The sequence below is a fragment of the Lethenteron reissneri genome, chromosome 21, assembly GCF_015708825.2.
Source record: "Lethenteron reissneri isolate LAM-NWPU_2019-01 chromosome 21, ASM1570882v1, whole genome shotgun sequence".
NCBI lineage: Eukaryota > Metazoa > Chordata > Hyperoartia > Petromyzontiformes > Petromyzontidae > Lethenteron > Lethenteron reissneri.
In genome coordinates this window covers 10,792,024-10,929,495 of record NC_083799.1, presented here as the reverse complement: position 1 = coordinate 10,929,495, position 137,472 = coordinate 10,792,024, and the positions used below count along the sequence as shown (strand labels likewise).

General features: G+C 43.6%; 3 protein-coding genes across 8 annotated transcripts; 2 read left to right on the top strand and 1 right to left on the bottom strand.

Moving 5' to 3' along the window:
* The first annotated feature begins 3,233 nt into the window (after positions 1-3,233).
* LOC133345228 (KAT8 regulatory NSL complex subunit 1-like protein) lies at positions 3,234-29,780 on the top strand. Its single transcript, XM_061555805.1, is given in 16 exon segments — positions 3,234-3,446; positions 3,448-4,244; positions 14,000-14,141; positions 16,860-17,021; positions 17,860-17,975; positions 18,756-18,954; positions 19,975-20,143; positions 20,558-20,691; positions 20,693-20,744; positions 21,380-21,532; positions 22,866-23,044; positions 23,321-23,442; positions 24,222-24,279; positions 24,537-24,643; positions 25,544-25,748; positions 28,168-29,780. Coding segments are annotated over 16 exon segments (3,189 nt in total). The 5' UTR covers positions 3,234-3,407; the 3' UTR covers positions 28,723-29,780.
* Positions 29,781-33,058: 3,278 nt separating this feature from the next.
* Positions 33,059-61,668, top strand: DHX30 (DExH-box helicase 30). Its single transcript, XM_061555804.1, is given in 21 exon segments — positions 33,059-33,861; positions 35,498-35,628; positions 36,694-36,804; positions 37,988-38,184; positions 39,187-39,304; positions 40,254-40,313; positions 40,315-40,404; positions 41,082-41,234; positions 41,964-42,419; positions 44,147-44,503; positions 45,056-45,131; positions 46,306-46,410; positions 48,956-49,131; positions 49,469-49,675; positions 50,717-50,798; positions 51,948-52,141; positions 53,554-53,707; positions 54,453-54,610; positions 56,543-56,646; positions 58,701-58,840; positions 59,673-61,668. Coding segments are annotated over 21 exon segments (3,846 nt in total). The 5' UTR covers positions 33,059-33,329; the 3' UTR covers positions 59,918-61,668.
* A 13,682-nt stretch (positions 61,669-75,350) lies between these two features.
* LOC133345225 (transcriptional regulatory protein AlgP-like) lies at positions 75,351-137,079 on the bottom strand. 6 transcript variants are annotated; one of them, XM_061555799.1, is made up of 13 exons: positions 110,559-110,623; positions 108,886-108,981; positions 101,411-104,668; positions 98,977-99,528; positions 97,993-98,109; positions 95,235-95,317; positions 94,708-94,890; positions 86,505-86,895; positions 85,399-85,461; positions 84,761-85,108; positions 79,750-79,842; positions 76,970-77,051; positions 75,351-75,443 (listed from the first exon to the last, which is right to left on the bottom strand). In XM_061555799.1, the coding sequence occupies exons 3-11, from the start codon at positions 101,430-101,432 to the stop codon at positions 79,778-79,780; spliced, it is 1,824 nt and encodes a 607-aa protein (XP_061411783.1). In that variant the 5' UTR covers positions 101,433-104,668; positions 108,886-108,981; positions 110,559-110,623; the 3' UTR covers positions 75,351-75,443; positions 76,970-77,051; positions 79,750-79,777. The 6 variants fall into 6 exon arrangements, with proteins under 6 accessions (XP_061411783.1, XP_061411787.1, XP_061411785.1 ...); XM_061555803.1 differs by lacking the exons at positions 97,993-98,109; positions 98,977-99,528; positions 101,411-104,668 and adding exons at positions 111,737-111,808; positions 136,943-137,079 and having other exon boundaries at positions 110,559-110,669; XM_061555801.1 differs by lacking the exon at positions 94,708-94,890.
* Positions 137,080-137,472: the final 393 nt, after the last annotated feature.

The window sequence follows — 137,472 nt, the reverse complement described above, 5'->3', positions numbered from 1 at the left end:
GGGCTGACTTGGCTTCAGCCAATGGGAGCGCTTGTTGCGGGTACAGCGTGGGAAATGTGACAGCGAGGCTTTGGGTGGGGGGGGTTGTGTTGGCTCGTGTGAGGGGGCGGGGTGCGAGGGTGGAGGAGGGGGAGGGGGTTGGCGAGGGGCGGAGCGGGGGGGGGGGCGTTGGGTTATTAGGGGCGGGGGGGATTGGGGGATGAGGGGCGGGGGGGGATGAGGGGCGGGGGGGTTGGGAGATAAGGGGCTTGGCGGGGGGGGGGCTTTGGGGGATGAGGGGCGGGGGGGTTGGGGGATGAGGGGCTTGGCGGGGGGGGGCGTTGGGGGATGAGGGGCGGGGGTGGTTGGAGGATGAGGGGCGGGGGGGGTTGGAGGATGAGGGGCGGGGGGGATGAGGGGCGGGGGGGGTTTGGGGGATGAGGGGCGGGGGGGATGAGGGGCGGGGGGGGTTTGGGGGATGAGGGGCGGGGGGGGTTGGAGGATGAGGGGCGGGGGGGATGAGGGGCGGGGGGGGTTTGGGGGATGAGGGGCGGGGGGGATGAGGGGCGGGGGGGTTTGGGGGATGAGGGGCGGGGGGGGATGGCGGTAAAGGCGCCGCCATTTTGCGGGGAGAGCGCGCGCGCTCCGCGTCGCCGCGCGGGAAAGTTGCGCAGGAGCCGCCATCTTCGGCGGCGGTTGTGGCGCTGGTGGAGGTCTCCGTTGTCAGCGGCTCGCGCGTGTCAATTGTGTTATTTGACGATAAACGTGTAACGTCTGTGGTAGTAATAGCGATTCCGAGGTGCGGGAGCAAAAACGGCATCGGCGATCGTAGCGCAAAGGCGCCGTTTGTCACGATTGTTGTTGTTAAGGACGAGGAGGGATTTATTCCGGGTTTCTTTGCGTCAGGGAATAAACAATGCAGTTGCGTGTAGAGGAACAATAAACCATCACGTACTATTCACGGGGACATATGTGAAAGTTTAACCACCGCGGTAGCCTGGCGCCCGGGGCGGTGCCCCCCGGACAAAGCACTTTCGATATATTCGTTATTTTATTATTTTTCGTCTCTTTTTTTTTTCTCGTGTGTGTGGACAAAACGAAAAGGAGGCAAACGTCAATTGACGACGGGGTGGGGTAGACTGTAGACAACCACCCGACATACGCACTAACGTCGTTAATAGTTTCACAAGGAGGGGGGAGCTGCGATCGTGGTGGCAGAGGCAGAGGAGGAGGAGGAAGACGGCGTGTGGCAGTGCACGTCTCGCGGTAAGGCGACTTCGTGTCGCGGTGTGGCCGTTGGGCGCGCGCGTGAGGGGGGACGAGGGGGGGGGGGTCTCGTGAGCGCGCGCGTGTTGACGGGCGGAGGTGGGGGGGGGCAGCGGGGGGTGGGGGCAGCGGGGGGTGGGGGCGAGTCAGGAGGTGGGGGGGGCAGCGGGGGGTAGGGGGGTGAGTCAGGACGGGGGGTGGGTGGGGGGGGAGTCAGGAGGTGGGGGGGGCAGCGGGGGGCAAGTCAGGAGGGGGTGGGGGCAGCGGGTCAGGAGGGGTGGGGGCAGCGGGTCAGGAGGAGGGGGGGGTCGAGTCAGGAGGAGGGGGGGGGGCAGTCAGGAGGTGGGAGGGCAGCGGGGGTTGGGGTGGGCAGCGGGGGGTGGGGGAGGGGTGTTCCGTGCAGCAGTAGATTCTGGGAGGCGGCGGTGGTGGTGGTGGCCGCTGTTGCTGCAGCAGTAGAAAGATCGCGCGCCAATCCGTAGTCACGTGCGTCTGTGTGTGATCGCAATCGATAAGAAGGAAGAGGTTGGGAGAACGCGGGGCTCGCTGTCGCTGCCGCTGCTGCTACGGGGTACACGTGCGTGGGGTGGTGAGCACGGCCAGGCCCTTGGTACGTGGTGACAGCAGCAGCAGCAGTGTACATTGTGCGTGTCAAAGGAGCGGCGGTGTCGCAGTGGGGTTCACGCACTGCGCTATGAACCCGGCAACCTCCTTAAGGTGTTTGTTTGTTTTCTCGGCACGTGTTAGTCAAACCTGCAGTTTGGATATATCCCCGAGGTCTCCTGGACCGTATACGACGAGTCGTGTGTGTGTGTATGGTTGTGGCGTGTAACAAAAAGGCACTGCGGAGGTGAAGGCGGCCGGGCGTGGTGTTATCCGTACCCCAACCCCTTGTTCGCCGTTGTGCTCGTACGATGACTTGCCCCCGAAATGTGTATACTGCTGTTACTGCTGTGACATGTCGCAAACGCCGTAGTATATAGTACAGCATTGTAGTGTTTCTCCTGGTGCTGGGGGCGGGGGGCAGGCTACTAATGCGCTTAAAGTTGACGAGCGAGAGAAACCCTCTGCGTGATGGTGAATGGTGGGTGGGTAGGTCTGGGCCGTGGCGAGCCTTCCCAGGGCGGCGATTGTTCTCTTATCATTGTAATTGTGCGACGATTATACGTGCAGTTTTGACGTGTCCAAAGGGACGTGTGTATCGTCGATGTAATTTTCTACGTCGTGCTAGAAAGGTGCGACCCGCACTGCTGTTGCGAGGGCGGGTGTGTCTTGCTTGTGTGACCAGACGGAAAAAAATGGGTCGATTGTTTGCCCTCGCCCATGCCTTCTTTGTTGGGGTTCCCGCGGGTTCTCAGCGACGTTGATGCTCAATTATTGCCAATCTCGGCGATTCAAATATGCCCGTGTTAATACGTCGACGTTCGAATTAATGTTTAACGTCCCCCCCCCTCCCGTATTCGGTGAAATCGCGAAAACGGGGGGCTCTCGTAGACGTCCGTAGCGCAGCTGTGAGAAACCCGCCTGGCTGTCCGTGTCGCCGTGGCCCCTTTGTGTGTGTGTGGCAGGCGGATGCGCGATCGCCCCCGCCCCTGAGGCCTCCATGCTGCCCGGCGCATGGATGCCATGGCTCCCGCACTCACAGAAGCCGCCACGACCGAGGTTCGCCGCCTCAAGCTCGCCCCGTCAGTGCCCGACCCGGCCCTCGAGGCCCCTGCCACTGCCTCCGCCGCTGCCGCCTCGGACCGCCGCCTTAACAGCTACAGCTGCAGCAGCAACATACCCGCCGTGCGCAAGAGGCTGGGCTGCCTCTGCAAGAAGCCCGTGCGACTAGACGGAGGCAGCATAACGCACATTGTTCAGGCGCCCGGCAGTGGAGAGTTCACAGACACGGAGCCAGGGGAGCTGTTGCCCTTGTACCAGGTGTCGGCGAATTCCAAACATTTAATTGTGAAGGGCAGGGTGTTTGGCAAACTCGGACAGGCGTCTTTACATCTGGGCCAAAAGATAATGAAAACTTTCGAACAGAATTCGGTGGGCAAGCAGAAGAATGGCGTTGCAAAACAACCGCAGACCATAAGGAAGGCCAACAGTGATCTTAGTACCAGACCCCTGAATGGGAAGAAAACAGGAAATGGGGATCAGTCAGCATTGAAAAATGTATGCAACTCGGGCTGTTTGGACCCCATATCCAGCACAGCTCTGGACGTTCATGAACTGCAGAAACTATCTTCAACTCATAACAATAGCATTACCAGTAAACTTCCCATCTTGCGTGACTCAGATGTGCCCGTGCTAAATGGGAAATCTAGGTTTGAACAGAAAAAATATAACAATGGCGCAATTTCCAATGTGGCAGATTCAAGAGCGGCCTTGCTTGCAGAAAATTCCAGTACCTCCAATGAACACTTTGCCTGCCGTCCAGACCCATTGGCGTTTGTGAACGTGTCTGGAGCCGATACCAAAATAGACCTACCTAACCCGAACCCAGGCGAGTGCCCGATGGCTTCCAGAGTGCTGAGCTCCGTGCACAAACTGGCCGTGCTTGAGCAGCGGGCACGCAGGCTGTCGAAACATCTGCGCCTGATTCAGGCTGAGCAGACCGAGAGTCATGTCAGGCAGCAACTTGGAGGTTTGGTGGAAAGCCTCGCAATGAGGCGTTCACAAGATAGCTTCAATCGTGGGCAAAGTCAGGCGTGTTTGCAGAATGGAGTTTCAGTGTCATCGGCTGCTTGCAAAAGATTGGATGTCACAAGCAGCCCCCTTTGTCTAAGAAGTCAAAGATTGCACTCGAGTCCCTTGGAGAGGGGAAGGAATTTGGTGTTTGAGCAGCTTCCCAGGGAAGAACTGGAGCGGGTTTCTCAAAGCTTAGATGCCAATCTGCGCCACGTTGAGAGGGCCTTGGACTCGGATGCCACAGAGAGCAGCTCTGGTGGAGAGACGGACGTCGAGGAGGAGAGGATGCCTCGCCTTCATGTCAGACGCCGCCGCACGTCAATGTGAGTCCACTCTTGGTCAAGTCTTGTTGGATTTTTTGGGAACGATCATGTAACCTTTCACCGACGATTACTTGGTGGTGCCAATCCGATTGATCAACCTTGTGTGCTACAGATGCTTATAGCTATTTTCTTACTTTCAGGTAGTGGTGGGCTTTGTATCTTTGAACCACTATGACTTGAAAAATCACAAGTGTATGGGACATGAATACACATGTAATTCCAGTTGTGTTTCTCTTGCACTCTCGTTGGGGTTTTTACTTGTGCAGGCCCATCCTTTGTTACTCAGCATGGGTACGGTGTTAGTAGATGTGTGGGTCTGGGGGGGGTTTGCTGTCTTTATGAACAGTCTCGCCTCCTTGACGCTGATGTCAGCATTACGTTGACTTTGCAGCTGTGGGTGCACCACTGCATTTGCCATTACTGTCTAACTGAATGTGTTGCTTTTGTAAGCATATTCATCAGTTCCATTTGTGCCCTTTTGTCACATCGTCCGCGACTCTGTACGTGCGAGTTCAGAAATCAAGTCTTTGAGAAAAATGTACAGCTCCTTTCATTTACATAATGCTTATATTTTACATTTGCATGTTACATAAACGTTCGTGTTACATATGCCTAGTTAAGTGACAGTGCAGATATTTGAGTCTAAGTCACCTTGCAGCTGAGAAGGCCTTATTACAACATGAGTACCTCTTAACTCCAGTCTTTGGAATGCATTTGCCTGGACCGTTGCACACGTTAAACATTTATCTGGTTAACAGCCACAAACATATCAATTTCACTGTTGCTTAGTCTTTGCAGATTTTCGCAGCGGCCTTTTCAGCTGTATTCAAATGCTGTTGTTCAATTTACATGACATTGTGGCATCATCAATAGGTCGTGAATGAGTTAATGAAGATTACAAAACATGGTAAAACAAGAGGGTGTTTCATCATTTCGTAACATTGAATTTGGTTTGGTTTGCCAAATTCAATGTTACATATTGTATAAAGTAATTTGTTTTTTTATTTTATATAACCCATAAAGCAGATTGTGGAAAAATTGCAGTCTTTATAAAAATGGAACTATAAATTAGATGAAATGAAATTGAATCCAGCTCAACGAATCCATAGTTTTGAGAATATTTACCGTTTTTTAATGCTGATTACCTTGATTCGTTCAATTAACCTACTTTTGCTTTTGAGGCCATTTTTATTGAAATTCAGCCACAATTCTGTTTTTGTCCTGAAGTGGCATGCTTCTACAACAAGTCAACAAGAGATGGTATTTGTTGTCGACAGATTTTTTAAAAGTTTGTTTTCAACAAATTAAGGATATTGAAATATAAAGTTGTAAATTTGTATGTGTATATTATAATGGGTACACATAATAATTATTTAAGTATACATGTAACTGTTTTGTACTTAAGATCACAATAGGTTGGGTAAAATCATTCGCTTCATTTAGATTTTTTCCTGTGGTTAGAAAAGTTGTGTTTTTCAGTTTATTAACAAAATGTACATTTTTAACAACGGATTAGGATTTTATTACAATGAGAAAAAATCATTAACCAAGCAAATCTACATTAACCTGACACCCTTCCCATGTATCCAGTTCCATACATTTTTGCCAATGTGATATTATTTTGGCAGATTACTTGCTGTTTGCCTAAGTCACAAAATGTAACACGTCTTGAAAGTATATCGTGTAAAAATGATACATATATTACTCATTGAACAAAAATGTAAAACTCCTTAACATTCCGACTAATACAATATGTATCTGAATCTTTTGGACAAGGGGAATTCCATTGTGCAAGGTCAAATTTGTAGTTAATTTGCATTAATAACCAGCTGAAAATTTGAACAATTGCAGCCACTGTTTACAATAGGCATTGTAGCCAAGTGCTTAGTTTATATGAGCAACATGCCTTTCCCTAATTAGCAACACAAAGATTCGTTTCTAATCATTAATCGAATGTTTTCTCAAGAATAACGTTTAGGCAGCATGTACATTTTCCATGCTCTTTGTTTTGAATTCCATTTTTGCTATCGTAATTTTTTATTTATTTAAATTGTCGATGTATCTTAACCTTTTACAACAATAATGTATTCGAGTAAATTGCGTTTGGCCACATTGCTTTAATAGCAAAGCCTTATTGCCTTTATGGACAAACTGCGTTTTCACATCAGCATAGAATAAGTAGGATGTTTTTAACCTGGGTGGACCTCGCTTAAGTCACATGACTTGTTGTAGAGACCAATAATACTTGGCAATTACTATGACATGTATCGGGCGAGAAGAAAAATACATGGGAATGAATAAAGGCAGGTTGTTTTCCCAACAAAAAAGTTGCACAATATTCACTGTCAATGTATAATAGGTTCTATAAATCTTGAACATTTATATTCTTTGGATCTTTCGGTAAAGCCACGTAGATATAAAAATAATAACATAACATTAAACATTTAGTTATAACTTAACATTGTTATTAATTTTTACAGTGGATAATTTTTATATATAAAATTAATGTAGAGAGATTTATCAAGCCCCTGCAGGAAAGACGTGCTTCCAATGTTATCTAAGTTGTGGCAGTTTTGACAATGCTTTATGCTGGTCAGTACGGGTTGGTAATGGACTAGTCTCATACCGCTGATCACTTATGTTCACCATGTTTGTGAATACAACTCGGATTGCCCGATTTATAGTTAATATTTTTACTAGCAATTATAATTTCGCTTGTTTGCCCAGGAAAGCCTCCATGAATCTCATAACTTGGTTAAATCCATTGTGTGGATAATTGAGGTTATTCACAACCAAACCTATGCCACAAGTCCATACGATGGCACCATCCTGTGGGGCGCCTTAATGGACACTGAAGCATTCAGCGACCAACACTGGTGCATTGTGGTTGGTCAGTTGGTTATTTCCGGGAGTGGTTTTTATAGTGGAAAACTGGTTTCAAGATACGTTTCACTGCATTTTTATGCAAACAGTTTTGACACAACTTTTAGAAACGTATGAACAGAAAGTGGGCTTATTTGTAAATATGTTCTGATTAACACTGTCAACCATATAGAAAAGGAATACTTAGCCATTGTCACAACGGAATTTTTTTCCTTAATGTTCAGTTATAATGCAACAGCCACCTCCAATTAGCACGTTTGTACTGTGCGAAAGAAGTTCAACATACATTACATTTTTAAGCATGTTTAAAAAAAAGAAAGGTACGTGCACTCTGCACTCTTATTTACATGGCCATGAAGTTAAATTGGCTGGTAAATAATTCACCTTTTAGGCTTGGCATTAATTTTTGGGATTGAGCTGAACAGTGATGTTAATTTTGAAAGCTATAACAGCATAATGAGGGTATAACATGAAGAGAATTGAGAAATATATTTTAAAAGGCCTTTGTCCAAAGTGCGTCGATTGGTGTAGGATCCAGAGTTGCATAGGTAAAAACGGCAAAGTATGTTGCACTCCTAGCAAGATCGCAAAGCCGGTGCGCAGCAGTAACTCGGGATTACCTCCTCATTCCCACTGCACTAGCCAATATGTTGCCAGGAAGACAACCCCCATGCAACATCCGTGCCTGTCTGTGGCTGTGAGGTAAGTATATATTAATCGTTTTAAAGAAATGCGAGTCCTTTGGTGCGCATTCATTTTGTGAGTGTGTAATTCTAGTTTCCTTGTGTGGGAATGTGTGGTTGTTTGAGAGTGGCTGTTTTTGCGTGTCTTTGTGTGCGAGTTTGTGTGGGAGAGTACAGTGTATGCGGACCCGGGGGCGCCACTGTGGCGAGATGTTTAACTACCTTGCCTGCTATGCAGTAGGTCGTGGGTTTGACCCCGACCCTGACGCCTGTATATTTGGAGCTTTGCATGTTCTTCCCGTGGTTGCGTGGATTTTTATACGAGTCTTCCGGGTTTCCCCTCCACATTTAGAAATATGCGTTCAGAATATTTTGCTTATATAAATTTCTACCTGATACTATGCTACATCGTTGAGCTATCATTTGTGGCCAGGTCGCTTCTGAAAAGAGCTATATAGTTCAGGGGGCTGTATAATAATATTTTAATAGTAAAAATATTTTTCTAATTGATTGTGCACACCCGAGTTTGGTGTGTTTGTGAGAGCTGCTGTGTGCATGTGTTTTGTATGATATCGTGTGCTTGTTTGTGTGTATAGACATGAGTAATGGTGGACTTAAGGGCGGTCTCGACCGGGAATATCCTTAGGTTCTCTTTGAATTCATGTGGTTTATTTTGCGTAAATCCTGTGTGGAATCAGAGTTAGGACGAGTATTGGCTTACGCGATTTCCCTGATATGTTTAGGTCTTATCTAAACATTTTAACATGTTTTTAAAACCCTGTGATCAAATACATTTGTACTACTACTGTTGCACTATTCTCAAATGGTACTGGTCTTTATAATGTGATTCACACGAGACCCAGTTGCCTTTGCTTGCCTCGGTCCTTTTGGAACCAACATATCTATCATGCCTGGCCCACTTTTTATTTATTACATTGTTGGTGTGTTTTTTTTTCTATAGAGCAAGGAAAGTAGCTATTTGGCAAAGAACTCTGTGAGATTAAATGATTTTACAATATATGGAAAATGAAGGGTAAATATGTATTAAAAAATAGACGTGTATACATTGCTTTATTTTTTTAGTAAGCATGTCGGTCACTTATTTCTACTGTCAGGTTACATTCTAGATTTGAAGCTTTCGTGACTGCAAGGATTCATACTCTTAGGTTTTTTCGGTAAAATCACGTCGGTAAAAAAAGAAATAACAAAAGAAATAAAGTAATAAATATTTCTATTATAATAATAGAAATAACAATAGAAATAAAATAATAAATATTTCTATTATTATTTCTCTTATTTTTATTACTTTTTTTCCTACGTGACTTTACCGAAAAAACCTAAGAGTATATCAGGTTACATTAAAAATGTTAATTTCAAAATCTTCAAAAAATATGTATAAAGGAATTAACTAATATTTGACATGTGAAAAATAACAAAGCAAAAGGAAGTAGCATGGCCAAATTATGACTTAATTTGCCTTTTCGTTGATAGAGGGCACTTGGCTGTCCATAAATTTCCACCTGTTTATTTTTTTGTCGATTATCTTAGGCCACAGATAATTAATATACACCTAACCTACCCTACAACATTCAAATTCCATAATTCTCTCGTTTAAATATGAGGTTTGTGGAGATGCATTTGTGAAATTAAATAAAGCAAACATTTCTAATTAATCTTGGTTCTTTCGGTAAAGTCACGTAGAAGGGAAGTAATAAAATAATAAAAATAAAACATAATAAAATAAAATTATTTTATTACTTCCCTTCTACGTGACTTTACCGAAAGAACCAAGAAGATGAATCGCTGCAGTCACGAAAGCTTTAAATCGAAATTTCTAATTAAATTTCTGTGTACATTTAGGTGTCTCTAAGTGGCTAATTGGTTACATAATAAACATGCAGATATTTATAACTGGAGATTTCGTATTCATTTAGTGGTAAAAATATTTTCTTATGATTCGGCAGCTATTGATTTGGACATTAGATTGTACTGATTTGCTATGATAATATATTGTTTTAATACCCAGTTTAAAATTCCTCTCATCTTAAGGTTTTTGGTTTGTCTTTTGAAATTCATGCATTTTTATTTGCTTAATTACTTTGGTTTAAGGTGAATGATATTGCAAGTAGAAATATTTTCTTTTCAGCTTGGACCAAAATATCCCTTATTCTGACTGGTACTCTGGCAATTTTATATAATCTTAAATTTTCACATGTTTTCTGCCATATTTTCATGGAATTGTTAATCGTTTCTATCGTGCATAAAGAAGCCAGCAAGGCAGTCCTTTAAGGGAGACTTTTGTTAATATGATTCCAAAGCTGAAGATCTTTAGACAAACGGATACTTGGTTTACAGAGAATTTAAAGATTCTCAAGATTGTTATTACAATTTGATTGTATATATACACAAATAGAGAATATAATTGGTAAAAACACTTATGGATACTGTGTCTGTCATGGGGGTTGTTTAACTGTACTTGCGTACTTTATATTTTGATCAGTTCAGGTATTTGAAGTGGAGGGACCTCTCGGCACTGTTGTTAGCTATATGGCCAGGAATCGAACTTATGTTGCTAGTGTACCGCACTAACATTGCTCCACCTCATTTACTGTAATACATGCAGATCTATAACACATACAGTACAATCACCCATGCATATAGAGTACATCGTGGTGGTCAAGCACTTTGGGAGTGAGGGTTGGTGGCTCAAATAAAGATTTGTGAAACCCACAGGTGATTGCATATTTCCACATGCAAGTGGGTACATGAACCCCTTTGAACCTTTGAGTGTTCACTTTGTTTTCTGGATACTCCTACCCACAACACTTGTTATTTTGAAAACCATCGGACAAACATCTCAATGCACCAACTGCGCTTCTAAAAGTCTCAAGGTTGAGTGGGGTTTTCTTTGATAAATTACTTTATTGTGTATTGTTGAAGGTACAGTGTACCAGAATGCAGTGGCGTAGGTGTATCATTATTTACATACTCGCCATCAAATAAAAACTAGTAATTTGTCTAACAATCTTGCCAGACACAAACCATGCAGCTCTTGGCATTTGTATTGTTAAGCTATGTAAGCTATATTTGGGGTGGCAAGGTGGCACAAGTGTTACCACTGCAATTGAGAGCCTGGGTTCATTTTCTGATTTGGGCTTTTTTGTGTGACGAGTTCTCCCCCTGTTTTGCATATTTTCCTCGAGGTTCTTTGTTCATCTCATAGGTGGGTAAACTGTTATTGATCAAACATCCCGAAACAGGAAAACTAACTAAAATTGAGTTGTGATTAAATATAGCAACATCACCCCTTCTGTTGAAAACTTGGCAGGCCCTTTTGGGTAAGTAAGCATAATAATTACAATTTGTTTATGATTTTGCAGTTATGGTGAAAACGGGTGATGTGCCAACGGACAGGCGGACAAAACATTTGCTCGTGTAAGGGTGGCTTGGATGGCTCGAGTACGAGCACTGCACAAGCACCGCTGTGTTCCTGGATAAAAATATGGGCAGCTACCTCTGGTTCAACCCGGTTCTCAAGTGTAAAAAAATGATGGTCTTAGCCTGGTCAATGACTGCACAAAACTCATGTAAATTTAGTTTTTTTCACTTAAATTGGCTTATTCCATTCCTAATATCGAAACGTTTAGTTTTGTCTTGCGACAAATATTCTGCAGGCAATTAAAGTTTACCCATAATGTGTTCATTTCATTTATTAGGTATAGCCCTGTGAGCCATGCGGCTTTTGAATCGGGTGCAACCGCAACAAACAAAAACATGAACAAGAAACATCTTAAAGTGACTACGCGCAACAGAAAAATTCGGAAAAAAACAACAAAGTCTTCCAGAAAAAGCACCGTATATTAATGCTGTGTGCAAAAATCCCAGTGGGGATGCAAGTCAAACAATAACAACCATAAGACTATTTAGATTAAAGTTGTCAGTCTAATATTGATTTGAAGCTTTCGTGACTGCAGGAATCCATCCTCTTTGTTTCTTTTGATGAAGTTCATTAGTTCCACTGCTGGTTTCTATTTTTTTCCGCCTGAGGTCGACCGCTTGTGTTGCGATCGAAATGTCGTGATTTATTTTATACCTACGCGACTTTACTGAAAGAACCAAAGAGTATTATCAGTCTAACTCTGGACTACAACAAACAAATATGGCTAAACCAAAACGTTTTCGAAATCACCAAAATAAAGCTATAAAAAATGTAACTGATCATAGGAACTGTGATTAAAATTTAACAATAAACGATATACATAACATGTATGACCAAACTTTGCTGCCATAGCTGGCAGCATGAGTCACTCCATAACAGCAGGAGTATCCGTAGGAGTATCAAAAATTTTCAATGTACCTTTAAAGATCAGCACACTATAATCAAAACTCAATATCATACTGTGCAGCGGTCATCCGGAGCGATACATTTGATTTCAGGCCATTGAATAGCAGTGGCAGCTAGAGGTGTACTACTCGTCTAGAGCAGTTTTGAGTGAAGATCTCATAGGTAGTGATCCAAGTTGCAGTTTATTGGCGATAGCATTCCAGACTCTGGGGACATCAATAGCAAAGGCCCTTCCTCCAGTATTTATACGGCAATAAGGAATGTGAAGCTGGTCACATTTGTTCTTTGAAACAGTGAGGAGATCCAGCAGATAGTCTGTTGATTTTTTTGTAAGTACATCATGAATAAATAAGACCTGATGCACAAGCCGTCGATCATTAAGAGATGTTAAGTTTGACCCAATGTAGAGATCGCAGTGGTGGGTCCTATACGGGCAGTTAAATGCAAATCTTAGTGGATAAAGAGGTCCAATTCAGAAGTAGTTCTGATATCTTATTCTGGGGGCTAGTCTGCAAAAGTGTTTGACTGCTCGCTGCAGAGTGAAAATTGCAAATTTGTCTTGTGACATGATGGTGATACTCACAATGACAAAATTGGGAAGTAAATAAATCCCATTTTATTTCAAGCAGCCTTAATGGCTTGCTCAAATTCGATGTGGTATGCAACAGAGCACATACGTAATACATGTGCAGGCGAGGTTACAAACTCGCCGTATATTGTTCATCCAGTTCGAAATAGTAATTCACAATCCCGTAATGCAAGGTTTATTTAAAAGGATAATCTGCATACGCATCTAATAAGCTACCTAATATAAAGTTACACGAAAACACTGAAAATATGTTCTTGTAATTAAAAGGTTTTATTATACTGTACCACCAAATATCAGCAAAAAGATCATGTCCAAGAAAATTATACTCCAGAAGAAATAAGTAGGCCTTTGTGGTTTTTTTGGGTAAGGTGAATAAACACTTGACTAATCAACACTCGGGAAATGACAAACTCATGGTTAAAACGTCCCAAAAAAACCTCCATTGCTTTGTTTGTAAACTCAGCTATTCAAGGCCCAGCGATAACCGTATATGCATTATATATCTTGACTTGTGGTTTGCAAAATTGGGAATCAAAAAATTTTCGCAAGGAAATATATGCGAGCGTTAAGTCATTCACTTTCCATTGTTGTTGAGTGAAGCTTTGTTAGATGTCCTGACGAATCAGCAGTGCTCTCATCTGCCATTATATTCCACTTGTGGTTTCACATGTCAGTTTCATGCAAGATGTTGCAACATTTTGATACGAGTGTGGCTAAGGAGGTCTGGGTTGGATTATAAATGTGTCGCTTTTAGTTGGTTTTCATGGAAACCATTGGTATATTGATGTGATGTAAAGAGTGGTTGAGTATAATATGGAAGGTACAACTTTTATATTAGATTATGCAATATTTATAGAAATGTACAAAGGAAGAGGCCAAAACTTTTTTAAGAAAGATATACAGCAGAAGCTAAAAATAAAATTATTGATTTTTAACCACTGAGTTTCCATTTGACTTAATATATTTGAACAAATTGTTGTTTGACTTTCATCTACTGTATGTGAAGAGTAAAGTGGGTTGGGGTGAGGTGGTAAAACGTCTGTTTAGAAAGTTCACACAAACCTGTCTTTAACTGATTACGCAATTGCAAGAGCAAAACAATTATTCCCTAACATTCATATCTGTTGAAGAAACACAACTTGAAAAACCCATCATAGTATGTTTGCTTAGGCCCTCTCCCCGGACCCTTAATATTACGCATATGTAGCAGGCTTTATTAAAGTGGATGATGTGCCCTGCTCATGTGGGTCCACAGACAAACGAGTGCTGGGTGGCGCTGGGCAGAGGAGCGGGCTATGGTGGCGAGCCGCTGGACGTGGCTCACTGCGCAGGTGTCCGACCTGGAGTATCGCATCCGCCAGCACAATGAGCTGTACCGCCAGATCCGCACCAACAAGGCACGTATACGCGTGCCCTGTCTCTCACAGGCCATGGTAGTTTGTGTGTGTGCATGTTCCATAGCCATGTGGGCATGAACACTTACAGTGTGCAAGGGACTGGTGATGTTGATGGTTGTTTTAAAAATATTGGTTGACATTGCCTGCAGTCCTTCGGTGATTTGCTGCTGCTATAATTACATTGGGATATATCTGTCAGGCCAAGGTTAGCATGGAGGGAGCAGCTTGATAAATATTGTCCTTTTTTGTATGCTTGTTCTAAATGTGTATTTGTTCACGTATTTTACTGATATTTCATGATTTAAATCTGATAAATTTGCTCAATTTAATTTTGAAGTAATTTGACTGCAACGTGCTCTATCCCAAGGGGGGATTCATTTGTTGGCATATGTAATTGTACATGTTTATTTGTTTTGGCAGTTTCAATAACTGTAAAGGATTCCTGAAATTTCATTGTAATTTGTATCTGTACTAATGGTAAAAACTGTACTTGAGATGAATGCCCAAAAAGCTTAAAAAATCTACGTAACATTGAGGTTGCTTTACCTAAATCAAGAATATATATTTTTTGACACTATTACAAGAAATTGAGTAAGTGGTGGAGAGGTTGTGAATGCAAAAACAGCCTGCTAATTGAAATGAAATGTTCTCGTTAAATTGTTTAAAATGTATGTTTTGGAATAACATGGGCATTTTAGTTTTAATGGGTGAAATAGTTAACCAAGCAGCTCGCTTGGATTTCTTGTAATCATACAGTTTCAAATATGGCAAGTCCTCTATTTACGTAGGGGATGTGTCCCTGGAAAACGTGACATTCGGCAAAACAATGTAAGGCAAAACCTATTTTACCATTAATATAATGCAATTAATTAAGGATGCATTCCTGGGAGTAATTTTAAGGTCAAAAGTAGCAGAACATATTTGTATTAGTACCCTAAAATCATGAAATGTACCCAAAAATACGTTGTATAACAATTTTAAACACGTTATTTAAGTTAACACGGAGTATTCACCAGAGATGGTGGCGGAGATTGCATTTAGTTGGAGGCCTGGTGTAGGGTAAAGGGGGAGTTGAGTTACGGTATGGTGATGTCGTGAACACTGCTGAGGCTTGAGCTCTGGCTTGGGGTGGGGGGGGGCGCCCATGGCGTAGTGCGTTGTTACGTACGCAGCTCAAACTTCTACCACGTTATTTTCTTTGAATTTTTCAATATAACGTTACAATTAATCGTGCATTTGAAATCGAAATTGCGTTGGCAACGTTGTGAAACAACGTAAATAGGAGCAACCTAAATGGAGTACTTACTGTATATCTAGTTTACCATTAGAGTTTTCAACTTTAATTGAAAAGATGTGCATTAAAATCCTGGTTCAGAGTCAACTCGGCCCTTCAGTTCTCCAGTCAGTAAAATTAGGTAGCACTTTGGGAGATTGTCAACAATAGTATTCTACGGAGAGAATGGGCCCCAACAATGGGAATGTTGATTGCCATCACTGGGTGAAAGCTGTGTATGAATATTCCATTGCTCATATGAGCATGAAGGCACGTGTTTTTTAAAATATTTAAATGAATATTGGCAAAGGGCTGCAAGTTAATCTAATGCCTTGAATTATATTACTTGATATTGCATACACACGTGCTGTATAGCTCCAGTAAAGTTTCTGCAAACGGTCTGTTAGTCATGGCCTCTTACTTAAAAGTGGTATTTCCATTTTAATAGTGAAAAATAATGTATTTCTAATGCTTTTAAGGTCAATAATATTTATTTTATAGCAAAAACTGTTTGTAACGGTGCCCTTAATGTAATCATTCTAACAGCATGCACCTTCTGTTTGTCTGCCCCTTGGGCATTATTGCATTCACTGTCAAGTACATTCACAGTACGCATGCATAGCATCACTTTGTAACAGAAGCCAGACATACAAATGTTGTCAAACAGAAACGCAGCCATAGATAAAATAGACCAACTTGTATCCTTGGGTAGAGATTTAGATTTCTTAATGAAATGCCTGAATAGTAATTTTGAATACTGTGCATTGCCGTACTGATTACAGCCTCGTCCACTGAGACTGTAATCGGTACAGCAATATAATATTTTACTTCTTACAGACTACAGTAAAACCCCAGCTAGCAACACTCATTGGGAGGGAGCTCTGGTCCTGTGAATTGATAAGTCCAGCTAAGCAGAAAAATTAATTAAAATGAATGTAACGTATCGCTAATTATCCTGAGAACCCTAATGAGCATTACAAACACATAACATGAATGAAAATGAGTTTTAATACATTTACTGTACTCTAAACATTGAAATATAATACATAAATAAAAAACAACTTATATTTAGTGTGTGCATTGTACTCTACTTAGTAGTTATGTACTCACCATCGAATTATGTTGATGCCATGGAGGAACAGGAAGGAAGAAACAAACATGGAGGAAAATAGCTACAAATAGTGCTACAGTGTAGGGAAACTGCAGTACATGCAGCAACAAATCCTGTGCCACCGACTGCGCATGGCTCTGCACTGCCACTCGAGGTGTTGCAGGAGGCTGTGCAGAATTATTTTATTATTCGCCTGGCACTGGTCCGGCTAAATGTGAAATCCTGCTTGCCGGGATTTGATTCCGAACCATTTCAAAGGATCATAAGCTTAGCGTTCCCATAGTTGTTCACACATATATGTAACTGAGAAAGGGCACCATTGTTTTATATACAGGGTGCTGTGATCTTGGGGGAGCCTCAGGCACCAGTGGACCTGATGCAGCGGTTGGGTGCAGCAGGCTCCCTGCTCAAAGGTCCACTCGGCGTTCGAAAATCCACTAGGGCCGAGATGTCTCCCTGCAGCCCTGCGGTGCTGCTCAGCAACATTCACAAACAGGTTAGTAAGTGCATCTTCCATGGGCGAATTGCGCATGCATATTCACTGAATTATTTAGATGAACACAGATGAGGTGTATGGCAAGTTATTTGTTTTTACTTCCGTGGACTTTATTTTACATCAAACGTTTACTTCAGCACAAGTACAATATTTAATAACTTCATGTGTTGATACCTTATGGTACGAGCTTGGTTATTTTTTAAAGTGCGCACACCATTATGCAATCTGAATATATTTGTTTCATTCATGGTGTATACATCTTTGATTTTAAATGATGGAAGTTTAATTTGCTTTAACAATATGTTGCTTGTTATGTAAACATATTTCCCTTTTCGGTGGTCAGCTAATTGTCAGCTGTGGCTCGTGGGCCACATGCAGCTCATTGGTGGTTAAAGTGCGTCTTGATAGAGATGTCATTTTTTTACTTTGGAAGCGGGAGCTACCTGGCACTTGCCTCTGGTAGCGGAGCCAGAGATGGGTATTTCCAGAGTGCTCCCGCAGATTCAAAAATTCAATACCCAACAGTTAACCAGCGCGAGCGATTCGACCGCGTGAACACCCACGTGGTCATTTGTGTCTTGTGGCTCTTGGCCAGATGGAGGTTTTAGTATGTGGCTCATAGTGTCACTTTTGTCACCCCTAATATATTCTTAAGGCAGACATGTTTTTTCCCAAATACAAAATGATCATGTTTCTCCAAAAATGAAATTGCAAGTCATTGCAATGAAGTGTGGAATCCAAACGTCAATGTTTATTGGCTTCTTGATCAATCATTGAGTATTGTGGTTCTCTCAAGTTTTCCACAGCTTCGTAATGATGGAAAACAATGTGTCCACAGAGCTCGCAGCTGACGCAGACGCTGGGTGGCCTGATCTCGCCTCTCAGCTCCATCTCCCCTGGCTCTCCCGCCCACTCCAATCCTTCCATGCCCCAGCTCAATGGCACCGTGCCTGGGTAGGCCAACCACACGTTTTTCCAAGGACATAATTTGAATGCATTCATGCAGGGAATTGACATACCGTTGTTATCCGAATTTGTCATCCAATAATGAATTACTGGCTTGTATAACTTTACAAATCCACACTCTTCAAGCTATAATTAAAATCGTAACAAGTAAAACAACATTTTGATTTCTCTGCCACATTTATCAATAGGCATGTGAGGTGTGGTTGGAAAGCTGTTGCTTACATTTAGGCTGTTTGATGGTCCCCTGTGAGTGTTCAAACTTATGAAATTAAATATAATGTACTCTTTCATCAGAACTTTATTACTGTTACAGATCCAAGTTAGGTCTCACGGATCTGCCGACCATGGTCAACCAAGTTAAACTAGTGCTTTGGTGGAAATAAAAGTCCTCGTCTCTCATTCATTTGGCAATTATATAAGGGCATTCAGTTGCATTGTAAAACCCTATTTTCACTGTTACTGGCATGGATTACAAAGTGGCAATGTTTGGAAATGTTTCTTTTAGCCTTGCTTAATTTTGGCATGGCTGGTATGGGATTCCTACTCTTTGGTTCTTTCGGTAAAGTCACGTAGGTAGAAAAAATAATTGATCTTTCCCACCGGAAGACGATTGCTTGTGTGGCGATCAACGTCGTGATGTATTATTTTTTCTACCTACGTGACTTTACCGAAATAACCAAAGAGTATGGATTCCTGCAGTCACGAAAGCTTCAAATCAAGATTGGTATGGGATTGTTTATAGAACATTACATGCCCTTGCTTGCCCAGGCCGGAGAATGGAGGGTGTGCCGATAGTTCCACAGAAGGCTCAGATGTGGACGAGTCTGATGGATGTGCGGCCATCGTGCAGTCTCCACCCCTGTCACCACCTGACAACACCTGTGTGGCTGCGCGCACGCGACCCCTTCGGGACTTCCGCAAGCGACGCACGCTCCGAGTCGGCAATGCCTATTTCCTCAGCCGCAAGGTAGTGCGTTGCCATTAACATGCACATATAGTGGGAAGATTTCCCCATTATATAAAGTATTATGCTGTATTTTATACATGTCCTTGATATCTGCACTTAGCATTTGTACAACAGATGTGACAAAATATTAGAAAGAGAAAAAACGTACCCCGTATCCACTGTTATCCAATCTAATATTTTCGCAAGCATAACTCCTAAGTATATAGTTATTGTTTGAAAATTTCACGACCAAAAATACGTTAGGGGCCGTCCATAAATGACATACCGCACCTATGGGGGGGGGGGGTCAGACATTTGTGCCGATGGGGGGGGGGATTGAGAAATGTGACGTCACATAAAAATGCGCAACTTTAATTAAATATAGACAAGACGTTCTACTTAATTAAATAGATTTTTTAATAAATGTTTTCTCCTACAACATCAGAGTGCAGCGCCACTTTAAATACGCACTACAATGACAATTGTTTAAAGCGATTTGAAGCATGTTTTATTTTCAAAATGTAAATATGGTTTTGGACGGCCTCTTAATCCATTTTTGCGTACTGCACTTATCCAACAATGATGGTTTTGCGATGACAGCGGCGTGTAGAATAATATCTGAAATTAATTTGTGTGAGCTGTGAAACGAGTACAATAATTTTTCACATCTTGTGTACAGGATTTATGGAATGTAAAAAAATACATTACGTCAACTTATATAGATTTATATTGTCGTAATCGAAGGCATTTTACAAAGATTATAAAATTGTACAGCAGGTGATAGTGGTTAAAATAAAGAGTGGTTATTAAAAGTGGTGATGTAGTTAAGTTGACCAGAGGACAAGTGGAAGTGTTGAGGGGTTGGGGGGGGGATAGGCGTGATATTAGCTGGGGGGGTGGGGGCAGGGAGTTGGAGTCGGATGTGCAAGGGAGAAAAGATGGGGTTTTAATTTATAACTTATGAAAACCTAAAGTTATTGTGGTGAGCACTGTGAGTTGGAAGTAAATTTAAATACTGCTCTGGCCATATTCCCACCTCAGGCCCAGCGCCCTTTGACCACACCGTGTGGCTGTGAGCCACCACTGGCGTGCATCGTTTGCGCCTCTAAGGTGGTCACGCACCAGCCCTTGGACCAGGACACCATGACGGTGCCGGAGAGGGTGGCACTGCTGCGCGCCTCCTTCCACCCCGTGCTGTCTTTCCCACACGGTGTGCCACATTTCACTTTGTTGACTGTGCTGCCTGGGCAACAGCTGGAAAATTTTCAAGTTCTCTCAAAAGAATAGTATACTGGGGGGACATCTCATTGATGTTTTAGGCTACGTGTTTCTAAATATTTTTTTGGGGGACAAGTGAAGTTAACTTAGTCCTTTCACCAGTGGGGGGGGGGGGGGATATGTCATTAACTTTTATTGCTGTTATCTCCAATATTTTTTTTATTATAATATCGTTTGAAAATATATTACACGTAGTGCGATGTATTTACTTGGTATTTTTACTTTCATTAATGCCCCCTGTTTTTGTACGATTTTCTCGCTCCAGTTTTAATTTAATCAGTTTTGAAAACATTGCCAATAAAATAATTATCCTTTTTTGAAATGCCTGCTGTGGTGTTATGCACAGAAATTCCCTTGCAAGAGCGGTTTGGTGGCTTGCTTAAGCAACCGGAGTGGCAAGCAAGGCTGGTACCAAAGGCTAAGGCGAATACCCTGAGGAAATTCTGCACGCCTAACAAGTGGGGAGCTTCTGGGGGACTTCTTGGAGCGTAAATTGCGTCAGAAGCTTGACACAGGACAGCTGCCATCTGAGCGTGAGTGCCACTGGTGATAAAAGTGTTGGAAGGTTTCTGAAAAATTAGGTGGAAGTATTACATGTCAAATTCTAGTAATGAAATGAATTACACATCTCAATTTATACCATGATATTTTTGTTTTCTTTCCAGAGTTAACTCATGTAATAATTGTTATCTAACTTTTTTGTTTTATATTGTTTTTTGTGTTTAGTTGTCCTTCCCCCCGCACCTCCGATTAGCACGGTTGGCTTTGTACAGTGCGAAAGACGTTCAACATGCATATGTTGTGTTAAGGCACTCGGATGCAAATCAGGGTTTTTAATTTGTTTCACTTACACGATGGGCACTAAAACATAGTGTATGTGCCCCCCACGTGTGCTTCGAGTAGTTTACTTGGTTTGATTTGGACAATAACATAATGAATACCCCTATTGTTGAAGGTGGTGTTCTAACTTTACTTTGGTATGGACTTGGCTGTGGTTAAGTTTGCTTTCTGCACAACAAAGTACCTAAAGTAAAACACAACAGCCGAGCAGAAAGCCTGCAGACAACAGCACAGTGAGAAGTGAATGAGAATAGTTGATGAGTTGTGCACTTGTTTGTCTAAGATATCTTAAGAGAGCTGACTGCTGTGTTTTTTTCATTCTCAACAGGGTTCGAGTGGAGCAGTTTGTTCTTGGAAAAGTCTATGCGACAGTACCTGGTGCGGGCAGACCTGGACCCTTCCCTGCTGGAACCCTCGGACACTGAGGGAGGAGATAGCTGCAGCCCCAACAGGAAGCGCCGGCGTTCTGGCACCGTTCTCGGTATCATGCAAGCGTTTATATTTTGACATTGCAAACCACAGTTGTACAAACGCTTATATTCATCACCAGCCTCAAATTAATTCTTTCAAATTTTTCCCAGATGTCAAGAAACAAATACATTCTTATTTGGGATGACGCTACTTTGTATCAAACAAATGGTCCTGGAATTTGTTGTATAACTACTTATAAAGTCACCTCCATTGGCACACCCTTTGTTTTTGGTCTGCAAAAACTGCTAACATAAAGAAAAGTTATTCCATTTTCTTAGCCTGGAATGGCCTCACTGCATCTCAGGATCTTTTCAGTCGTGTCGTTTATCGAGATGTTTGGCCATTACCATCAATAATAACTGTTTGGCATGCGGATCTAAATGTGATTACCCAGAGGAAATTCACACATGAGGGGGTATCACTCAACACTGCCATTGTCTGGCCACTTTCCAGATTGATACATTCTGAGCGCTGGAATATGTCAAATGAAGTGAAAATCCCTGCTTTAATTACAGTGTTTTGTGGAGCATTTTTGTGACTGAGCAACTCTCACTTTACTTGAGAAGCCTGGTTTTATCACAGCTGGCTGCCTGAATGTGATCCCAAAGTGGTGCTGCTCAGTCCTCTGCTGTGTAATCTAATGACTTCAAAAAAAGAATACATTCACCCTGATGTGAATGCCTTCACTTGTCATACATGTAGTCCTGAGAATGATTTCCCACCTTTGAATTCTATATGAACACCATTGGTTCCACCTGCAGTTTGTTGTACTATAAATCTTTTGCAAAAAAATATCATGCTAACTATATCAGTACCCATGTCCACTTCCTTTAAAATGTGATCAATTATGTTTCTTCTGTGCCAAATTCCCATTAAGGTATTGGATTGGCTGCCTGCATTTTATCTTTTCTCTCATTGCATCCACTTTAAATTCAGACGAAGTGCCACAGCTATTCATTTGTCACTATATCGAAGCGCTTAAGCATTTTCCTAACCCCTTAGATAATTAGTCTCAAAGTTTCGTTATTTACTTGGGTAATGTAAACCATAATTTTTAAGAATTTTAAAATTATTGAAAAATGATTTAAAAACATTAAAATAATTAGCATACTTGACAGGCTATAAAACGTTACTTTTAAAGTAGGTTGCAACCATTTTTGTTCATTAATTGGACTTGGTTAATGTTAAAAATAAGGTTGATTTTTTTTTTTGCCCACTGCACTCTGCTAAGTATTTCCATTTAATTTGAAAAACAATTCAAATTACTATTACTCGGTTATTAATGTTATGCAGAGTCACGTGACTTATCTTTGGGTTAAAACGCCTCTTTGTGTCTGCTGCAGTGCCGAGCAAAAAGTCGCGAAGTTTGCGGAGCTGCAGCTTCACTGTGGGAGACTGCCCTGATGGGGTGCTGGGAACCCCCATTAGGCACACACAGACGCCTACTTCGTGCGAAACACCCACCACAGCTCTCGGCACATCAAGCCAAACGTCAACACCAACTCCATCAACTTCCGCACAGGTGATGACGCAGACGGTAGCACACAAAATAATTGTATCTCGAGTTTACGTGTACATAATTGACACGCTGGCTGAAAGAATAAGCCTTGACACATTTTCAGACTCGTAGTAAATGTTATTGTCAACTACTGTTTACACAGTTTGCTAGAAACGCTGTATGGAAATGTTTGAGATTAAATATGACCATCGATTACTAAAGGTAGAAAATAATTATTCAGCTTTATCTGCAGTGTAAAACGTGATGCTGAGAGTTGTGGTCCCTTTTGTCTGAACCCAGAATGCAGTACGGCGTCGCAGGGGTGAGAGCTCGTATGACATAAATAACATCGTGATCCCACTGTCTATGGCCGCCCCAGCCCGGGTCGAGAAAATCCAATACAAGGAAATCCTCACTCCAGGGTTTGTATAATCCTTTTTTTAAGCTTGCAACATATGTAGCCGTGACTTTACAGGCATTTTGAAATGTTACATTCAATCATGTACGACATTATGCGACCTCCTTTGCCAGTACCAAAATATGAGAATAGTTTTTCCGTGTGAGACTAGGCTCGAAAGAAAGCTGCCTGGTGTGGACCAATCCGTTTCAAAGACAATGCATATATTATCAGTGTTTTTTTTTGCATTCTGACCACAAGTATTGTGGTTAATGCAGACATTATTCCTTGTAAAAGGTTTCAGATTGGTGTTTTAACATCTTAACACCTGATTTAAAGCTTTCGTGACTGCAGGGATTCATATTCTTGGTTCTTTCGCTAAAGTCACGTAGAAGGGAAATAATAAAATAATAATATTAAACAATAAAATTCTCACGACGTTTTGACTGGAACACAAGCAATCATCATCAGGTGTGAAATCCACAGCAAGATTTTATTTTTTCCAAAACCTGATGATGGTTGCTTGTGTTGTAGTCGAAACGTCGTGGGAATTTTTATTGTTTTATATTTTTATGATTTTATTATTTTCCTTCTGCGTGACTTTACCGAAAGAACTAAGAATATCTTAACACCTGTTTTGTTGCCAGGAAAAGGGGAAAACCTATTCTCAATCATGTACTAAATATGTATGTTCCTTGTTATAAAAATTTGTGGAAAGGCATATGCTATGATGAAAAATTGAGTGGCTAACAAAAATATTTTTTCCCGAAATTGCTGGTTGCTTAATTGTTGTTGGTTCTTTAGGTGGCAAGAGCTGGAGCCTGTGACTAACCTGCAGGAAGTTAATGTGGAGGAAGGAGAGGTAAATAATTCCCATTCCTATCAAAATTGTAAACTTAACTTTTTTGCTGTTGAGTTACGGAGTAGATGTGCAACAATGCAGTGTGCATTGTAAAAAAAAAAGTGTTTTCTGTGAAGTTCAAATTATTTTTTATTTATTGGGACTTGGAAAATATGGATGAATAAAATACAAATAAAAAAAAACAAGTGGAGTTGACAACTGGAAAATAAAGCATATCTGTGTTGGTAATGGGTGTGTTCTCTGGCTGTGTGGCATAGGTGGAAGACCTTTCAGATGAGGCGTTTGCCATTCGCCATGCAAAGTGTGAGCAGTTGGAAAAGGCTCGCTGGTGCGTCTGGTCGCCTGCAATTCAGCGTCGTACCAGGTCCGTATCATGAGGGCACATGGCCAGGGACTATTCCAACATCCTTAATTGCAAGGCACGCAGGCCACTGACGGCCCCTGGTAGCCTTTAGTGTGGCCCTTGACGCGCGGCCCCCGACAAACGTGAAAACATTCCTTGCAGGCGGTGTGGCGGTCTTCATACTAATGTCTTATCGGTGAAATGGCCTCCCTCTGAAAATGTGTTAACACTGGACTGTATAAATATTTGTATGTGATTTTAAATTAAAGACTTGATAAAGCTGAGTCTCGCTACATTTAACTGCAAATGCTGTCAGGGAGTCTGGTTCAGTTGAAATCTTCAAGTTCCACCTATAAACATTTCTCATTCAGAAGGAATTTTTACTTGGCCACTGCTTAACCCCCCCCCCTTCCCCCATGTAAAAGCACCTTAAGAATTTATGAAAGGCACTCTATATATAAGCTGTAATTATTATATTTTATACTCAAGAGTGCTGCATATATGACTTGTGACTACATCACATGAGAAGGAATATGCATAGGATAAGAAGGAATGCAGTAACCACTTTCTGCCTAGGAAGTGAGAAAAATAAGGGAATAAATCATCCCTTCAGGCTTTGTGGACACATTTTGGTACCTCGCTCAAGTAATATGTAAAGCCCAGAGGTGGCCTGTAGATGTCAACTACTAGTTGAAAAGACACATTTTTTTAAATACAAAAAGCTGATTTCCTAATTATCACTGTCTCGAACAATAGTAATTCATAAACTTTGTATTATTGACAATCATATTACAATCTTGATTTGAAGCTTTCATATTGCAAGGTACACTGTTCATAATGTGATGTCTACAGTCAAAAGCGAAATATATGTATTGCAAATGGCATTGCCACAGCACATTGAATCCTGTGGATTTGTTGCAGGTCATTTCACAAGAGTGTCTCGGATGGGCGTGCTACGCCCCCGCCTCCGTCTCCTGATACGTCCATGTCAGGAGGGGGTGGTGAACAGCTCTCATACACCGAGCCGCCGATCCAGCAAAGAACGACAGACAGGAGTCTGAGGGACTCTCTGTGCGAGTCAACTCGTTCGTCCACACCCGACATGAATGCCGAAGAGATATTTGTGGTATGTAATTAAAGGTTTTTCTTTATATGGGTCTAGATTCAATAGTGAATGGGTGAAAGAGAAGAATAGTTCCTTAACCGAGTTATTTTTGGCAACGCTTTCATTGGGGCAAACTGGTGGAATGAATTTAATTTTATCAAAGGCGATGTATAGTATTGGCTTTGAGGAAATTATATGTGTCTAACCAGCATTGATACTAGTGTTCATTGCTGCTCATGAAACCTTGAACTGGTAGGAACCACCTGGTTACACCAGCCCACAGGGGATTATTGTCCGTCCGTCGTGCATCCAAAAATGGGTGGGGTGGGGGAGGGGCTGGGTGGGGAGGGGCTGGGTGGGGGAGGGGCTGGGTGGGGAGGGGCTGGGTGGGGAGGGGCTGGTCACCCCGTGGTGCCCTTATAAAACTCAACGTTTAACTTGCTCATGCCGGCTTGTGCCCGCCCTCAGTCGGCCATATTTGCGGAATACACCACGCCGTGGTTGACCCTGGCCATTGACCGAGCAACCCAACGTTCCTACCAGCTCCCTCCGCAGTAATGTGTTTAGAATATTCACCCATGAATTGGTCTAACCAAGCATAGGCTTTATCAAGATAAGTTATGCATCTTATCTATAAAAATATGTTTTTGTCTGTGTGTGGTGTGTGGACATAACTTGTGACGTTTTTAACTGACACACTGTGGAGTTTACGTATCAAAAAGTACCCAGATACTACGCGATAAGCTCCGATCTGTGGGGGCGGGGGATATTTTTTGTTCGCTTTCAATATAAAAAAAAAGACGGAGGTAAAATTTCACACTGATGTCCTCCCCCCCCCCTACCCCAATGTGTGCAGTTACTACTATAGAGTCGTTAGATACTACTATAGTCAGTAGTTACTCCTACTGTAGAGCAGGCGGAGGGATGGTGGGGGGGAGTAGCAGCCCAACCCCAGCCAGCCGAGGTGGCACCTCGGCCGGCTGGGCAATCTAGGCAAGGCCTGGGGGCTCTCCACGGGACTAGGCCTCACCGCGGCTCTTTGTATAGGTAGTAGATACTGCTATAGAGTCGATATATAATATTATAGAGTCGGTAGATACTACTGTAGAGTAGGTAGATACTACTGTACAGTTAGTATATACTGCTATAGAGTCGGTAGATACTATTATAGAGTTAGTAGATGCTATTACAGTCAGACACTACTATAGCCAGTATATACTGCTATCAAGTCGGTAGATACTACTATAGATGTAATTACCAGCGAAACATCATACTCAAATTATACTTCTTAACCCGAAGATGCTGGATATAATTACCAGCGAAACGTCGTACTCAAATTCTAAATGTTGTGGATTCACTCTTCAAACACAGGTGGGCTGAAGAAGTAACTAATTGGCGTTTTGTTAACGTGACACATTTTTTACTGATTGGCCGTGTCGGGTGGTGGTGGGTTGCGACACATTTATGCTTACGAGATCTAGCCCAAAAGCCTTTATTATGAATAATACTGGTCGTGAAAGCCTACGTGTTAAACTAATGACTGTACAGTCAAGTAGATACAACTACAGAGTTGGCAGATAATACTAGTCAGTAGATACTACCGTAGAGCCAGATACTACTATAGAGTCACTAGATACCACTCTATGTATGTCGGGTGTGTAGGTATATATGCCTACGGGGGGTTTAAAATATTTTTTAGGGGGGGAAGGTCGACAATTTTCAGAAACATTTTAGATCAAATATTTACCCGCCACTTTCTATTACTTTTTGATTCAGGACTTCTGCAAGCCTCTTATAATTTTGTTGACCGACAAATGGACAGACAAACGGAACACCGGGCTTTCACAATAGCTTCGTATTTGAACCTTATGGTGGGACCCCGGGGTCCCGAATAAACGGAAGTAAAAATCTTAATTAATTAATTGCCTTTTGCCAACTCCATTCCACCGCGCACATAAACGCTGCGACCAACCTGGCACTAATAATTATGTTGTCATGTCGTCCAAGCGCAGTGAGGACGAATGCGCAGAAGATACAAAACTTTGAAAATTTGATTAGCACATTGTGTAGAGCTCGTCCAGAGGAATAGATTGCCGTATCGTTCGCCTTCAACAGACCTAAAATGACGTCGCAACGCAGGTTATGCAAGAGCCGAGGGCTTATGGGACCCCGGGGTTCTGCCGTAAGGTTAATTTATGTATATGTTTTGTTTTTAAGAGAAGTTTTTAAATACATTTTTCCCCCGGGCAATGCCGGGTACTTCTCGCTAGTAATATATAAAAATGATGCAGGTTCCAATAATGATGCATGACATGTACATTATTGGATAAAGTTGTTTTAGTAAAATGAGTCTTGGATGCAGCAGCAGTGGAGCCTTGGATTAGTTATTGAGTGTTTGAGTCTTGACAGTAGGCGGTGTTCATTTCTGCGTGCATTTCAGGTGGTGCAACCATGGGAGCGTCGGACGTTCCCTCTGCGGGAGGAAGAGGAGTCGGCCTTGGCGGGTGGTGATGAGTGGAGCTCAGCAGATGGGCAAGACCCATCATCTCCCCTTGATGTAGTGACACCCCTGAATCCAGACTCTCCAATACCATCCCGTAACAACACAGACAGCAGCATTTGGCAACAACTGACAACTGGATCTTTGGCCCAAGGCATAGAAAAACGCGTACATTCGGCAAGCGACGTGGAGTGTACACAAGGCAAGCGCAATCTGCGCTCTACTGTGAGCAGGTTGGCGAACACGAGCAGCAGTGTACAGAACTCTGAGATGCATGCGCACCACACCACATCATCGGTGCCACCTGACCCACCTGTGGACGCCTCTAATGATGTGCAGCGTTGGTCATCGTGTGATTACGCGCATGCCGAAACCCCCCCTGGTGAGAAGTGCAACTCACATGGCTCGTCACAGGGGCTTGGTCGTACCAGAGCAGGAACAATGACAAGGTACTCTGCAATGCTTCGAACGGCTCGTAGAACAAACTCTCTCTGATGAAGGTTGGGCATCTTAAAACCCCAAGGAGAACCACCTCTACAAAAAATGCTTTTGATAGTCTACAGTGCTGAGCTCTGGGTTGTGCATTTTGCTATGACATTAACATTCTACATCAATGCATGTACATGGAATTATATTGCTGTTGATATACTCTCCATTTTCATGTTTCTAGATGGACAGCTTTTGAAAGTTGGTGGGATGTTGGTGAATGGTTGCCAATGTAAAGCAAACACTATATAACAAAAAAGGTGAAAATGTTTAGTTTGGCTTAATTTGATAATGTGATTTAGTGGAGATGAACATGAAATGGGATAACGTCTGTTTTGTTTGATGGGTAACTTTTTTCTTCATTTTCTTATAAAGAGGTTATGTAACTGAGCAGTTGTTTTGACCAAATGTCACGTGTAGTTAGGTTTTTGTTGCTCCATTGCTTGCTTGTTGGAATGGTAGCCGAGAGGTCTCACGTGCACTAAAAATGGTTGGTGTGCACTAAAGTGTTTGGTATTTATTACCGCTATGTGACATGACTGGTTTGTAGAGCGAAGACATAATCCCAGTTATTACTGGCCGTCAGTGTACAATATGTATAATTCTACTTCGCACGTAAGTAGCATTTACTATTTGCTTGTGTGATTGCGAGCATTGTTGATCTTTTTTGATCAGAAGAACATAGTTTAATGTTAAAGGTATTTTGTTGTAGAAAGTTACGAATTGTTCTCCTGTATATATTAAAAAAATGTCTTTATACACAAATTATACATTTAGAAGCTGTACATGTACCCGGTATGTATATAACCCGCTGCTTTCGGGGAGATGGGCGTTATAACTTTAAACAAATATACCACTGAGAACATTGCTTAATACAATTAAAACAAACAAAAAAAACCTCGATTAAATCTGCTGGTCATGCGTTCATACAGGTGATGTTATAAAATCTAAAATTTAAGGCATTCATAATGGGGGAAATAGTTTCCCATTGGTTATATATGTGCGCTATTGCCACGCGATTCAAGTGGTCGGTGTTTACAATTTAAGGCCAATTGTGCACGCAGTTATGACGGCTGTTCAGAATCTTAATTTACTAGCCTTTTGCCCGTCCAAGGACGGGTGTATTGCAGTAAATCTGAAACTTGCAAGCAAAAAGCAGACCGCGACGTGATATTCATTGTATCAATGAGAGGGCGCGCGGTGACAGACCTATTTCATTCTAAGGTTATAATCCCTTCTTCGTTATGGTTTCCTTTTTACTTTGATGTCTCAAAAGCGTTACGCAGATCGCGTGAAGTGAGGGTTCTGCCGTTGTAGTGAGGGTTGTAAGTTGACGCTGAGGAGGGGGGAGGAGGCGCCTCGCCCCCCATGTGGAGTGACGTCACCCGCTAATTAGGAATGGGGGGGTGTCCATTTGGAGGACGTCACTTTATAATGATTATGGGGATGGTTTTGTGGAGTGACGTCACCGGCTCATGATTATTAATGAGGGGGGGGGGTCAATGAGTGACGTCACTTGAGCATTATAATTAGTGAGTGGATTTACTCCATATTGAGTGGAGTCACCCGCTCATGATTATTAATGAGGGATGGGGGGGGGTGTCCATTTGGAGGACGTCATTTGCTCATGAATATTAATGAGGGGGGCTGGTCGATGTGGAGTGACGTCACGAGCGTGAAGGACACATTCCTGGGTGATTATATTATCATAGGTATCCTGGAGGAATCTGAGCTAGAGAACTCTTTCACAGATGTCCAGTGGGACAAGTCAGAAAGTTACAGCAAACTACAAAAAGTGCAAAGTATTGGAAAGGTAAGTACCCCACGAAATAAACGTGATTTTACCAGGTAAATCCCACTGAGCTATAACTTAATTTTCAGAAGCGACATGGCCACAAATTAAAGTTCAACTTTGTGGCGTATGTGGAAATTTATAGGTGTCAATCTAGTATAAGCGCGCTCTAGTGTTGAGCAATGGGATCGCATTGCAAAGCTGTCAACTGATGGTCTGTCTTGTGTAAACAATGTTTTCGCATTTAACTTTTCAGTAGACATTACCGGGCGGTGGGCTCTACAAACAAACCAAGACGTTTAGACATGTCTTCTCTACATCCACGACCAACGAAATGGGGAAGCCTTAATCCAGAAGGGATTGACATGCTTGTTCATTTTTAGTCTCAAAGCACGTAGAAGCTTTACATGAAGTGTTAAGGGAAGTTTATAACATGCGATTTTCCCCTGTACAGTGAAACAAGGAAACCTATAAGTAGTTGTTTTTAATCTGTCAAATTTAGAAATGCACAACCCCCCCGATTCCATAATCGCCTATGGTTAAGTATTGCAATATGAACGAGTCGAGGGTAAAGTACTGTGTTGAAGCACCCGATGAAAGAAGCAACGGATGCAATTGCAGGCAAAGGGAAAACAAACGCATGAGAGCAGATATATTTGTTAATGTGCGCAGATGATTACAGACACTGCACGGATACTGCGTGTGTACGAGCAAGTTGAAAGTTCTCGGTTAAGGAAAACACATTCCTGCGAAGGGAGCTGGTAGGAACGTTGGATTGCTCGGTCAATGGCCAGGGTCAACGGCGGCGTGGTGTATTCCGCAAATATGCCCGACTGAGGGCGGGCACAAGCCGGCGTGAATAGGTTTAACGTTCAGTTTTATAAGGGCACCACGGGGTGACCAGCCCCTCCCTCCCCACCCAGCCCCACCCCCACCCAGCCCCTCCCTGCACGACGGACGGACGGACACAATCATCCCCTGTGGGCTGGTGTAACCAGAGGTTCCTACCAGTAAAAACTCCATCTGGAGGTATCGGAGGAATATTCAACCATTTGGGAATGAAACGAGGATCGTGGGAACTGGGTTTTTCTGCAATTTTACTGTGCCCTTTGGTCAAATTATATCACTGCAGTTGAACGAAAGTATGTTTAACAACGCACCATTGTAGGTATACGTGCATTATACAAAAAATGCATTCTTTAACTTGGCCTATTGCAAAATAGACTTTTCTCAATGGGTTCTCGCATACAGTCGAGTACTGTTATGTTATTGGGATTGAATTAAGTGGTGGCGCCAGAATTCATGCACTGCTGTGAACCCGGTGGCCCGAGTTCGATTTTTGGGCACGGCTATCCTGAGTGGCGAGTGCCATCTGAACCCATTAATGTCTCACCTTCAATTCGCACTAACAATTTTGGTTTAGGACTATGACCGAACAACTCCCATGACCGACGCGGCGTGGGAAGTTGTTCATCCAGCAGTGGACTTGCAACAGGGCTGCACGTTTATTTATTTGTATTGAGCCACGTAATTATCCTGCAGTGGCCGTTAATCACTATCGATCCTTCTATTCATAATCTCTCCATGGCGAGCACTCATTCCCCATCCAACTATTAATTTGCTCAAATTTTGCTTTAATCCACGCATCCGGTTCGTTCATTACTTCATCTATTTCATTCACCTCCATTACATTCATATATGTACCATTGCTAATTCTCTATAGGGCCTTGGTCAAAACGCTATATAAATTACGTTAAGATGAGATGCATCTTGACAACGCATTGATTTACCCCGACCACATGCAAACGGGAATGTATGCATGTAGAACTTATTTCGCACCAGACATAAGCAACCGTGCTCATCGGAGATGCGGATGAACGATAACTAAACCGTGCATAGCTCGCAGTGGCTTGCACGCCACTACCCCCTGTACACCTACGCCATCCCACGTATTGCGGGGGACAGTATTAAGCATTTGAATGGGGGCAACAACGTAAAGCACATTCTTGGTTCTTTCGGTAAAGTCACGTAGAAGGGAAATAATAAAATAATATAAATATAAACCAAATTATTTTATTATTTCCCTTCTACGTGACTTTACCGAAAGAACCAAGAATATGAATCACTGCAGTCACGAAAGCTTTAAATGAAAACGTAAAACACGTGCGCGCACGCGCCAACTCGCCCTTTGTTCGCTCCCGGCAGGGCCTCGACCAATCGCGGGGTTGGGGGGGGGGGTGAGAGGGTGGGGGGGTTGGGGGGGTGAGGGGGTGGGGGGGTTGGGGGGGTGAGGGGGTGGGGGGGTTGAGGTTGAGGGGGTTGCCCCATTGCCAACGTCGACGAAGCCCGAGCTCCAACCACCACCGCGTGCGCTGCCCACCCCCCCCGTTGAAGGTGAATGGGGCGGGGGGGTGAATGGGGGTGGGGTCGCAGGCGCGAGACGCGCGCTCCCCATTGGTCCGCGGAGGCGATGGGGGGACGAGCGGCATCGGCGCGCGACCGGGTCAGAGCGGCGGCCATCTTGGTAAGGGGGAGCGAAATCGCGCGCCACTTGTTGTCGCGCCGTGATGATGCCGGAGCTCCACACTCCTAAGCGCCACTGCAGCGTTACAGTCAGGAGTAAGTCGGCCCCGCGTTCGTCAACTGAAATGCAAATATATATTGCACTGTACTAGGCGACGTTTCGAGCAACGGGTCCATCGCAGCACGTAGGTCGGATTAGCGGAAGGAGGGGTGTCGGGTGAGACGGAGAGACGGGACTTAACCACGAAAGCGGTAACACCATGACGCCTGAATAACAACAACATCCACATCAACAACAACAATGCTTCCCGACGAATGCCTCGAGTGGCGTATGAATCGCTACCTCTTGCCTCACAGGCGAAGCAACCCGTCAACTCGTCGAAACCCCATCACCCACTCATCTCTCCCTGAACAACATGGCCGCTGCGGCCTCGCGGCGGCTGCGCGGAAGCCGCCACCACCGGTGCCACCACCACCACCACCACCGCCGCTGCTGCCACTGCCACTACCGCCACCACCACGACCGCTGGGGCCCACACCGGCTCCGACCACCGAGATGGCCACGGGACGCGTGCTGCTTTTGTCGCGCTGCCTTGGCCGCCTCGGCACGGCGCGTTCGGCCTGGCTGGGAGGGGGCAGCAGCAGCGAGGCAGCTCGGGGCCCCCCTCCTCCTCCTCCGCAAGCAGCAGCAGCAGGAGCGCGACGCTGCTCGGGCTCGCTCCGTGCCGGCGGCGTGGAGAGCGCGGCGGGGAGGCGCGGAGTGGCGGCCGCCGTCACCTCCAGCCAGGCTGCTGCCGGTGGTGGTGGGGGGGGGCTCGAGGCCGGGTACTCAGGCGAGTGGAATTCTTCGTCGTGTGCGTTAGATCTGTCGGTCACTTGGGTTGAACCTCCACATGGGTACGCTTGGTTCTGTCCCGTAACATGTCACAGCCTGCTGGCACTTTCACGTGGCCTCAAGGTTGCACCTCGCCTGGCACAAGCGCCGCAGTGGCTCGTGTCGGGTGGTTGTTTTGTACGATTTTTGTAGTCCGCGTAACGGCGGCGTTGTATTATTCTGCGTTAATTCGAAGTCTTTTGTGGTGAAGCGTAGACACGCGGTAAGGGTAGCACGTGTTTTGTGGCGATGCATGCGCTGCTCAATGTCACCCTCTGAGGCGGGGCCCGTCTTGCGTCCTCCGGCTTAAGAGGGTGATGCGGATAGTAAGAAGCTCCTCAAATTTGTACGCTGCGTCGGTAGAGTTCTACACGTATGGCCACACGCATACCTACACATCCCAATGTTTGCTTGAGAATACGTACAGGGGTAATCGAGTCTTATAATCATCCGGAGATTACGGCAAGCCACTGCTGTCGTAGAGAAACCCAATAGCAGATGGGTTGGTGACTGCAACTGTGGCGAGATGTTAACTCCGTCACCTGGTGTACAGGAGGTCGTGGGCTCGATCCCAATCCCGACCCTGACGCTTTATATTTTGAGTTTGCATGTTCTCCCCGTGGTCGTGTGAATTTTCTCCGGGTCCTCCGGGTTTCCTCTCCACATTTTATAATCAACATCACGCGTTTACAGTATTTGGCTGCCATGTATTTTCACGTAATAAACCACTTTGTTGAGCTGTCATTTGTGGCCAGCTCGCTTTTGAAAAAGAGTTACATAGCTCAGTAGGCCTTACCTGGTAAAATTCAAAGTGATTGCATGATGTTGGACTTCTTTTGCACCGTACGTAGCCAATCGTGCTGATCGGAGGTGCAGTGGAATGACAACAATCTAAACACAAAAAGCAGTTCTAAAGATACAGCAATATACAGTACGGTATTGTGAATGGGGACACCACAGTCGGTCAACAGGACACGTGTGATGGGGTAAAGTGTTAGTACGTTCACCTCTCCAAAGACATCTGGCCAGTGTGGAAGAGCAGACTGGACATCTGTGAAAAATAGCGTTATCGCTCAGTATAAATCAATGTTCTGATTTTGATGGACGTACTCATGCCTCTTTACAGGGGCTCTCTTATGCTCTCTCTAGTAGAGGCATCTCTGCCAGCAGTGTTGTGAGCAAGTCATTTCAGGGCTGCACCTTTCCCTTTTGCACACGATGTAAGTTAGCGTTTGGATGCGAGTGGTATAGTCTTAAGAAAATCCTTTACCTTGGTTACCACATACCATTTTCATATACAAAGATTACATTTGAATTTCAAGCATTTTTGCGATACACAAAAATATATTCGTTCGCATAGACAGTGGTTGAATCCGTATGTGCTTGGTTAACTTCCATAGGTTGAATATTATATTTCCGATCTCAAAGTTTACAATGATATCATTGGTGATATCATGCTGTTCCATGGATATGGAATTCAGTAATGGATTCACTCTGTGGCTTAGCAATGTGAACTGCCGCTCATCATTCACACATCGTAACGGGAGAAGCTGTTTAAATTCCATGTGATTAAAATTTGCACTGAACATCCACAGATGAGCAAGAAGCCTTGCTTCAAGAGTTCCCACTGCCTAAGGACCTGCTGAGGACAGTGCTGGAACACGTTGCGAGTGCCACCACATGCCCCACCAAACTCTCCTACACCAACTACGATGGGAGGCTCAAGGTGCAGTGCAGATTGGGATGGAAGTTGTCGAGGCCTGGCACATATTCGGGTTGAAGTTGGCTATCTTTTGCAAGTTTTTACTTTGACCGAGACGGAGATACTTTCCAGATTGATAAACACATACAACTGATTCAGATTCCTAATCTTTGTAATATTTTAATTTAATAATGTACTGTATTGGAAGTAGACAATTGTATTCTAATTGAACACTGCTTAGGAAGCTAGCTATTAATTTGGTACATAATTGTTGTTGTTGGATTAAATAAGGACAGCATCCATCACTTCAACCGTTTTTCTGCTTAATTGACTGCATTTTTAAAAATAAGTTTAAATTTATGTAGGTGCTCTTGTACTAACTATTATGCTGTGCATGTATTATGTTGCTAGATATATGCACATTGTCAGTGATACCAATATAAATTGTATTTCATTGTGAGTCCAAGGATAGACTCATGCTCGATCGTGCAAATTACATTTCTAACATTGTATTGTCGAAGGTACCATGGTGGCGAGATGTTAACTACCTCGCCTGGTATATAGGAAGTAGTGGCTTCGATCCCGACCCTGATGCCTGTATATTTGGAGTCTGCACGTTCTTCCCGTGGCTGTGTGGATTTTTCTCCGGGTCCTCCGGGTTTCCCTCCACAATCAGAAACATGCGTTTAAGAGTATTTGGCTGCTGTCAATTTCCACATGATAAGCCACTTGGTTGAGCTATAATTTGTGGCCAAGTCACTTCTGAAAAAGAGATATGCAGTAAAACCTTTGATTGCGAGCATAATTTGTTCCGGAACGTGTTTGTGATCCAAAGCACTGGTATATCAGTTGTGATCACGTGACGCTCGGCAGACAAAGCGTATACACGTACTACTCGTATTGCAAGACCTCGCTCGTTTATCAAATTTATATTTATTTTAAAAATGTGCTCGTCTTGAAAAATACTCGCAGACCAAGTTACTCGCAATCCAAGGTTTTACTGTATAGCTCAGTGGGCCTTACCTGGTAAAATGAAAACGGTTTAGTTTTATAGTCTCAAAGATTGTGGACTGTGTGCTTTACCCCCAGCGGAGCGTACTGTCGGTGATGTGGCCAGTGAATCTGCGCACTGAGGGGTTCGGATGGCGCAAGTTGCAGGCAGAGAGGCATGCTGCTGCTGTCGCCTGTGCCAGGCTCAAGGTGGTTATTCATGACTCGTAACACTTCATGTAACTCGTTCTGTACATTACAGGAAATTTAATTACTTACAATATCTATGCATATCTGTTTAGATTTTTTTTTATTTCTTCTGTAATGCGGTTGTTTTGATCTGATTTGGTTTTCTTTGTCATGTTTGTGACCCAGGTCACATCTTGAAAGTGAGACTGTTCTGATCTCTTGAGTTCTGACTTGGTTACATAAAATTAACTAAACTCAAGAACCCCCTACCATTTAGATGAATTATCATTGTCCGGTTCATGATGTATTGTTTCTGGTTTTTTTTGGTCTTTTCTGTAAGATTTTGTTCATTATTTTAAATGTAATAGTATATCATTTGCACAAATCTCAAAGCATGCATTTTCACGTGCACGATTCAATACATGTATCGTGAGCATACACATACATTTAAATGAGATGCGTCCGTACATTAATTTTCTTAACATAACCGAGTAAATCTTTACTTAAAGCTCTCGTGACTGCAGGAATTAATATTCTTTGGGTCTTTCGGTAAAATCACGTAGATAGGTTCAAAGAAAATAAAAAACTACGACGTTTCGATCGCAACACAAGTGGTCATCATCGCTTGTGTAGCGATCGAAACGTCGTAGTTTTTTGTTATTTTCTTTGAACCTATCTACGTGACTTTCCTGAAAGACCCAAAGAATAACATATTCCTGCGGTGGGAGCTGGTAGGAACGTTGGGTTGCTCAGTCAATGGCCAGGGTCAACGGCGGCGTGGTGTATTCCGCAAATATGGCCGACTGTGAGGGCGGGCACAAGCCGGCGTGAGTAGGTTAAACGTTGAGTTTTATAAGGGCACCACGGGGTGACCAGCCCCTCCTCACCCAGCCACTCCCCACCCAGCCCCTCCCCACTCATCCCCTCCCCACCCAGCCCTACCCAGCCCATCCCCACTCTCCCCTCCCCACCCAGCCCCTCCCTGCACGACGGACACAATAATCCCCTGTGGGCTGGTGTAACCAGGAGGTTCCTACCAGTATAACCGAGTAACTATGCCCTTTCTCTCAGAACACCCTGATCTCAGGTCGTGATATGTTTTGTTCATCATCTTGAAAAAATGTGTTGCACAAATTTAAAATAGAAAACTTTGCATTCTGGCCTATGCAGACATTGGTTTTAATGCATTGGCACTGTGTTGCAGGAGCAAGGGTGGATCTCGGCAAACAATAAGCCTCTGAGCTGTAACGAATACCAGGCCATTGCATCCCAGCTGGGTGTCCCAGAGAAGCAGGCCAACAGCCTGGCCTTGATCTCTCAAGCAGGAGATAATGCAGACATGGGAAGGTACCAGAGAAATAACCCTGCTGGGAGAGGACATAGAGGTGCTCCATTCCAGAGGTAGGTCCGAGTCTACAACATTACTGCCTTCTTGAGGTTGTGTTTGCTGCATCATAACTGTGAGCAGTTTTGAATGCTTTCCATCTGAGGTTGAAAACAGCAATGTGTTCCATCTGTACGAATGGCGGGGTGGGGGGACATGATAACTCGCATAAAGATGACCCAATATGAAAAATAAACTTTAGTATAAGGTTGTGATGTTATTAGGGACTTCCCTGATACAAAACTGGTCATTGATCAAAGGGTTTCAGTGTGCCTTCCCTGGCAGAGCCACTATCCGAACCCCATCTCATTGTGGCCTATGCACTGCTTCTACTCAAAAGACATATATAAAAAAAAAAGTATCTCTTGCATGGGCATCCACTTTCCTATGGCAAAATTACCCTATCAACTAAATCACCATAAATGTCCCCAATTTCATCACCTCTCAGAAGCTGAACAGATTGAAGTCTGGTTTCTGACTGGGATTAGTGACCACCATGGTCCCCCAGGTGTTATATTCTTGGGTCTATTGAGATTGCCATGAGATTGATGTGCTGAGCATCACCTCCTTGTGTATGCATGGGTTTTTTTCCAGTTATTTAGTTTACTATATGTTAACACATATATGTATGTCTGTTGAACTTCTTTCGCACGTACTTAGCCAACCGCCCTTATATTGGCCAATCATTCCAATGTAGCAGGACCCTCCTGCGAAAAAAGGTCTTGAGGCTCATGGAGGCTTTGCTGAGTAAATAAATTAGAATTATTACAAGCATCTTGCTTTCCACTCAAAACATGATTTACTCAGAGCTATGAGGTGCAGATGGTGAAGTCTTTTGCAAAACTTTGATCAGTGAATGTTGCACTCATATGTTAGTTATTCTTGTGTTTGGTGAAAATAGCAGCCGTTTGCATTTTTTGTATTTCTCTGAAACATGACAAACGATATAATAAAAATAATAATAAATATGACTTAGGCAACCTGGCCAGATTGTAATTGACAACTCTTGGCCCTCGTAGGACAAGAGAGCAGATCAGCCACGCTTCGGAGATGGCCGAGTTGATGCAGAAGTTTCCCAATTCCAAGACGCTGCTCTTGTCAGTAGTGCAGATCGCCACCGCCTCCCCCTCTGCAGAAGTGAGTATCATGCTACTTATTTTTTTACACTTTAGAGATTTTCTAACACACTTTTAATATCGATAACGTGATGAGCACCGTAGATTATTTTCCGCACCGTGTGTTCCACTTTTACTCTAGGTATTCACCAGATAATCAGATTTTACATTAGCTTTTTGTAAGATAGGCACGTTTTTCATATAAGGGGGATGGAGTGGTACATGCTAACCACTGTTAGCACGCTTCACCCTTGAGCCCGTCCACTAGAATTTGATTCCCAGACATGGCTAACATCATTGGCGAGTGATACCAGAACCGGTCCTGCGCTTCCTCTTTTTACCAACATAAACTGATGGCAGTGGTGAAGTATGGTCAAAACCTGACTGACGTGACATGGCGAGACCTTCATCCATTGGTGGATTGAGTGGCTGGAAATTATTATTTGTTTTTTATTTCAGTCTCATGCATGGAATCACTTAGGGTCTTATTCTTTCACTACATAATGTCATTTTCCTGGCCAGACCTGGCGTGAATTCTTTGCTGGAACACCTCTGAGTATGTTGACGACGGCAGCATGAAACCCACTGTGAACTCTTTAATCACAGTATACAGGAGGTCGTGGGTTCGATCCCAACTCTTGACGCATGTATTTTGGAGTTTGCATGTCTCTCTCCCCATGGACACATGGATTTTTCTCAAGGTCCTCCAGTTTTTCCCTCCACATTTAGAATCAACATGCGTTTAGCGCAATTGGCTGCGATAAACTTTCACGTGATAAGCCACTTCATTGGGCTATCATTTGTGGCCAGATTTCTTCTGAAAGAGAGCTATTTACCTCAGTGGTCCTTAACTGGTAAAATACAAATATTTTTGTGTTTAGTTTTAGAATTGAGCAGCAGTAATTCCTGTAAAATCAAATGTCTGCTGATCTAACTGCACTCTCTACCCACTCCGCTGTCCCTCTGTGCAGAAGCATGTGCGTTTCACGGTGACGGAACAGCGGCCATTCGAGTGCCACCTGCGTCTTTCAGTGGCCACAGGACATGGTGTTTGTGGCGCACGCTCCCAAGAAGAACGAGGCCATAAAACGGGCCTGCGCAATGGCGTGTGCCTCTTTTAAGGTTTGAGCAGCCGCCACCTGATTGCGTTCAATGACCTTTCACCCTCGGGAATAGCCGCGTTGGACCATTCTAACAAGGACCCCGCGTGGCTCGTTTCTTGTCCCAGCACTCCACAAGAGCGATCATTTATCATGCTGTATTATCAAAAACAGTTTTCTGGCTGGCTGCCTGGCTGGCTGGAGGGAGGGAGGGACAGACGAACAGACGGTCATGTCCAAACGATGTGCGCATTGATAGTATATTGTGAAGACAAGTAGTTTATTCTGGAGTTAGGTTATGCTATCCCGAGGCATAATCTAATATTTTTTAATATTCAGCAGTTGTGTTTTTAGAGAAACACAGCTCTGAATTTGACCATAGTGAGAGATGCCACTAACTCTGGGTGTCTCTTTCACCTTGACCCCATGATGTCACAACTGGTTTTGAGGGTGGCCTGGATGAAAATGGAGTCACGTGAACCACTGAAAGAGAGGCACGTGGCCCCAAGGGTACCAGTTTGATCTCGGAAGGCTGCCATGGGAACTCGTGTCTTGCCCAATTGTCCCAGTGTGTGAACTTGCGTCGACTTTGGAGCATGCCTGCGAGTGCATATTAAATAGTTTCGCTTTGTGCTTATAATCGATGCATTTCTATATACGTGATGTGTTTCATTCATTTCCTCATCTCTGCCCCCACAGGAAATGGGGTTGTTGGACAGCGGCAACCGCCCGCTGAGAAACGTTGATTATAATAAGACGGCGCTGCAGGACATGCACGCTCAGCACCGGCGACCCACTCCCATTAGGCTGCTCCCAGCCCTCGCCACACGCCTCCACGACTTCCTGCTGCAGGTTCAGCTTGCAATTAATTTATAACGGGTGACTGAAAAGCAGTGTTAAGCAGCATGGGAGGGAATTTTGTTGACTGCAGTACGCACTGTTGGAAGTTGACGGAAATGTCCAATAAACCTTTGTGGTAATGCTTCACTTGACAGTAGTTCACACAGGTAGATCTTGTCATGCTCACTGAGTTTGTTTTTATAGGCTGTGATATTTTATTGCTCCAGCTTCCAATGCTGCACGAAACCTTTATGAACGCACCATCTGGCGCAGAGTGGACAATAAATATCTGAATTTATTTCAGAAAATGTAATTTAATAGCACTTTACCTTCCTGATGCACGTTGTAGATCTCCAAGCAATGATTTAATCATAGCCTGCTTCTCAATATGGAACAGGATATCGAGGATAAATTACCGCCGGGATATCCAATTATTTAGTTAATTCATCAATTATTTAGTTAATTAATCAATTAATCTACCGCTGGAAAGGAAATGATGGGCAGAGCATGGTGCTATCAGCATCATTGGCCTCGTCACACTGAGCAGTGCTTCGGGTTCCCTGCCTTCGAAGGGAAGGATGTGGGAACATTTTAAATTTATATAGGCACCTGAGTAATTGATCACGAAAAAAGTAGTTCATTACAATTTTTGGTCAACCAACTAATCCTCTCGCCTTCAGGGTTCATTAGATTAGTGGCTTGACAGGGCTGTAAACTGTTATTATTGTTTATGTTCCACAGCGCGAAAATTACACACAGTCCTCGGAGGCCGCGCAGGTGCTGGATCCAGCGGAGGAGGAGGCATGTGTGCGCTGCGTGTTCACGGGCCGCCCCTACAAGCCGTTCACCCCGGAGCAAGCGCAAGAGCTGAGCGAAGAGCTGCTGTCGCGGTGGCGCGCCGCCAACCCCCCCGTGACCCCTGGCGAGGACCCTCTGCCCATCCTGGACCATCGTGACGAGATCTTGGCCGCGCTGGAGGCGGAGGACAGGCGGGTGCTGATTGTGGCGGGCGAGACTGGCTGCGGCAAGACCACCAAGATCCCGCAGCTGATTCTGGAGAGCATGGTGTCGCGCGCGGGCACCGGCGCCCACTGCAACGTGGTGGTGACGCAGCCGCGGCGCATTAGCGCCGTGTCGGTGTGCCAGCGCGTGCGGCAAGAGCTCGGACCTCACCTGCGCAGGAACATCGGGTACCAGGTGCGTGGTGCTCACGACACTCGCGTTTTTTTCAGGCTAAAGGGCATCCTTGCAGCAACGGCGTTTTGGCTAACCCATTACTGCATCGCGTGCATTCAGATGCGCTTTCTGCGGCCGTCTGGAACTCTCTTCCGATATTAGGAAGCATCTGGAGCTATGTATTTTTAATCTAAATTAACAACTCATTTCTTTAAAGCTGCTTTTCGTATTTAGTTTGTCGTCCTTCCCCCACACCTCTGATTCGCACAGTTGTATACATATGGTGCAAAAGAAATTATATATACATACAGGCGGCATGAGCAGTGTGTTAACTGCTTTTGTAGTATAATCATAATTTTAATGTACGTGTATAGCCCTTTTGTCATGATACATGCATTCATTCATGCACGTAATTAACTATTTATCCAATGTTTATTTACATGATGATAGTCTTACATTTAGGCAAATGGAGTTAACAAAATAGAAACATTCATACAAAATAAACATTTTATGATAAAAACGAGACTAGGATCGATTTTTTTTAGCGAGTAACAACCACCATAATGTGACAGTTCATTAAAGCGACATGTTTGGCTAGAGGGGGTTAATTTGTTGCATGCCCAGCTAATGCTGTTGCTAAAGTGACCAAACTTGCTGGTTTTGCCTGAATGGTCCCGTTTTATTAATGGCTGTCCTTGGCATGCAGAAGCATTTGAAAGAAAAATGGGATTTGGTCCCAATTGAAATTTTCTGGCCTCTTGCTCGACTCATGATTTGGACAAAGATTGGGGCTATATGGGTAGTAAGTGGGGCTGGCAGTGGAGTAGTTCAAGTTCAAGTTCATTTATTAGATATAGCCCTGTGAGCCATTCGGCTCTTGAATCGGGTTCAACTGCAACAAACAAAAAACATGAACAAAAAATATCTTAAAGTGAATATGTGACTAAGTGCAAACAGAAAATCCAAGAAAAGACAGCAAAATATTGCAGAAAAAAAACCATACACCAACGCTGTGTGCAAAAATCCCAGTGGGATGCAAGTCAAACAACAACAACAACCATAAGACAACTTAGATTAAGGCCATCAGTCTAACTCTGTACTACAACAAACAAACATGGCTAAACCAATACACTTTTCGAAATCACCAAAATAAAGCCATGAAAGCAATGAAAAAGCAATCATAGGAACTGTTGACGGAATTTTCACAATAAATGGCATAACCATGGCCTATGAGCAGTAGACGCGACCAACGTAAGAAAAGAGCGAGGCAAGTGGCTGATTGGATCTGGCAGCCCTTTCGCCCCTAGACTTTAGAAAGTAACTTCTGCCTGCTCACCTTTGATGGCCGAGCCTGGCACAACTCAAAAGAGGTACCAGATAGTTTTTCCACTGTAGCATCAGAGCCGTGCCATTAATGTCACATTTAATGAACTGGTTGAGTCACGTGTAGATGATGGAGTGATGACGCTGTGTCTTCACAGTGTACTGACGCCACGTGAAATTAACGCTTAATTTTTTTCTACTTGGTCCTAGGCCAGAATCGGATGTCTTGTGAGGCCATGGTATTGAAGTTTGGTTTTGGCTTGGCTCGTTAAATAGCCGGTGGAAAACTACCCCTACCGTGAGGGCCACACGCTGGCCTGGCTTGGATGTCCTAACAGAAAAGGGGTACATGTGTCCTAGTTGAGCCTCCCAGAAATGTGGTGATTTTCAGCTTCCGCTACCGCCTATGTCGCCGCGTCGGGTAGGTGCGCATGGAGAGTTCTCCTCCCACGCCGGGGGGTGCGGTGCTCTTCTGCACTGTGGGCATCCTGCTGCGCAAGCTGCAGAGCAACCCGGACCTGCTGGGCGTGAGCCACGTGCTCCTGGACGAGGTGCACGAGCGCGACGTGGGCACGGACTTCCTGCTGGTGCTCCTGCGCGACGTGCTGCGTCGCAATCCGCGCCTGCGCCTGCTGCTGGCGTCCGCCACGCCCGACACGCAGCGCCTCGCCCAGTATTTCGGCGGTGCGACGGTGCTGCGAGTGCCCGGCAAGCTGTACCCCGTGACGCCGTACCACCTGCGGAACGTGTGCCAACTCATGCAGCGCCACCCGCCGAGCAAGGTGCGTGCGGGGGCGGCGCCACTCGTCGGTCTGTGCCAATCACTCGGTGTCCGTCGAGGAGTAGAAGTGACTCGATTAAATCCAAAGTTGTCCTCTTTTCGTTCAAGTAAGTTTTAATTTAACATTTCACTGTTTTGCAGAAAGCAATTATTGTTGTAATGCTAACACCAGCAGACCATGTGACAGACCGATGCATGTGGATGGCCTACAGAATGCCGCATTCTAACCCACGATTATTTAGCATGCGGACAGTAGTCTAGTTTTTTTGGATTTTTGTAATTTTTCTTATTTTCACGATAGTCTTTGCAGAATAACCCAAATTTCATCTTCCTCGAGTCCAGCCTCAAGAGATGTTACTGTATACGTATGTGTTGGTGTGCGTGCTTGTATGTCCGTGTGGCATGTGTACTTGGACAAATATTTGAACGAGGCTCCCAAGTGGATCTATATAATTGTATATTTGCATGACACACACGGTTCCAGTGTGAGTTTGTGTGTGTGTAACACATGTGCGCGTGTGGGTTTGTGCTGTCCCATAACCCCGGTGTGCAGGATTCTGATGACCCCGCGCCCGACCTGGATTTTGTCGCTGAAGTCGTGGAGTTTATCTGCTCACGGGGCACGCCAGGTCCGCACTGCAGCTCTCTCATGACAAACAAATGGAAAATATTGATACCGACCTCACCACTAAATAACGAATAATACGTGTACACTAGGGGTCGGTGGACCTTCTTTGGTTGTAAGCAGAAAAAGAATTGTGACTCGAGACATTTTAGAATGCAGTCCCTTGAAGCTCTCAATATTAGTCAAAAAGCAGTTGCTACATATGTGATTATTGTCATTGTGTAACTAACATCAGTGAAATGTAGCTGTTATGTGCAGCCCTTAATTGATGTAAGAACTTCTATTCGCTTATTTTCATGGATAAGTGGGGTCCAGTGGCAAATTCATCCTATGATCCACGAATAAGACGTGCACAATGAAATTGCACTATTCATTCATTATAAGTCAGGGGAGTGATGTTGATAATTAATCCTATCATCCCCTTTTTCCTTGACCTGGAGTGGTCGATGCTTGCACTAACTTTAACAGCCACACTACAAAACCACACCCGCAAGGAGGTGATGGTTTCGATCCCGACCCTGATGCTTGTATGTTTAGAGTTTGCACGTTCTCTCAATGGTCGAGTGGATTTTTCTCTTGAGTTCTCCCGTTTTTCCCTCCACATTTAGAATCAAGATAATGCGTTTAACACAGCGGTGGCCAACTGATATCTCTCGAACTGCATGTTCTTTTATAATCCACCACAATTGGCTCTGTCGAAGGGGCATAATGTAGAACATACTATCAAAGTATAAAAAAATAATGAATGTCTGCCGTACTGTGCCAAAAACTGTCAATATATAGATGCACATTTATATACTTGGCTCTTTGCAGAATTCATTAGTACTTTTTAGCTCTTGGTCTGTTACAGGTTGGCCATCCCTGATTTAGAGTATTGGCTGCTATAGCATTTCCACATAAGCCACTTCATTGAGCTATCGTTTGTGGCCAGGTCGCTTCTGAAAAAGAGCTAAATAGCTTGGTGGACCTTAATTGGTAAAATTAGAATAGTTTAGTTTTTTAGTTTACACAGCCGCACCTCCAATTAGCACTGTTGTCTACTTTCGGTACTAAAGAAGTTCAACATACATATGTTGCCTTGAATAGGTGGTGACGTCTTTGGTAATGTATTTTCTGCCTGCACTTGTGCTCGGATGTGCCAGCTGTATGCTCTAATGCTGTCATGCTGTTGTTTCCAGGGGGAGTGCTCTGTTTCTTGCCAGGCTGGCAGGAGATTCGAGGGGTGATGGACAAACTCTCCCAGCGTTTAAACAACCGCTTAGACAAGCACCTTATTTTGCCAGGTGAATCCCTTTTTTGTCTCAAATGTGACAGTGTCAATTCATAACTCTTTAATCACCCCATGTTAGATAACTGTTTGCAGAAAATGATATCACAGAATTACCTTTGAGATTCCTTCAAGTGACCTTTTTCATCTACGATAGGGGAGAGCACTTTTCTGGCGTGCCCTGCTACATGGAAACGTTTTCGGCATGGCTGTCAGACCAGTAGAGTTAGATTCTTGGAGGTAAATGTTTGCCAGTTGTTAAAAACCTGATTTAATGCATTTTTTGTGTGCAGTCATGGATGGCCGTGGTCATCAATTCACCACACTTGAGAACCAAGTTTAATCATGAGCGAATTAAGCTTGAATTAAAAACCCAGGATCTTGGCAATGTCAGCCCAGTGCATTGACCGCTGAATCATGTGGCTGCCTACTAAATCCCTTCGTCATCGAGAGGCTAGGTCTACTCCATATGTGTGCAAAGCTTTAAGTCCTTAAAGATGACAATATGAGAATAGGTTTTTTCCCCTTTTTTCTGGCAACAAAAAAACACGTTTTATAAAGAATCATGTCTGCATTAACCACAATACTTGTGGTCAGAATGCAAAAAAACATACTCTGATAATATATACATTAAAATTAGATTCGAAGCTTTCGTGACTGCAGGAATTACTCTTTGGTTCTTTCGGTAAAGTCACTTAGAAAGAAATTAAATAATAATAGAATACGACGTTTCGATTGCAACACAAGCAATCGTCATCGGGTACGACTGAATGAGAAAACAATCCTCGTAAACTTAGAAATATAATGCAATACAACACAGAGAGTCGTCTAACATAACAGTCAACACCCTACCTGGAGGATTACGTTCTTCCAAAGATTGCTAAATTTGAGAGAGAGACAAAACACAGACACGGAGACACATAGACATACTCAAGTAGAGAGAGACTCACACAGAGACAAACAGAGAGACGCACACATAGGCACACAGAAACAGCGCCTATGTGTCGAGACCTTAAATATAGAGAGGGCGGGCAGAGAGCGTGGGGTGAGGTAGAGAACAATGGGAGAGTTGTGTGGAACAGCTTCGAATCTAGTTTTAGCCACCTCTACGGGAGGATTTGCCATGCTTGTTTGTTTCACACTTCTAATTTAGCAATCTTTGGAAGAACGTAATCAACCAGGCTATGCGTTAACTGTGTGTTAACCGACTCTGTGTTGCATTGCATTACACTTCCTAATTTTACTACATTTGCTTTCTCCGTGCCTGTTTGTTTAGAAGTCCAGTGCCTAGCTCCTCTGTCCGCTTTTGGCAGGCCGTGCTTGTTTGTTCCACACAACTCTCTCATTGTTCTCTACCCCCCCCCTCTGCCCCACCCCCCCTCTCTATTTAAGGCCTCGACACATAGGCGTTGTTTCTGTGTGCCTTTGTGTGAGTCTCCCTCTGCTTGTGTGTCTGTCTATGTGTCTCCGTGTCTGTGTTATGTCTCTCTCTCAAATTTAGCAATCTTTGGAAGAACGTAATCAACCAGGTAGGGTGTTGACTGTTATGTTAGCCGATTCTCTGTGTTGTATTGCATTATATTTTTAAGTTTCCCAGGTTTGTTTTCTCATTCATTCGTACCTGATGACGATTGATTGTGTTGCAATCGAAACGTCGTATTCTATTATTATTTAATTTGATTTCTTTCTATGTGACTTTACTGAAAGAACCAAAGTGTAATATATGCATTGTCTTTGAAACTGATTGGTCCACACCTTTTGTACGCCTTTTGGCGTCCTCTGGTCTAACACCGTTTGAGACGAGACTCAAAAGAAAGCTGTTTCTGGTGTGGACCAATCAGTTTCAAAGACAATGCATATGTTATTAGAGTGTTTTTTTGTTTGCATTCTGACCACAAGTATTGTGGTTAATGCAGACATGATTCCTCGTGAAAAGTGTTTTTTTGTTGCTAGAAAAAAGTGGAAAAAAACCTATTCTCATATTTTGGTACTGGCAAAGGAGGTCCCATGATGACAAATATGCTTAGCATGTCATTTTAATTTGATCGGATTGTATTGCAGGCTGAGGCCAAAGGTTTATATCACTCCCGTGCGTGGTACAGTAATCGACATCAATGCAGAGGGTCAGGATTATGATCAAGAGGTTGTTACGGCCAGTGCTGTTGGTGCCACCATGCCTCTCCATCACTTCCTTCTCCTCGATCCAATAGTTTTTGGACGTTAAAATCTGACTTCAGTTAGAACAGGCTGGAAAAAAAATATCCAACAGGAAATGGGAATTGTGAATTCCTTCGGGACTGAATATTCTGTTCCTGAAGAAGCTGCCAACAAGTAGAGCGAAACGTCAGACATTGTCCCGACCAACACGCGGTACAACCCAAAAAAAAACACATCAAAGAGCTGTAAAGCACCAGTGCGAAAACGTTATAGAGCAGCGAGATGAATATTGCTGGCCGTCTCCACGTGAGTATACCCACATGAACATAGTGATGCTGCACGGGTGGCGCTACGAGAGTGCTAATGCCAGCGCTGTTCCCACCCCCTACCCCCACGGCCCGCAGTGCACTCAAGCCTGTCGGTAGTCGACCAACAGGCCATCTTCCAGCGGCCGCCGGAGGGCGTGCGCAAGGTGGTGCTCGCCACCAACATTGCCGAGACAGCCATCACCATCGACGACATCGTGCACGTGGTGGACACGGGCTGCCACAAGCTGCAGCAGTATGACATGCGCACGCAGGTATGGCCAGAGCTCCCTCTCTCACTCCCCTGAGTGGTGGCTCCACCTTTTGGATGAATCCCGCTAGTGCACTGCGTGCAGTGATGCCTCCTACTCGGTGCTAATGGGCAGGCCGTACGACTGACTGGCGAGTGAGAGTAGAGAGTTTTCAGGTATCGGAGTGCTGACTGTGCACGTGATGAGTGTGAGTGGTGAGTGTATGTGCGGGGTGTCAGGTGACTGATTGGCATTCCAAAGTATCGGTGCAGCACAGGCGAGAGGCGGTGGAAGCGCCGATGCAGCGTGCGTCATTTGTGTTTGCCGCGCGTGTGACGTAAACTCGTGTGTGGCCACGCAGGTGTCGTGCCTTGACACGGTGTGGGTGTCTAAGACGAATGTGGTGCAGAGGCGAGGCAGGGCAGGCCGCTGCCAGCCCGGCTTCTCCTACCACCTCTTCTCCGAGGAGCAATTTGCCGCCATGCCCGAGTTCGAGACGCCAGAGATCCTGCGCACGCCGCTTGAGAGCCTTGTGCTGCAAGTGAAGCTGCACACACCGCACATCCCGGTGAGCGGCGGTCCACAGTTCTTCTCTGAACGAGATTACAGTGATCCCTCGTTTATCGCGGTTAATGGGGACCGGAACCCCTCGCGATAGGTGAAAATCCGCGAAGTAGGATTGGCCCCCTAGGAATTTCCGTATATGTGTGTGTGGGTACCAGAATGTTTAAAATATGTATATTTATACTTTATATATATATTTTACTTAAATCTATTAAATTATAAAACCTTAATATTATACATTCACTCACTCACATATATTTTACTTAAATCTATTTAATTATAAAACCTTAATATTATACATTCACTCTCTCTCTCTCATACGATACGTATTATGGTGTTCTACACTCACCAATGACAGTAGTATCTTGAGACTTAACTCCAGTAATGACGACGACGACGATGACAATGACGACGATGACAGACCTGTGCAGTTCGATGAATGTGATGATGAATGATGATGATGATGGTGTTACTGCACAGGTATAATGAGGCCTTTAAATCAGTTGGAAAAATCCGTGATGCACTGAGGCCGCGAAACTTGAACTGCGAAGTGGCGAGGGATTACTGTATTGCCGAAATTATTTTTTTCAACAAAATGTTCTATTTTACTTAGGCGACAATGACCATGAATGGACGAAAATCATCAAGCGTGACAATGACTCTGTTACTCCCCAACGAGCAAAGCATGACCTACAATTAGATGAAATTAGCTCGTATGAATGAAGACGCAGACTATGATAATTTAGAGACTGCAGTGTACTGGTGGAGCCCAAAATGGTGATTGGATGTTTTTAAATAAAACTATGTCATGTGTTCACTTATTGGGGGAGAATAAGAGAATGACTTAACGTAATCCAGATTAAGACTTCAATACAAATCCACTGCTTGACGAGACAAAGTCTGTGACTAAAATTGAAAACACCAAACACGTGGTTGCGCAGACGGGCGCGGATGTAGACAGCCTCCCCAGCGCTCGGGTTGCCACGTGGGAGAGGCGTACTCATGGTGTGATGATACGATGGCGTCGTCGTTGTGCAATGTGCAGGCGGCACAGTTTCTGGACCAGGCGCTGGACCGGCCGAACAAATACGCTGTGGAGGAGGCTGTGAGCATCCTGCAGGAGATCGGTAACACTGTGTGTGCATGTGTGCACCAGGGTGGGGAGCGGTGGCGCAGTGGTTAGCATGCTGTTCTATGAACCCGGCGACCCGAGTTCGATTCCTGCTCACAGTCAACCGCAGTGACGATTATCTGAACTGATCATGAGCCCTCCCCTAGGCCCATGAGTATCTGGTGTGGTGTGTAAACAACACCAGTGGGAGGACAAAGGCAGCTGGGCGTGGTGTTGGCCACCCAACCCCTCGTGTGCTGTGCCGGCCTTCATAGGTGCTTGCTAACAGCACTTGCCCCAACAGTCTATTCAGGCTGTACGGGGGATCTTCGTCTTTCTTTACACGGGCCAGGATGAGGCACCAGTAGCGTCCCGCTCTCGGTTTAGCACGCCGCATTTCATCCTGGTCTTGCTTTCTCATTAATACCACATGTGCACTGATGCCCAGGTATGGTGGCGCACCCCTGCGATCAGCCGCTCGGTGCCCATGGGCCGGGATGCCTGGGCACTGAGCAACTAAGTGTCGGGAAATTATCATTTGATTGAACCACGTCCACACCAACCACGCTACGCCACTCCCCGTGATACGAATCTTTTTTGGCAAGGGTTGGTGGATCACGCAGGTCACGCAGAATTGTAAATCTTCCAAAGTTTGTGAAATGACCAGGGGATGGCAGCACAGTGAATGGATTCCTGAATCTATCTGTGCCGTCCTTTGAATGGTGTCCCCTCTTGTGAAGGTTTTCTTTATAATTTTCTCCCACAAGCCAAGCATTCTGTTTGAGTTGGTTAAATTGCACAATGAGAGTTTCTTCCTGAAAATTGGTTAAGACTCGACTTTCCTGGTTAAATCGCATTATTATTAAAATTGTTGTTTAAGTCCCAAACATAACAATGTGCTTTAAACATATAACGTTAAAACTGCTTCCTTAATATTTTAAGAAACATTTCTTATCTTGTATTTACCGTTGTGCTTTTTGTCCTCTTTTCCCCTCTGCTCCTCCTGTGTTCTTCCCATCTCACTGCCTCATCCAATTCTTAATTTCCCCATTTCTTATCTCGTGTGCGTCTCGCCTCTTCCCCTCCCCTTTCACTCGTCTTCCTGCCGCTGCCTTCCCCCTCTTCCACCTCATCCCCCCCTCCTTCCTCCTCTCCTCCACCCAAGGCGTCCTGATGATGGATGAGTCCCTGACCCCACTGGGCGCTCGGCTCGCCCACATGGCGGTGGAGCCCCGACTGGCCAAAGCCCTTGTCCTGGCCACCCTGTTCCGCTGCCTCTACCCCGTGCTTGTCATCATCTCCAGCCTCTCGCGCGACCCCTTCCAGAGCGGCCTGCAGCAACGTGCGGCCGTCAACAAGGTGTGCGTGGGAGTGCGGCGCGTTCCCTGCCACCCCCCCCCCCACCCCGAGCTGTGGTCGGCGAGTGGTGTCGCGTCAGCCCCTCCCCCTGCTGCGTCGCCATGGCGATGTGCGCTCGAGTGACTCCGGTCAGGGCGTCAGGACCCTGAGGGACTGATGAGTCTCGAGTGTAACGCATTCAAGGTTAGCGTCGCCGCTAGCTTTTTCATTTATTTGAAATGCCTCTTGCTGTGGGAGTGCTCCTACCTGCCGTGCTTCATTACATTTTCACATCAGCTTCCACCCTGATGAAGGAACTATATTTCTGTAGTGCCAATCATGCAGAAACCTTTTGTATATGTGTAGCGACATCGCTGCATGTCGCTGTGTGTGGCCAGCCTGGAAAGACACGCCATGCAATGTATTGCCACCACGGACACCGCTGATTGGGGATGCAGTACCGGGCCTCTACGAGATAGGGGGCGAGAGTGCCGGCCTCGGAACGGGGTTGTAGGGGGCCACGGCACTCTGGTTGACCCCGGAGGACATGTGACCGGAGGTGTCTACCCGGGGACCCCCAAAGGGGGGGCTGGGGGGACCACGTGTCGAGAGGAGAGCCTCCTCGAGACTTCGAGAAGGGGGTCGTGGCTAGAGGCGGAGCGAACCCCGCCACACAGGATAAAAATCCGGGTCCCCAGCTCTTGTCTTCATGAAGACATCTACGTTCTACGCCAGGAGAGGATTCTCCAACACGTGGACCCGGACCCGAGTTGGGGTCGGGTCCGTTGTTGCTAACTCAGAGTGTTAGAGTAGCTAGTCTGGTGGTCCACCACCACAGGTTATCTGGTAAAGGGGCAGTTACCCCTTCGTGTTAATAGTGTTGGTGTTAAGGTTAATAAATGTGTTGCCTCAATTAGTAAGCCTGAGTCTCCGTCCGTACCCACTACATATGTGTCATAGCAAGATTCAGCAAATTGGCATATTAAATTAAAGTCTGAAGAATTTACTAAATCCTAATGTATAGTGAGCGTTCCACCTGTTCTATACATAATTACCCACTGAAACAACGTTAATGCGCTATGTTGTAACAAACGGTGTTTTAAAGCTACCTTGAACACCTATGTTGTTTTCCGTAGCACTCACAGTTCAATGCACGATCTCAGTTACATCGGCTTGAATCATGAAGGAGGGTAGCCTGCGTTCCTGCTGTCACTATTAAAGCCTTTGGTGTACTCGCGGTACAAGCATGTGTAGGCCTGTCACAGACGTCTCTCGCACTCGGACATCTCTACTCCTGTACCCCTTCCAACAATGACGTGCAGTAACCCTGTCGCGTAGTTTACCCATTGCCACCGTGGGCGATTGGTCGCCCTCGCGTCACCGGAGTGCGTTCGTCCCACTGTCGTCCCAACCTCGTCGCAATGTGTTCGCAGGCACGGCGGCTGCTGGCGGGAGAGACTCGTAGCGACCACCTGGCTTTTGTGAACGCACTCGAGGAGTGGAGGCACGCGTACGGCGATCGCGCCGACGAGCAGCACTGCGCCGCGGAGAACATGCTGCACCCGCCCGCCGTCCGATATGTGCAGGGCGAGTGACGGCCCCCACGAGCACGCGGCGCCGCGTCAAACACACACACTGCTGCATACCTGTCAACCCATATGGTTTACCCCGTATCCTTGTACATTGAAATTTAGTTTTCAGATTCATACGGCTATTCAGCCGTTTCAATACGGGCAAGCATTTTTTTGTCTATTTGTTCGTGTTTCTCCCTTGTGATGGGACTTTGTAGGATGAACGTTGAGATTTTAAGAGCACGAGTTAGCCAATAATAAGGTAGGCACTCATAAGGGGTTGACAGGTATGCTGCTGAGTCGCTCGTTGCATGAGTACACCACTGCAAAGCAAATACGATGTCGTTAATGGTGAATAGTCGTATGAGCATTTGCACACACTACTAATGCGATGTTATTATAAGTCAAGTCAGAGGCACATATTCGTGCAGTGCAAAAAAAGTTCAGCATACATACATACATACAATGTGTTTGACACATTTTCAAGACTTTCGCCCCCACACAAATTATACCCAATATTTTTTCCTCCTCAAACAAACAATGCGTTGGGCACTCATTCCTGTTGGCAACTCTGACCCAGCAGGGGAAATTTCACACTCCTGTGACCAGTATCAATCTCGTGTCTAGGATTACCACTGCATTGTACCGCGCTCCGTAACTTCAGGCCAGGGTGCTGAGACAACCTGCAAATCGGAAAACCAAAAATTGCTTTTGAACGGAATATTTACGTCGGGTTTTTGTTGTGTATCTTGCTGTTTCAGGACTGATGAGGCAGTTCTCACAGGGCATTCACGATGCGAATTTAGTAGAAAACACGACGGAATGCCTGCACGACGAGGCACTGTGCAACGAGTATTGCCGCCAAGCCGAGCTCGTGCTGGGGGTGCTGGCTGCTGCCCTCTACCCCAACATTATACAAGTACGCGCCTGGACACGCACTTACCGTACAACGTTCACCTCACACCAGGAACTGGACACACGCCTACCGTACAGTGTTCACCTCGCACCAGGAACTAGACACACGTTCCATACAGTGTTCACCTCACACCAGGAACTGGACACACGCCTACCGTACAATGTTCACCTCGCACCAGGAACTGGACACACGTTCCATACAGTGTTCACCTCACACCAGGAACTGGACACACGTTCCATACAGTGTTCACCTCACACCAGGAACTGGACACACGCCTACCGTACAGTGTTCACCTCGCACCAGGAACTGGACACACGTTCCATACAGTGTTCACCTCACACCAGGAACTGGACACACGTTCCATACAGTGTTCACCTCACACCAGGAACTGGACACACGTTCCATACAGTGTTCACCTCACACCAGGAACTGGACACACGTTCCATACAGTGTTCACCTCACACCAGGAACTGGACACACGCCTACCGTACAGTGTTCACCTCGCACCAGGAACTGGACACACGTTCCATACAGTGTTCACCTCACACCAGGAACTGGACACACGCCTACCGTACAGTGTTCACCTCACACCAGGAACTGGACACACGCCTACCGTACAGTGTTCACCTCGCACCAGGAACTGGACACACGTTCCATACAGTGTTCACCTCACACCAGGAACTGGACACACGCCTACCGTACAGTGTTCACCTCACACCAGGAACTGGACACACGCCTACCGTACAGTGTTCACCTCGCACCAGGAACTAGACACACGTTCCATACAGTGTTCACCTCACACCAGGAACTGGACACACGCCTACCGTACAGTGTTCACCTCACACCAGGAACTGGACACACGTTCCATACAGTGTTCACCTCACACCAGGAACTGGACACACGTTCCATACAGGGTTCACCTCACACCAGGAACTGGACACACGTTCCATACAGTGTTCACCTCACACCAGGAACTGGACACGCACTTACCGTACAACGTTCACCTCGCACCAGGAACTGGACACACGCCTACCGTACAGTGTTCACCTCAGACTAGGAACTGGACACGCACTTACCGTACAACGTTCACCTCGCACCAGGAACTGGACACACGCCTACCGTACAGTGTTCACCTCAGACTAGGAACTGGACACGCACTTACCGTACAACGTTCACCTCGCACCAGGAACTGGACACACGCCTACCGTACAGTGTTCACCTCAGACTAGGAACTGGACACGCACTTACCGTACAACGTTCACCTCGCATCAGGAACTGGACACACGCCTACCGTACAACGTTCACCTCGCATCAGGAACTGGACACGCACTTACCGTACAATGTCCACCTCGCACCAGGAACTGTGGACACCTTACGTACAGTGTTCACCTCGCACCAGGAACTGGACACCTTCCATACAGCATTCACCTCACACCAGGGCCACAGCCACTGTGAACATTGTCGGTGTCCAGATACCCCAAAAATGTGTACTTTTTCACGAATAGACACCTTTCAAAAACTTCGAACAAAGATCATGGATATTTTTTTACGTGCGTTTTTCTCCCTTCAACAAGATGAGAGAAATGCTGAATATGTTGATGATGGAAAACTTGAAATACATGGTAGTCCGTAGCGGGTAATTGCGTAGATGTAATACAATTATAGTGGCAGTCGAACTCCTCTTGTCCATTGCAAAGTGGAGGGTGAACGTCACAGCTTTTATCTGTAATCAAACTGATAACCACCGGGAACCATTCGTGAGTAGAACACCTATTTTAAAATGTGTAGATGCGTCCCCTGCCTTGCGCGCAGGGGTGGCAGTGGCTCCCGGGTTGCGAAGCAGCTCGTTGTTTGATGCACCTGCGTGCGTATTTTTTGCCCGTTTGCTGTCAATTGTCAATCACGGTTGTGTCCCCGCGTGCTTCCGTACCCCAGCTGCGCTTAGGGGAAGTTACGCGGGAAGGCAAGCTGCGGGCCGACAGCCTGGTGTGCCGCACGCGCACCGGCAGGGTCCTGCTGCACAGCAGCACCCTCAACAAGTGAGTACGACCGGCGGGAGCAGAACCAGCAATTACCAAGGCCACCGCTACTCAGCAGCCCGAGCATTGTTTACACCAGGGTTCTTCCACTGGCTACGTTTGGCCAGAGGTCGCAATCGGGTACCCGATACCCGTACCCTACCTGATACCCGGCTACCCGTACCCGGCCGAGTACGGGTACGGGTACCCGTTTGCGACCCTGGTGCGGCCGGGTACGGGTACGGGTAGGCCGTGAGTCACTGGTAAGTAACCGTTTGTCACTCATTTCGGGTATGGGTACGGGTAGGGAACGAGTACCCGTACCCGGCCAGGTACGGGTACCCATTTGCGACTCTGGTGCGGCCAGGTACGGGTATGGGTAAGGAATCAAAACCCGTTTACGACCTCTGCGTTTGGCTCATGAAAACTCTTGGAGTGGCCCACTGAGAGATGTGGTTTGTTGAGACGTTAAAAGATACAAAATGTATATGCTAGTGCAGTGGTTCTCAACCTTTATTGGCTACTGGTTACCCCCCCCCCCCCCCCTTGTTGAATTTTGTTTCACACCTTGCCCTGACCCAGCATGGTTCTCAGAAATAAATGCATGAATAATGAACGTCAATATTTTAACCAATTGACCATTTGGCAAGGTATCCTAACTAGCTAGGAACTGCAGGCGAATAAAAAAAATCAACCGATGCTCTCCTGATTGCTCTCGAAAACCGCTTTGTTTACGATCAAGGAGTTTAGAAAAGTATTTAATATAATTCTAGGTTACCATGTGGATTTCAATTTAATTGTAGTTATTTGATATTGGCAGATTCATAAATGCTTATTCGCCAATGACTCATGTATGATATAATTTCACACTTACCCCCTGGGACGTTGCCACATACCTCCAGGGGTCCTCATAACCGCGTTTGAGAACCACTGAGCTCAACAATATGCCTCCTTCTCATATCTATCTTCGCTGTATTTTAATACAACCCATCGGCCCTTGCGAGTGCACAACCTCAGCAGCATTGATTCAAGTCTGAACCGATTTCGAAATACAGCGTCTCATCAGTGGGAGTCATTCTTGCTTGAATTAAGTATAATGAGATACAGATGAGTGAGATGTGAGTGAGCGAGAAAGATATCAACAAGAGATAAAGATTAGAGAGTTATAGGTTAGTGGTCACGTTCACAGACTTTCATACATTTCTCAGAGCAATGGGACCCCATGTGTCCAACCAACCATGACTGATGACGGTTGTTTGTGTTGCAATCCAAACATCGTACTCTATTATTTAATTTATTTTCTTTCTACGTGACTTTACCGAAAGAGCCAATGAGTAATTCCTGCAATCAGGAAAGCTTCAAATCAAGTTTTCATGACTGCAATAAACACTTTTTTCAGAATAAGCCTTTAAGCGGCCTTCATTCACAATAGTTGTATATATCATTGGTGTTTATTGCATGACAGTAATACCAATATTTTCATTCTCCTGGCTGGAATTTAGCCAAACTAAGTGAAAAACGAATTTAACACGATGCTTTGTTGAGACAACTTGCTACAGTGAAATCACGGGCCAGTGAACCCAGTGGTGCTGGTCAGCGCTCTGACTTCACGGCCACCTCCAGAGTTGTGTTCAACAAACTCTCAACCACACTGATGCACATTTAAACACATTCCTGCGGAGGGAGCTGGTAGCAACGTTGGGTTGCTCAGTCAATGGCCAGGGTCAACGGCGGCGTGGTTTATTCCGCAAATATGCCCGACTGTGAGGGCGGGCACAAGCCGGCGTGAGTAGGTTAAACGTTGAGTTTTATAAGGGCACCACGGGGTGACCAGCCCCTCCCCACCCAGCCCCACACCTCCCACCCCCCACCCAGCCCCACCCTCCCCACCCAGCCCCTCCCCACCTTCCCCACCCAGCCCCTCCCCACACAGTCCCTCCCCACCCAGGCCCTCCCTGCACGACGGACGGACGGACACAATAATCCCCTGTGGGCTGGTGTAACCAGGAGGTTCCTACCAGTAAAAGCATCTGTCTGCTCGTGGTGACTCTGTATGTTCTCATGTTGTGGCGTAGGACCGAGGAGGAGTTCCGTAGCCGCTACCTGGTTTATTACAGCGCCATGAAGTCCAACGGCAGGGTGTTCGTGCGCGATAGCTCCATGGTTCACCCCTTGGCTCTGCTGCTCATGACGGACGCGCCCATTCACTGGAGAGGTAATGTGCTGCCTTGAATTATCATACAGTACGTTATGCAAGCAGTTTAAATATATACACCACGACTCGGTCACTGCATCGCGTGCTGTCAGGTGTGCTTCTGCGGCCGCCTGGAAAGCTTTTCCTTCCGATATTAGGAAGCCACTTTTAAATCATCTAGATTGAAAACTCATTTCTTTAGAACTGTTTTTTGTGTTTAGTTTATCATCCTTCCCCCGCACCTCCGACCACAAGCATTGTGGTTAATGCAGACATGATTCCTTGCAAAAGTTTCAGTTTGGTGTTATAACAACTTTACACCTGTTTTGTTGCCAGATTAAAGGGGAAAAACTTATTCTCATACATTTTCACATTCAGGTGGTCAAGCCAGATAACCGCGTCGGGAGCAGCGGAGTGTATCGCTGTAATGCGACTGACGTATTTAGCCCTTTCCCGTTCTGAGACGTCTGCAAGTTTCAGGATGGGTCCCGTTCACCCCTGAATCTCGGAAAGCGCAAACGGCTCAGCGTTAATTTAATTTAGAGAGGCGTAGCGGCATTATTTTTAAAGACATTGTACTCACCGCAGAGAACCGTAGCGACACGACCGCGCTCTATGATAGCCGGTGCTAAACCGGGCAACACATCCTCCAGCATGGCCTTGTGGGAGCCTCGGTTACTGATAGTCATTCTATTAGTTGTAGTAATTTTTTTTTCTTCCGGTTTCATTTTGAACGGAATCGGAAGGAAACCTGATGACGTACACGCACGTCAATCGGAACGGGAAAGAGTCTAAGCGAAGCGCCACTCTTTAACGGGCACGCGTCCCCCCTCGTCTTCGTGTCGCGGCGCAGAGGGGGATGGTGACGTCCTGCTGACGGTGGGAGACGGTGACCTGGTGCGCATGGCGTGCCGTCACGAGGATGCACGCCTGCTCCTGGGCCTGCGTGAGGCCCTGCGCTCCATGCAGTGTGAGCTGCTGGCGTCGAGCGAGCCCGGAGCCCTCCCCGCAGACGCCCAGGAAAGGCACAGGCAGTTGCTCGACATCTTGGTGGAGACACTCAATGCGCCGCAGGAGCCGTTCACAGCGCGGAACTGATGGGCGTGGCGTTGCTCCTCCTTGGGCTTTCGTCGCTAATTTGGCCCGGCGTTACGCAACTGCTTTTGTTCTGTACACATGTGACCGCTTTTCTTTGGGACTGCGGAGACGTTTTTTACGCTGAGCTCTGGCTTTAAGTGGTTGATTGCAGGGCGTGTTTTGTTCATTGAGCGCGGTTGTACGTTTGTATATATATCTGCAGGATTTAATCTTGAGCTATGAACATTTTAATGAACTGACGACTGTGTGTTGGTTAGTGGAAGGCTGTCATGCAAATGTTATAAAGCAACCATGTGGGTGTTTGTTTTAATAAGTAAAAGATTATTAATGATAATTTAAGCTGTTGCTCGTCAGTTTATTTTTTATACTCAAGCAATATTTTGGTATAATTACCGTGAAATGGCAGACGATAAAACATGTCAGTGCTCTTGCACAACTACACATTAGAAGAGCTGTATGCTGTTACATTTTTGTCCTCTTAAGTGAAATGTATCAAAAGAATGAGGCTGCCTATTGTGGCAACAATTATAAATGGGTGGAATGGCTGCAATCAGGATATGAACATGTTTGTGATGTCGAGTGCAGTTGATGCCTTGGCTTCATCCAACGTCACCCGAAAGGTTGATATTGGACGACAGATGAGTAAGATGAATTGCATAGCAGCATAAATAGGGTCACATTTCAGAACAATTCCTCAATACCTTCCTCTTGTATATGTGTACCCTCTTCTAACGTGCAGTTATGCACTGATACCACCATTATTGATCACGTGATATATCTGCCATCTAGTGGAAAAGTCAATAAAAAATATATTACAGTATTGAAAATGAATACCAGTGTCATGCTCCTTTCACATTGCATTTTCTTTCCAAAATTGCAAAGACAGGTTACTGAATTATGAAATGTCTTATTTAATGAAAGTCATTCAAAGTCTTATTTACCCATGGAAATACTACGGCAAAGCGATGAAAGAGCACCACTGGGGCATTGTAACACTGAAGAGCAGTTTTTCGGAACTGGATTACTTCTACCAACTTGGAGAAAATGGGTCTCCACTCTTAGCCCAATTGCAACTTGTCAGGCTATGAAATCTACCGAGAGTGTGATAATTTGCAAAGTCTTGCGCTTATCCGTTTTTTCGTACGTGCAACTTCATTGCGTTACGGCCACAGGTATTCTCGACGTGCTCAGCCAGACGAAGGCAGTGGCATGAATTATGAGATTCTGGATGCTCCCAGAATCTTTGTTTATCAGCACTGTGTGTTTATATTGTTGGCCGCGTCGACATATTTCGAAAACTGATATTTTTGGACTTTGCTTCTAAATGTTAAGCGGGGTTTTTTTTATATTTTCCTTGAGCAATCGTTGCTGCACTGTAATTATCATGTTACCGTCATGGCTAATATTGTTTGGCTCAGAACCCTTCACGCTAAGGACATGCACTCTCTGTGCAAGGTCAAAGTTCAGCTGTCATTGCAATGGTATCAAGAATCCATTGAATGTCACTCTTGTATTTAATAAAACAGTTTCAACAAATACAGCTGAATGCAACTGCTTAATATACAGATAATATGTTAATCTTATTTATTTGTTCATATCTATATGTTCATATGTTGCTGTGAATTTTATGTAGGTTGAGGTTCATTATTTTAATGTACTGTCATATGTTATAGAGACATATCCTTAGCTAAAGTTGAAATACAAAGTTGTACATGTAAAATATGAAAAAAATTAAAACCACTCGCAAAACCCCTCATGTGTCAATTAGTGAACTCCAGTCCTTAATTTGATTTGAAATTAAGTCAGAGTATGAATTGACTGACGATTGCATAAATTATGCATCATAGTAAAAGATGTGTAATTTATTAGCATTTCAGAAGTTATTCACAAATATTGATCTGTACTATTGTAGTAAAAACTTATATTCCGTAAGATTACTTGTAATTTATTTCACGATATAAGTCAAATGAGATGCTTATTTCACACCGAGAATGAAAAAAAATGTGGGTAGCCGGTGTGATTCTGTTTTGGAACGGTACTTTTGTGCCGCTTTCAATTTAAATCTACAGAACCACGACTGGACATCACAACGTAATACATTCATTGAATCGTCAATTAAATTTCTCCCGCATCAAAGATGTCCGCTTTACTTTGTGCACAATTTTGGAGATTTTTTTTTATAGACGGTGGTCATGATAATTTCTTAAAAGAGATTACGAGTTCACTTACATGATTCCTACTTTGCATTCATGGAATAATAACACTAACAAAAACTAAATTTTGTTAGTGTTATTTTTTTGTTCCCAGGTAGTAATTTTATAATTGCTTATGCCTCAAACGTACACAAAATTGCTATTATTCTCCACAAACATTGCTTTTGTGACCAGGACACAAAAGCAAAGTTAACCATTCACTCCATTAATAACACTGTAGCAAAAAAATTGTTCCTGGGTAGTTTTATTTCCTAATTGCTTATGCCTCAAAAGTACGGAATTTGGCTGTTATTCCCCATAAACTTTGCTTTTGTGACCAGGACAGTGATATTTTGAAATGTACCTATTTTCAATGAGAAAACGTGGTGTGTGCATTTGTGTCGTTCCTTCACAAGTCCTGGTCACGAGCCAAGTTCGTGGGGGAATAATAGGCAATTCTAGATTTGAAGCTTTCGTGACTGCAAGGATTCATACTCTTAGTTCTTTCGGTAAAGTCATGTAGGTAAAAAATGAAATTAAAATTAATAAAAAATAATAAAAATCACGCCCCCCCCCCCCCTTCCAATACGTCATCATGTGCAACAACAGGGACTTGCGTACAAACACGTCCACGTCGACGCCCACGAGCACCTCGTGCCCTCTTTTAGCCCCGCCCCCCCTCCCGATACGTTTCATTCATTGGCTACCACATTCTGATAAGCTCTCCTCCCCCTCTCCTCCCCCTTAACTTGTATTTAAGAGCTTGCATCTTGAATCCCTGCTTCATTTGATGCAGCAAATCTGGCTGTGACGGTCCCACCTGATGACGGAGACTTGTGTTGCCTCCGAAACGTCGTGATTTTTATTTTATTTTTTTATAAATTCTAATTTCATTTTTTACCTACGTGACTTTACCGAAAGAACTAAGAGTATGAATAATAGCCATTTTCTATACTATTGAGGCATAAGCAATAAGAAAATAACACTACCCAGGAACAATAATCGTGTTACATAGTGTAATGAAAGTAAAAGGAAAGTTAACTGTTTTATCAAGTGATCACTAGGGCGGTGTTCACCTCCACTGACCTTGAGCAAAAGGTCCAATTATGTTTACAAATCCACTTTGTAACGCTGCGATTAGCACGGTTTTCTACGTACTGTGGGAAAGAAGTTTAAAATACAAAACGCAGTCGGCACCAGAGGTTGTTGGAGGTTGACACAGTTGAATGCTACACCATAGAGCTCAATGTGTGTCCGACCATGAACACCTAACCAATGAACTCAAACACGTACGCCAAGCTATCAAGGCGAATTGATATTCTGACTACACAATCCGCAAAGCCATCACCCCAACCGTGAGGAAGGAGTCATCTGAGGATCCGATCAAAACCAGCACCTTGCCATACATAGCAGGGGTAACCATACAGATTTCCAAAATCATTAACACAAGATCCAGGTCCAATTTAACACAGTACATAAAATTCGTGATCTGATCCCATCTGTGAAGGACAAGATTCCTGACATGCAATATCTCGGCGTCTACAAACTAAGCTGTATCTGCGACAGTAGTTATATTGGGGAAACTAAGCGACATGTCTCGGACTTCCCTTCTACGTGACTTTACCGAAAGAACCAAGAAGATGAATCCCTGCAGTCACGAAAGCTTTAAATCGAAATGTCTCGGACCGTGTTTGTGAGCACAAGGCAGATTTGAAACACGGTAGGACCAATACTTATGCCATGGCTGATCATTATTTTAATACGGCTGGCTCGCAAGAAATTGATATTTCTAATTCGATGGTAATTTGCAAGCCTACTGACTATCAACAAAGATTCGTTCATGAAGCCGTCCATATATAGAGACAATTTCAACCGCGAGGATGGTTATAAACTCCGCAAGCATTGGAAAGATGTCATCACCATCTTTGGGTCATGACTTGATTTGTGTTTTTTCTTGTCAACCTCCACCGTCAGCAGTGTGGGTGTGTGGAGCGAGGAGGTGCAATGATTGCCTGGCGGCCCTTTGATTGGTGTAGTTGTTTGTCTTTTCTCCTACACTAACATTAGCTGCCCTGCCCATGCTGCTGACACACTTGGGCTACGTCCATCTCTAAACCTTTATAAATAGTTTGCCTTTAAAGGCTTACACCCCTTTTACTGATGACGACCGCTTGTTTTGCCTTCGAAACGTCGTGGTTTTTATTTTATTTTTTATTACTGAAAACCAATAATAAGTCTACATTATCGACTGCCAGTACGCTCACTCAGTTTAATAACTATTGCTACAGTCTACATTATAGACTGCCAATACGCACACCAGCTTAAAACCAGGCTACAGTCGACATTATAGACTGCCAGTACACTCACCCAGCTTAATAACCATTGCTAAAGTCAACATTATAGACTACCAGTACACTCACCAAACTTAATAACCAGGCTACAGTCCACATTATAGACTGCCAGTACTCACCAAACTTAATAACCAGACGACAGTCCACATTATAGATTGCCAGTACACTCACTCCGATTACGAGCCAGGCTACAGTCTACATTAGTAAAAAAAAAAATTATTCACTTTGTTTGAAAAATTATTTTTCTATCTATGTGACTTTAGCGAAAGAACCAAAGAATATGAATTCCTGCAGTCACGAAAGTTTTAAGTCAGAATTTTACAGTGTGAAAACCACCCCAATATCACACGGTGGAGCGACGCGATTTTTAAATCCTTTATATTAAGTTCACTTGCTTGCTTGCTTGCACGCTTACGACCATGCAAATATTTTGGTCGTTTTTAACCCACTTCCCGTGATCCAATCGAGCTGACATTTTGCACACAGACTCGTTGTGCGTGACAATTTATTTTCGTGAAAATTTTTCCCAAAATTTTACACTTTTTAGGAAAAAAATTATATTTAATTACCAATTGCTTAATGGTGGCAGGCAATCATCTGACCCATAGGTGGCAGCCATCTCAAGCCAGAGGACGAGAGGACTCGAGCCGCCACGCATATAAAGGATTTATAGTGAAAAACTTTGTTTTTACGGGTACATTTTTTTTCTTCACGACATTCCCCCGAGGGCCTGAAAGTAGTGCTGTGCGCTTTTGGTCATTAAAAGCATGACACGCATTCTCAGAGCTTCATCACAGGCTGGCGATCGCCTTTGACATGGTGTGCGAGTTGTGGTTTTCATGTCATGGGCCTCTTCATGGCACGAGCCCTTAAACACGTTCCTTCGGAGCGGGCAGGTAGGAACTTGGTTGGACAGCACGTTCGTGCACGACAGACAAATATGCACGACAGACAGACAAATAATCCCTGGTGGGCAGTGTGGAACCTGTTGTTCCTACCTGTAATATGCATTGTCATATAATACTCGGTAAAGTATTTTTTTTATAGGGGGAGGGGGGTTAATTTATATGCTCATGTTAACCTAGAAATGCATTAATTTGTTTGATCTTTTACAAGGAATACATTTGCTTTTTTGGACAAACTGAATCACCTTAAGGCTACTCATTGGCCCGAGTCGCAGCGGTGCCCCCCCCCACCACGAACCCCCCTCCCTCTACCAACCCCAACCCACCGCTCCCATTGGTCGGCGAAACCCCGCCAACTCGATTAATTAAATAATTATATTCGGCGCCCCCGAGCCAATGGGAGGGCTCTGGTGGGGGGGAGCCATGGTATGCACGATAGACAAATAATCCCTGGTGGGCAGTGTGGAACCTTTCGATTTAAATCTTTAGTGACTGCAGGGATTCATCTTCTTGGTTCTTTCGGTAAAGTCACGTAGAAGGGAAGTAATAAAATAATAAAAATAAAACATAATAAAATACAATTCTCACGACGTTTCGGCCACAACGCAAGCAGCCGTCCGCAGGTGAAGACCAGGTCTGTCGGGGAGACAGCGTCTGAATGACGCGTCTGAATGACACTGTCTCCCCGACAGACCTGGTCTTCACCTGAGGGCGGCTGCTTGCGTTGTGGTTCGAAACGTGAGAATTATTTTATGTTTTATTATTTTATTACTTCCCTTCTACGTGACTTTACCGAAAGAACCTAGAAGAAGTGTGGAACCTGTTGTTCCTTCCTACCTGTATTACATTCAAACGTGGACACAATTGGCTGGTTGTTTTGGTGTACACATTGAGGAAGTATTGTGTTTTTTCTAAAAATAAATTAATCAAAGACATTCAATCGTATTGAATATTTACGTGTATGAATTCGTATTTTGTTATTGCAAAAATACTGTGAATGCTTGTTAAAAAAATTACAATGTTTCATTGGTTTTGTAATACATTGGTATACGGTACTGCATGACAGCCATTGTAATATTGTACTAATGTACCATATACTACTGTGCGGTATTACAATTGACACAATTTATATTTCAGTAAAAAATTACAAAAATAATTGGGAATATGATGTAGGTTGCCTTTTTTTCGACCAAAAATTCACCAAATATTTCCTCTTTTCTATTCGACGATGGAATAGACGTGGCCCTAACACGTGAACGCAACACCTTGGCGACGTTCGCGATACAAATTATATTATCCACTCGAGATTTCTCGACGTGCAGATGTCTCGGAGGCAAACCACTGAGACTTGCTTTGTGCTCTCTTGGGACGCACGGATGGGGTGGCGGGGGGAGGGACATGCCCAGTGAACGTCCCTGTCGGGAAGGAATGCGCAGTGATGAATGTGAAGGCTGTTCGGGTATCTCATGAGATGGGACAGAGACGTTATACATGGTCAGCCTTGACACAGAATGAGGAGTCGTCGGGGCAGTGTTGTTCATCGTGCTGCCGTCAAACCCCCGATGGTTTAAACTTAGAACTTCAAATATGCGCAAGCATCGTCAAGGTCAGGATTGAACCTATGTCTTCCTGCGTACCAGGCGAGGGAGATGACAGCTTGCCACTGTGGCGCCCTCTATGACCGATGTATTTCATATGAGCAGAGAAGTGGCACCTTTGAAGTTAGTAAAGGTGGGCGCTCAGGGGTGCATCACAGCACTGTATAACATTGCTGTCATATGTGTTATCGGATCGTATTGCGTGTTGTTCAGCGTATGACGTTTCACTCAACGTGCTGGAACTGAAAATCAGTTCACCAAAGAAACTCGAGTGCCATTGGACGAAATTGAGTTTCATTTCCTGAAGAAAGCTCAGAGTACACGGAGCGAAACATCATACAGCATGCTCAACAACACGTGGTACAGTCGAAACACACAGCAGGGCTGTATAACACAACCACGAAAACCTACACTGTAGACCCACATAGCATGTTCTATACACGTTTCACGGGTGAGCTTAAGTTCTCTTCGGTTGCTGTGAGAATGCCACCCATTAAGTGTCACAAGATATTACTGCTTGGATGCATTGATACAGGCAAAATAGCACATCAGATCAATGTTGGCCCTATTGCTGCAGTAGCATTGTTTTAAGCTCATTCCGTGGCTCTGGTTTATCTTCATGGGTGTCAATTGTTTCACGTAACATCTGGTTTCCCAATGTAGACATCGATAATTTCCGTACTGGCCCATCTTCCTAGTCTGTAAATTGAATGGGCTTTGAATAACTGATTGCTGATAGTCTATTTTTGGTTAGCCTAACCCATTGTGTTAATGTAATTATTGGCATCGATTGATTGGTCAAAACTGACCTACGTGGTTGTATATGTGGCCTTTTTTCTCCGGCATTGATTTCATTGTTGTAAAACAGGAATTGTGAAGGTTACCTGGGAGTGGTCAAATCACAAGATGCGGTTGACATCATGGAGCATGGCAGTGGCTGTTTGTAAAAGCAGACTTTTCTTGCATCTCAGAAACCTCGGCTTTTCAACTATTTGTGATGTAATGATCATCATCAGCACTCTGGACTTGTTGTACAGAAGTTTCCAGTTCGACCTCCTGTTGGGGCAGTTGAAGCAATGGGCGTGTTTCTTGAATTGATCCGCCTCTGTCCATCCGGCAGTATACATGGGTCCAGGTTATGAGTGGTGTGGCAGAGTGTGCTTACTCTAACCCAGGGGTCGACAACCTACGGCTCCGGAGCCGCATGCGGCTCTTTACGGGCTGCTTCTTGACGATATGTACGTATGTACAGTATGTACTCAGAAGCATTGCGGCTCTTGAAATACTGAATTTTGTACCGAATTGGAAAGAAATGGCTCTTCTTGTTATTTTGGTTGCCGACCCCTGCTCTAACCTGTTTGAAGTGTGGCCAACGTGGACCAGTCGGCCAAAGTACACTCTAGAGGGGCTCTCTAGAGCTCCCTCGAGTTGAGGTCCTTCTGCCAGCAGTGGCGTGAGCGACCAATTAAACTGAACAATTTCTTTTTATTTTACCAAGGGCCACTGAGCTATATAGCTCTTTTTCAGAAGCGACCTGGACACATATGATAGCTCAACGAAGTGGCTTATCGCCATGTGGAAATTAATATCAGCCAAATACAGTACTTTAAAGGTATATTTCTAAATGTGGAGGGGAAAATCAGAGGACCCGAAGAAAAATCCACATAACTACTTGGAGAGAGGCATGCGAACTCCAAATCTAGAGCAGGTGTCAGGGTCGGGATCGAACCCACGACATATTGTATACCAGGCGAGGGTGTTAACATATTCAATTGTCGGGCTGCACCTTTACTTTCCGCCAATTCAAATGCATTAACCTTTGTTTTGGTACTTTGAACTCCAATTCCAATTGTTTTACGAATATCTGTGGATAGTGACTCAATATTCCATTCTGTAACAACTCCATCAGAATCCCACAAAAGGCTGGGAAATTACAATGACCCTCTCATGCATCGAGTCCACTGGAGTGGACTGCTTTGATTTATGCTGTAAATAATTGTATTATTATATGGAACATTCGTGGGGGGAAAAAAATACCAAGACATTTGAGGGGGTTCCTTTGACTTCCAAAATCACATTAACCAAAAACGCATTTGATTTTAATAATTAATGGATAGGAGGATCCCTCAAGGGCCTATCCACTATTTATAACGTGCACTGTTCAACTCGTCTGCTAATAAATGTCCCTCTGAGCTGGACCCGACGGAGTAAAATGTACTACTATAATGAGCCAATAATGTCTGTGTGTCCCGCGCGTGACGTCACTCCACATCGGCCAGCCCCCCTCATTAATACTCATGAACAGGTGACGTCCTCCACATGGACCCCCTCCCACTAATTAATAATCATGGGCGGGTGACGTCACTCCACATGTAGCACCCCCCCCCCCTCCCTCATTAATAATCATGAAGAAGTGACGTCTTCCAAATGGACCCCCCCCCCCCCCACCATTAATAATAATTAGCGGGTGACGTCACTCCACATGGGGTGGCGAGGCGCCTCCTCCCCCCTCCTCAGCGTCAACTTACAACCCTCACGACAAAGGCAGAACCCTCACGTCACGCGATCTCCGTGACGCTATTGAGACATCGAAGTAAAAAGGACGTCATGATGAACAAGGGATTATCACCTTTACATCAAATAAGTCTGTGTCACCGCGGCCTCACAAATTGCACACGAAATGATGCAATGAATATCACGTCGCGGTCTGCTTTTCGCTTGCAAGTTTCAGATTTACTGAAATGCTCCTGTCCTTGGACGGGCAAAAGGCTAGTATAAAAGAGTTTGATGTGATTATTGACCAAATGCATTACTCACCTTGTAGAGTTTTGCTGTTGACATAAAATAAAATGTAGAGCGTTTGCTGTTGACGTCGAATCATTGAAACGGTGGAAAAATATATATTTTTAAGTTTATATTTTTCCCAAGGAATAGCATCTAAACACAACTCAAAATAGCACTGACAGCTGCAATACAACACATTGGGCACAAAGTACATGGCTTAACATAACAAAAAAAATTACCCAGAGGTGCATGTCATTGTTGTTCAATGCTCTTTGCTGGAAAAAAAACAATATTTTGGTGTCTTATTACTTGTAAGATTTTGGCAGATGTTTTATTTCTATTCCTAACGGTTTACAAAGGGTGAGAAACAGACTGATCTGTAAGCGTATAACAACTCAACAAGTCACCGAGCTCACGATAGGTCAATATATGAAGCTGGCCAATCTGACTACTAAAAACATTCGGAAAATGTTTGAACATGAAAATGTTTTGACACCATCGGTTTTTACGTAGATGAGCAATTAATTCCATTCACAACAGTCTGCAAAGCAAAAGATGCAATTAAACATAATTGTCATCTCAATTTGTTGAGCTTAATGACTAATAAAAACCGCCAATAAAATGTATAAGACAGAAACTCTTTAATAATCTCAAGCGTTCCATGCTAGGCTAATTCATTCCGCCTCCAACGCGACTATTATTGTTGCGCACATTCGCCGATCTGACACCCGGCGGCAAAAGATGGTGATCTCCGAGTTGGAGCTAAAGAATTAATCCATCTCCACATTTTCCAACGGCCACAAAACCCAGCGTTTGACTCCAGACTTGTGCAACGTCAACTTCGCGATGGGGGAAGAGGCAGACTCAAACCTATAGCCACCTTCCACCATCCAAGCTATGGCTGGAGTTTGGGCCGAGCTATCGTCCAGAGGGGGAGCCCACTGCAGGGTTATGGGAAAAAAGTCCACGAGAAAGTTATTTTTGGAGATCAATGGGCATCTGCAGAAGCATTTTACTTTGGAAAAAATGTGATCCGAGCTTTTGTTGTCACGACCGCAATCGGCACGTGTTTAACGTTGCAAAAGAATGAAAACTTTGAGAGAAAATCATTGAGACTTACCATTGATGGGAAATGTCAGCGTTTATAACTCTACGTTGACAGTACGTAATTAGTGGCATTCGTTATATTTTAAACAGTTGCTATTGTGTACATATTCTTCGTATATAGATGTTGGTAGTAAAAAAAAAAGTTACATACTCGTGTTTTACTTAAAATGTGTAGACACGGTTGAAAATAAATTACCAGGGCGAGTTAATACCATTCAAGTCTCAGTCAAGACAGATAACCCCTGTAATCGGGTGAATGTGTGTGTATGTGTGCGTACGTACGCGTGCACGCACATACGCACAATGGGCTACTGACAAGCCAGAAATATGACTGTCAGAACAAGATGGAGTCAGCATTTATTTCCAAAAACAGTCCGGTTACAGTAATTTTATCAGAAGTTAATGCTTCTACGGACGTCTTTCGGCCGGCCTTCAACACAACACTGCTTTGCAGAGTTCAGCACAGGGAACTCCGACGATACCAGACGTATCGACGAAACCATACGTATCGATGATGCCAGACGCATCGATGATACCAGGCGTACCGAGGAGTTGTTCGAGGTCCGCATGAAATCTGTGAAATACACAGAGCTAGGTAGTCCCACTTGACTCTCGAATTCCTTCTGACTCATGCGGTCTCCTCGGCTGCCGAGGTGTCATATCTGGAGCCCTGCTGCTTTCACAACATACATACATATCCCTTCAAGTGAACACCAAACCACCGATACTAACAAAGATTGGCACTATTTAGGCCCAATGCTATTGTCTTACATTTATAACTAACAATCATTCCCAATATCATCTAATACCAAAGCCATCGTTTATGCCTCTGTCGTTCACAAACAGCATTGCCACTTCCATCAAAATCCTAAACGTAACGCCGCCATCACCTTCACTATCACACACCCATCATTACCAACAGCAACACTGCCATCGTAATCCTAACGTCAACATTACTCTGACCCGCAATCGTGTTTCCTCTGCATTGTGCTGAATGGCAAAAGTGTGCTCTTGTCAGGGATAATGGATTCCCGTTTGACACGTGTGTAATGTGGTCGACATTACAGCTAACATACTGCAATGTAATTCCCGAAAACTTGCAACGCTCGTATACGCTACAAGCCATTGGTCATGCAAAATGTTCTTGGATAAATATTTTTTGTCAACACCATCATTACAATACTATGTTAAATTTGCCGTCTGGACATATCCCTCGTGGCGCTGTCTACCAGTAAGCCGGCAATGCCACGGCAATAAATAACCACCGTCTCATTCCTCATTCCTGACTCGTTGACAGTTAAAAGTAGTTTTACACCTAAAACGAACTACTGAAAATGTAACACCTTAAACTTTCCAAGATGTTAAAATGCATGGCAATATGAACATTACCCTAGAACTACTCCAGCTACGATAGAGAACATTTAGGATGTAATAAATATTCAAAAGTATTAAACACAAGCAATAGCCAGATTGACGTGTGGGAGATTAACTGCCAAGGTTGCAGGACATTGCAGCATTCGTTTCAACTACGAGTGAGTTCAACGGCACGGCAGGTCCGTCGGAAGACGTGCCGTGAGACGAAAACCGTGCTCGGTGTGCAGACATCGCTCGGCCTCACCCAGCCAGACCATCGACCCCACCACAGTCTCATCGCGGCCACTCGCCAGCCAGCCAGCCAGTGCGTGGGAGCCAGACGTGCCCGCAGCGTGACCTGTATCTCGGCCCCATGGATGGCACTTGCAAGCGAGATTTCGTGTGTTGTGTTTCACCACCGAGATGTATTAGGTTATATATATGTACTATATATTAGATGGGTTTTGCAGCCAATCGTGTGCGATTATTTTTCTGGTAGCATGTACTTGTACGTGTTTCGGAAAACACTGAAATTACTGTTACAGAAATACCACACGTAATAACGTATTCATACTCTGCCAGCTCTTTTGGGTCATTTACAACGGCCATTTCATTTAGAAATATCGAGGTATTCCTAAAGGCTATCAAAGCAACATTATCTTTTACAGAATGTCAAAACTGCGTGCAGCGTAATAACACAGATGTGGCAATGGATCGGGAGTGAGGGGGGGGGTGCAGTTATTAGAAGCTCCTCAGCCGTGCACGTTGCGTGTTGTGTTGTGTGTTCACAACCAATGGTGCCAGCCAGAGTGGTTGCAGATGCAGCACACCCTGCCTCTCCTGCTTGATTGAAGGATGCGGGGGCATATCGGGTCTGGCCGGGCACATTCCGGTGAAACTGGATGCTGTGCTGCATGGGCTCGTGCGGGCAGGTATGAGAGCACGTAACGGTGGACACGTACAGGGTCTGCGTGCTCGTGTGGGTACGAACGTGGTGTGCGCGTGTCCGCACACACACACAGACGCGCGTGCACAGGTGTCTGTCTCAGGAGAGCTCCCGTTAACGTGCGTCACGTTAACGGGAGCTAGCATGCATGTGTGCGTGCTGGGGCGGAGGAGGGGGTGGGGGGGGGAGTTTGGAGGTGCTGTGACCCTTTAGCCCCTGCTGCCACTTCCGACCCGCGAAGTGCTTGCGTGTGTCCACCCTACAACCCCTGCCCGGTCAGTGCCTCGGTGATGTCAGTGGACAGCTGCTGCTGCTGGCTCTGTTGGTGGTTCTGCTGCTCCTGTGCGTCGCATGGCTCAGGGGAAGCGTCCTGGCTCAGGCTGCCCGTGGACGACACCTTGCTCATGCGTCCCGAGGGGCCTCCTGATGTCGTGGGCGAGTGGGAAGAATTTCCGTAGTTCGTGCGAGACTTGGCTGTTTCGCGGAAACTCAGCTTCTGCGACTCGATCTGGTGGGGAGAAAGGGATGTGAAGGAGATGGAGATGTCATCTACCTGGTAGACACCTGGAAGACAAGTGTGTCAGGTTGGCCATGTAGACTGGCAGAAAGTGTTTTGGTATATCCCAGGGAACCGATTGTGGACGTTTTAGAGACCAAATAAAGCATGTAAGCAAACTGGATTTCGGAAAGGATTTCCCATCAGTGACCGTGTACACAACATAAATCAAGTGTTTGAAAAGACAAATTAATTTCAAATACAATCGTGCCTGGTTTTCATTGTTTATATAAAAAAAAGCATTCGATTCAGTGGAAACCGAAGCAATCGTCAAAGATTTTACAAAGAAGGCATTGCTATTGATATTCTTAGGTTTTTTCTGTAATTTTGATGTTTTTACCTACGTGACTTTACCGAAAAAACCTAAGAATATGAATCCTTGCAGTCACGAAAGCTTCAAATCTAGCATTGCTATTGAGTTTTAGGCTTCAAATTAATTTTATTTAACCAGTCGAGAACTCAGGAGACAGGAATAGTCTCATTTGCCAGTAGGGGGCGATAATTGCTATTTATAATTTGCGGGTAATTTTCAAATTTGGCAAGTTTGATTTGCGCGGTAGAGAATTGCAAAATACAAATCAAAACAGGGGTCAAGCAAGGAGATACGCTCTCACCAAGATTTTTTTAGAGCAATTTTTGAATATGTCTTTCTAAGCAATACATTGGAGAGTTAGGCTGAAACGTAAATGGAAAAAGTTTTAGCCAACTCAGCGAAATTCACTTACGAGAGGTATTGAAGAAATTCACGAAGAACGCTGCAAGGTTGGACTTAAATATTGGCAAATCTAACTTAGTGTAAAACAAGTTTTCTAAACAATACAAATTAACTGTGGTCCGAATACAACTTGAGAACACAGCAGCATGTGCATACATTGGGCATCACATCAGTGAAATAGGGAACAATAGCAGGAAAAAGTGTCTTTAGAAAGTTGATGCTGGTCCTGAGCCGCCCATACCAGACATCTGTGGAAAAGAGCTTCATAGCTCATCGGATTCCTCCTCCAGTCTAAATATAGATTATGAATATGAGCAGAACAAGGCATCTGAAGAAGAAAATGTTCCATCAGTGCAAATTTTCAGATCTGATCATGGATCACAAACACGGCCACTGACAGAGGCTATAGATTAAAAGCTGAAAAGTACACGAAGCAGAGTGGAGAGATGAGTGCTTGGATTTACACCTCCAATTAGCAGGCTTAGCTACGTACGGTGTGAAACACGTTCAACATACGTTGACACAAGAAACAGAAAAGTGATCACGTGGATCAGACAACAAACACAGACCAGAGACATCATATTGACACTCAAGAAAAGTAAGTGGTCTTGGGCAGGACACATCACTAAATGGGTTCATGGCCATGAGTGGGATTGGTGATGGAATGGCATCCAAAGGAGATAACGTGTACCGCCTCCCCCACCACCCCTGAAGAGGGAACGAATAAATATATTCATTTTCAGGCGTAAGATAGATGAAAGCAGCATTGGATCATGACAAATGGTGACGGCATAGGAAGGGCTTCGTCCTGCAGTGGATAGACAATAGCTGGTGACGATGATGTGAATGTGTAAAACACCTGCCAAGGCACTAGGCAGCACACTCACACATCCATGGGACATTCACCTTAACATTACCGCCTCCTGGAACATGATCTGCATTGTCCAGGGAGCCTACTTTGGATTGAGCCTTCTCGCTGAAATCCAGCTTCTTGCTGACAATTTGAATATTCCCTCCACCTGTCACACAGACATACACACAAAATCCCGTTGGTGTTGAAGGGATTATTTATTTAATTGTGTAGCTCACATATCTCAGAGTGAACCACAGATGGCTGAGGACGTAATACGGCTTGACAACAGCACATCCCTGGCTGGCCCTCTGCAGTCACAGCAGTGTGGATAAAAAAACGAGTCAACCCTCCGGAGCGTGCATCGCCAGTGTGCTGCCGTGACAATGTTCCTCTGCAAAAAAGAAAAATGTTTAAGTGAGTATGGCACCGTAGACAAAGTGACTGCCTGTGATTGGCAATATACCCCCTTTCCTCTTTAAAGGGCACTCTTAAAATAAGTGCCCCACCACACCACGGCGTGCGTCTTTATGCGGAGGAGTGTTGAGATTAGATAAACACAAAAGCATGCGTGAGGTTGCCTCGAGTCCTGGTGGGGGGAGGGGGTAATGCAATGTACGAGAGTATCTAGAAACTCCCCTCAAACGTTTCTGAATTGAAATTCAATGAGTTTTGACATTTTCGGCTGTAGGGGCTTTAAGTGCATCGAGGTGAGATGATATTTACCAATGCAGCAATCACTATAGGAGAATGTCATCCTGGCATTAGTATTCGTACTCAGGTTGATCTTACCCAAGCTATATATACCAGTATTGACAGGATATCAATATATAAGAGAAGAAAAGCAGGGATTTGCTGACTGTTCTATTCTAGATTTCGATGTAAAGCTTTCGTGACTGCAGGGATTCATCTTCTTGGTTCTTTCGGTAAAGTCACGTAGAATGGAAATAATAAAATAATAAAACAATAAAATAATTCTCACGACGTTTCGGCCACAACACAAGCAGCCGTCCTCAGGTGGAGAGCAGGTCTGTCGAGTAGACAGTCTGAATGAGACTGAGGACGGCTGCTTGCGTTGTGGCCGAAACGTCGTCAGAATTATTTTATTATGTAAATGTTTTATTATTTTATTATTTTATTATTTCCATTCTACGTGACTTTACCGAAAGAACCAAAAAGATGTTCTATTCTAGCTGAGTGAATAGCTGCTCGCGACAAGACATTATTCTCGCAACTGCAATGTAATTCCTCTTCACGCGATGCCTGCTTTGTTGCGACTGGAAATCCAAAGAGTAGCATCATTGGGAAAATTAACCAACTGCACCCCTTGGCAAACAAAAAACCCAACCCAACCCAAATGATGATAATGATTTGTTTTTGAGAAAAGCACCCTCTACGCCAGGAATTCTCACAACACCTTACATTATATTTCAAACATATGAAAGGGTACACGTAGTGACAGCTGTTCCGGTGGGCACAAGGGAGACTCGGCACCTGACCTACAAGGAGGCATTAGTCTGCCAGTAGGAGGCGATGATTGCTGCTGCTGTGTGCAATCCCAATTGAGTCATATAAACAACAATGCAACGTTTGCGCCGACCATTTTGAGAAAAAAAAACGTAGGTGTGGAAAGTTGCGAATCAGCTTGTAGGTGGCAGCAGAGTGACACGAGGAAGCCGGTGCGGATGGACCCACCTGGTTTGTGAGTAATGTTGTCCTTAGATCCACACTTGGAAGCCACGTGACGGACATCTACCTTCTTGGAAACAATTTGCACCTGGAATTAGGCAATATGGTAAGCCTTCTCCTGATAGCAGAAAGCATTACCATGAGCAGTAGATTCACAATGCACACATCTGGACACATAGTTGGTTAAACATGTATATTGTATGTATGGTGTGAATATAATACAATGTAATACAGTATATAAATGTTGTGAAATTTCCATTTTATAAAAGGATAAATTGGAGTGTTCGGTGTGAGCCACACCAGACAATAAAAGGTTCCAATTTGGTCAACGGTGTCAACTTCCTGTGAAATCGTGCAGCCCAGAGAAATCATACTTGTCGGAGAGGGTGTCAAATAGCTATTTAACGATAAAACAACCATCACATTATCATCCTCTCCTCCAATATAGCATCATTAGCAGTGTTAAAACAGTTTCATTTAAGAAACACATCTGCCCAGTATTATGAGAGCTATGAGAAATAATTGCGTGTAATGTATTCTATTTAAAGGAGAACATGCAAGGTCACGCAAAATCAATTGACCATGTGCAAATGATGAAATTATATCAGGTTCAGTGACGTCATAACGATGCATTAATCAATTAAGATTGATTCTCGCAAGTGTGATGCATATCTGGACTCGTGCGCGTAAGAAAATATTCGGTGTGAAATGGGTTCACGTGACTCTTGCAGTCATTAGAGGCATTACTTTCACCACATTGTAAACATTATATGATTCTCGAATTGTATCTTGATCCTGATTAATGACAGCTCATCATATATCTGGGGGGGGGGGGAGGGGGTGAACTGTTACACCTCTAATGTGAAGGCTAGCACGGTCATGTTAGTGTGCACGCTGGGAAAGAATGCAAAGTCTAAAGTCAATAAAAAAATTAATAGATGTGATTTATATTAAAAACTGGGTGAAAAAAAATCACATCATCTCTATTGGCATCAAACCCTGCGTGGATACGTTCCTCGACTTAAATGCTTAAGCGGTATAATGCCTGCACTTGTACAGCTCTTTCGTCAATCGATTGCTGGCTGAGACCTCCCCATGCTGTCAGGGGTCATGGGGAAGGAGGTTATTTGACCAAATTTCACCACGTTGGGAGGTGCGGGTTGGTGGAGTATTGACGTAGGAGCACAGTACAGTGCAACAGTGGGTTTTGCCGCGCGACACCGTGGCTGTGCAGCAGCCTATAACACCTGACCCGTGCACTGCGGTCGCCCATCCAACCACAAACCGGGCTCATCAACCCTGCTTATATTCTGAAATCTGATGAGAACTGGTGCATTCCAGGTGATTCAGTCATAGGCGAGCAGCCTGATGCAATGCCCTTGACATTGCAGGCGTGACGTTATGACGGCAAATCCCATTAAAACGCCCTGCAATAATGGACTGGAGGAGGGCAGCAGAGTTGGGATGTTCGCAGGGGTCAACAGCGTGGGATGATAAGCCATCGCTAGATCAGGTGGCAGGAAGCCAGTCTTCTGAAAGCACAGCGCTCGTGTGCAGAGGCGATGAGGCACCAGCGTATTGGCCTTGCTAGTGGCGATGTTCCGCTGCTGCGACCTACACCTGCCGGGAGGCAGTGGTGCAGCCACCTGTGGGCCCTGTGGATGGCCCGACACCCCCCCCCCCCCCCCCCATGCGTTTAGATGCGGCAAAAGAGACACCCGCACAATTTTGGACAAAATCGCGGTACTTTTGAGTCCGCGTTTTGCTTCCTGATGTATGTTGAACTTCTATTGCACCATACGTAGCCCAACTATACTAATCGAGGGTGTGGAGCGTGCTTAATCAAGATGGCACGCAGTCTGATGCTGGTGACAGAACGAGTCGGCTCAGTTCTGAGTCACTCGCCAGTCGTCAACTATATTTAGCATAACTGTGGTACAGTGGGCCAACTTGACGACTCCGATCTGCAACTTGTTGACCTCGTGCCCATACTGGACATCTGTGAAAAAGAGCTTCATAGCTCATCGGATTCTTCCTCCAGTCTAAATAAAGATTCTGAATCTCACCAATAACCACCGGGGTGCATTCACTATTGGGATGACCCCCCCCAAATGTCACGACGTGGATGTGACCCTGACGACAGGATGAGGGTTACGTTGTGAAAATCTGGGAACCTCGGCTGACTGAAACCTGCACATGTTCCTGCGGTGCTACGAGGGTCCACTCGGCAATCCCCATGACAGCAGCACAGGGCAGCATGGAGGCAATGCCAAGGGCTCGACACCTCACACCGATGGTCTGTGCACATCCATTGCAAGCAATTTCATTTCCAGCCCACTTGCTGAGCGCCATAGTGGCAGGATGTTACCTACCTCGCCTGGTATACAGGAGGTCGTGGGTTCTATCCTCGACCCTGACATGTGAATATTCGGAGTTTGCACATTCTCCCCGTGGTTGCGTTGGATTTTTCTCTGGGTCCTCTGGTTTTTCCCTCCACATTTAGTAACACGCAGAGTATTTGGGTGATATACATCTCCACGTGATAAGCCACTTCATTGGGCTATCATTTGTGGCCAGGTCGCTTCTGAAAAAGAGCTATATAGCTCAGTGAGCCTTACCTGGTTTAATAAAAAAATAGTTTAGTTTTGCTTAGCAAGCCTGCCGGGCCGAGTCTGGTTGATCAGATTATAAATCAACCCAGCCTATTACCCAGAGGCAGTAGAAATGCAGTGCGTGTGTGTGAAAGTGTCACGTGGCATCCACTCCACGGTGGCAGCACAACTCACATTGCCTCCACCAGGGATGTGCTTGACATTAGCCATGGAGCCGCACTTTGACGTCACGTGGCTGAAGTCCAGTTTTTTGGTCACGATTTGGATCTGTGGGGAGCCACAGCACAATTCAGTATACAGTCTTTGTTCAGGCCCTCATCCATTAGCAGTGACTTATCACAAGTGTCACGTCTAATAACAAAACAGCATCGGTACACGTGCAGCCCTCTAGTAAATCCACTGTTGGATGAAGGCCTCCTTATGCCCTATGGGTCATGGAGGTTATTTGACCACACCTCCCCACGCCTGCCGGATGGTGCCGTGCATCAATGATTGACCACAGACTTGACTCTCGCACCAGGGGTTGACTCCCACGTGGCCCTGTGGGCAAATTTTCTTGCAATTATCCCCACCCAGCAATATAAATGGGGTTCCACCGCTGTCAGCTGATCGGCAGGTTGCGCGCCATGAGGTAAAGTGTGCAATGAAACACGATGACCGAACGCCAAATTAGCCAAAATGCTGAACGAGTTGTTATTAACATTTTTGTTAATATATGTATTTTTAAAAATCATGAGCGGAGTCTCGACTGACTTTCATTATTTATTAACTAAGGGAAGGAGTATTTTTTTTTACAAAATTCCAGCGATAATTTTTGTAAACGCAAAAATTTACTTCACAAAAAAAACAAGTTACAGTATTAGTTATGTTCTAATAGCCAGCACGATGAAGCCTCTAATCACATCCTGATGTTTAAAATATTTGAGGGTTAAAAGTGACACATTGATGCAAAGTAATGATTCATGAATTCCTCTACTGTCTACATATCTGCATAATTAACTGTGTTGTAATGTTTTCAATGTTGTTAAATATTAACAATATGAATATGAAAAACATGCTGTATCCATATCCTGAATGGTATTGCCACAATCACACAGATCTCTTCTCGTAACACACACACACATACAAGACGTTTCATAATTGGTATCCAGCTGAAATAATGTTGCAGCATAACATTCGTTGGCATTCCGCATTAACCTCGTCATTTTATTCAACATTAAATCGCGCGTGGTGTTGTGCAATGGATCACGTCGGCGCACACAACAGCCCCACTTTAAAACAAAACAACCTACTTCTGCAATTCCCCCTTTTCTGAGGAAAACGACAGCAGATATTTACGTTGTGACTATCGTTATAACACTGATCAACAAACTTTTTCTGGCATAAGGTATTCCAACGGTGTTAAGGTAATTTGGGGTGCTGATTCCAAATCTGGCATCAGTTTTTGTCTATCACATCATATCAAATATTGCATTTTCAATAAAAACTGCAGAAGAAAAATATTAAATAAGTGTGGATATCTACATAAAATGATATTATAAACACACTATCCTAAAAATACAGCACCATATTTTAACACTAAAGCAGTCACTGACTCGCAACAATTTGCAATCATAAGTGACAGTTAATTTCGGGTAAAACCAATGAAAATGGAGTATGCCGATAGCATAAAAATGAGATGTCATAGAGCAAATCTGAGATCAGATTTGGAATCAGCACCCTGAAATTAGTCTAAAACAGCTGCAAAAAGTCCAGGCCAGAAAAAAACATTTTTGTTGTTGTTGACCAGTGTAATTAAGACGCAGGGGAGAAGGCGCCCATGCGTTGTCGTGCGTTGGGCAGGCGGTCATCGTGAGTGCAAGCCGCGCGGCGGTAACAAGCTGCAACACACAACCGCAGTCGGCGGCTCAGCAGGGTGACCCACATGGGTTTGACAGCACAGCTGACGCCCCTGCAGCCTCGCTATCTGGGTCAACGCCACTTTACGCGCACAGAACCATGCCGCGACCTCCTCTGCAATGACGATGTGCACGGCGGCGGGGGGGGGGGGGCTTCCCCTGTCCCCTGAAGCTTCCAATTCGTGCATCGGCATTAGATTTGAAACAGAGAATCAGAATCTGAATAGGAATCCGATGAGCTATGAAGCTTTTTGTTACGCAGATGTCCAGTAGGCAACAACTGTGCGAGCCTCTGTGAGCCAAACGAATCTGTGATGTAAAGTATTAGATCAAGAACGGATTAGTCAAGCCTACGCAAAAGATTCACAAGGTCTGATGTAAAATTTTCCACGACCATATGAGGAGATGGTATTCTGTTGATGCAGAAACATCAAATTGTTCACGCCCACGCAACGAAAGATTAACGATGACGGGAAAGGTCACGTTGAGAGGAATGACAAAACAAGTTTGGGGGGAATGTTTTAAATGTCTAAGAAGGGTGGGCAATGACAGCTTGAAGGTGTTCAGCAAACATTGATATCTTTAAAAAAAGTCGCATGGCTCTGTTCCACACCCGAGACAATTAAACGGATGACTCAATTGCAGAATGAATGCAGATATATTTAAATGGCAGAACATCTGTGATGCCCCGCTTTCTTACACACCTTTCGGCGCACACATTATATTTACTCGGCTACAATGATTAAGCTGTCAGTGTGTTGCACAAGAAGACACACACCCGTACAACTGCACCTTCGTTAATTTTATGCGCGTGTCTGCATGACGATGATTCAACCGTGTTCGCATTAGGCGAGTAACGATGTGTCAAATCACCAAATGAAACTCACTCTTACCCACACAAAATATTCAGTCGCATTGCGAGCGTGACAATCAATCAACTGCGACACGTATGCCAATTGACAGCTGAAGTTACATTTAGACTACTCACGGGGTGAACACAACTGTTGAGACGAGACGGAAAGTCACAACGAGATTCACGGCCTGGGATCGTGGCGTTTTATCGAATCGCTGGTGGGGGAAATGGAGGGTGGTGGGTGAATCATTGCATACTCTTAGTTTTTTCGGTAAAGTCACGTAGGTGTTGCCTTAGAAACGTCGTGATTTTTTTTATTAATTTTACTTTTTTTTATTTACCTACGTGACTTTACCGAAAAAACTAAGAGTATGAATCCTTGCAGTCACAAAAGCTTCAAATCTAGAATGAATCATTGCATATCTGGTCGACGCCAAGCGAGGAAGCCAGGAGGAGCTACTGGAGGATAGCTGCCACGAGCGACATCCACTGACGTGCAAGACATCTGCTGCACCCCCTTTACCCTTCTTTCTTTCCCCGCATCCCCTCGCCATGAACACAGCAGGCGAAGTGAGCTGAAGGGGAGACGAGCAGAGCAAGTGCGACAGAGTCACTCGTGCTAGCGGTGGGCGCTGATCCACTCTGATGTGTGAACTAAGGCGTGCGCGCGTGTGTGGAAATGTGTCTGCTCAAATGAATGTCCCTCTTGTGCGCGTGTGTACAAAACAATCGCACGGCTTTGTATGGAAATCTCTGTCACACAGCCACAAGGCATATGAACTTGAGATAGAGGCAGTGCAATCGCGAGCACAAAGCATCTCTGCGGCGGGCGATGATTTTCCAAGTCTTGCTCTGCTACTGTCGAGCAAAAATTCTCGACAACGTGAAGCCAAGTCTTCTGTGGACGGGTTCCAAAGGGGGGACTGCCTTTGACAAGAGTGCATGAGGCCAAACTCGCCCATCAAATTAAATTGACTATATATCTCAAATTGGACCATTACTGTAATATCCCATAACCGCACAACGTAAACGTCGTCATTGCACTGCACACACACACACACGTGTGTGAGCCTTATCCTGCACCGGTGTTTATACGCATTCCATTCGTGCCGAAGTACGCCTTGCGAAATAACATCTCGTTCTAAATAGCATCTCGTTTTGAGATGGAACTATATATATTAGAATGTGTATTTATACTGGAGGAATCCGATGAGCAATACAGCTCTTTTTCACAGATGCCCAGTAAAGAGAGAGTACGAGAGCATATAGGTTTTTTTGAGAATCGGCAGGTAGTCACAAGCGGAGGGGAGAAAGAAGGACTGGAGCCTGGTATTGAACAGGGGTAGGGAGTTGGTCTACACAGATGACAGAAGGGGGGGGGGGGGGGACGGCGAGATCCAGAATATGGGGGCAGCAAAAGAGAACGAGCCACTTCCCACTGAGCCAGGATTGAGTAAAATACAATTCACAATACAATTCACAAGTACAATTCACAATACGACTTGAATCTACACGTGGTGTAAATGCAGCTGCAGCTTAAGATGTGGTCTTACCAGAAATCCCTTAGAACATCATTCTAGAAATGCATTAAGCAGGGGGTGTTTGCTACTTCAATTTTCTTCCCAGGGTCGCAATTCTATCAATTGTTTGGGGAAAGCCTGATGTATTTTCTCAGCACGTACAGACTTTACATACGTAATGTATAACTTTATATATTTTAATGTTGAAACACAGCTCGTATTCAGAACCCGCATAACCGAAAACTGTAGTGTCGAATGTCGGCTGAAATACATTGAACACCTACCCCTTGCTGACAAAATAGTTTCCACCTGAAATAAGTTCCGCGACGCAATTGTTAATTTAATTGAGTTTGCAAAGTCCCATTACATGTATTACTGCTGTTGCTGTGATCTTATTTGCTATCAACATTTTTATCTGAGTGTATTCTTATACATGATAATGAATATCATTATTCTATCCGCATTGAATAGAGTATCTGATCACTTTCAGCTATCATTATTAACATCTGACCTGCCCTCCTACTGGACATCTGTGAAAAATTGCTTTATAGCTCATCGGATTCCTCCAGCACTGTCCTTGAAGTTGATTGGTCCACACCCGAGACAGCTTTCCTTAGAGCCTAGTCTCACATGGGTTGGACCAGATGACGCCATAAGGCGCACAACTCAAAGACAATGCACCTTCAGAGTATGAGAGCTCGGGGTAAGCATTTACACCATTGGAAACCTCATTTGCCAGTAAAAAATATGATAATTGGTGTTTTACCCTTCTATCTGGCAACAAAACTGACACCTTTTTTATTCCTTTTTTATTCCGTAACCTCCTGTTTTATCGCCAGAAAGGGTCAAGCCTATTCTTATTTTTTCATAATTTTCATAGCGGCAAAAAGGTCCCTATGGATATTCAGCCGTACCTTGCCACCGGCTGGCTGGTGCTTGATGTTGTCGGTGGAGCCGATCTTGGATCGCACCGCCTTCAGGTTGGGGTTTGGCGCCGTGCCCACGGGCGACTTGGGCGTCATCAGGGTGCGAGAGGCCTTCTTCTCGCCGGGGGTGGTTGGCACTGAGCGCGAGGCCCCGCCCGGCGTGGCCCCTGCACTGCGCCCGCCGCTGGCCGACGTGGCTGAGCTCCGGGAAGGCCCCGGGCGCGCCGGGCGCTCGGGGGGCCATCGAGGTGCGCGCCGAGCCGGGTGGACGGCCCACGGCGCCGGCCGCGGCCGGAGTGGTGACGGGCGTGGTGCCGCTGCCCTTCTTGCCGGCACCTGCCAAGACCGACCGCCGCAGAATGCGGAGCACAAATCATTGCCGCCGCCGTCGCCCGATTTCGACAAAATGCTCCACTCGGTTGGGTGCGCAGGAAAGCGGGGCGCTCTGCTAAATTCCGCGACGCGAAAATTAGGACTTTGCGTGACATCCAACTTGGAACAGTTCTAACACCGTGCCCTTACCGGACATCTGTGATAAAAAAAAAGAGCTTTGGAGCACATCGGATTCCTCCAGTATGAATATACCTTCGGATGTATTCTGACTGTGCGTGGGATGGGGGTCGCACCTGTGGACACCGGAGACTTCTGCTGGGTCATCCTGGGCTTGGCGCAGCGATCCGTGAGCAGAGCTGTGCGCAAGGCGGTGGGTGTGAGGGCGAACGCAAGAGAGTCCGTGAACCTCGTAGCAGGGGATTTTTTGAGCACCAGCTGAAAGCAGCCTAGCAACATTCCCCTGAGTGACATCACTGTAGAGTCGTAGCTGCTCCCATTTGTCATAAATTATAGGCTGCGGCTTGTTGCTGCTGCTAAAATTATGCACAAGGTAGTCATTTATTTCGGGTGATACAATTAAACAGGATAACGATACAATTTAAGAAATGTAAAATTTTGCTTCGAGAATTGCACTGTCATTTGCAAACCATCGTAGCATTGAAGCTTGTAGTCAATACAAATAATGCACTTCAAATGCATGAAATTCCAATTTAAATCGTGTGGGAACAAAATATATATTTTTTTACAAAGCAGCGTTTTACACATCACTCCAGTTTCACCATCAATGACACCCAAAAACTATCCATTAAAATGTTAAAAACATACATCTTCATAATATTTGTTACAACTGTTATTAAGGAGCCACTCGACACATTTATTTAAAGCACCATTCCGAATGCACCCATTTAATACAATCATAAAAGTATTTTTGTATCACTCTGAATACCGCTTTTCACTTAAACGCACACCTTGTAGCGATGTAACAATGTCAACACTGTAACCACAATGCGACCCATTTCAGCCATCGTTTCTACTTCAAGAATGGCAACATATTCAGTCACTATCTTAAGAGTATACGAGATTACCTAACTACACGATAAAAAAATAAATATAATTGTATTACAAATCAAGAATGTGCTTAAATGTGCAATGCAATAAGGCAGGATAAATCTATTAAAATTGCTCAAAATTTTTCAACAAAATAAATTTGGTTCTACATTGTCGACTTATTCTGTGCGCTCGGGATTAGTTAAGCATGCACAAGCCGTAACGCTATGAAATAAACCAACACTGTTTGCTCATTTCGCTTGAACCGCAAGCCCACACATCGACGTCGGATGAACAATAATTGTTCGCACACGGCGCACGAGCGAGCACAATTGCGCGAGCGAGCACTCACAGGTCGGCCGCGTCGGGCTGGCGGCAGCAGGGACGAGCGCCTTCGCGGTCACAGAGACAGCGGCGGCGGCGACGGGACCGGCTGCAGTAGCGGCTGCCGGTCTGGGGGACTTCTCCGTGGCGACCGGGATGCTCGGTTTGGCTCTCAAGGTGCCCGTCAGCTTCGCCACGTCCTGCTTCACCGCCAGGGTGGACCTCGCCGAGGCTGGCGCGGAAGATCTGAGCGCCGAACCAGTCGTCGTGGTCGCTGGATGCTTCTCGGAGGCGGGGGCGGAGGGTCTGGCCGGCTTGCTTGCTGTCTTCGTCGAAGAGAGGGCCGGTGTCATCCCCAGCCGGGTTTTCTGTTCGCCCGCACGCTTGGCTGACACTGCCGCCCTGGCTTCGGCGGCGCTCTAAATCGGGGCGGTGTTTTTGGGGACAATGCAATCAGGCACCGGCTTTTTCGTGGAATCAAGTGCTTGCACGTCAACTTAATTCCGTCTCACACGCACAGGCAAAGGAGGTGTGACTTTTAGTCGTGCAACGAGGAGTGGCGCTGCCAACCCCAGCCCGCGGGCAGAATTCTAAAAAAAAATTAGTAGCGTGCAATACGAAACACCTGGGGGCAAATTTCTGCCCGAAAAATTGCTTCATTTATATCTATTTATAGCTGTACTGTATTAAATGTTTTTTTTTTTATGACAATAATGTACGTGTAAAGCTGTAATGGGAAAAACACACAACCATGCAAAGAAAACATAGCCAGGTTTTGATGTTATTCTCGCTCGTTGTAACACGTTGTGACTTAAATAATGAGAACAAAGGCAAAGTTAATCATGAATAAGGAACATTTTTCCCCTCCACATCTATTTAGCCACGGTCAATTACTTTACACACAACGGCAGGGCCCAACGGCTATAATGTAGGGTTAGATAGTGACCTCAAATTTAACCTCGATTCAAAACCCCCCAATTTCATCTTAGGTCCTACTCCATTAAAGCAGCATAGAGGATGTAATTTATCTTAAATTGCCTACACCGTTTTAGCCATTTCATCCGTTGAGGATTCTACATATTTGCTTCATTTATATCTAAATAAACGACCATTGTACTCATATTCTTGGTTCTTTCGGTAGATAGAAAACAAAAATTTAAAGCAAAAAACCCACGACGTTTCGATCGCAACACAAGCGGTCGTCTTGATTTTTGTTTTCTATCTACGTGACTTTACCCAAAGAACCAAGAATATGAATTCCTGCAGTCAGGAAAGTTTTAAGTCTAGACCATTGTACTCGTTCTGTTGAAAACAAGACATATTGCAGGTGTAGTGACATCAAGGATGTCACTGTATGGTGCCGGCCCAGAAGGGCCGTTCCGTTCGATGTTCCTACATCGTGGACAGCACCGTGTGGGTGGCTGTGTGTAAAACCAGCCCTAGCGGGGCTTGGTGAGCACTGGGATAGTGCGGGCACCACGCACAGCGTGTGGTGGGGGGCTCCCCCGAGGGGGAGGTGGTGAGCGTCAACCCAGGGGCAGGGTTGCCCCGGGCCATGGCACTCTGGTTGACCCCGTAGACACGTGATCCGGAGTGTCCACACAGGGGGCACCAGGTGGGGGGGGGGGCTAATGGGTGATTACGTGTCCGAGGAGAGCTCTTGAGAAGGATCGAGAGGGAACGAGAATGTTCGAGAAGGCGGGCGAAGCCGAGGGCTGAGCGGCCCCGACCGTAGGGGGATATAAGGTGGGTCCCTGAGAGGGACCGGGGTCGCTGCATTCTACAAGCTGGAAGCTCAACATCGACAAGCGGGAAGCTCAACACCTACAAGCTGGAAGCTCCACGTCTACAAGCTGGAAGCTCAACACCTACAAGCTGGAAGCTCAACATCTACAAGCGGGAAGCTCAACATCTACAAGCTGGAAGCTCAACACCTACAAGCTGGAAGCTCAACATCTACAAGCTGGAAGCTCAACATCTACAAGCTGGAAGCTCAACATCGACAAGCGGGAAGCTCAACACCTACAAGCTGGAAGCTCAACATCTACAAGCTGGAAGCTCAACATCGACAAGCGGGAAGCTCAACACCTACAAGCTGGAAGCTCAACATCGACAAGCGGGAAGCTCAACATCGACAAGCGGGAAGCTCAACACCTACAAGCTGGAAGCTCATCACCTACAAGCGGGAAGCTCTGTCTCAAGCTAAAAGCTCTTCGTCTTACGAGGCAACCACGTGGTCAGAGACCCGAGACAGGGTCCGACCCTTCGTAGCAGTAACCTTCCTGTATAGCGTAGTTAGTTGGGTGACGTCACCACCCTAGGCTGTATCGGGTAAAGGGGCAGTTACCTCTTTGTGTTACGGTGTTACAAATAAATGTGTTGCCTCTAAAAGAAGCAACGGCTGCGACTCAGTTAGACTCACTACACAGGGATACAGACGGCAAAGGCATACGCATCCAGCTAGAAACACGTTTTGTGCTTAGGACGATATGAAAAGGTAGAATATGTACTTTACAGTATGTATGTGTGTATGTTGAACTTCTTTCGCACCGTACGTAGCCGACCATGCTAATCGGAGGTGCGCGGGAAGGACAGCAAACTAGTTAAGCTGCATACAGTGCAACACAGATATATATAATTTATTTTATTGTTTGATGCTCTAAAGTTGAAATGGGGATTAATTGGGAATCTTCTAAAATTAGCTTGCCACATGGCTCACTGGCTTATACACAAGGTATTAGAACTCATTTGCTTCGGCAGTATTAAATTTTAATAAAGGGGTGGAGAAGTGGAGCGGAGCAGTGGTTAGCACCATGCTCGATGGACTCGGCAAACCTGCGTTTGATATCCGGTCAAGGCTTGCAAGAGTGGTGATATCCGAACTGGTTCTGGGCACTGACTCCCCTTCGCCAATCTGCACTGACCAGCATGAAGTATGCTCAAACAACTACCATAAATAACATCTGTGAAAAAGGAGCTTTATAGCTCATCGGATTCCTCCAGTATAAATACATATTCTGATTCTGAACCAGGAGTGGCTTTCCAAAAGGGTTGCACATTGAATTACTTTTTTATATTTTTAAATAACAATTTAAAAAAAAAGACTGTCCAGAGTTGTTCAATGCACAAAAAATAAAACTTCCTGTCTGTAAATAGTTAAGACAAATTAATGATTTATAGATTGCTCAAAGGACCGATTAAAATAGTTTAGAGCAAGCGTTCAACGCCCACCTATAAACATTCCAGGGCAAAGGTAAAGCGCTTCCATTTGGAACTCTTGCAGAGCAGTGCATTACCATGTCTGTTAAAAAGCAGTCCGTGGAAGTAGATATCAGAGAAACACTTCCAAGATCCCTTTACACTAACCATTAAACAATAAAATCCACACACAAGGAGGCACACTTTCCTACAAATCCTACTCGAAAAGAATACTTATCGCATGGCAGTCAAAAGCGTTAAATTTTTGGACCTGAAATTTTGCCAGATGAAATAACATTACAATTACACGTAAAATTGAAAACCAAATGTCACGTGATAGGGCTTTGTTCAGTGACTGCTGACCATGCTGAGGCTCTAGTAACGTGACTACGTCTGAGAAGTCGGTTTAATCATGCGTGGCGGAAACCCAGAATTGAATGCAGAATCTCAGTGGTGCCGACTCAGTGTTCTTGCATCTCTTCCCCCCACCGCCCCCCCCGAAGATGAGGATCCTTTGGGGGTGATCTAAAGAAATAACCTTTGAAAATTAAGTGTTTCAATGGTTAAATCCTAAAGATTGCAATTAAACGTGGACATCACTTGGCAGATATGCCATGGGGGGGGGTTCCTACTTTTTTTACACGTATTACATTTTCCATGAATACTGTACCTGGAATCAGGTATGTGGGTCCCTACGTACATGTAAACACGTAAATGAGTCAAACATTATAAATTTGCAACGATATATCTATACACACATCTGTCATCACCAATAGCTTCACATAGACCTCCGCATAGTCCTTAATAGACACGTCAAATCGGTCGTCAAAGCCATCTGAGCAGACAATAATAACAAGTGTTGTTGTTAATTCCATGCTTCCACCTCACAGTGTCGACTTACAACCCTGCTGCTTTTATAATTACAGTGGTCAATAATCATAGCTGTGTATTCACAGTGAGCGCTGATATCCAAAGCCCTACCCATCCTGAAAAATGGATCGTTCCTTCAGGGAGCTTTTGAGGTTGCAGAAAATCGACCTAATATTAAATATTAACGTGAAGAGACAGTATTTTCTTTGTAATGTGTAGCTGTGCAGTGCTGTCTATGCCACAGTTTAGAGCTCACCTTCAGCTATGGTTGGTTATCTGTTGTTGGAATGAGGGAAATATGATTTTCATCGATTGTTGGCATCAGCACTCTGACCAAATATTGCTGCGCCATTCGATATTTTTATTGGCATCAGATGGTCAGTACGATCGGTGCTATTTCACATTCCTACAACCTTTGGCTAGAAATGAGGCCTTTGGTGCTTTACGAGGTCAGCTGTGGATTTTGCAGTGCCTAGAATGATTTATAAGGCCAATCCTTAAGGGGCAATCCTTGCCACAGCAATTGCAAGTGAATGTAGTGGCAGCTCCAGAGGTGTCAGTTTTGGTGCCAGATAAAAGGGTAAAATCCTATTACTAGCTCCAGAGGTGTTTGTAGCTCTCTCTTGATCTGCCACGTAGTGTGTCTTTTCTCCTCGCCTCTCCTGAGGCCTGTTTTCACAGTCTGCTGCCAGATGAGTCGGTCGCTGGCAGTTTGCTCCCAGTCCCCTGAATTGATCTCGCAGCTCTTCATGTTCCGTTTGCATATATATAAACCAAATACCTACGGTACACTATTAACACTACCCAGCCGCCACGATTTCTGACTTCACTTCAAATTCCTGCCATGCTACACTTTAACCGTTCAGTGTGCAAGATCAGTGAAAACCATCTCTGAGCAAAGCGCCGAGGAATTTCTTTCATGTCTGCATAACATGTGTTAAGGGGTGCGAAAGCACACCTCTTTGACATTAACAAAGTGGTTTGAAATAAAGCAAATTGCTTTCCGCAACCATTCGATTCGCTGGAGTCATTTTAGCCACCGACTACTCAGCAACAGCGCCACACACGTCAAAGACATTTCAACACACAAAAAACGATTTGCTTAGCAGTTGATCGTATGGCTCGAGAAAAACAGACATTGTTGTAAATACAACCAAAATGGCTCGTGTGTTGATAGGACAACATAATGGCTTAGACAAAGGGAACGTGTTTGTAATATGCAAGGAACTCCGCAGTTATTCCCTGAAACAGATGCAGCACCCTTAACAGAGTGTACAGTGTGGTAGTTAAAGGAGGACATCAGTTATTACGCCGGTGTTCCCTTCTATCTGCTTATCCTAGCATCAATGATCCTAGAGCAAAACTACATATCATACAGAATGTTCTGGAAAAAGCTCGGGACATTTGAAAACTTTACAACAACAAAAATAAACAAACTCAGCAGTTATTCCACCACAGGACAAAACACCAGCGGCTGTATTGGTGCCAACAACACGGCTCCACTATTCCAGTGACCGTGGCAGTAAGTTTATGCGGCTGATGAGAACTGCTGGGTGAGTGTGTGTGTGTGCTGATGCTGCATTCTGTCATTTTTAACAAGCAACATTATCGGAATATTTGCCTTCCATTAACACCAATGGCCCAGGTGGCGCAGCAGTATCTGTGTTGTACGTATGTTGAACTTCTTTTGCACCGTACGTAGCCAATCGTTCTGAGGTTGCGGGGGAAGGACAACAAACTTTGCACAAAAAGCAGTTCTAAATAAATGAGTTTAAAATTTACATGTAAAAGTGCATAGCTTCAGTGGCTTCCTAATATCAGAAGCACATCGGAAAGTGCGCACTGCAGTGAATGCAATGCTTACAGTCGCAAGGCTGCACGTTCATATCTCGGCGGCTGGCAACTCGTTTTATCCCTCTAGGGTTGCTATCGTGAGTACCACTTTGTGGAGGAGTCAGCAAGTGGTTGTTCAATAAAAAGCCTCGCCTCAACCATAGGAAAGAGGAATTTCCACCACGTCTGGCTCAGCACTGCACACTGGAGATTAGAGCTGCCCCACACGAGATGTCGTGTAAATTTACCTGGATTTTTTTTCTTATTTAATAGCAGGCATGTTCGGTCAAACATAGACGAGCTTGTGAAAATGACTGCTACATAATTATTCAGAATCCTTAAAGGAAATTTGTGTTTGACATACTGTAGTAAAACAATATACTCAATATAAAAATACAACTTGATATGCTCATTTAAAGTACATTTCAGAACCTTCATATTTTAGGATCCATACTTACGTCCTTTAGGTTTCCCCATCTCTGGCTCTGTGCCAGTTATCAGCTGAAGGGCAAAACATCATTTCTTTGTCGTAACTCACCCTCCGTGCCCGAAAGGAAGGTCCTTTATGGCTCCACTAAAACAATAAGCCACAGCACAACCAGTGCCCATGGCTCTCACCCACCATCAACCTGTCAGCTGACTGCATTTGCCTTAATCAGGACATCATTCTCTGCCGTTCTCCTTCCAATTTTTTGCTGATATAACTTAACTTGATTCATACGGCATTGGCCTGTTTGCCGCTCTCAAAGTCAAAGCTGACTACACAACGATGTACAATAGTGCACTTATTTTTTTAGTCCTCATTCGAATGAAACAGTGAAACAGAATAAGAGTAATCATACGGTAATGCCGATTTTTAGCCGGGAGAGCTATGAGTCTCAATACTTTTTTGCAATGGGTCCAACGGTGAGATATTTGTGGTAGTTTAACGAATGCAAATGAGTCTCTTCCTGATCTGAGCAGTAACCCGGCTCAGCTCTGGATTTGGCACAGGATATCATGGGTCCTGGACATGCAGCTGGACATCTGTTAAAAATAGCTTCATAGCTCATCGGATTTCTCCAGTCTAAAGATTCTGATTCTGACATGAGCACGGACATCGGCCCGTTTAGCCTTCTACCCACACAGCCACATGACGCTTAATGTTAATGAAACATTGTCAGTTTGTTAGCAGTAGGCTGAAGTCTCACCAGCCTACAATTTTGTTGATAAAAAAAAAACACTTAGTCGCTGTTAATGAATGTTGCATGCGGAGAGCATCTCCATGACGTTCATGTTTTTACCACACATTCTCTCAGAGGGCTCCATTTGCTCTAACGATCTGCACTCCTCGCTAATCTCCCACGCGTTCCACAGAGAAGACCACCAGGTTTTAGGTGCATTACCTATTCTAGAAACATTACCTATTATATAAAATGTTATCGACATTACAATAAAACGACAGGAGCGCAACAAGGTAAGGAAATCACTATAAATAAAAATACTCAAACTAAACTATTTTTTGTTTTTTACAGTAAAACTCACTGAGCTACTATCTCGCTATTTTTTAGAAGCGACCTGGCCGCAAATGATAGCTCAACGAAGCGGCTTATGGTTAAAAAATGTATAGCTGTAAATACTCTAAACGCATGTTTATAAATGTGGAGGGAAAAACACAGAGGACCCGGAGAAAAATCCACACGACCACGGGGAGAACATGCAAACTCCAAATATACAGCAGGCGTCAGGCTACGGGATCGATCCCACGACCTCCTGTATACCAGGCGAGGTAGTTAACATCTCGCAACACCGTGGCACCCATCCCTGCCCATGGCTTAAGGCCATGTTGTCACGGGGATCAAAATTACATTTAGAAACAGAGTCTTGGGACTTAAGAGGTGAGCTGAATACCTGAAGGTCACTCAGCTTGCCGACTCTAACACCAAGTGTCAATGACCCCTGCCGCTCGTCAGGCAGGGGTCCTCATCGCGTACTAATCACGTGCCTTTTCAGTGCGCATCTCTCTCACAAAGTATTGTAAATGAAAAAATAAATCCTGGACTCATAAAAATTATCTTGACATTTTATTTTCTTGGATTAAAATACGAAAAAAATCCAACAAGCAGTGTTGTCAGAATGCCACTTGATACGTTGAATTGCATCGAAATTATATATTTTTTAAGCTAAGTTTTTTTTTGTTATCGTCGAGTTCAGAGGATGATAAATTGTGCTACAAACTGCTTAAAGAGAGCAACCTAAAATTATTGAGAAATGGAGCCCTGGAAAATGTAGGTAGAAACCTCTTCAGAGGCAGAGCCCTGGGCAAAACCACACGCCTGGCTCTGTCTCACCTGCTCCTTCCGTACTGCAGGCCGCACTTGGGCAGAGCCGGTGCTGATAGGGGCTGAGATGTGCGAAGTCTGCATGGCTATTTTAGCCGATCTGTCAGGACGTGATGGGACTTGTTTCGACGGGTCCGGAGGTGTTTTGCATTTGACCGCCATGGGGAGAGCCTGACTTTTTGGGACTGGAAGCTACATGCGACAACAATGGAAAATACAGGTTTGAATAAAAGTGCAGTCGAGAGAAACATTCGCAAAGGCAAGCTAGCCTGCAGAAATTGCACGGCTGCCAGACTGAACTGATTTGTGGACACAAAGGAAAGTGCATAAGAGTTGTGCAAAACAAGGCATAATCAGGAAAACAAATTAAACGTGCACAATTGAATGCAGATGCGAAACAAAAGAAGGCCTTGTTTTACTGGCCATGGTTTATAGTGAAGGCAGTACGAGATAAAGCTAGATCATAATGATAAACCAAGATTGGCATGCAAACAGTGATAAGATGTGACGGGTGTTTCCATGCATGCAGTGCTCACCTTGGGCTTCTTAATCGGGCTGGAAGGAGTCTCTTTCCGAGGACTGACCTCCACAGATTTACCGTCACCGGCCTTGGATTGAACTGAATGGGAACAAACACAGGGTCGTAAGAAACCGTTGCCAAGTTTTTTTTTTTTTGGAAACTCTACGTGGAACTGCGCACAAATGCGGCACAGTTGTACAAGGTCATTAGCAGTCGACTAAGGTAGTCGTGAACTTTTTTGGAATTGCTCAACGTGTACAAAAAAAAAAGACAATTGCTTTGTGTGTCCGGAATGAATGACAAAACAATTGCATCGTGGAAGCCTTTACAAAACACAAGTGGAAATCAGTTTGAAAATAAAATGTATTTTTTCTTAAAAAGTATTTCAAATGCACACAGATATTCACAATTTTTGCTTAAAGAAAATAGACAGGACTTTTTTCACGTTTGGAAATTAATGAATGCTTTTGAGTGGCGTTAACAGATAGTCCACAAATTTTGATTTAAAGCTTTCGTGACTGCAGGGATTCATATTCTTGGTTCTTTTGGTAAAGTCACGTAGAAGGGAAATAATAAAATAAAAAATATATAACACAATAAAAAATTCTCACGACGTTTCGATTGCAACCCAAGTAATCATCATCAGGTGTGAAATCTACAGCAAGAAAATTTGAAAAAAGTGTTATATTTTTATTATTTGATTATTTCCCTTCTACGTGACTTTACCGAAAGAACCAAGAATATAGATAGTCCACAGTTAAAATCTTCAACTCTTTTGACTGAATTGCTCCAGTTTAAATATCAATTCAGATTGTAAAACCTAGTGTTTGGAATTTTTAAGTGATCAAATTTACTATTATAAAGATCTACAAACGTGGATCATTGTTAGGGTATTGTCTTCTTGCATTTATAGAGAGAAAAACAGGCTAACAGCTGCATACATCAAATCGTGGTGCTGTGTAAACAAATTTAGTTTACCGCAAAAGTGTCTTCGAATAAACAGAGATCCTGCACCTTTTTTTGTTACTAAACGCTCACTGTGCCCTATTAAAATGTATGGACACTGCAGCTTTCATTTCCCTAGCCAGCAGTGAACTCCCACTTAGGCATTGAGGTCGCCGCTCAATCCAAGGCGCTTGGGACAAAGTGCCGTACTCAAGTGCAACGTGGCTCACGTTAACCGTGCGCGTTGTTGCCGAACGACACACGGTGTAAGTAAAGTGCGCGCAGAAACCGCAATCAACCAATCTGCGTGCAGTTTACAAAACCCTATCAGCACGGCAGATGTGGAGAAATGAGCCCCTCACATGCAAAGGACAACATTACAAGCATGGGGGGGGGGGGGGGGTAAGTCACGTTGTGGTATTGGCCAGAAATGTTTCCTTGCACATTAAACGTGAGCGGAATGATAATCAGCAAATTTCAGACGTCGATTGTGTCGTGTGGTCAGACACGTCACACGTAGACCAGAGTCAGCCAGGCAAACAACACCGCTGATGCTATATACATTAACATTAAACAGGAATTCCATTATTACAGACGTTCTGCTTGATTACGCAAACATTTGAGTAACTTTCTAAATTGTTTAGTTTGATGTTTGCAAAACTCCAGTTTAATATAACTTATGGGGCAGCTTATGAATGTACGTTTACAGTAGCTGTTGCATGATTTCACGTGGCCATGGCACTTGCCCGTCAAACACGAGACATTTAGACAGGGCCACAGCGAAAACCCCTATCCCACTTACACACTTTAAGCGTTGCACCTTCACCTGTCAGCTTTTTTTTTCTATCCAGAGCCAACACAAGCGCATTATTACACTGATCTTAGATACAGGTCCGAAGAACCTTGTATATTTAAAACAACGTAATAAGTTACGCTCTGCAAGGCAACAACTTTTCTCGCACAAAAAAAATGTGACTTGTTATTATTCATTTGGCCCAGAGTAAGCGAGGACCGCACCGTGCATGAAGGCACGAAGAGGAATGAGGTGTTTTATGCTTCACCAATGCTGCACACTTCGTGCAGGACAACATTGAACACGACCGCGTATTTCAGCAAATGAAATGAAAACAAATGAAAGCACCGCGGTAAACAACAACGCGTGGCCGTGAGTAACGCTGGCAGGAGCGAGCGGCAATTCGGCAATGACACGGTAGTAACCTGCTTTCTTGGTGAAGATGGCAGGGTAGGCTCCCTGTAGGCCCAGGAGTATGTGGGACGTATCATAAAGTAAGCAGTCTTCATCAGTGGGGCACAAAGCACACTGTCCCACTGGAGTCCAGATAGTCTGAGAATTGTATGGCCAGGAGTATTACCAATTGTCCTTTACCTGCCAGACGTCAAATGTCTCTACCTATACAACAGTCTGAGCATGAGTGGCAGCAATAAAGACAGAAATTATTCTCAAACGGCATTGAATTGACGAGTTATTTAAAGAGATGTGTCCCACACCTTTGTCATTTTTACAAAGAAAATTAAAATGGACAGAAATAAGGACGTAACAAAGATGGGGCAGCGATAACGTATGCCCATCGGTAGTAAGGTCAAGAAGTGTATGTGGTGCTGAGGAAAGACCGAGAAAAACAGAAATATTTTACGGAAAGGTATTCTGCACAAGTGAAGTGTCATGCTTCAAATAAACCAAAAAACAGAGCATATAAACCACGGACATTTACACAATGTGAAAAATCAGAGGACAGACTGCGTGTGTATGTTCACAGGCTTGACACGCAAAGGTACAGATGGCTAGGCACATGCGCCAGGCACGTCACCTTTCTGCCGTCTTTTGGCTGAACCCTGCAGCATTGCCCGCTGGCTCCTGTTAGCAGGCCTGCCGGGGGACCTACACCGCACCTCGGCTCTCTTAGCCACATCCCCCTTCTTACTCACTGCCGAGCCAGGCAGGCGGTTAAGGGGTCAGTGCACAGAGGGCAAAATAAATCAAAGGACAAACACATTTTGCAAGCGTCCGTGTTAGTTGGGGGAAATAAGGGTTGCCACCTTTTCTACCGTAGACCAAATACGAACTTATTTCTCAGTCAGTCGAGGTCAGGGGATCGGCGACCTTTCAAAGAAGAAGAAGCAGAGCCCATTTTTTTCGTTTTTGTCTTTGACCAAAATATTTCGAGAGCCGCATCGAACACGCAGAAGCGAATTGTACCCATCCACACATACATAACAGGTACACAGCAGCCAAAGAGCCGCTAGGGGGCAGCCAAAGAGCCATCATATGGCTCCAGAGGCGCAGGTAGCCGACCCCTGGTCTAGGTCGATCAGAACTGTGCAGTCGACTGTGATGAAGTTCAAAGTGATTACCACCAGATCTCGGTACAATACAATTCGTGGCACCCGAACACAGATGCCAAATTCTTGGAATGTCCGGGTCAAACACAGGCAGGTGGCAACCCTGGGGGGGGGGGGGGGGGGGGGGCAGCGATGGTAAGCGCAGAGCGTTTAGAGCGTGTGTCACTCTCTGCGTTGAAAACACAGCTACGTAATTAATTAAATAATGTAAGCACAAGCACGCAAGCGGTCGTTAAATGTGGTGAATGTGTAAGCGGTAAATAGGGTAAACTTAAATTAAATGCACTTGGGATACCTCTAAATGGTTTCATTACGACGAAGCAAAATGCACAAAAAAGGCTGGCAAGTCTCAAGTTTCACAACTCGTGGTTCTGACTATGCCGCACACAAACACCGATTTCTTTCACGGGTAGCAACATGACACTGCGATTACTCTTTGTGTGATTGGAAACCTTTTCTCCGTTTTTTCTCCTGCTTGTCTTTCTCCGGCGTGCTCGTATACGACCTCTTCTCCAGTGGCTTGCTGTTCCTCCTCTCCCGATCCGAGACCAATTCCATCCCGCCCTCCTGCACGCCCCCTCTGCTTGCCTTCTGATCCACCTCAGACTTCTGTTGACTCTCATTTAGAGCGTTTTTCCCCACGACTGGGAGCTGCTCCTTTTTGGTCGAAACTTTTTCCCCATGTCCATCGGTATCGGCTTTGACGAGGTGTTTGCCCTCCTCGGGAACGCGTTCGTGCAGGGCATCTGCCCGGACTTTCCCACTATTGCTGCACGTTGCCTTGTTTGCCCCTGCTTTTGGACTCTTCAGGGATTCCTCTTCATGCACAACGCAAGAAGCCTTGTCATCTGCCTCCTTCCTTTCCTCGCCTCCTAATGGCTCCTCTGCCATTTTCCCTCCTGCACCGCGTGCACCTGTTGCCGGAGCAGTCCCAGAAGTGTCCACGTGGCTGTCTAGCTCCCCGGTGCTTTGCAAAGGGATTGTCTCATCTGCTGTGCTTTTGTCTAGCAATGTCGGACAACAACAGGCAAGGAAAGAATATAATTTTAAGCTCCACTTTCACACATGGTAACGCAAACAGCTTGATAAATCAGGAACGAAGCGAAACAGGTGGGCTTCTCCACAAATCTGGCAGTCGCCTGATGAAGCTAGTTGTAATTACTGGCGAAACGTCGTACTCAGATTATAAATGTTATGGCTTGGCTCTCCAACACACCGGTGTGCTGTACTAGTGACGAATTGGCACGTTCCGTTTACATGACAACCCTTACTAGTTGGGGCTGTGTCGGGTGGTGGCGGGTTTTAACGACACATTTATATATTTCCGCGATCTAACCCAAAAAGCCTCTATTATGGATCATATTGCTCGCGAAAGCCAACTTGTTAAAGCAAACAGCTTGGTAACTCAAAGGAGACCCCCTCAGCGACGTAAAACATACACGAAAATAACTCTTCAGGCAACAATTAGTACAATTGTGATGTCTCACGATTAATGTTAGTTATGACATTTTTTTTTACGTACAGTATTCATGTCATAATAGCTTTTTCCCCCTTTTTCTGGTAATAAAACAGGTGTTTAGATGTTAAAACATCAAACTGAAAACTTTTACAAGGAATCATGTCTGCATTAACCACAATGCTTGTGGTCAGAATGCAAACAAAAAAATACTCTGATAATATATGCATTGTCCTTGAAACTGATTGGTCCACACAATGCCATTTTCACATATTGCTGTTGATTTTAAATATACCGCCATGAGCGCTACATGCTATGTATTGGCTCGTGAAAACGCTGGTTTAAATCTCCTATTGCCACATAACCATTGTAATTTTTTATGGAAAATGTATTGTGCGCAATATTATCTATCGTTGGAGTAGAAAATGCATCCACTGTTTTCAACGATAAGAATTAATTTAACACGTAGGCTTTCGCGACCAATTTTATTCATAAGAATTAGTTCGCATTAATGTTGCTTAACAATTAATGTTCCGCCGTCGATAAGCCTCTGCCCGTCAAGAAAGCAGGATTAAACAACAGATTAAATACAATAATTTCACTGGAAAGGTGTCAATATTACAAGAAAATAGAAAACGTTACATTAGCAAATTATAAACTAAACGATGAAACTATTTTTATTTGACCAGGTAAGCCCCACTAAACTATATCATTCTTTTTCAGAAGCGACCTGGCCACAAATGATAGCTCAATGAAGTGGCTTATGATGTGGAAATATATAGCAGCCAAATACTCTAAACGCATGTGTCTAAAAGTGGAGGGAAAACCGGGATAAAAATCCACGTGACCATGGGGAGAACATGCAAACTCCAAATATACAGGCGTCAGGGTCGGCATAGAATCCACGGCAATCCTGTATACCAGGCGAGGTAGTTAACATCTCATACAGCAGTCTTAAGCGTTGGCTAATATAATCTGTCACGCTTTAAATTGTCTTCACTATTTATGAGCACAATGCCATGATTGTATAGCAATACATTTCACAGGTCACACTGTCTTCAAAATAAAACATGTTTTTTTTAATTTGTGCACCATTTCCAATGCAGTATCAACAATTTTTTTTTCATATTGAAAGATATATTGCATTGTACTTAAATATTGCATTGCAAATGCACGTGCTCAAACACTTTCTGAAAATGGGACACTGAGAATACATCCACACTGGCTGGTGGTAAATTTTCAACACGGTAACCTCTATAATTGTTGCCCCTGTTAATTAACTGTGTCCTATTTCGTATCATTTGCGAGCGTTACCTATACAGCCAACATGGAATGTAGAGAATACATTTTAGAAAACAAATTAATGTAGATATTAAAACCAATACCTTTACATTTTAGAAACATATTAATGTAGACTTTAAAACCAGTACCTTGCATGATTTCCAGGCTCATCTTTTCCACTTGATCTCCGTCAAATTCCCCGTGCACAGCGTTGGCTGTCTCCAGCTTTCTCGTGTTCTGCGGTATTTTTACCCACGACACTTTCCTGCGAGGATCGGCATGCCTCCTTGTTTTCCCTCTCTTGGTGCTGCTCTTTGCTTTCAAAAGGATGAATGTTACCAGCGTGTGACGTACGTGACGTGGTTTCTACCCGTGCATGTTTAGGACTCTCGTCTGCGTTGACTTGCGCTGATATTTTATTGGGCACGTTCATTCCGCTGCCAAACTTCGTGATTCCAAGTGCAGATGAAATATTGGTTGCGTCTGTCGAACTATCAGCAAGTACATCTTTAGAGTCTGTGACTTTGTCTGTAGATGAAGGGGATGTGCGTGCCACATGAGAGGTTTTGTCTAATTCACCCACCACCGACAAATGAGTCTTGCTGGGACCACAGGGGAAAAGGTAAGATTCCTCACCCCCTTCAAATGAGCGGTCATTTCGGCACAATGCAGTGTTAACATCCACACTTTGTGAGTATTTTATCTTCCCAGGTTTATCTGCAGCTCGAGGTTTCCCAGACGTAACATTCTCGAATAAAACACCGGCGGGGTGATAATCATCATCTCGATAATTTAGCACAGGAAGGTCCGACTTCATTAAAGGAGAACTGAAAATGTTATTAGGATCCTCCACGGTCAGCAAAGTCTCCTGCTCCCTCTTTATTCTCATCAGCTGAAATAGTGTCCTGTCCAGGCATCTGTTCTTTGGAAAATGAGACGCTCTCGCCCGTTGGATGAGGGTCCTTCGGGTTTTTGCTTAACGGAACGCTTTTTTCTGGCATGCGCGAGTCATCTTCCTTTAAATATGCGGAGCCAGCAATGGGCTTCAAAGCAGCCGAATTCAATTCCAAGTATTCCACGTTGTGCATTTGCCCCTTTGCTGGAAAAACGAAGGGAAGCGATGAACCCTCGTCTTGCGCGATGTGCTGGAACTGAAATCCGCTGGAGCCATCATTTTTCCGTTGTGATTTCTTCTCCGTGTTAAAGGCCACGTTCCCTTGTGCGCCCTCTGACGTCATCTTTTTTCTAGCGCCGGAGAATTGGTCGTTGCTGCCTTCGTCGTCCTGCAGTTCAGACAAAATTTCCGTCTCCAGCGGAGACAGTCTCGAAAGGCTGTGGTAAGCAGGTGACTTTTTTGCGTCGGCCTTGACCTCAGTGCTTAGGAAGCCTTCAGATAGCACAGCTCCTGGCTGCTTTCCTACATTGCATTGTAGCTCATCCTCTGAGCTAACGTCAGACTCCGAATCCACTGCTTTTGGTGCGTACTCATCCAATTTAAGCTGCGAAATTGATGACTTGGATGCCACAGCATATTCCGAAACGATCGGTATTATCGGTTGGGATTTATCCTCAAGTAAATATGAATGCATTGACCTTACCGCACCATCATCGGGTGCGTCATCTTTCTTGGTGTGTAAACTCGTTTCTGAATCGCCTGTCAATGTTTGTTCATTTCCAGCTTTTCCCACCTTCATTTCAGATTTATCTTGCTTTTTTTCACTTTCCACAGATGTTTCTTTAGCACTGCCACGACAGACCGAAGACTCAACTGATTTTCTTGAATCCTTTTCGTGGATGTTAGCCTTTCCTGGACTATGCAATGCATTCTTCCCAATGCATTGTTGCAGCGCTGCCATCTGTTCGATATTGTCTTCGCTGTCCAGGATACTGGGGCTTTTTTTCTGCTCAGCACATACAAAGCCAGTGGGCATATATGTGGTTTCAAGGTGCTTTGGAGAACGTGTATTAACAGTTGTTTCCTGCACAGAGCTTATGCTCTCACCTGACCTAGCTTCCTTATTCCCTTCTTGTGGAGCACTGCTAGAATTGTCAGTGCCCGGCTCACTTGAAATGCCCAAACCGCCTGTCAGCAATTCATGTAACGGGTCAGTATTCATCCGCGAGCCCTCTCCGGCATCCATCTTTCTTTTATAATCAGCCAAAACAAATGGTTTAGAATCAAAGTCAGGGGGCTTAGCGCAGTCTTTGTAATAGCTGTCTAACTTCTGCCCAAAGCACTGTTCTGACATCTGCCTCCCTAATTTTTGACCATCGCCCATTTGGGGCTTTCCCAACGAAGATGGGAGTGATTGATTTTCACTGCGAGCAACAGAGCCCCCCGTTCCAGCCTTTTCTGCGCCAGGTTCAGACTCGTAAAAGTGCGGCATGGTGTTTGCCCTCGTAAAGGCACTTTTTTTCGCCGATGTTTCGTTCATTGAAACATTCCCTAAGCCTGTGTCGGTGCAGCCTGCAGTCAGGTTTTGTGCATCCGCGGAATATTTACCGACGTCGGTTTTATCGCTCTTCCCTCCTGTAAAATCATCCTCGCTAATTGTTTCCATCTTCAATTGTGCCGTCGTGTTGCAAAAATGGTCATGATGTCCGTGTTCATGTCTCTTTTCCTCCCAAGGCTCTGCTATATCGTTCGGCCAAAAAGACGAAGCGTCAAAGGAATGGTGAGCTTCCTTCATCAGCGCTGCTTGCTGCCCTTTGTGGATGACATCATCTGCAATGGAGTGTGTGCAACTGTTTTCGTCAGTATGCCCATCAGGTATAACGTCTGGCATTTTTGCAACGTCACCAGGTGATGTCGTCTTGAAACCCGTTCTGCCTTCCGTGTGCGGCGAGGGTTTTGCTTTCCCACCCATGAGCATGTGAGGACTTGCAGAGCTCTCAGATGCCTCATCGGCGCCCTGAAAACACTCCCTGCGCAGCTGCAAAGCGTGGATGTCCCTTGTCGCCGGGATTGGAGGGATTTCGGAAGTGCTCGTGCTGGTCAATTGCTGGGGAGTACTACTCCGCTCGGGAGCGAACTGTTTAGATTCGTCAGGCCGAGCGTTGGACAGCGAACTGTCGATTTCTGAAAATTGTGCATCGCGGCTTTTGTCCTTGCCACTGACCGATGGTGAAGTGTGGCCTTTGTTGAAATCTACCGGTTCGATGAGCCTGGAGGGCGCGTCCGCTTGCTCACTGCAAGCGCTTGGCATCGGTACTCATTTCCTGCCCTGATGCAACGCCGTACGGACCATCAAACCTTTTGTCCTCTTGGCCGTCCGTGGCGGACGAAGAAGCCTCTATGCTTTGTTTGCCATTGAGACTCATGTTAGCCGTCACTGAGGCGTCTTCTCTCCCCTCCGTGCTACAGGTCACCACCTTAAAAGTGTTGTTTGCTGAGTGACTGTTTTTATCTACAAGTAGTACAAAGTAAATAAAAGTCAAAAGCAACCAAACGTAAAGGGGAAATTATATGAGAGAGAGAGAAGGAAAACATTTCACAGGAGTTAGTTGATGTTTGATTAGAAATGAAGCGGCATCACACAATAAAACTTTGTTCCCAATCCATACAAACTAAATGTAATACATGTTAGCGAATGGTGTTCACTAGAATTAAAGGTACATGCAGTACTACCTGCACATTAAGATGACGTCCTTTGTCACACAGACATGTCACTGAATATAATGACGTTTCTGACAAGATCAACCCAAAGAAAGATTTAAGTATCTGCTATATAATCGTCAAGAACCTCCGATTAGCACGGTTGGCTATGTACAGTATGGCGCGAAAGAAGTTCAACATACATACAAGTATAGCAGTGTTCATTTTATGTTTATATACTAATTAAAACTTTTAGTTTTAAGGACAGTAATCTTCATCAGAAAAATCAACGTTGCCTCTTTTGGCTGCCACTCCACCATGAACCTCAAACACCGACTATCTTCCCTTTGTTTGCATTTGTTCCCTAACCCATGAGTTCCTCTTCCTGTCTCTAATGGCAACAGTTCTAGACTTCGACATCTCCAAACTTAATGCACTCTTCGGCTTGTATCTTATATTCTTCGACAATACCCAAGTTTTTGATCCATAACGTAGCAGGGTATATACACAAATAAAAAAAAAACCTTATCCATCGGCTCCCTGGTAAGGTGCAGCTCATTATTGAGTTAAGTTCTCCAAAAATACTCCAACCTGCTCACTTCTGACAATTTATTCAACTAGTATAGAGTCAGTAGTTACGACTGTAGAGTCGGTAGATACTACTGTAGAGTCAGTAAATACTACTGTAAAGTCGGTAGATACTACTGTAGAGTCAGTAGATACTACTGTAGAGTCAGTAGATACTACTGTAGAGTCGGTAGATACTACTGTAGAGTCGGTAGATACTACTGTAGAGTCAGTAGATACTACTGTAGAGTCGGTAGATACTACTGTAGAGTCCGTAGATACTACTGTAAAGTCGGGAGATGCTACTGCGGAGTCAGTAGAGGCTACTATAGAGTAAGTAGATACTGATATAGAGTAAGCAGATACTACTATAGAGTTAGTAGTTACTAGTATAGTCAGTGGATACTACTACAGAGTCAATAGATACAACTATAGAGTTTGTAGATAGTGCCGTAGAGTCCGTAGATATCACTATAGAGTCAGTAGATAATAGTACAGTAATAGTACAATAGTACAGTCAGTAGATACCACTATAGTCAGAATATACTGCTGTCAGTAGATACTGCTATAGCGTCAGCAGATACTACTATTGTGAGCGGATACTACTATAGAGTCAATAGACACTACGATAGATTCAGTAGATACTACTGTCGAGCCAGATACGACTGTAGAGCCAGATACTACTGTAGAGTCACTAGATACTACTCACTCTATAGTATGTAGGGTGTGTAGGTACTGTATATATGCCCAAAGGGGGGTAAAAATATTTTTTGAGGAGGGGGGGAAGGTGAACAATTTTCGGAAACCTTCTAGATCAACTATTTACCCACCACTTTCTATTACTTTTGGATTCAAGACTTCTTCAAACCTCGTATAAATTTGTTGATGGACAAATGGACAGACAAATGGAACGCCGGGCTTTCACAATAGCTTAGTACTTGTGTATGTATATGTAAAATTTAGATTTAAAGCTTTCGTGACTGCAGGGATTCATATTCTTGGTTCTTTCGGTAAAGTCACGTAGAAGGGAAATAATAAAATAATATTAATATAAAACAATAAAAATTCTCACGACGTTTCGACTGCAACACAAGCAATCATCATCAGGTGTGAAATCCACAGCAAGAGAATGTTGTTTTTTATTTATATTATTTTATTATTATTTCCCTTCTACGTGACTTTACCAAAAGAACCAAAAATATGTATATGTTGTTTTTAAGAGAAGTTTTGAACTCTATTTTTTCCCCCGGGCAACGCCGGGTACTTCCCGCTCGTTTTATATATAAATCAGGAACACGGGTCTATCTATAACACTTTAAATGTAAACAATATGTAATCGCTAATACTGTTGGGATCTTCCAGCTATGGATGTAATAAATACAAATGAAACTTTTAATTACTTAAAGTTTAGCGAGTTATAAGACGATTTTCAGAGTGCTACATAATGCTCTGGGATGTTAATGCGGCGATGTGAACACCACACCGACAATGCAAAAGTCACTGATTTGACCTCCCAGCACGGCAGTTGAAAACGTTGATGTCAGTTTGTTAAATCCTCCCGTGCCTCTGTGCGCGCCCAGTAGTATTGGACGGGCTCACCACAGTTAATCGATCGGCAGATTGCATGTGGTTGGGTAACGTGTGGGTTCTCCAACCTCTTCCAAGACGAGTCAGGCCAGCATGCAAGAGTAGGCCAAATATCTTCCATAAGGGCTCTAGAGCTCCATCTAGCAGACTGCCAGTACACTCACTCCGATTAAGAACCAGGTTACAGTCTACATTAATGGTTTAAAAAAATATTATTGTTTTTAAGATAATTTTTATTTTTATTCACTCTTATTTTTATTTTTCTATCTATGTGACTTTACCGAAAGAAACAAAGAATATTAATTCCTGCAGCCACGAAAGTTTTAAGTAAACAATTAATGCAATGCTCGTTTATACACAGAACAGAGAGGTAGACGACGGAGTTCAATGATCTGACACGCGTTGTCTATATCCACACATTGGCTTTTGCCAGATGTCACCGTTAACTAACAGATATAAAAAAATACATCAATTGGCCTTACGGAGGCTATATTTTAAACTAGACTTAGAGCACCTTGACCCTGCCAAATATTTGTAACAAAGTGTATCTATTCACACTGGTATCGACCATAATTGCAAGAATGGTGGGGGAGGAAAAAACCTGGTAATTTTCTCTGGCCGAATTTCCCAACCAAAAATGTATTTAAAGTCACCATTAGGTGACATTTCACTGCCACTATTTAACCCGCAACCACCTGAGTTTAGTCATCTGAAAACATTGGTTGACCTACTCACCCTATAAAGAAGACCAGAGTTTGAAGTCTTCTGTGACATGGGCTGCACCCCGAGAAAAGTGCGTCTGAGCAGGAGAATGCTCGGGCAGAGGACATGCTCCTTACATCCAACACGACGCATACTAATTGGACGGTTATTCCGAATGGTACCGCTGTGAAGTAGCATGCATTATGCATCAGCATCGCGTTCGTGTAAATGTAGCCACCTGCAGCCGTTGTGGTTCACTACTGAAAAAGCCCGAGGCATAGTTCGGGCCCCCAATGACTGTACAATCGCATTGGGGTGCCACTGTACGAGAAACATTAACGATCTGCAAAGCGTCAGCAACGGGGCTGCTGTTTCGCATGCAGGCGTAAGTGGTGGCCACGGAGAAATCAATTCTGTTGTGGGGTAATTTACCATTCTCCTCTACCCTGCAAAGACATATATCTGAATCTTACCTACGCACACAAATGGAGTCATGGTCATTAGAAATTGTATTATATTATTATTACCACTACTCTATGTAGCATACTTAACGGGCAAATAATCCAGGATGCAAGGGATTTTGCAATCCTTGAAAAACCCACGTAACCTTGGCTTGTAATTTGGACTCATGTAGATCAACATCAAAGGTAACATGTTTTCATTCAGACCACATGACACCACCATTATGCTCAGTTATTTTTTCCCTACACAAACAGCTGTGGGTTTTTTTCCTTCCCTACTGTATATTCCATTATCATTGTACTGCACACAACCTGGCACATTTTTAATACGCAAAGCAATACGCCTTGCTGGTGTGTACGCCTCTTTCCCGAATGAAATGCCTATGTTCTCAGCTCTTATCCAACGTAATGGCACAGAAGATTGACGAATTGATTGAATTAACCCAATCTACTCACGAAAGTGCATCCAGTGGTCATCAGCACACGGCTTTCCAGTTGCTACTTATTCCCATTCACCATGACTGCAATTCGATGTAATCCCCATTGTGTCTGGGATTTAACCCGAATCACCGTGTGTGAGCTGGTGTCACCGCATACAAGACGTTTATTCGCGAGGCACTCTCCCCCACGTCAACTGCCCTCGGCCGCAAGCGGCCACACACAGCCACTGGCTTTTGAAAGGACGTGTGATTTTCTCCGAGCAAATTTCTACCTTTCGGCGTTTGCTTCTTTGACTTGTCCCGCGTTGCTGCTGATGATGCTTTTGCTGCTGGTGGACTGACACTGCCAGCAGATGGGGGTTGGTGATCTGCACACAATGAGCCAATTAGATGCCAACGTGGACACAGTTTCTGACAGCAAGCACAGCGATGTTTCATTGTCAATGTGAGCGTTTCGCCAGCACAATTTAGCTCCTGGAGTTCACTAAGCTGGGCGTTTGCTTTTTTATTGTTTGTTTTGTTGCAGTACCAGCAGTACTAAAGAAATTCTGCCATCAGATGCCTCTATAATGGCTGTTATCTGCACTTTCTAAATACAGCACCACGACTGTCTAAAGCATGCTGTACTGCAAAAGTGTTCTGGCTATTTTCATATTAAGTACTCGAATCAACACATTAGGTAAGCGTTTAACGCTAGACCTAACGGTATTGAATGAAACGCACAGAACAGTGCAAAATATTAAATCACAAAACCGTCAACAGCATATCCAGTTGTAAGATTAATCTAATATGTCGCTGAAGTTTACAGTGACTTTAGCATTGCCATCACAAGTTTAACTGTACATGAATTATAGATTTCAGTGAGAAATTGTTTGTAGTAATATTGATCATCATCTATTCTCAAATGACCGATAGAAGAGAGAGCCCTGACTGTTGATCCTCATGACCCCTGTCAAGTGTAGATACGATCTAAAATTTACATCTACCCAAATCATTTGTTCAATCTCCAACTCTCAGTGTGTTGATAATTCCGTCACTAGATTTGTTCATCGCTTGTTTATTTGTTTTATTTTACCAAGTACGTCCCACAGAGCTATATAGCTCTTGTTGAAAAGCGACCGGGCCACAAATGATAGCTCACAACAGACCTGTTCTCCACCTGAAGACGGCTGCTTGCGTTGTGGCCGAAACGTCGTGAGAATTATTTTATTATGTTTTATTTTTATTATTTTATTATTTTCCTTCTACGTGACTTTACCGAAAGAACCAAGAAGATGAATCCCTGCAGTCACGAAAGCTTTAAATCGAAATTTGGCTTATTAATGTTAATTTTTTTTGCAGCAGTCAAATACTCTAAACGCATGTTTCTACATGTGGAGGGAAAAACCGGGGGACCCGGAGGAAAATCCACGCGACCACGGGGAGAGAGACATGCAAACTCCAAATATACAGGTTGCCAGGGTCGGGATTGAACCCACGACCTCTTATATACTCGGCGAGGTAGTTAACATCTTGCCACCGCGGCAGAATCGGGGTAACGGTTTGTTAAACCGCCATTCCCCACGAATGCCCATTTGCTTCACTTCACAATGAGTGTGATATATACAAGATATGTGGTTTGTGCATGAAATCAACTGTTTCTTGTCCAACTTCTTTATGATTATTCCAAATTCCAATTGTGTTTATTCTAATCCTTCTTGGCCAGAATTTCAACATTTAAACAACACTCTTAGCGAATGACCACGATCGTTTTTAATAAAGAGTTTAATGTTGCGAATTTTCATCATCCGCACGCACCCACTCTCCTCCTATAACAGATGTCTCTGTAGGCCAGCAAAAGAACTCTCCGCTTGTCAGCACAACATGAAACATCGCGGCTCGTTAGTGCGCGTGCTGCTGCTGCTGCTCAAATCGTGCGTGCGTCGCAAGGAGTGCTTCATCTCACCAGCTTCCGCTACCCGGTGTGCCGACGCCGTCTCCGTTTGCTTCTGACACTCGCCAACCAAAAAGGCCACCGCCCCGGCCTTCGCCTTCTCCACTATCTGAGCTGAAATTTCTGTCAACAAAACAGCGTGAACACACCACGCGGTTAGGCCCCCGACAGTAAACAAAACAGAAGAGATTGCTCTGCTGCCATGCTAATTGGCTGCCTGAAGAAGATTTGACTTTATTATTGCATGCAATTCCATTTTAGCAATTGAACATAACAATTATACAAACAATTGACTAAATGTACATATTTGTACATGTACTTCGATTAATAAGAATCGGTGAATAATATACTGAGCGTTATAAGAACAATTGAAGGATCATATTCTTGGTTCTTTCGGTAAGTCACGTAGAAGGGAAATAATTAAATAATATTGATATAAAACAATAAACATTTTCACGACGTTTCGACTGCAACACAAGCAATCATCATCAGGTGTGAAATCCACAGCAAGAACATTTTCTTGAGAATTTGTATCGTTTTATATATATATTATTTAATTATTTCCCTTCTACGTGACTTTACCGAAAGAACCAAGAATATGAATCCCTGCAGTCACGAAAGCTTTAAATAAAAATTCATTGCAGGATCATGAAGTATGGTGGCAGCTTCGTGAGGTCTTTGTTCAGTAGTGAATTGACCATGGCTGATGATTTAAAATCTGCCGATTTGAGATAGAGTATTACTGCAGCTTGTAATTTATATAAGCTTAGAAATTATACAATAGACTTGCAGATACATGTTTTTCTACTCGTGTGTATGGATATTAATTTTACTCAGGTCTCCAACTTCAATAATTAAATCAATATTCTGTCGGATTAAGCTATTAAGTTGACGTTGGCTTTGGCATCTCAGTATCTTTGTTGGTAGGGCACCAACAAAGATACATTTTGCGCACAAAATATGGACCGAATATAGGTCTCTTGTGAAATTTAGTTTCCCACCAGTAATGTTGAAGAGAGTGTTGCGTTCCTTAGGCTTAGCAAAATGCAATGTCACGCTAGTAGTACGGACAATGCGCTTAGTGGCTTGATATATTCACAGCAGTTATGACCACACGATTCAATGGCAATCAGATTAGAGCTATGAAAGGTGTGCATGTCGGGACGTCTTCCCTTGTGTTCGGGGCTTACCTTCTATTTTGGCCGTGATAACACAGTTTAGTTCTTGGTCTGTCTCTGGAACAGGGTTTGGAATGCTGTCACCTGCAGAACAATGAAAGAAGAGGCCAATATACTCTTGCTGTTTGATATAGCAGCACCAATAGTAACACCTACTACTCTAGAGCATTTGGCTTCCATAGTATGTGTATGTATGTTGAGCTTCTTTTGCACCGTACGTAGCAAACCGTGCTAATCGGAGGTGCGGGGGCAACGACAACAAACACAACACAACAACGTGAAGGTGCAGCCACTGGAATTTCTTGGTCACGCCACTACTGACAGATGGTGCCTCCACTCAAGGGCATTTTGGCCTCCTCCTTCAGACCAGAAGCTTTTCCAAGAGGCCAGAGCACCCACACTTTACTCTACCACATGTGGTATGGAGAAGGTCATGGGTTCGATCCCGACCCTGACGCATGTATATTTGGAGTTTGCGTGTCTCTCTCCCCGTGAGCACGTGGATTTTTCTCTCGGTCCTCCGGTATTTAGCTACTATAAATGTCCACGTGATAAGCCACTTCGTTCAGCTATAATTTGTGGCCAGTGGACTAAAAAGTGGTAAAATAAAATAGTTTAGTTTTAGTGTACTCGTTTATACTGCTGGGTTTATAGAAGTGGGAAGATTACAACTTCTGTGCTGGGAAAATTATTACACGTCCCACGTCCCATGATTACAGGTCCCACGTCCCATGGGCTAACCATGAACACGACGGCATCTTCCCGTATTTAGTAGCATCATTAAACTCAACCTCTACCCCTATTACTGTATGCGATATTTATTTAAATGACATTCAAATGTAATCAGCATGCAGATTAAATGTGATTACTTTACTTCCATTTAATTCAAAATATTACTCTAATAGTCACATTTGTTTCATACCTTTAGAGGACAATGAAAGCATACTGAGAAAATGTAAAATTATACTTTGCATTAAGTATTGTGATTAAAATTAAATGGGTTTTAGAAAATAATTAGACCCCAAGACTGATCAAATCTATTTATAACAGCATCATTTTATCGAACTATATATAGAATTATCATCCATCATCATCTATGTGTGAAATATTTGCATGGAGCAGTTTTGTCCCAGAGGTTTCTGTCCTGGCTCAACGTGATGTTTGTTATGTATTGGCAACTATCCTGTGAAGGGTGAATTGTGAATGTATCCACTACAGGCAATACCCCATACAGTATTTGGTTTTCATGACAATGGCACATAAAGACCCTGTTTAATGTCCACGTAAATCTGGTAGTCTTCGCTCTAGTCTTATTATTTCTGCAGTATATTAAAACTCATCTTCAACCAACCACACTGGCCATGCTGTAAACTATCCCATGGGTTTCAAAAATATAGTTATCGTGTCCACCTTGGCCTGCATTTCTTTTTATTTGGCCGGCTTTTGTCGACTTGGCAATTAAATTCCAATTAAGTGTCTAAATCTTTTGCACATTTGATAATTGGTAAAGGAAATTAAATACAGTGAGTCTCTGGGTAGCAGAAGGCCCGACTTATGGAAATCCGACATTACGAAAATGCTCCGATAAATCATGTAAAAAAATGCAATTTTCGGAAATGTTTGCGTTAGTTACATAAGCGTAAGTAGTGGAGCTCGGTGAGGTTGCAGATGAATACTACGAAGCAAGGCATAAGGCGGGCAGCATCCTTCCCCAAGGCAGTAATTGATAGCTGCTCTGCATTACCTAATTGTTTGATTTCTGTGCTTAGAACTATATTTCACCCTCTGTTTCTATTGCTAGTTTTCTTCATTTTAAGTTTATTTATTGTATGTACTTTATTTAACACAATTATACTTTGATTGCTTTTGGTCTCAGTCAACAGCGATCAAAGAAATCTAGGCCTGGCCTAATGCACGGTAAACAAACATTCGAAAGTGACTGCTTTTTGTTAACAATTAATATTAAAATGATTTATGGTATTCATAAACAATTGGATAGAGTATATATTCCATTAGTTTAACTGTGGGTAGTGTTAGGGTAGATATTTAATGAAATGTAAGAATCATAGGAAGTGCAGAGCGTATGTACAACGGTACGCTACAGGTAATGATAGAAAACGCACGGCAGAGCGATACAGTACGGAGAGATAACAAACTAGTAATCGAGTAGGGGAGGCACAACTATTTCTGGCTATGGGATTTTATCGTTGATTTTGGGGGGAAATTGTTCAGTTTATGATATATGGAAAATTCGGGTTACAAATCATCGTTCTCGGAAACCTAACCCTTCCCGGGGACTGCCTGTAAGACAGCTAAACGATACTGGGGGTGACTGGTGGCAAAACAGTCATTGCACTGCACTGTAAAGCCTGAGTTATTTTCCAGGCTATGGCTTCCATCAGGGTGGCCTTCATCCAGCAGAGGATTGAGAAAGAGCTGTACATTATTAAACTATGGACAGGTATGAGGCCTGGAGTTTTGAGGACCCTGTCTGAGACTTTCTGAGCTGAGCAATAGTCCACTCAGCTATCTCTTAATATGGCCTGAATTTTCACGTTTGGCATTTGGAATTCCAAATATAACAAAATGAGTAATTAACAAACTAAATTCTATAATAGTAATTGGCACAGTAACAGAGAAATTCACAATTATGCTGAGCATAGAATAGCACAGTTGGTTACGTACGGTGCAAATAAGTTCAGCATACATACAAGGCTGTTATATTATTTATCCAGTAGGCCTCAGGTCAATATTATGCGCCTGTCATTACATTTCTTTGCATCTGTAGAAAATAAAAAATGCCTTGCGGCTAATGAACACAGCAGCATCGGATCTAGTTAACCTTTCTCTGCCCTCGACAGAGTGAGCAATACTTTATATTAATAACAACATTTGTACCAATGCTGTGCGTTTTTTGAGACAGGCGTAAATAATCCAAAATGGCGGTACGATGCTCGCTGTATTGCTAATTGCACCTTGGGGCATGAGCGAATGTATTACTTTACATAGAGAATGGGATGCAAGGGGCGCACTGATGGCAGGGGCAGGGGGTAGCTACTTAAGGAGATCGTTTATATTGGAATTTCTCTGAGGTGTGATTTGCAGGCCACGTAGAAAGTCAAGTTTGGAGGACCATGCACGAGTTGCGAGTCCAATAGTCTCTTTAGCATCAATCAGGACGTCTTAACAGCAGGAGAGAAATGGCTCTTTATAGCCGATCCAGCAGAGTAAACATTTTACATGCTGGGGGAAAAGCTAATCAAGCAGTGGGAGAAGCAACCTAATCTCCAAAGGTGTTGTGTTAGGCCTCGTAAGTTATAGTAAATTGTTGTTTATCATTAATTTCAAAGCTATCAAATAGCGTTAGGCTACATAGACTGGCTGAGTGGGCAAGTGGTTTATCAAATATTGTTACTTTTATATATTAAAATGTGATTGTTATATATTTTTAGAAAAGCTAGCCTGGCTGAGGTAAAGCTTGTGAGAGAAATTCGTTGAAGTACATACTTTTCACATTTTTCTCAGCGTCAAAAGTCTCCATAATATTTGCAAGTATAGCTTTTTGCATGAAGATGTACTGAGTAAATGAACCATCCTCAATAGAGTAATATAAATCCATGCAAGCTGAATGTATCTTAAAGGAATGATGTCCATTTGTATTTAAAATAAAGTAGCATGGGAAGGAAGTGGCGTGGGAAGGAACCCACATCACCTTCAGGGTCATAGGTCACGGCCTCAGATCATCGTATTGTGTCAAGGGTTTCAAATGTACAGTACAAACCATAACTCCGTGTGAAGAAACAACAGTAGAATGCATACTACAGTATTTATATATTGCTGCATCATTTATGGTTTGAACAGCGGCACCAGAAAGAACCGAGAGAGGGTCCTAATTATGGACGAAGCTTATGGCTCAGATGCTGCCGCGGTGCATTGGTCAGCTCGCTGGATTCGCAAACAAGCAGTCGCCAGTTCATATTCGATCTCCCGGCATGGCAGTTTAAAGAATGGGGAAAGTTTATCGAATTCCGCCAGCCTCTTGTGTGGTATAAATGGGTTGTCACCACAGTTAGCCGATCAGAATCTTTAGTTATTCTGGAAAAATCCTATGAGCTATGAAGCTCGTTGTCACAAACGTCAAATAAGGGCAGGTTAGAAAGTTACACCAACAATAAAAAAATAGGAGTGCAAAGTATAGAAAAGGTAAGGAAATCACTATAAATAAATATACTAAAATAAAATTTTACCGGGTAAAGCTCACTGAGCTATGAGTTCATTTTCATCAGCGACCTGGCCACACATGATAGTTCAACGAAGTGGCTTATCACGTGGAAATATATAGCAGCCAAATACTCTAAAAGCATGTTTAGATTTATTTATAGCAGCTGATGAGCACGGTCCTGCTGGTGGAAATGTGTGAGTACTCAAAAATCTTTCTGAAATATCTGACCAGTGTGGAAGAGTAGGCCAAATATATCATCCGCAAGGGGTTCTCTTGAGCTCCCTCGAGTGGATAACCTTCTGCTGGCGGTAGTGTGAGTGCATAATTTCAGGGCTGCTCCTTTACCTGTAGCTCAGCTGGTCATTGCAGTATTTAGCTTCACTGTTTTTCCTTCACCCTTGTGTATTAGACACTTTATTTACCAAAATGACAGTCGTTTTTGAAACATTTGTACCATCAGAAGAAATAAATCACCCTACCAGTCCGCATGTGCAAGTATCCAAACAGACACCACTGGAAGAGATATATGTAAAGGTATAAAGACACATGCTGTGTAACAAGGTAAAGGTCAGTACCAGGGCTTAATGTAACATGGAATATTTCCAGGGCACAGTTTCTAGATAGCTCCAGCTGATATCAAGCGGTAAGCACCAGGGATTGAAACAAAATGAAACTTAGAATGAGCGCAAATATCGATGGTACCCAGCTCAGAAGGGAAATTAGTTGTAGATAGATACATCAACATAGACAGGTAAATAAGATGAGCCTTAGTTTGCGGCTCTTTTGCAAGCATTAGAGTGAGTCTCCATATTACATTCAACATAGGAGTGGTAATCCATTCAGATGGTGCTCAGCGAGTGGTGTAAATTCCCCATGAATATGACGGCTCACAATTAAGCCGTACTTTTGTTGCTATGAATTGAGCACATAGTCGAATGACTGGAAGTCTTATGCTCGACTAAATGAGCAATTTCCTGCCCTTATTGAGATCAGATATTGTGCCTTTGATAAGCTTATAAATAGAAAAGAGGTTTAACTTTTAACCCACCTCTCAATGAGTGATTGTCATTGAAAAGACTCGGGTGTTTAATGTGGTCAATTGTGAAACTACATTGGAAACAAAGCAAGTGTCTCAGCCACCCACTCAGTATCAACAAAAGTATTGCAAATTATTCAATTCAGGTTGCATTTGCCTGCACGAAGCCCTCCTTGTTGGAACATGTTATTTTTGTACTTTAAAATTCTTGTGAAATTTCATGGTTTAATTCCGCACCCCCCCCCCCCCCCCTGCCACCAAAGACTCCATTTGTCTCCCACATGTTTTTTTCCCCCACATGTTTCTTCAGTTCTACAACTCTTGACGTAAGTAGTGACTGTGAGGCACGTTATACATTTAGAAAAAAAGCCAATGAAATGAGCATTGTGGAAAAAAAATTCACACAATATTTTACCTCTGCGAAAGGTCCATTGCCCCAAATGTTTCCTATTTCCATTTTTCATTTTAAGACCACAGTGTCATTGATGAATGTGATTAGTTGTTATTTGTGCTTGTGCACATTACTAACAGTGCTGCATCACCGAATAATTAGTTCAATCTCGAGTCCCTATGGTTAAAATGAGCCCTTACTTGAATTTGTACAATGAAAATTGCTTAAATAAGTGTTGTGAATGACAGATTGACTAACAGACATAAATTACGTTTTAACAATGTAGATAATTCGTATCATTAAAATCCGGGTGAAGGATAACGACAAACCTAATTCAGTGATTCTCTTTAGATTATGGTTATCACGATTCTGACTGACAAAAGTCCTTGATCTGCAATCTGAAAAAGAAGTCACCATGAAACTGTGATTTAACAACATCCCGTGCAGCTCATGAAGCTGTCCCCCCCCTTCACGTGTGACGGCACAAAACAGAGCGAAAAATGAAGGATGAGCTCACAGGGGCTCAAAACAAAAACAGAGGGCAATGTCATTATCAATGTAATCCGTTTTTTTTATTGACCTGGTGAGGAGAGCATAACTGCACAAGCAAGAGGAAAGTATAATGTTGCTGATTTAATAACAAAATTATACACCAATCGAGTAAATGTTGCTCTGCATTTGTGGAGAATCGCGATTCAATTAATAACTTTGTGCAACATGAATTAAATTGCAATCCTGAATCGTGATGATTCAACACATCGCTGGTGGGATTCAGTCAATGGTTACAATAATTACATGCCTAACGCACAACATGCATGAGAAGACGAGGCAACGGTAATGCAGCGGTTTGTGCACCGCCCGATGAACCCGTCGATTTGATTCGTCGATTTGAGTTTGATTCCTGACCATGGCTAACATCAACGGCCACTGATATCTGAACCAATCCTGAGCGTGCCCTTCACCAGCCCGCACTGACCATCGTGGTAAAGTATGGTCCAACAACACCCATGAACAACACAGCGTGGGGAGGTCTTCATCCAACAGATTGACAAAGGGCTGACAATTATCATGGTGATATATGGTCCCTGGGGATACCCTTACAGGCAACTTTACTTCTACAAATTTTTAAAACCTTTGATACAATACCATACACACCAGGGTTTGGTTTCTGCATCTCCACATTGGCTTTCTAGACCGATGTTATCCAGCAGGACCTGTTTCAACAAACAGATTCTGCACCGAACTGTTATCATCTTCTGGGTCTCATTAGCGGAGTCAGGCTGAAGTCAAAACTGGCCCAAAGTTGATTGTTTAAACAAATGCTACTGGCTATTGGTGTACAAAGCCAATAGGTCTTTAATGTGCACGTGGAAACACGGAACAAGAGGTCTGGTTATACAAGTTATTACCCAGGATGCTAGACGGCAACACAGAATAAAATTGATGAACAAAAATAAGAATAGGCTTGACCTTTTGCACATTTGATAATTGGTAAAGGAAATTAAATACAGTGAGTCTCTGGGTAGCAGAAGGCCCGACTTATGGAAATCCGACATTACGAAAATGCTCCGATAAATCATGTAAAAAAATGCAATTTTCGGAAATGTTTGCGTTAGTTACATAAGCGTAAGTAGTGGAGCTCGGTGAGGTTGCAGATGAATACTACGAAGCAAGGCATAAGGCGGGCAGCATCCTTCCCCAAGGCAGTAATTGATAGCTGCTCTGCATTACCTAATTGTTTGATTTCTGTGCTTAGAACTATATTTCACCCTCTGTTTCTATTGCTAGTTTTCTTCATTTTAAGTTTATTTATTGTATGTACTTTATTTAACACAATTATACTTTGATTGCTTTTGGTCTCAGTCAACAGCGATCAAAGAAATCTAGGCCTGGCCTAATGCACGGTAAACAAACATTCGAAAGTGACTGCTTTTTGTTAACAATTAATATTAAAATGATTTATGGTATTCATAAACAATTGGATAGAGTATATATTCCATTAGTTTAACTGTGGGTAGTGTTAGGGTAGATATTTAATGAAATGTAAGAATCATAGGAAGTGCAGAGCGTATGTACAACGGTACGCTACAGGTAATGATAGAAAACGCACGGCAGAGCGATACAGTACGGAGAGATAACAAACTAGTAATCGAGTAGGGGAGGCACAACTATTTCTGGCTATGGGATTTTATCGTTGATTTTGGGGGGAAATTGTTCAGTTTATGATATATGGAAAATTCGGGTTACAAATCATCGTTCTCGGAAACCTAACCCTTCCCGGGGACTGCCTGTAAGACAGCTAAACGATACTGGGGGTGACTGGTGGCAAAACAGTCATTGCACTGCACTGTAAAGCCTGAGTTATTTTCCAGGCTATGGCTTCCATCAGGGTGGCCTTCATCCAGCAGAGGATTGAGAAAGAGCTGTACATTATTAAACTATGGACAGGTATGAGGCCTGGAGTTTTGAGGACCCTGTCTGAGACTTTCTGAGCTGAGCAATAGTCCACTCAGCTATCTCTTAATATGGCCTGAATTTTCACGTTTGGCATTTGGAATTCCAAATATAACAAAATGAGTAATTAACAAACTAAATTCTATAATAGTAATTGGCACAGTAACAGAGAAATTCACAATTATGCTGAGCATAGAATAGCACAGTTGGTTACGTACGGTGCAAATAAGTTCAGCATACATACAAGGCTGTTATATTATTTATCCAGTAGGCCTCAGGTCAATATTATGCGCCTGTCATTACATTTCTTTGCATCTGTAGAAAATAAAAAATGCCTTGCGGCTAATGAACACAGCAGCATCGGATCTAGTTAACCTTTCTCTGCCCTCGACAGAGTGAGCAATACTTTATATTAATAACAACATTTGTACCAATGCTGTGCGTTTTTTGAGACAGGCGTAAATAATCCAAAATGGCGGTACGATGCTCGCTGTATTGCTAATTGCACCTTGGGGCATGAGCGAATGTATTACTTTACATAGAGAATGGGATGCAAGGGGCGCACTGATGGCAGGGGCAGGGGGTAGCTACTTAAGGAGATCGTTTATATTGGAATTTCTCTGAGGTGTGATTTGCAGGCCACGTAGAAAGTCAAGTTTGGAGGACCATGCACGAGTTGCGAGTCCAATAGTCTCTTTAGCATCAATCAGGACGTCTTAACAGCAGGAGAGAAATGGCTCTTTATAGCCGATCCAGCAGAGTAAACATTTTACATGCTGGGGGAAAAGCTAATCAAGCAGTGGGAGAAGCAACCTAATCTCCAAAGGTGTTGTGTTAGGCCTCGTAAGTTATAGTAAATTGTTGTTTATCATTAATTTCAAAGCTATCAAATAGCGTTAGGCTACATAGACTGGCTGAGTGGGCAAGTGGTTTATCAAATATTGTTACTTTTATATATTAAAATGTGATTGTTATATATTTTTAGAAAAGCTAGCCTGGCTGAGGTAAAGCTTGTGAGAGAAATTCGTTGAAGTACATACTTTTCACATTTTTCTCAGCGTCAAAAGTCTCCATAATATTTGCAAGTATAGCTTTTTGCATGAAGATGTACTGAGTAAATGAACCATCCTCAATAGAGTAATATAAATCCATGCAAGCTGAATGTATCTTAAAGGAATGATGTCCATTTGTATTTAAAATAAAGTAGCATGGGAAGGAAGTGGCGTGGGAAGGAACCCACATCACCTTCAGGGTCATAGGTCACGGCCTCAGATCATCGTATTGTGTCAAGGGTTTCAAATGTACAGTACAAACCATAACTCCGTGTGAAGAAACAACAGTAGAATGCATACTACAGTATTTATATATTGCTGCATCATTTATGGTTTGAACAGCGGCACCAGAAAGAACCGAGAGAGGGTCCTAATTATGGACGAAGCTTATGGCTCAGATGCTGCCGCGGTGCATTGGTCAGCTCGCTGGATTCGCAAACAAGCAGTCGCCAGTTCATATTCGATCTCCCGGCATGGCAGTTTAAAGAATGGGGAAAGTTTATCGAATTCCGCCAGCCTCTTGTGTGGTATAAATGGGTTGTCACCACAGTTAGCCGATCAGAATCTTTAGTTATTCTGGAAAAATCCTATGAGCTATGAAGCTCGTTGTCACAAACGTCAAATAAGGGCAGGTTAGAAAGTTACACCAACAATAAAAAAAATAGGAGTGCAAAGTATAGAAAAGGTAAGGAAATCACTATAAATAAATATACTAAAATAAAATTTTACCGGGTAAAGCTCACTGAGCTATGAGTTCATTTTCATCAGCGACCTGGCCACACATGATAGTTCAACGAAGTGGCTTATCACGTGGAAATATATAGCAGCCAAATACTCTAAAAGCATGTTTAGATTTATTTATAGCAGCTGATGAGCACGGTCCTGCTGGTGGAAATGTGTGAGTACTCAAAAATCTTTCTGAAATATCTGACCAGTGTGGAAGAGTAGGCCAAATATATCATCCGCAAGGGGTTCTCTTGAGCTCCCTCGAGTGGATAACCTTCTGCTGGCGGTAGTGTGAGTGCATAATTTCAGGGCTGCTCCTTTACCTGTAGCTCAGCTGGTCATTGCAGTATTTAGCTTCACTGTTTTTCCTTCACCCTTGTGTATTAGACACTTTATTTACCAAAATGACAGTCGTTTTTGAAACATTTGTACCATCAGAAGAAATAAATCACCCTACCAGTCCGCATGTGCAAGTATCCAAACAGACACCACTGGAAGAGATATATGTAAAGGTATAAAGACACATGCTGTGTAACAAGGTAAAGGTCAGTACCAGGGCTTAATGTAACATGGAATATTTCCAGGGCACAGTTTCTAGATAGCTCCAGCTGATATCAAGCGGTAAGCACCAGGGATTGAAACAAAATGAAACTTAGAATGAGCGCAAATATCGATGGTACCCAGCTCAGAAGGGAAATTAGTTGTAGATAGATACATCAACATAGACAGGTAAATAAGATGAGCCTTAGTTTGCGGCTCTTTTGCAAGCATTAGAGTGAGTCTCCATATTACATTCAACATAGGAGTGGTAATCCATTCAGATGGTGCTCAGCGAGTGGTGTAAATTCCCCATGAATATGACGGCTCACAATTAAGCCGTACTTTTGTTGCTATGAATTGAGCACATAGTCGAATGACTGGAAGTCTTATGCTCGACTAAATGAGCAATTTCCTGCCCTTATTGAGATCAGATATTGTGCCTTTGATAAGCTTATAAATAGAAAAGAGGTTTAACTTTTAACCCACCTCTCAATGAGTGATTGTCATTGAAAAGACTCGGGTGTTTAATGTGGTCAATTGTGAAACTACATTGGAAACAAAGCAAGTGTCTCAGCCACCCACTCAGTATCAACAAAAGTATTGCAAATTATTCAATTCAGGTTGCATTTGCCTGCACGAAGCCCTCCTTGTTGGAACATGTTATTTTTGTACTTTAAAATTCTTGTGAAATTTCATGGTTTAATTCCGCACCCCCCCCCCCCCCCTGCCACCAAAGACTCCATTTGTCTCCCACATGTTTTTTTCCCCCACATGTTTCTTCAGTTCTACAACTCTTGACGTAAGTAGTGACTGTGAGGCACGTTATACATTTAGAAAAAAAGCCAATGAAATGAGCATTGTGGAAAAAAAATTCACACAATATTTTACCTCTGCGAAAGGTCCATTGCCCCAAATGTTTCCTATTTCCATTTTTCATTTTAAGACCACAGTGTCATTGATGAATGTGATTAGTTGTTATTTGTGCTTGTGCACATTACTAACAGTGCTGCATCACCGAATAATTAGTTCAATCTCGAGTCCCTATGGTTAAAATGAGCCCTTACTTGAATTTGTACAATGAAAATTGCTTAAATAAGTGTTGTGAATGACAGATTGACTAACAGACATAAATTACGTTTTAACAATGTAGATAATTCGTATCATTAAAATCCGGGTGAAGGATAACGACAAACCTAATTCAGTGATTCTCTTTAGATTATGGTTATCACGATTCTGACTGACAAAAGTCCTTGATCTGCAATCTGAAAAAGAAGTCACCATGAAACTGTGATTTAACAACATCCCGTGCAGCTCATGAAGCTGTCCCCCCCCTTCACGTGTGACGGCACAAAACAGAGCGAAAAATGAAGGATGAGCTCACAGGGGCTCAAAACAAAAACAGAGGGCAATGTCATTATCAATGTAATCCGTTTTTTTTATTGACCTGGTGAGGAGAGCATAACTGCACAAGCAAGAGGAAAGTATAATGTTGCTGATTTAATAACAAAATTATACACCAATCGAGTAAATGTTGCTCTGCATTTGTGGAGAATCGCGATTCAATTAATAACTTTGTGCAACATGAATTAAATTGCAATCCTGAATCGTGATGATTCAACACATCGCTGGTGGGATTCAGTCAATGGTTACAATAATTACATGCCTAACGCACAACATGCATGAGAAGACGAGGCAACGGTAATGCAGCGGTTTGTGCACCGCCCGATGAACCCGTCGATTTGATTCGTCGATTTGAGTTTGATTCCTGACCATGGCTAACATCAACGGCCACTGATATCTGAACCAATCCTGAGCGTGCCCTTCACCAGCCCGCACTGACCATCGTGGTAAAGTATGGTCCAACAACACCCATGAACAACACAGCGTGGGGAGGTCTTCATCCAACAGATTGACAAAGGGCTGACAATTATCATGGTGATATATGGTCCCTGGGGATACCCTTACAGGCAACTTTACTTCTACAAATTTTTAAAACCTTTGATACAATACCATACACACCAGGGTTTGGTTTCTGCATCTCCACATTGGCTTTCTAGACCGATGTTATCCAGCAGGACCTGTTTCAACAAACAGATTCTGCACCGAACTGTTATCATCTTCTGGGTCTCATTAGCGGAGTCAGGCTGAAGTCAAAACTGGCCCAAAGTTGATTGTTTAAACAAATGCTACTGGCTATTGGTGTACAAAGCCAATAGGTCTTTAATGTGCACGTGGAAACACGGAACAAGAGGTCTGGTTATACAAGTTATTACCCAGGATGCTAGACGGCAACACAGAATAAAATTGATGAACAAAAATAAGAATAGGCTTGACCCTGTCTGGAACTAAAAAAGGTGTTAAGATGTTAAAACACCAAATAGATACCTTTTTGCAAGGCATCAAGTTTGCATTAACCACACATACATGTGGCAAAACATGGTTGTTTTCAAATTGCGATGGATCGAGAGTATATTCTTAGGTTTTTTCGGTAAAGTCACGTAGGTAAAAATAAAAATAAATAATAAAAAGAATAAAGAGTATGAATCCTTGCAGTCACGAAAGCTTCAAAGCTAGAATGGATCGAGAGTCTCTGTAAATGACATGCGTGTAACCTGCAAAGACAAAGCCACTTTGGAGCCCTGCACCCTATCTCAGGACGTGAGAGCAGAAAATCACCGCAGGCAGTACGTTGCACACAGAGCGCGCTGGGCGCTTTGAGCCGTGTGTGCCTTCAAATGGCAAGGCGTAGCCTGGAAGATTTTGCATATTTTTCCCAGCTGATTGATTTGAAATATGCCCACGTTTGATTTATTATTACGATTCAAGGGCTCTACTCACGTCAGACTCTGCCTAATTCACATTAACAACGGCAGTGTAATATACCCATGCTGTATATGTAAAAAAAAATCTAAAATTGCCACTTTGAATTAAATATTGATAAGTACGTGCTGCATGGAGAAAATTATAGATATTAGTCAAGAACCATCGATGCATCAATTAGGCCCTCATGATACATGCATCGTATCATGCATGCAATACCTAAATATGAAATGTGCATGCAAATTATATGTAAATAATACGCTAATATTGCATTGTATGCTAATTGAGTGAACATAACGGGATGGGTGCGATACAAAAACAAGAAACAACACGAATGAAATGGTAAAAAAATGTTATATACCCACTGTATGTGTCCGACAGCTGCCACTGCATGAAATTTAGCGTGTCGGTGTGAGACATTCAAGAGTGAGTGTGTGCGTTCGCGCGCAGTAGTAGTATGCGATCAAATCTCTGCGACGAAGTGAGCCGTGCAAGCTCGTGTGAGCAACTGTGCTCATGGAGGCCAGTGAAAGAGGTGACCGAGATCTCAGTGAGTGTTGATGGTGGCATTCAAAGCTGATGCCACATGGACCCATGATGATTAATAATGCCTACTCACGACTTATCCAAAACCCTCCTATGCCTCAGATGCCTTCCCCACGTCCCTTCAGGACCAGGTATACGCCATAATGTAATAATGTAATTGCCAGCGAAACGTCACAGTACTGAAATAGTACATTATGTGGATTTACTCTCCAACACACAACCTTACTGGTTGTGTGTTGGAGATACTCTCCAACACACAACCTTACTGGCTGTGTCGGGTGGTGGCGGGTCAACGACACACTCATACTCACGTGACCTAACCCAAGAAAAAAAACCTGTATCATGAATAATATTGGTCACGAAAGCCTACGTGTCAGAATGGTTCAAATGGCTGCAGCTAAATAGCAATGGGAATTTAAATTCGGCTTTTCGTCACTCCTGACGCTGCCTCTACATTCTACGGATACGATTCTAGTACTGGTAGGAACCACCTGGTTCCACCAGCCCACAGGGGATTATTCTGTCCGTTCGTCCGTCGTGCATCCAAAAATGGGAGGGGTGGGGCTGGGTGGAGAGGGGAGGGTGGGGAAGGGCTGGGTGGGGAGGGGAGGGTGGGGAGGGGCTGGGTGGCTTGTGCCCACCCTCACAGTCGGTCATATTTGCGGAATACACCACGCCGCCGTTGACCCTGGCCATTGACTGAGCAACCCAACGTTCATACCAGCTCCCTCCGCAGGAATGTGTTTTTTTAATCTGGAAGAATCACAAAATTATAATGTAATCGGAAAGATGACAATGTTCTGTCCTGTTGAAGGATCAATGGAGTGTATCGGGAAACAAAGGGAATGGCCAAGCAACCTGACAACTAAGGTTAAAATGCAAAAACATACAGTACGGGATATTTTAACAAGGGAGAGAGCTCAAAGTAGGAACATTCCACATTTCTGTCCTCGTACGACGTATCGTGGGGTGATGCCGTGGTATATGGTTAGCATGCTGGACTTGGATCAATGGGTTCTTTTTAATCTCCCCGGTGCCGCAGTTGAAACAACGGTTCAAGTTGCCTAAAGTCACCCACCCCTGTCTACCTAAAAGTATAAATGGGTACGTCACTGCACGTCGATTGGCACGTTGCATGTGGCAGGGTAATGTTTGGGTACATCCACCGATTTCAAAGACGTCTGGTCAGTTTGGAAGAGTAGGTCCAATACCCTCTCGAGAGGGTATTTGACCTCGTCTTTCACACTGTTGTGAATGACAGACTGACTAACGGACGTAAATCCATTTTAACAATGTAGTTAATTCGTATAATTCAAATACGGGTGAAGGATAACGATAAACCCAATTCAGTGATTTATATTTAGACTATGGTCATCACTGTGCCGACTGATAAAAAAAGTCCTCTAATCTGCAATCTGAAAAACAAGTCACCATAAAACTGTGATTTAACAACATCCCATGCAGCTAATGAAGTCATTTTTTCCCCCGCAGGGAAAACTCGTGTGTGAGGGCACATGAGTTTGAGCGAACATTTCAGGGCTTCATCTTTACCCTTAACAGCATTACCCTATGGCCTCATAGGGTAATGCTGTACTAGTATTCGTTATATGAGACCGCCCGACCATAGATCTCAAGTAAATAATATTGTAATAAGTATAACCCGTAAAAACAAAGTTTTTCACTATAAATCCTTTATATGCGTGGCAGCGAACTTAATATAAAGGATTTAAAAATATATTCGCCTGTGGAAGACGCGGGGATCGATCCCGCGACCTTTGGTATGGGAAGCGAGGGCGCTACCAACTGCGCTACTCCGCCACGGCCTGTGGAGGGGTTACGCTCTGGGCTCTTATACTGTGACGTTCAGCCAAAGCCAAGAATGAGTTCTTTTGAATATATGTAAAATATTTTTTTTTGCCTAAACAGTGTGAAATTTTGGGAATTTTTTTTCACGAACATTAATTGTCTGGCACAACGAGTCTGTGTGCAAAATGTCAGCTCGATTGGAATCACGGGAAGTGGGTTATAAAACGACCGAAAGATTTGCACGGTCGTAAGCAAGCACGCAAGCAAGCAAGCGAACTTAATATAAAGGATTTAAAAATGTGCAATCACCTAATTTCAGTAAAGTTGACAAAAACGTGACTTAAAGCTTTTCGTGACTGCAGGCATTTGATATTAACGTGTTGCATCCGAGTTATGTAGTCTCAGTTCTATGTTCTGTGGAAAGTTAGAGAAATTAGAGAAAAAGTTCACTATAATCGGGCATGAGCAATTGCTGCAATGATGGACATGCAATATTCTGGTGTGAGTATGATCTCTCCATACATTTTTTTACTTCTGTGAAAATGTGCTCACGTAATTTCCGCTAAATATTCAAGGGCACTCCCGCTCATTTCATCCATAAGCTGCGCATAGCAGGGCACTTTATCTCACCGGTGCCTGTATCCTGGACAGAGAATCGGTGATGCCAGAAATGCAAAGAGAAGCTGATGCAAAGTCGTGCAATAATGAGTGAACTTTGACTGCATGCAGCGCCGCTATAATTATCAACTCTCTGGGGGGGCCCTGCTACTAACTCCTGGAAACTTCCAGGACGTCTCTCTGTCTCTGCATTAGGGAGAGTGAGAGAATGGGTTTGTAATTCTCCCCGATTGCTACGGGTCACCCTCCCATCATGAAGCCCTCCGAGCCCACACTCTGCACATGAGTTTAACACGTAGGCTTTCGCGACCAGTATTATTAATAATAAAAGTTTTTGGGTTAGATCGTGTAAGTATAAATGTGTCGCACCCACCCCCCCCCCCGACACAGCCAATCAGGAAGAAATGTGTCACGTTAACAAAACGCTAATTAATTACTCTTCAGCCCACCTGTGTGTTTGAAGAGTGAATCCACAACATTTACAATTTGAGTACGACGTTTTGCTGGAAATTACATCCAGCATCTTCGGGTGATTTGCCAGAATAGTGAAGCCATCCACCTGCTTCCGGTCTTAAATAGTGCAGGACGACGTCATCATTGCACATGATATAGCACTCGTCACTAAAATGTTAGAGGAGGAACATCGGTGAAGTTGAGTGTATGACAAAAATATAAGTACCCCCAATAACTAGATGATAAATAGTTACTTATACCCACATTCTTCTCTACACATAAGAGTTTGCATAATTATGGCTATTGCAGTTTTTCATCACAACCCTGAAATGACTCACAATTATACTTTTGGCATTACAAGGAATGTGATAAAAACATGTCATGTATATTACAGTACAGTAATTTTAGATGGTAATAGGGTTTTCCCCTTTTTTATGGCAACAAAACAGGTGTTAAGATGTTAAAACACCAAACTGAAACCTTTTACACGGAATCATGTCTGCATTAACCACGGTGTTAGACCAGAGGATGCCAAAAGGCGTGTACGTTTGAGACGAGGCTCAAAAGAAATCTGTCTCTAGTGTGGACCAATCAGTTTCAAGGACCATGCATATATTATCAGAGTATGTTTTTGTTTGCATTCTGACCACAAGCATTGTGGTTAATGCAGACATGATTCCTTGTAAAAGGTTCCAGTTTGGTGTTTTAACATCTTAACACCTGTTTTGTTGCCAGAAAAAATGGGAAAACCTACTATCATAGTTTGGAACTGGCAAAGGAGATCCCATGAAGTAATTATAGAAATTAATAAAACAGATACAGTACAGTATTATGAATGAAAGTAGAATATTTTATATTATGGTTCATATATGATGATGACGTGATGAAGACATTTTGTATACAAGAGTACTTGAAAAGCTATCATTTTTACATATTTTTTAATGAAAAAAGTACAAATTATAACCTGATGACGGATGCTTGTGTTGCGCCCAAAACGTCGTGATTTATTTCATTTTATACCTACGTGACTTTACCGAAAGAACCAAAGAGTATGGATTCCTGCAGTCACGAAAGCTTCAAATCAAGATACAAATTATAGTCCAACAATTAAACTAATCAATTGGTGAAGCCGTTGCGTTGGTAGCGGTGCACAAGCACACATTTTTAAACAAGCACAAATTTTTCAATCATTAGATTAGACTAACAGTCTTAATTTTGGAGCTTTCGTGACTGCAGGAATTATTCTAAGTTTTTTTCGGTAAAGTCACGAAAAAACCAAAGAATAGACTAACAGTGCAGTATAACTTAAAAAAATGTTTAGCCGTAGTAATCCTGCGCTAAAATTCGGTTTTGAGGGTTCGCAGCATATCAGCTGAAGAAACATTCAAGTTGAAAGATGATCTGTAACTTAAATAAAATGAAACCATCATCCCCACAGCTGCCGTGATGACTAAGAGCCAAACTGGGTGATGAAGGAACCACGCTGGCTCCTCAGCAACACTGGCTTTGAATGACATCTCAGGAGAACATTTACACAGACATTGCCTCACGTTGGCTGCCCATAAAGGGGTTTGAGTTCATTGGGTGTGACAGTTTGAAGCCAGAAGAAGTCACAGGAAATGCAGCACAAATCCCTACACAAATACCAGTTCTGGCAACTCAGCAACACTTAGGAAATGCAAGATCATCAACGACTTAAGAGGCTGCGTGACGATGTCAGGTGAGTTACTGGTGCCGCACGCCTAAAACGACTAAAAGCTTTTTGATTTAAAGCTTTCGTGACTGCAGGGATTCATCTTCTGGGTTCTTTCGGTAAAGTCACGTAGAATGGAAATAATAAAATAATAAAAATAAAACATAATAAAATAATTCTCACGACGTTTCGGCCACAACGCAAGCAGCCGTCCTCAGGTGCAGAGCAGGTCTGTCGAGTAGACAGAGTCTGAAAATAAAACATAATAAAATAATTCTCACGACGTTTCGGCCACAATGCAAGCAGCCGTCCGAAACGTCGTGAGAATTATTTTATTATGTTTTATTTGTATTATTGTATTATTTCCATTCTACGTGACTTTACCGAAAGAACCAAGAAGATAAAAGTTTTTTGTTAGTTTACCAGGTTAGGCTCACTGAGCTACGTAGCGCTTCTTTTTGGTCGGAAGAGAGCCCACAACTTCCTGCATACCAGGCGAGGTAGTTAACGTGGGCACCTGGCACGGATGGAGCAGAGGGAAATAGCAGAAGACATTAGTCGCTGCAGCACATGACTTCATCTCACTGAATGTGAAAGCCTGAACGTCTTTTAGAATGACGGAGCTGGCAGCAACTGCTAGGATTCACGAGAGAAATAACATTGCTGGTGCTTTGACCCTGCTGACTTACGCTAAGCTTGGTTTTACAGCAAGGAGATGACCCTAATATGTGAAGGTGTAGTGTTTAATTTTTGCCAATCATAAATACATATTAAAATAAGTACAAATGTTACAGCAATATCTCAACGCACTACTGGATGTGTTGATCATTGGGTTGTTTGACCTTACTTGACCACTCTGGTCAGTGCGAGTAGAACAAGTTCATGTGTCACTCAGCAATGATGTTAGCCTTCGCCAGAAATCGAACTCAGGTCACTGAGATAATATTTGACAATATGCTAACCACCGGACCAATAATGTCCCCTGCAATTGCATATATAAGTGAAAAAAAACACAAATAAAACAAATTTTGATTTAAAGCTTTTGTGACTGCAGGGATTCATATTCTTGGTTCTTTCGGTAAAGTCACGTAGAAGGGAAATAACAAAGTTATAAAAATATAGTTTAATATTTTATTATTTCCCTTCTATATTTTCATTATAAAATAATATTTATTATTATAAATAATAAAAATATTGGTTGATATTTTTATGCTTTTATTATTTCCCTTCTACGTGACTTTACCGAAAGAACCAAAAATACAAATAAAACAATAAACATTTCATTTTAAATACTGTTTCAAGAAAGGGATGTGTTCTCGTAACAATCTGGGAAGGCTAAAACAAAAGTCAGAGAGTGCAAGGCACTGCCGCAATACGGTAAGCAGTGATAAACAAATCAAAGTGTCGCTGAAGTGCTTGCAAGTGAATCGTGACGAGCACCAGAACGAAAACGCACATTTACCCAGCCAATGTGAGGGAATGTTCTCAAACCATCTGTTATTGAACAAGACCAGCAGGCAGAAAAAAGTGTCAGTGCACTATTAATCTGCCCATCCCATGTATATTAATCCAAAGACCGTGTCATCGTGACATTAGGTTATTCAGGCACTCTACTTATTTTGTAAACAAACACATTGAATAATTTATGTTATTTATTAGAAAGTATTGTACTTCATCTTAGCCTAGGGTGCTGCAAACTCCCACTATCGTGTCACACCAATATTCATCGACATTTGTATCAAGATTCTACCTCTAAATGCGACGAAGACACAGTAATCATGCACTTTGTATGCTGTGATAATGCACTTTGTATGCTGGTGAATTCTATATTGCTACGTTCATATTAAATAATATTGTTCTAAATTTTAAGCCCTCCGTACATATCTTCTTTTTAAACCGTCTGATTTTTTTTTTGTAAACAGATGGATTTCAGAATTCTTGAGGGCATAATCACAGGTGTAAAATTTGTAATGTTAAGGATGGGAATCAAAATGATTATATTCAACACAGGTGGAGCATAACATGAAACTATGATATAATGAGAGCGCAATCGTGGAGTGTGAATGGAAGAGTCTGATACTGCGCTCGGCTGTCCTTTAAACAATTATGAGAGCGTGCCACTAACCAAAAATATCCTGCCAAACATTCGTACAATGTGCAAAGGCAAAGTAATAATAACGCATGATTTATATAACGCTATTCCATCACGCGATAACAACGAGGACGTGAAGCTCTGCAACATAACGCTGAATTGGCAAGCACTTGAATTGCCAAAGGAAACGACGTCACCTTTTTCCGGTGTCAATTTCAATTGTACTTGCAATTCACACTCGACTTATACCGTGGAAGTGGCACACTATAAGAGTATGTTGCTGCCATGACAGTTGAATGTCAATTCTCACCTACACGGTGAAAATAGAATGTCTTCTTGGTTCTTTCGGTAAAGTCACGTAGAAGGGAAGTAATAAAATAATAAAAATAAAACAATAAAATAATTCTCACGACGTTTCAGCCACAACGCAAGCAGCCGTCCTCAGGTGAAGACTAGGTCTGACAGACCTGGTCTTCTTATTTTATTATGCTTTATTTTTATTATTTTATTACTTCCCTTCTACGTGACTTTACCGAAAGAACCAAGAAGATGAATCCCGGCAGTCACAAAAGCTTTAAATCGAAAAAAAAATTGAATGTGTTAAAAAATTTCATGATAATTTTGCACGTATGATACGGGTTACTGTGAAACGAGAATGCAGCTCATTAAATGAACTGCACGTTTGCTTACCTCGGACACTAAATAATAAAATGTCTAAAGATACCCGGCGCAGTTCGCGGGCTGGGAAGTCAAAAAGGCTGCAGTCATTCATTATAATGCACACAGATGTAATGCCAGCTAATTTAGTTGTGAAATATGAGAGTCGATCTACAATTGCCAGGTTCATGAACACAAAGTAGAGTTACAAAACAATGAAACGGAAAGATGTTAACTGGATCGGCAGAGGACTGTTGTGGTTAAAGCTTACAGATAACTAAAACTCGATGTTATACAGCGCCATTCGTACGAGGTCTCACACGTACAAATATAGATATACAGTATCTGAGCATACTAACAGCCAAGCAAAGAAACCACATTTGCAAACAAATATTTTTTGGCTATGTGCCTATGTTACCATTGGTGGATGTCGTGTGCAAGTCCTGCATATTGGAATATGTGATCAAGTGCTATAAATAAAAGCCCTACAAATTGTTTTCCTTCTAAAGCACTATATTTCCCGCACCTCTGATTAGCACGATTGGGTACGCACGGTGCAAAATAAGTTCTAGATACATATTTGGATAAACTGCTTAAAAAAATAATTCGCTGCCCATGGATTGCAGCGCATTCAAAAAGACATCCATCGAGTAGATAGTGAAACAAAATCATCGTGTGTATAGGTTCTATGTGGCTTGGGGAAGCGTTCAGCCAGCAGTGGAATGATCATGGATGATGGTAATCCACTGCTAGATGAAGGCATCCTCATGCCACTGGAGATGTGAGAGTTTGTTGACAAAACAATACGTGGTTGGGGGGAAGCAGGATTTGTTCTGATATCACACGCCACTGATGTTGGCCATGGCTGGGAATTAAACTCAAGTCGTCGGGTAAATGGCGTAGTACACCAACCTCTGTGCCACCAATTCCGATTATCACGGTTGGTTACGTGCAGTGCGAAATAAGTTGAAAATACATGCATGTGTGCACTTCCAACAATGCGTGTCAAAAAATGTTTCGTGTACGTGAGAATTGTTACATCACAAATATCGCGACGGATGGCAGCAGCCTGAGAAGGTCTCCATTCAGCTCTGGATAGACCATGGTTAATAATCATGATCCATTTTTGTTACATATATGAAGGACGGACGATTTGGTGCAAGAAGGAAGCAATAAGAGTCATATGTGCGGCTTCAAACACATTTTCCTTTATCCCTATGAAATAAACTGAACAGTGACCGTAGACTTTTCCAAGTTACATTTAATGCAATTGAATTAAGCAAAGATTAATTTACAACACAAAAATCCTGCCATTTTAATGGCATGAGAGGTAACGAGTAACAAAAGCTGAATGTTTAAATAGACAGCTTTCATAATGGAGATGTTGAAATAAAGACAAGGTCGAGTATACAGTGTCTGCATCTGACAAGGGGTAATGAGACCAAAATGGTTGTGATTTCATGCTTTGCGGAATATATAAATGGGTCAATATTACAGAGAGGATAATGATGCCGATCAAGTGTTAGATATATGTGCGTTATAAAGTACCAGTGCAACTAAATTACAACAAATGTGAAGGGGATTATGATTTTAATACCATGCGTATGAAGATAACACCTTATTCTTTTGACCAAATTGTGCATTTTAATGGTATATCCATCGCTATTCATATTATACACAATGGGCCATTAACCAAAAGACACAGAGTCCACGGTTTGTGCAAAAGGTCTTAGTTATATATTTTCATCATACATATTTTAATGAGGTTGTATTGTGTAGGCCACTATATACGTGTGTGTGTGTGTGTGTGCATGATAGTGGAGCGGTTAGCATACTGTGCTTCGAACCCAGTGACCCGAGCTCGATTCTCGCTCACAGCCAACGTCAGTGATGATTATCTGAACCGGTCCTGGGCCTCCTCTAGGTCGAATCAGTCTAAAATGAGTACCTGGTGTGGTGTGTAAATATCGCCACTAGGGAGACAAAGGCGGCCAGGCGTGGTGCTGGCCACCCACCCCCTCATGTGCCGTGCTGACCTTCAATGGTACTCGCTAACAGGACTTTCCCCAAAAGTCTGTTAAGGTTATACGGGCTTATTTTTTGTCTTTTTTTTGAATTATATTATATCACAGTAATGTGTATTTGTAAACAATACTGTACTGTGCTTTCTATCCCCATTTGATTATAATGTACCTGACAAAGGTCACGCGAATATATAGCAATCAAGCACAAGGCACTGAATTAACAAGTGGCCCATTCACTAATTAACGTGATCATTGACCAATAGCTCAATAAATTGGTCCGCCAGTGTGGTGAATTTTGGTTAAACAACCCGCACGAGTGATGGGGTTTGGGGAGGTCTTCATCGAGCAGGGGTCTGAAAAAGTGCTTGTAAGTTATTGCTACATTATTGCGATTGACCAACATACATTGTATTTATACTGTCATCTCAAACTGCCCAAGCATGCCAAACTTCAATTCATGTTAAACCATTTACGATCTCGGTGGTGGAGGAAAGATGATGTTGATGCAAGGAGGAGACAATAATAGTGACACGTGCAGATCTGAATCGTGTGGTTACGTGATATTAATCGTGAGATTTCCAAAAATCTGTGAAATTACATTCAGTTTGAGAAATTAACGAATCAATGCGAAGTTTAATTGCCCAGTTATCAACGTAAAATCAACAACGGGTTTAGAATAAAAACGTGGCTTCAATTGGAAAAATGTATTAATATTCGTGCAACACAGAAGATAAAAACCGTACATCCAAATGTACTGTCACTCAAATACACGCAAGTGAATTGTTTGAAAGGGAAAACACTGGGGGGCCTTTTCGGCCACATGCGCACGGTGGGTGACAAAGGGCCCTGTTTGAAGTGGTGGATTAGCATGCACACAGCCTCATGTTTACATTCACGATCCATATTTTTATGTAATTTATGTCTCCGCGGCAAGGCGATGCATAGCGACTCACATTCACAAGCCTTTATGCCAGCCCAGACCTCAAACAAAAAAACATGCCTCGAACTATCCCTGTGGTTATAAAATAAAATATTTGTGACATTATACAGAACCGTAACGTGCATACATCACAAAGAGCAAACTAATTGTATGGGATTCGATGTCGATTTTTTATAATTTAATTAACGTAAAATCATTACAGTATCTGCTTGAGCTCTCTGCTGGGGAACGTATACATTTAGATCGATATTTAATGAAGCCATTATGGTCATACATACAGTACACTGTATGTCTGACTTTGCACAATAACAAATTAAATATATTTATGCGCAGGCAATTTAGTTACGTAAAAGAATGAGCCTGAAGGCACCAAATGTCAACAACAATTTAAACAACTAGGTGGCATCTGTGAACTTTCTCATGCGCAGCAAGAATTAACATTTTCTACTGTAAAAAATAATAATTAAACATTATCCATTCACTCAATGCATACGTGACATGCCCACATAGCAAAAACATGTGTTTTATGTTGCATAATTACAGACACTACATTGTATAACTGTTACTACATTTTGACATCTTTCGTAGTAATTTCGTTCATTTATCAGTGAGCTGCAGTTCAGATATGAATACACTTAGTATTATCTGGCAACTACATTATTTATTACCATTTTTTGGACAAATTAAACAGTGTGTACTGAATTCCAAAACAGCCTTTCCAAGATTTGACGTATCCACGTTTTACAAATAATTGTGTATGGCATTTAATCTGCCATACTATTTTAGAAAATATATAAATCCAACGAAAGATTATTTTCACAAGATAATCCTAAATCCATCTGCTCACACACATCAACAGACATTGCACATTTTACATTATACACACCACAGACATCTCCACACACACAGTGCTGTATACAGTGACAATTAACCTCATCATTATTTACATTTTATATACCAGATTCCATTAAATTCAGTTAGTATGGACAATTTCAATTTAATTCGGTTTTAAAAAATTACTCATTGCTCAGTCATTTTAATCATTACGCTGTAACCATAATACAAATAACACAGTAAGCTTTCCATCAACAGAAAATATAAACTATAAAAAAACGTGCACAACACGCGAGATAAACACTAAAAAATACCTGCATTGCAAACACTGCAATCGTTAACGACTGATGGAATGTGCGCGCAGCCTACCTGCATCGCCATTCTGTCTACAAGCACTCTGAAGCTCACTTGCTAACTGCTGCTATTCCGTTTCGCTCCGACTCAAGGTCACTTCGACTGCTCCCCGCCCGCCCGCGTGCGCGCGCGCGCAAGAGAGAGAACCGTGGATCCTCCTCCTTTGCAGCACCTGATCCGCGTGCTGCGCAAACGCATCGGCACCCCCCCACCACACCCCCACCCCACTTGCCAGCAACCCGCTCAGTACCGCAGGGCTGTCGCCATGGATACCCCATCGCCATGGCTGCGAGGCTACCATGGTGACAAGGCAGATGGGGAGCAGAGTCCTGGGGGTGGTGGTGGGGGGGGGGCTCACGCCTGCTTGGCTTAGCTGTAGCGGTCCATTTATTCACCCCATTTCCTTTTCATTTCGTGAGGGCGGACTGATGCAGATAGCCACGTACACAAGCAATTGAAGACTTCAATTCAGATGACGTTGAGCAGCTGG

Excerpts from the sequence above, each read along its gene's own strand:
- LOC133345225 (XM_061555798.1), bottom strand. The coding sequence starts at position 104,467 with ATGCCAAGCGCTTGCAGTGAGCAAGCGGACGCGCCCTCCAGGCTCATC.